Source organism: Anopheles gambiae, chromosome 2 (genome assembly GCF_943734735.2).
Source record: "Anopheles gambiae chromosome 2, idAnoGambNW_F1_1, whole genome shotgun sequence".
In the NCBI taxonomy this organism is placed as follows: domain Eukaryota; kingdom Metazoa; phylum Arthropoda; class Insecta; order Diptera; family Culicidae; genus Anopheles; species Anopheles gambiae.
In genome coordinates, this window is record NC_064601.1 from 63,225,376 (window position 1) to 63,369,554 (window position 144,179).

The 144,179-nt window shown below is 40.5% G+C and overlaps 6 protein-coding genes, 3 long non-coding RNA genes and 1 pseudogene across 9 annotated transcripts; 4 read left to right on the plus strand and 6 right to left on the minus strand.

Moving 5' to 3' along the window:
• Positions 1 to 26,114: 26,114 nt before the first annotated feature.
• On the minus strand, positions 26,115 to 31,338 carry LOC133391306 (uncharacterized). The gene has a single exon (XM_061644464.1). The coding sequence runs from the start codon at positions 31,294 to 31,296 to the stop codon at positions 30,148 to 30,150; it is 1,149 nt and encodes a 382-aa protein (XP_061500448.1). The 5' UTR covers positions 31,297 to 31,338; the 3' UTR covers positions 26,115 to 30,147.
• Positions 31,339 to 32,852: 1,514 nt separating this feature from the next.
• LOC133395094 (uncharacterized) lies at positions 32,853 to 37,337 on the minus strand. Its single transcript, XM_061663790.1, has 2 exons — positions 33,071 to 37,337; positions 32,853 to 32,858 (listed from the first exon to the last, which is right to left on the minus strand). Exons 1-2 carry the CDS (start codon positions 36,056 to 36,058, stop codon positions 32,853 to 32,855), a joined length of 2,994 nt encoding a protein of 997 aa, XP_061519774.1. The 5' UTR covers positions 36,059 to 37,337.
• LOC133395095 (uncharacterized) lies at positions 37,050 to 42,196 on the minus strand. Its single transcript, XM_061663791.1, has 2 exons — positions 39,323 to 42,196; positions 37,050 to 37,493 (listed from the first exon to the last, which is right to left on the minus strand). Exons 1-2 carry the CDS (start codon positions 41,894 to 41,896, stop codon positions 37,050 to 37,052), a joined length of 3,018 nt encoding a protein of 1,005 aa, XP_061519775.1. The 5' UTR covers positions 41,897 to 42,196.
• Positions 42,197 to 56,863: 14,667 nt separating this feature from the next.
• Positions 56,864 to 58,909, plus strand: LOC133391731 (uncharacterized). Its single transcript, XM_061647765.1, has 2 exons — positions 56,864 to 58,095; positions 58,169 to 58,909. The coding sequence occupies exons 1-2, from the start codon at positions 56,881 to 56,883 to the stop codon at positions 58,178 to 58,180; spliced, it is 1,227 nt and encodes a 408-aa protein (XP_061503749.1). The 5' UTR covers positions 56,864 to 56,880; the 3' UTR covers positions 58,181 to 58,909.
• A 3,171-nt stretch (positions 58,910 to 62,080) lies between these two features.
• Positions 62,081 to 67,013, minus strand: LOC133391588 (uncharacterized). The gene is made up of 2 exons (XM_061646759.1): positions 65,593 to 67,013; positions 62,081 to 65,518 (listed from the first exon to the last, which is right to left on the minus strand). The coding sequence occupies exons 1-2, from the start codon at positions 66,757 to 66,759 to the stop codon at positions 65,513 to 65,515; spliced, it is 1,173 nt and encodes a 390-aa protein (XP_061502743.1). The 5' UTR covers positions 66,760 to 67,013; the 3' UTR covers positions 62,081 to 65,512.
• A 39,899-nt stretch (positions 67,014 to 106,912) lies between these two features.
• On the plus strand, positions 106,913 to 108,650 carry LOC133391488 (uncharacterized). Its single transcript, XR_009764993.1, has 3 exons — positions 106,913 to 107,251; positions 107,318 to 107,368; positions 107,440 to 108,650. It is a non-coding gene; the product is annotated as an uncharacterized LOC133391488 (long non-coding RNA).
• A 327-nt stretch (positions 108,651 to 108,977) lies between these two features.
• LOC133391487 (uncharacterized) lies at positions 108,978 to 111,371 on the plus strand. Its single transcript, XR_009764992.1, has 5 exons — positions 108,978 to 109,062; positions 110,214 to 110,300; positions 110,364 to 110,549; positions 110,616 to 110,666; positions 110,738 to 111,371. It is a non-coding gene; the product is annotated as an uncharacterized LOC133391487 (long non-coding RNA).
• A 2,876-nt stretch (positions 111,372 to 114,247) lies between these two features.
• LOC133391632 (uncharacterized) lies at positions 114,248 to 116,466 on the minus strand (annotated as a pseudogene).
• Positions 116,467 to 132,850: 16,384 nt separating this feature from the next.
• On the plus strand, positions 132,851 to 136,287 carry LOC133391946 (uncharacterized protein K02A2.6-like). The gene has a single exon (XM_061648945.1). The coding sequence runs from the start codon at positions 133,100 to 133,102 to the stop codon at positions 136,052 to 136,054; it is 2,955 nt and encodes a 984-aa protein (XP_061504929.1). The 5' UTR covers positions 132,851 to 133,099; the 3' UTR covers positions 136,055 to 136,287.
• Positions 136,288 to 139,255: 2,968 nt separating this feature from the next.
• Positions 139,256 to 142,920, minus strand: LOC133391868 (uncharacterized). The gene is made up of 2 exons (XR_009765324.1): positions 142,024 to 142,920; positions 139,256 to 139,747 (listed from the first exon to the last, which is right to left on the minus strand). It is a non-coding gene; the product is annotated as an uncharacterized LOC133391868 (long non-coding RNA).
• Between the last annotated feature and the right edge of the window lie 1,259 nt (positions 142,921 to 144,179).

A 144,179-nucleotide genomic window follows, 5' to 3' on the forward strand; every position in this document is an offset into this window, starting at 1 on the left:
GAAAGAGTGAACTGTGTAAAGGATCTAGGAGTCCTCCTAGATGCTAAACTCTCCTTCGAAGAACAGATAGACCAAGTAGTCGCTAGTGGCAATCGTCTACTTGGCTTAGTCATAAATATGACGCGCGAGTTTCGTGATCCTATGTGTTTCAAGACACTGTACTGCGCACTTATCAGACCACTGCTGGAATACGCTAGCATTGTTTGGTGGTCAGCATCTACTCGGGCACTTGCACGGCTAGAGTCCATTCAACGGAAGGCAACGCGCTTCGCCCTTCGTGATTGGCCGCGTCGTCTCGACTACAGAACTAGGTGTCTGCTGCTTGGAATCCCGCCTCTCGCCGAACGTGTTGAGCACACCAGACTAGCATTTATCACGGGAATCTTAAACGGAACCATCGACTATCCCGAGCTGCTTTCAAGGATTCACCTCTATGTTCCTGCCAGAATACTCCGTCGCCGACCAATGCTGGCAGTCGCTGAAACCCGAACAACATTTGGCTCTCGCAACCCCCTTCTTTGTATGTGCCGTCTATTAAATTCAGCTAACGATATTTATGAGCCTGGAATGACGATAACGGAACTGACTTCACTTTTAAGTGTTCGGAATGCGTTCAACAATAACAATATATAAATGTTTTGTTCGTTATCTAATGTAATGTATTGTAAACAAATTTTGACTCGAGAGGGCTTCATAGTCCATCGATTAATAAACTAAACTAAACTGCTGGACAAAAAAAAAAGAGGATGAAGATCTCAGCTTGACGTCTGACATCGAGTGGGCCAGTGCTGCCAGAAAAGGCGCATTTTCTTCTGTTGTTGCCAATCATACACGTCGTATATATATATATAAATAATAATAAATTAATAATAAAAAAATATTGAAATATGAAGGGGTTTTTTTTTTCGTTTAGTTTAAAATTTCTTTGAACTGACCTATCGTTTCACATTACCAACCTTTTTTCCAGACCATTGCGCTGCTTAGGTTGATCTTTACCCGCGATTGCTCTGCTGCTTATTGCTGTTTTTTTTTCTTTTTGCTTGTCGAAAACTGCTCACCGTTGGCCACTCTCAGTAAATCTCTCATTGGGTCGTCTCCGGTCACCAAAGGTCCGATTTTGGCACGACACGGTGCACTTTCACGGCGACAGTATCACGTCACAGTGTGTATTGAACACACTTTCAGTCGTCTTGTGAGAGAGCGAGGATTGTAACGGCTCTCGCATGGTTCACAATTCTCACACACTACGGAGCTATTGCAGGCGTTCATCTAATACGGCGGTAATTCGCACTTTCAGTCGTCGTGTAAGGGAGCGAGGATTGTAACGGCACTCGCTGGATCACAATCTCACACAGTACGGTGTTGTTGTAGCCATTCGTTGCCATTCATTCGTGGTAAGCAAGTAGACACTATCTATACCGATTTCAAAGCGGCATTTGACAGTATACCTCTATCATTACTTGTTGCTAAGCTTCGAAAACTAGGTTTCGGTGGCTCTATATTGCCGTGGTTCAACTCCTATCTTGAGAATCGTTCTTATGCAGTTAAAATCTGTGGCTCTTTCTCTGAATGCTTTCTTAGTTCTTCGGGTGTCCCTCAAGGTAGTGTCCTTAGTCCCTTACTGTTCATTCTCTTCCTCAATGACTGTACTTCGATCCTTCCTCCTAACGGCTTCTTGCTATATGCGGATGACGTTAAAATTTTTCTTCCTGTATCTTCTACAGCTGATTGTCTAGTCCTTCAATCCTGGCTCTGTAAATTCTCTACATGGTGTGCTTCTAACGGTTTAGTCCTGTGTCCTGAAAAATGTTCCGTCTTGTCTTTCTTCCGATCTTCTACAAGTATAACTCATGCTTATAGTGTCTGTGATGCCCCTATTCCCCGTGCGTCCTTGTCTAAGGATCTTGGCGTCTTCTTTGACCCGAGTCTTTCTTTCAAGGAGCACACGGACTATGTCATCAACAAGGCCAACAAAAGTCTTGGTTATATTTGTCGCATGTCCACTGAAATTCGTGATCCCTTTTGTCTTAAGTCCCTTTATTGTTGTTGGGTCCGTTCCGTACTGGAATATGCCTGTATCATCTGGTCTCCTGTCCAACTATCTCTGCTCCAAAGGATTGAGAGGATCCAGAGACGTTTTACAAGGATCGTATTTCGTAGGTCGCTGGGTCATCACTCTATTCCGCTTCCTTCGTATGACGATAGATGCACTCTATTAGGCCTTGCCAAGTTGGAGCACCGCCTCTCGGTCGCTCAGGCTTCTTTCGTCGCTGGCATATTGCTCAATACGATTGATACCCCTTCACTTCTGTCGCGCTTACATTTGTATGCACCTTGTCGCACCTTACGTTATCGTTTTCGTCTCCAGTTACCTATATGTCGTACACGTTTTGCTCGCAATGAGCCTTTTGTAAGAGCTATGTCGTCTTTTAATAGTACTTCTGATCTGTTCGATTTCAACATATCCTATCCTGTCTACCGATCCCGTCTTCGCTCCTTTTCCGTACCATAAACTCCTTCCAACTCCTTCGTGAATAATTGTATACTATAGTCAGTAAGCACTATTGCTGTAACCCAACGTGGCCGAGCAATAAATAAAATAAAAATAAAAATAAAAATAAAAATAAATACTGTGAATGAAAGGTCCATCCAAACAAGAAAGAGACAAAACATTTAGTATGCAGCCTTAACTGTTGCTATAGGAAACTGCGAACAGGATTGCCAATTTGAGCATACATCATTCAATAACCATGGCAATACCATACACAAATAAGAGGGACACAGATTTCAGAGGTTTTCCAAATTAAAGGAACAAAAATGTACTGGAAATCAAGGGACTGTGCCAAATGTTCAAATAAGAGAGGTTTTTCAAATTAGAGAGGTGTCAAATAAGAGAGGGTTCACTGTATTTCAATGATTTATGCGATGCGTCAAAGGAACGTCTGAAGTTTCGGGAAATGAAAATGACATCCAAGGAACCATTTGCGGACTGGGTGCTCCGTTTGGAAAGGCAGGCAGCTTTGTGTGAGTTTGTTGGAGTATAGCACGAGGAAGAAATGATGCAGGTAGTGACAAGGCGTTCGATTCCGGATATAGCGGATAAATTATACGAAATAACCAGTGAGTTTGGAAATAATTTGGAGCGAATTATTAGCCATGGCAAGCATTTGGATTTTATTCGAACAGAGGCTGAGGAGGGTAAGCTAGGCAAAATAGAAGCGTCGTCGAAAAACGCTGATTTGGACCAGCCACCATCTTGGAAACCTGTAAACGCTATACGCACAGTGAAAGGGTCCATGCGTCGATATAAGCCGTATGAGACGAAATGGAGCAATGGTAGAGGAAATGGATCCCAACGTGACCGAATGGCCGGGAGAGAAGAGCGTCAAAGCTGCTCAAAATGTGGTCGTGTTTACGCTTGGGGCCGCTGCAAGGCGTTCCTAGCAAAATGATATGCTTGTAAAAAATCGGCCATTTTGCATAGCTTTATTTTTTTACAAAATGGAAGACAGGAATGAAGGAAATGGAACGCGAGGCTGAACGACTAAACCAGGTAGAAGTCGATGGTTAAGGATGATTTTTTTTTGTGCTCTTTTGAAAAAAACATACAGTGAACCCTCTCTTATTTGAGAGGCGATGGGACTGTCGAATAAGAGGGATTTTCAAATTACAGAGGTGAAAAGTGAATGAAAGGTCCATCCAAACAAGAAAGAGACAGAACATTTAGTATGCAGCCTTAACTGTTGCTATAGGAAACTGCGAACAGGATTGCCAATTTGAGCATACATCTTTCAATAACCACGGCAACACCATACACAAATAAGAGGGACACAGATTTCAGAGGTTTTCCAAATTAAAGGAACAAAAATGTACTGGAAATCAAGGGACAGTGCAAAATGTTCAAATAAGAGAGGTTTTTCAAATTAGAGAGGTGTCAAATAAGAAAGGGTTCACTGTAGTTAAAAAAAAAATTATATATATATATATATATATATATATATATATATATATATATATATATATATATATATATATATATATATATATATATATATATATATATATATATATATATATATATATATATATATATATATATATATATATATATATATATATATATATATATATATATAATTATGTTTACGATAGCCCGGAGTAAGTTTTAAAAAATATTACTGGGGATCTTTATTTGCGAACTGCTAAACTAAGACTAAAGCTAACTTCTGGATTCGGTGGTATTTAGCTAGGCTGGTGTTTTCGGTGCTGCCAGGTTTGCCGGTCACGTTGTCGTCCACGTTTATGATGATCATGTTGCCTCGGTCCGTCTGAACATACGACACCACACCTGGTCGTGGGAACCTGCTTCCAGTGGAGTTCCCGTTGGAACCTGACTCCGCGCGTGGAGTAACATCGATGGCTCGCTTGCGACCGTTTTCTTACTCAGCTCCTGTATCATAGCGCGTAGCGCATGTGTACATAACTCCTCCCTCCTTAAACGTCGAGCGTCCTCGATCGACTTACCGACGTTTGCAGTGGGATGATGTTGTGAATAGCTTCGGTAGACATTTTCTTCTCTGCATGTTTGGTTTTGTGTTTGTAGATACAAAATGCAGTTATAAGAAAGCCTGTTAGAACAACAATTAATATCCCTCCTGCAATTGTATGCGTGCGTAAGCGGAGTGTTATTGTATGGAGTTGATGTATGTTACTAATATGCATTGTGTGCAGATCTTGTATACTTGGCTTGTTTAGAGTTATTTTTGTTTTGCTGCCAGTTAAGGGTAAGAAGTAGTCTTCTTGGTCTAACACATCAATATGCGCAGTAAATGTGCTATTTAAGATTTTTACGGTGCAATTGCCGGTTTCAATTAGTATGGGTACTGCTATTATTTGGCTGTTTGAACATGAATCAATGACTGGCACTCCAAGGGTGGTATCGATTAGAATGACTCCTGGTTTCATTTCTCGTATTATCGTATGCTCGGAGCTCGTGGTGGTGGTACATTTAGATGGATGATTTCTGATGATATTTGAGATACACTCGTCGTTTAGCGGTTGTGGGTTGTTGCAAATCGTGCACTCTTCGTTAACATTGAAAATGGTGTTTTTATGCTTGGCTACAAATTTTACATCCGTCTATTCTTCTATGTCTTCTACAGTTGTACAATGTTATCAATGTTCAGGATAAGATTTACTTGTTCTATTTCATTTTTTACGATTATTTATTTGATCTGATCTGATCTTTTATCTGATTATTCATTTGATTTTCGATTTTTTTTTTAGAGTTTGTGTAATTTTGTTCACTGATTTTTCTATTTCGGAATTAATTCTAACTTGAGCGTTAATGTTGGATATGGTTTTGTTTTCTGAATGTTCTAAATTCTGAATGTTCTAAGTGTTTTGTGATCTGCGATTTCTTGCATTTATTATGCCTCTCTTTTGTTTTCTAGGTCTTATATTTCCTAATTTTTTTATAAGCTGATAGGATTTTATAGTCTAAGGTGTCCTTAAGATGGTTGGTTAGGCTAATATTATTGGCTAAATTCTGAATATAGTTAAGGTTAGTCTCTATAAATTGTTGCTGTTATAAGTTTTGAATTTGTTAAAACTATTACGAGGAAATGAATCATTCCAAATTTAATTTTTAGTTTTTTATAGTATTCAGCTGTGATTTCCGTAAGGATGAGAAAGAATTTAAATGGTATGTTAGGTTTTTCGTTTCCTTTTCAATTTTGATTTGTGAATTTTTCTTCCATTTCGGTCTAAAATATTTGTAACTAGGTTATCGAAAACTTTCGTTTCACGATACCTTTCTTCGTGTTTTAAATTATTTCTTTTACTTTCGAAGATCGTGTCATTGTCTTTGAATAGTTCTGGTTCTTCTCGTGTTTTGTTTAATTTTTCTATGTATTTGGATTTTTTTTCTTTTTGTTTTGTGGCATACACTCTATAAAGTTCCTCTTTTTGTTTAATTCTTTCTTGAAGGTCCTCAGGGATAGGATCTTCGTTTTTGAAGCCGAAAAATAGTTCTTTAGGGGATATGTTTGTTTGAGAGTGTATAGAATCATTGTAAATTGAGACTGCCAAATTAATTTTTGAAGTAGTTGATAAATTTTTTGTAGAATCTCGTAGTGAGATTATGTTGTGCAATTCTCTTATTGTTCTATGGACAATTTCAATTGTTCCATTTGAAGAGGATTGACCAACACTTGTATAATGGAATTCTACATTATTTTCTTCAAGAAATTGTTTGATTGTGGTGGATTTAAACGAAAATTCTTGGTCCATCACAAGCAAACAAGGTCTTCCAACGTTAGCGAAGAATTGAGTTAGTGCTTTTAGTATATGTATAGCGTTTCTTGATTGTAAAGGAATCGCCATGGTTAGTCTTGAGAACTTATCGCAAACGGTTAGAAAATGTTTATCACTAATTATAAAGATGTCCATATGAACGATTTCCAAAGGTTTTTTAGGAGTGGCAGTAATTTGATATTTTTGTTTATATGGGCGTCTTTCATATTTAGCTCTTTGACATATTTTGCAAATGTTAATAAATTTAGTAATTTTAGTTTTCATGTTTGGAAAATAATATTTTCTAGAGATATGTAGTTTGGTCTCAATAATTCCTCTATGGTTTGCATTATGTTGTCGTTCAATAATCAAATCCTGGTCAATTTCATCAGTTACATCTTCTAAAATTGTTTTTGTCCAAAATAGTTTTATCAATTTTGCGCGAGAGAAATAGTTTTTGTAGATAATTTGTAAGTTTTGTAAGATTTTTTCGCTGCAACAAATGCCAGTAACACATTTGGGAGATGCATATTCTTTGATTATGTTGATCAACATAGCTGGTCCAAAAAGAGGTGTTTTTATTGTTATTCTATGATAATTTCCGAAAAGTGTAATTGCTTCTCGAGAATCATTATAATTTTCTTCTAATATTATTTGATTTCTAAATTCATTTAGTGGTTTTTCAGTTGCTGCGATGAATTCGTCATCATTAGTATCTGCTGAGTGTTGCGTCATAGTGTCAGTATTGTTAGAGGCAGTATTTGCATTGAATTCGGATGTTAAAGCATGGTTTTCCGTTATGCGGGATAGTGCATCTGCATTTCCATTAAGAGTACCTTTTTTAAACTTAATTTGAAATTCGAATTCTTCCAAGGCAAGTTTCCAATGAAGAAGTCTTCTATTTAAATCATTTTTCTGTCTTAGCCAAACAAGAGGTTTGTGGTCAGTTCTTATTTCAAAAACTGTTCCGAAAATGTACGGTCGGAAATGCTTGGTTGCCCAAACAATGGCGAGTAGCTCTTTTTCGGTAGCTGAATAGTTGCACTCTGTTTCGTTAAGCGTTCTAGAAGCGTAAGCGATTGGGTGTTCCTTACCATCTTCGAATTTTTGTGAAAGTACAGCGCCAAGGGCGAAGTCACTTGCGTCTGTTTCTAAAATGAATTTTCTGCTAAAATCAGGATATTTTAAAATTGGATCAGTAGTGAGCATTTGTTTACAATCGTTGAAACAATTTATAAATTCATCATTATGTGTTATTTTAGAACCTTTCCTAAGACATTTTGTGAGGGGTTTGGTCAGTTTTGAAAAATCTTTTATGAATTTTCTGTAATAACCAAGGATTCCTAAGAAGCCTTTAATGTGGGTTGTTGTTTTTAGTATGGGCCAATGCAATATTTTTTCTATTTTGTTTGGATTGGGTTTGATGCCATCTTGAGTTACGATGTGTCCTAAGAATTCACACTCTTTTCTTAAAAATTCACATTTGTCCAATTGAACCTTTAAATTTGATTCAATTAATTTTTTCAACACTTTATTCAAATTGTCCAAATGTTGTTGGAGTGATTTACCAAAAATAATAATATCATCTAGACATACGAGACAGTTTCTTCCTACAAGATCACCTAAAATATTATTCATGGCCCGTTGAAAAGTAGCAGGTGCGTTTTTCAAGCCAAAGGGCATTCGTATAAAATCGAAGTGTCCTTTTCCTGTGCTAAAAGCTGTTTTTGGTCTATCCTTTTTATCAACTTCAATTTGATGAAAGCCGGATTTTAAATCAAGTGTAGCGAAGTACATGCTTCTACCTAACTTGTCCAAAATTTCTTCTATATTGGGAATAGGGTATCGATCATCGATCGTTTTTTCATTCAATTTTCTATAGTCAACCACGATGCGCCATTTCTCCTTTCCACTTGCATCTGATTTTTTAGGGACTATCCAGATTGGGGATGTCCATGGGGATATAGAATGTTGGATAATACCGTCAGCAATCATTTCTTCGATTTGCCTATTCACTTCTGCTTTATGAATATTGGGGTATCTATAAGTTTTTGTGTGAATGGGTATATCGTCTTTAGTTTTTATTCGATGTCTAATAGCGGTGGTGCATGAAAGTTTTTCTTTTTCTTGATGGATGATGCCTAGATTTTGTTTAAGAATTTCGAAAAGTTTATGTTTTTCTTCTTTGTTTAAATGATCGGTGCGAATTAAATTTTCGAGATTTGCTATGTAATTTTGCGGATGATCATTATATGGGTGTGTGCTCATGTGATTTATTTCGATCATTTTGTCTAATTCATATGTTTTTGCTGGTTTAGTCCAATGAAATGTTAATGTGTCGCCGTAATTCCTGGCAAGAACTTTAGCATATCCTTGTTTTGCTTTATAAACGCCTGAAGGAATTATTGCATCTTTTATTTGAATGTCTTTTGGAAGAAAAATGTTTCCTTTTGTTTGAGAAACAGGAAGCTTTATAATTTGAGAATTATTAGCATTTAATGTAATTGAAGGGGGTTCTAATGTTCTTATTTCTAAGTCGATTGTACGATCGGGTAATTTAAGTTTATGATTTTTTGTATCAATTAGTGTTTCCATATCGGAGAGTGATTCGTATCCGAGTATTCCGTCAAAATAATTATGACATTTGAAAAGGTAAAATTTTAATTTTTTATCTAGAATGGTTATGAATGTGCATTCTTGTGATTTGCACTTACCATTTTTATTTTTCTGCATAGAAAGGCATAAGCTGATTCCAAGTCTTCTGGTTGTGCGGTTTGGGCATATCCAAAATATGTTTTGCTCAGACCATTTATGAACGCAGCGAGGCATTCTTGTACTAAAAACAGGTTAATTGCTTCCCAATGTGAAGCGTATACCGTATTCTGTCTTGCTACTAATTTCATATTGATCAAAATTTCTTTTGTTTTTCTATAGTGAAGGCTCAAAGATTCGTTTTGTTTTAGATTCCACAGTTGTGTTTGATACGTTGCGATGTTGTTTCGATCGCCATAAACGTTCTGCAAAATATCTGCGACTTCATCAAAAGTAGTAGGGTTTCCGTTCACACAAATAAGTGTCGATTATCTGATTCAAACGGAAATGTGTCAAACAAAATCGCGCTACACGAACTGAAACAAAATCGGTATTATACAAGCTTGTTAGAGACTTCTTTCGTTGACTCGAGACATTGCTACCAAATTGATCTGAAATGGATTTGTTTGTCAAAACAAACTGCAACGCGTAACGCAGGAAGTATCGTACCAATTTATAATTATTTCTACGTGTGGCATATTATTGTTCTTTAAATGTGTTTGGCAATGTCATGAAAAGTAGCGCTTGCGGTATGATTTTCTAATTTCTGTGTATTTTGTAATTCCCACCCTTTTTGTAGTGAATAATTACAAAAAATCCCTTTTGAATTTAATTACATGCAATTCGTGTGGTTTAAATATATGTATTTAGTAGTTAAACCGTAAAACAAAACGCTTTCCGTAGCTTTAACCTGACGGAGAGCTGTTAGTTCTGTTGTCAGTGTTTGTAGCAATACCGCACTGATACGGGTATGGTCTGACGCCTCTCGAAGGCTAATATAGGATCTCCATACCCTACTCCGACTCAATGCGTCAACGGCGTACAGAACGGTAACATATTTCTCCAAATATCTGAGCTTGGGTATACGGGGAAACCCAACCCCTTGGGAAGATGGGCTATATGGCTAAATTGAGCGGGGGGGGACGACCAGCGTCTGTTCTCCATGTTAGGGGCGGCTGGTTGCCCCTTCTGTCCTGGCATCCTACGGGACTTTAATCAGCTAGGATGCGTAGGCCCTACGACGAGACTGGAGGTTGGGGGAGAGGCCTTGCAAGCCACCCCTGGAAAAACATAAACGCAACGAAAGGAAACCAAAGGATTTCGAACCGGACCAACCGATACCGACCCACGCAACCGAACAAGGCAAACGATTGGAAACTCGGAACATGGAACTGCAGATCTCTCACAGCACCCGGAAGTACCCGCATTCTTTCGGACGAGGTGAGGGCCCGTGGCTTCGGAATAGTAGCACTTCAGGAGACGCGCTGGAAAGGAGTGACGGAGCGCCCCTACCGTAGCGATTGCATGATCTACCAAAGCGGTGGTGAAAAGCATGAACTTGGTACGGCGTTCCTGGTCATAGGTGAGATGCGAAAGCGAGTGATCGGGTGGTGGCCGATCAATGAACGGATGTGCAGGTTGAGGATTCGTGGCAGGTTCTTCAACCTGAGCATCATAAATGTGCATAGTCCGCACCTTGGAAGCACCGATGACGATAAAGACAATTATTATACGCAGTTGAAGAGGGAGTACGACCGCTGCCCACAACACGACGTTAAAATTGTCATCGGGGATTTTAATGCTCAGGTCGGACGGGAGGAGGCATTCAAAGCGACGATAGGAAGTTTCAGTGCCCACCGGCTGACCAACGACAACGGGCTTCGGCTCGTAAACTTCGCCTCCTCCAAGCACATGAACATTCGCAGCACCTTCTTCCAGCACGCACCTCGCTACAGTTACACCTGGAGATCACCGCAGCAAACACTTTCCCAGATCGACCACGTTCTCATCGATGGAAGGCACTTCTCGGACATAATCGACGTAAGGACCTATAGAGGAGCAAACGTCGACTCAGACCATTTCCTGGTTATGGTTAAGTTACGCCAGAAACTGTGCGTGGCCAACAAACTGCGCTATCAGCCCACCCTAAGGCTCAACACAGACCGGCTGAAACAAGCTGTTGTGGCGAGGGACTTCGCAATCGCGCTTGGGGAAGCGCTGCCGGAGGACACCACTACCGAGGCGATGTCTCTCAATGACCACTGGCGCATGATGGAGCAAGCCATCAGCAGCACGGCCGAGCGAACAATTGGCCGCGTTACCCATAACCAGAGGAAGGAATGGTTTGATGATGAGTGCAGGCGAGTACTCTCCGAGAAGAACGCCGCGCGGACCCGCATGCTCCAGCGCGAGACCCGGCAGAACGTGGAAGACTACAGACGACTGAGAAGGCAGCAGACCCTACTCTTCCAGGACAAGAGGCGCGGCTTCGAAGAGTCGGACGAGCAACTCATGCAGCAGCTATCCCAGTCGGGGGAAACTCGTTAGTTCTACAGGATGCTGAATGCGGCACGGAGCGGTTTTACTCCCATGACCGCTATATGCCGCAGTGAGGAGGGAGATATCCTGTCGGACGAGCGAGAGGTGATCGACAGATGGAAGTGCTACTTCGACAGACACCTGAACGGAGCAGATACCAGAGCAGACGCAGGAAGCAGAGGAGAGCAACCCTACGACAGCCAGCATGACAATGACGAAGTGCCCCCGCCATCTTTGGACGAAGTCATCAGCGCCATCAAACAGCTGAAATGTAACAAGTCAGCTGGCAGCGATGGTCTGGTGGCCGAACTGTTCAAGATGGGTCTGGAGAGGCTTGCCGTCATCATGCATCGGCTGATTGTTAGGATTTGGGATCAGGAAGAACTACCGGACGAGTGGAAACTGGGTGTCATACACCCAGTGTACAAAAAGGGCGACAGGCTGGACTGTGCTAACTTCCGGGCCATCACAGTCCTGAATGCTGCCTACAAGATCCTGTCCCGAATACTCTTCTGCAGACTTTCGCCTCTTGCTACAGATTTCGTCGGCAGCTATCAACCTGGATTTGTTGGAGGCAAATCAACTACCGACCAAATCTTTACTCTACGGCAGATCCTCCAGAAATGCCGAGAGCACCAGATCCCTACGCACCACCTGTTCATCGACTTCAAGGCGGCCTACGATATCATAGATCGGACCGAACTATGGAACACCATGCAGCAGCACGGATTCCCTGGGAAGCTGGTACGACTGTTGCGGGCCACTATGGACGGGGTGCAGTGCAAGGTGAGAGTGACAAACATGCTGTCAGAAGCGTTCGAATCTCACCGGGGTCTGAGGCAAGGGGATGGACTCTCCTATTTGCTGTTCAACATCGCTCTGGAAGGTGTCATGCGAAGCGCGGGCTTCGACATCCGGGGCACGATTTTCACCCGAACTCTCCAATTCCTTGGCTTCGCGGATGACATCGACATCATCGGGCGAACATCTGCGGCGGTGTGCGAGGCGTACACCCGACTGAAACGCGAAGCCGCTAGGATTGGATTGAGGATCAATGCGACGAAGACAAAGTACCTGCTTGCCGGGGGCTCTGACCGTGATAGAGCCCGACTCGGAAGCAGAGTATCAGTTGACGGCGACGATCTCGAGGTGGTAGAGGAGTTCTGCTACCTTGGCACGATCGTAACTTCGGACAACAACGTAAGCAGCGAAATCCGAAGGCGCATTGTTCAAGGAAATCGTGCCTACTACGGGCTCCACAAACTCCTGCGATCCAGAAGACTCCAACAATATACGAAATGCGCGATATATCGCACACTGATACGTCCGGTGGTCCTCTACGGGTACGAGTCCTGGACTTTACTGACGGAGGACGCCAATGCACTCGCCATTTTCGAACGGCGGGTGCTAAGGACTATCTTTGGCGGTGTGTGCGAGCACGGCGTGTGGAGAAGGAGGATGAACCACGAGCTAGCTGAGCTGTTTGGCGGTGCAGACATCCTGACGGTCATCAAAGCCGGAAGGATACGCTGGCTGGGGCACGTGATGAGGATGCCGGACTCATGCCCCACCAGGAAGGTGCTCGTCAGCGACCCGTTCGGCACGAGGCGTAGAGGAGCACAGCGAGCTCGCTGGCTGGATCAGGTAGAGTCGCACCTGTCGGAGATCGGATGCAACCGTGGTTGGAGGACTGCAGCCCAGGACCGAGTTTCCTGGAAACGAATTGGCGACCTGGCCATGTCTACGAGACGTGCTCATTGAGCAGGCCAAGAAGAAGAAGAAAGCTGTTTGACAAAAAACGGTCTCCGTTTGAGTCAGGTAATGCAAATGACCTTCGTTCAGTTCCATATATCAAACCAGAGACAAATCGAGTTCTCTAACACAAATCATAATAGAAAATGAGCATTTTTGATACTTTTTCTCAAGCAGTTGAGTCACATAATCGGCACTATAGTGTCACGTGCTTTGCCCTCTATCTTATTAATTACGGTCTGTTCGTAGACACTGAATATTTCTGGTGCCGCATTGTTTCTGAAGAGGTCTAGTGTTTTTTTAACTGTGGTTAACCAACCGATTAACTGTTTTTTGTTTCCGTCGAATCCGGGAATGACCCTAATTGGATCCGGGATACGAAAATAGTCAGCACTGCGACTCGAGGTCGTTGGCTGTTGTTGTTATTGGAAGCGTTGTAAACTATCATTTTCCGCTTGGAGTGTGTTAACGCGTTCCTCTAACAAGCGCATAGATTCAATCAACGCGTGTATATTTTGTTCCATTTTCACTGGTATTTTCTTGTCCCTAGTGAATTTCAAAGAACGAACTTTTGGGAAAGGGGTATATTTTGGCATTCAATGATAAAAATTGTTTGTTGCCTACCGCCTTTTTATTATAAGAGTGGGGGAACTTATGCTTTAAGATGTAACTCACCTTTTTTATCCACGTGTCGGGAAATTAGGGTTTTCCGTTACCTGTCCTTTGCTTTGTCCTTCCTTTTCTTCCTTGGTCGCTCGTTGTCCACGGATTGGGTCAGCGATTGTCCTTCCTTTTCTTCTTTGGTCACTCGTTGTCCACGGGTTGGGTCAGCGATTGTCCTGCGTTGATTAGTTTACCCAGTAACGCTGGCTGGGGAGTCTTGCCGCTAGCTTTTGTTCGAATGTTCTCTTCCAATTCTAAATAGTTGAAACCAACCGTTCGTGCACTTGTTCTTACACTTTATGAAATAATGAAATTCACGCCCTTGAACACTTGTCACTGAACGTGAATTGGGCCTAACCGACTGCGCCAATTGTGTTCACGATAGCCCGGAGTAAGTTTTAAAAAATATTACTGGGGATCTTTATTTGCGAACTGCTAAACTAAGACTAAAGCTAACTTCTGGATTCGGTGGTATTTAGCTAGGCTGGTGTTTTCGGTGCTGCCAGGTTTGCCGGTCACGTTGTCGTCCACGTTTATGATGATCATTGTCGCTGACGACAATTTAGGCTTAAAAAACAAAGCGTTGCTAGGTCAATAAATGCTGACTAGCTATGTTATGCAACGCGCCAGCGATGCGCGCTGGTTTAACGATTAAATGGAAAAATAGGCTAAGAAGAATAGATTAAGAAGAATATGCTGATCGACGACGGTCAGCATTTTTAGAGTATAAAATCAATTGAATAAATTAATGAAGCCATTACTTGCCAAGAACCAGTTGGTGCGTTCATTATTGTGCTTAAGTCGGCGTGTACTGTGCCTGTCTTAAGCTGCTGCTCCGAAAGACACTTTCGTGTGCGCGACAAATGGTGGCTCCAGAGAGGACGCATCAACCAATGGTTCGGCAAGTAGTCAAATAAATCGGGAAATAAAAACCCGAAGTAGTAACAAGCCCGTAGAGGCGTGAATAGACCCCACAGCAACCCAAGCAGGGTTGTGATAGTGAAACAACGGCGACGGACGACGATCCGGCGTAGCCGATCTACGACAGCCAGCCCAGGAAGAAGGGCCACGCACCAGTTGCTCGACGAAGCAAAACCCGAGAAGTGCCTCGGCGGTGAGTGAGTGCAAAAAGAACTGTAAGTGCAACGACACAACAGTGAATAGAACGCGGTCATTACCGCTAGTGAAGTGACGCAATCGAAAGTGAACTCGATACTGCCAACGTATAAGGCAAATGCTGAACTAGTGAAAAGGTGACCAATACGCGTACGCCGCGAGCTCGACGAAGCAAAACCCGAGAAGCGCCTCGGCGGTGAGTGAGTGCAAAAGAACTGTAAGTGCAACGACACAACAGTGAATAGAACGCGGTCATTACCGTTAGTGAAGTGACGCAATCGAAAGTGAACTCGATACTGCCAACGTATAAGGCAAATGCTGAACTAGTGAAAAAGGTGACCAATACGTGTACGTCGCGAGCTTCGAAAGGTGCATCCGTTCTCGCAACGCAACATGAAACCGTCAGTTTAGCGCCAGTTGAAAAAAAAAAAAAAAAAAAAAAACAAAAACAAACAGTTATCGTAAAACGCGTGCGTCGCAAGTATCGGACGTTAACTCCGACGAAACGTATAACGAAACACGTGTGCCGCGAGCTAAATATTGCATAAGGCATCCGACGCAGTGCAACGTAGGAAGAGCAAATTGAAGAAATTAATTGTGACGAGTGTATCCATCGTGTGTATGACCGTCGTGTGTATGACCGCCGACCCACGGCTAAGAAAACATCGTTCCGGTTGAGGCAACCATCGTTCTCGGTTTGAGGGCAACCGGCACGTAATACGGAAGACGTCGTATTGTAATCCTGAGAAGACCAACAAGCAGCAGTGAAGACATCACTCCCGATCCAGCCGTCCCTGACCAGCCGAATAGGAGTTGACCCTGCTGAAGCGGATCTGAACCACGGTGAGTTCAAGATGGAATACGATTTTAAAAAAAATCCGAATGGGCACTGCAAATTATGCACGAACCCAGATGAGATAGGGAAATTGATAACTTGTATTGATTGCGACAGGTGGTTTCACTTGTCATGCTTAGACATAAAATCACCTGTTAAAGATTTTTTATGCAAAAAATGTAAAGATAAGGAAGTTGAACGGCAGGAATATAGGTCAGCACTAATGCAGACGCAAAAACTGCTGAAAGAAAAAATGACAATTGAAGAAGAAAAAGAAAAAGAAAAAGTAAGAATAGAAGAAGAGCTAAAACGGCTACAAGAAGAGATACAAAACAAAAAATCAGAAGATGTCAATGAAAAACCAATGACAAGTTTAGACGTAAAACTGTTAACTCAGAGTTTAGACAAAATGGTTCAATCGTTGTGTTCTAAGGACTCGAAAGTAACACTTTCAAAGCTTCCAGATTTCGATGGAAGCTATAAATGCTGGCCTCAATTTAAACAAGCCTACGAAGAAACTTCCCGAGCTTGTAATTTTTCAAATTTAGAAAACATGAATAGGCTGCAAAAGCATCTGAAGGGCGAAGCATTTCGTGCGGTTAGTGGGTTAATGCTTAACCCAGAAAACGTTCCGCTTGTATTAAACAGGCTCGACAAAATGTTTGGAAATGCTGAAAGCATTTACAAGTCTTTACTGTTAGAATTACTAGTAGTAAAGCACATAACGATAGATAATCCCTCAGCATTCTTAGAATTTTCCAACGCTTTGCGCAATCTCATTGACAACATGGTGTTGTTGAAGCAAGAAGGTTTTTTGAATGACCAGAGGCTGCTAAACGATTTGACATCAAGATTTTCAACCGAACTTCGGAACGAATGGTTGAAACACACAATAAGTAGGAAACAAGATAATAAGAATCTCACGCTAAAAGACCTAGCAGAATGGCTGAAACCCTCTGAAGAACTGGCCATTATACTGGCCGCGAACGAAGGAGTAGCCAAACAAGAAAGGTCGAACCGTCAAAACATGCAGCATCGTCTTAAAGGGCCTGAAAAGCAAACGATATGTCTAATTTGTGGATTTCCTCATGAAACCACTCGTTGCCGACAATTGAACGGTAAGATGCCCGATGAAAAATTATCTCTTTTCATTCGGCATAGAATTTGCACCAATTGCTGCAAGTACAGCAACCATAACGCCCAAAACTGTCGTCTACCACCACAATGTAGTGTGTACGGGTGCGGCAAAAGGCATCATAGTATGTTTCATAAAAGAAATCTGGTAGAAGGGCAACCTACAAACAAAATAAATTGCCATCAGGAAAAGAATAATCTGTTCTATCAGATCGTGCCCATCACTTTGCACCATAATGATAGAAAATTCGAAACTTATGCATTCATGGATCCTGGCTCTTCAACTAGCCTCATTTTGGAAAGTGTCCGAAAAGAACTAAACGTTCACGGACCAAAAAGACCGCTAACTCTCTCCTGGACGGACGGAAGCATTCAAAAAGAGACAGAAAGTAGGATAGTTCCCATAACAGTAGAGGGAGCTAACAAAAGAAAATTTCAAGTAAAAGGTCTCAGAAGTGTAAGGGAACTTAACCTTCCCGTTCAAACCATAGATGCTCCGTGTTTGCAAAGAAATTTTAAACATTTGAAAGGCATTAGTATCTCTAGCTATGCAGATGCGAGGCCTACCGTGCTACTAGGCCTTCCTCATTCGTATCTTTGCCATGGTGCAAAATATCGAGAAGGTAGACCAAACGAACCAATTGCCCATGAAACGAGGCTTGGTTGGGTCATTTTTGGGGGAACGAATACGCCAAATGTCACAGAGAACTCATTTGTGATGACAGAGACGTACGAAGAAGAAAACAAGAACATGATGCAAATCTTGCGTGGTTTCTTTTCTACAGAGGAATTTGGAGTTAAACCTACTCCAACCCGTGCCTCTGAAGAAGACAAAAGAGCGTTAAAAATTATGAAAGACACGCTTAAAAATACTGGCGACGGATACGAAATTGGTTTAGTATGGAAAACCGACAATCCTAAATTGCCAGACAGTTACGGACAAGCGCTTACGCGCTTAAAAAGTCAAGAGAAGGCAATGGAAAGGGATCCAAACTTAAAATTATGGTATCATAAAGAAATAAACGCATACGTTGAAAAGGGATATGCACGTAAGGCGACACCAATGGAACTGCTGCAATTAAACGGAAAAATAAACTACATTCCCCACTTTTCCGTGATAAACCATAATAAACCCATTCCCAAACCACGTTTAGTATTCGACGCGGCTGCAAAAAATCAAAATATATCCCTTAATTCTCAACTTCTTTCCGGTCCAGATCTTACTGCGTCCCTGTTCGGAGTGCTACTCCGCTTCAGGGAACACAAAATAGGCTGTTCAGGAGATATCAAGGAAATGTATCACCAGGTAAAGGTGAGACGGGAAGATCAAGACGCTCAAAGATTTCTATTTCGAGAATCGCCTTCTGACGTTCCTCAAGTTTACGTTATGCAAGTGATGACATTTGGGGCAACTTGCTCACCAACTTGTGCTCAGTTTGTGAAGAACGAGAACGCACTGCGTTACAAAAATATTTATCCCCAGGCAGTAAAAGCGATTATTGAAAACCACTACGTAGATGACTACTTAGATAATTATCCAGATATTGATACAGCCGTGAATACTATCTCGGAGGTGTGTAAAATACATGATGATGCTAAATTCTTTATGAGAAACTTCTTTTCCAACTCAAAAGAAGTGGAGAAAGGCATTCCAACCAACAGGTTATCCGAGAAAAGTGTACTTGGCATAGAGGAGAAAAATCAAAACTTCGATAAAGTGTTGGGATTGGTTTGGGACAAAGAGTCTGACGTCTTTGCCTACAAGTTTAAAAGGGCAGATATTAAAACACTAACGAAACGTCAGATGTTCTCATATATAATGAAAATCTACGATCCTCTAGGCCATCTTGCCAACATTACTGTTGAAGGTAAGATTTTGATGCAAGATCTTTGGAAAACTAAACTAGACTGGGATGACGAAGTCACACAGTCCATAAAGGAAAAATGGGAAAACTGGATAAGCCGAATCGAAAACTCGATCAACATATCCATACCTAGATGTTTTTCGATTGAAAATAACGTAAAGATCAGGGGGCTCCATACTTTCGTAGACGCGTCAGAAAAAGCCTTTGCCGCAGTTACGTATCTTAGGACAGTCCACGACTTAGGCATCGACATAAGTATCGTGGCCGCAAAATCAAGAGTCGCTCCTACCAAACCACTGTCGATCCCTAGGCTTGAATTGCAAGGGGCAGTGCTAGGCACTCGCCTAAACGAATCAATCAAGAGGGAATTGCGGTTAAGGGTTCAAACAGAATTCTTTTGGACCGATTCAAAAACAGTTCTAGCTTGGCTTAACTCAGAACCTAGAACATATAATCAGTTCGTAGACCTGAGAATCGGAGAAATTTTGGAGTTCAACTCTCCGAAGCAGTGGAACTGGGTAGCATCTGCAGAAAACCCTGCTGACGAAGCTACAAAAACTTGTAAGAAAAAGTCAATATGGTTAAATGGTCCCGACTTTCTCAAAAATTTAGAAATAAAAATACTAACACCAGACATTCCGGACACACTTGAAGACCGGAAAAGGGTAAACACTTCGAGAACAGTGGAAAGAATAGATTATGACGCCATTTCCGTCGAATGGTGTTCCAACTGGCACCGTCTAAAACGATCGGTAGCGTACGCACTAAAGTACTTGGATTGGTTAAAAAGTAAGGCTAAATCCCTGTCATTTTCGACAGCAATCGATAAAGCTACCCTTGACTTAGCTGAGTGCCACTTAATAAAAAAGGCTCAATGGGAAAGCTTTCAAACGGAGATGATACAACTCTCATTGAAGAACCCGATTAATGGCAGCAGTAAAATTAGGTGCCTGTGCCCTATGTTGGACCAAGATGGGATCATGCGTTCTAGAGGAAGACTTGAACACGTTAAATTTCTTCAATTTAACGCACGTAGCCCTATTGTCCTACCAAAAGGGCATCACATTACAAACCTTATCCTGCAACATTATCATGAGAGGTACTACCACCAGAAGAGCGAATCAGTGATGGCTGCAGTTCGTCAAAAATTCTGGGTGATAGATCTCAGAAGCAGTCTTAAGCACGTAATAAACAAATGTCAATACTGCAAAAACGCACGAGCTAAACCAATCCCACCAATAATGGCACCACTGCCAACATGTAGAACAGCAGTGTTTAAAAAACCATTTACGCATTGTGGAGTAGATTACTTCGGCCCCCTATTCGTTACGATAGGCAGACGGTCAGAAAAAAGGTGGGGTGTTATATTTACGTGTTTAACCACAAGAGCAATCCATATAGAAATAGCCATTGATCTAACGGCAAGCACCTTTATTGTTTGCTTAAAAAATTTGCAATACAGAAGAGGAAAGGTATCTTTCCTATACAGCGATAATGGGACCAACTTTGTCGCAGCCGACAATGAGATGAAACAAATAAGATATCGATGTGCCTCAGAAGGCATAGAATGGATCTTTAACCCACCAGGCGCCCCTCATTTTGGAGGTGCGTGGGAGCGAATGGTTGGAGAAATCAAGAGTCTGCTTCCCATGGCTGAGAGTTATAAAGAACACGTTCTCAGATCAATACTAACTGAGATAGAGTTCCTAACAAATAATCGACCATTGACTCACTTAACACTAGAACAAGAAGATGACGAGCCCCTAACTCCAGCTCATTTCTTGCTAGGTTGTTCCGGCGAGGCAGAGCCGAATATCTCAGATATCACCAAAACAGAATTGGTACGGTCCGATTGGAAAAGGGCCCAGGCAATCACACAACAATATTGGCGACGGTGGATAGCTGAGTATCTCCCAAAGCTCTCTATACGAGAAAAGTGGACTCAACCGGCCAAACCATTACAAATAGGCGATATTGTCACGTTTCCCGATGAACAAAGGAAAGGAAAGTGGTTTAAAGGCCGAATCTGCGAGCTGGTAACTGGCGTAGACGGACAAACTCGTTCAGCACGAATCAAAGTTAGGTAATAATGTAGTTAATAGGCCAACTGTAAAACTAGCAGTACTCGAGGTAAAACGAGATCAAACATTTCCAAATTGGGGAAAAAGGAAGGAAACAAATCTTAACGTTATAAAAGCTAAAGCAGAAGAACTAGCAAGTCAAATACCAAAAAGGAAAAAGCTCAAAATTAGGCCCGTATCATGGAGCTCATCCTTAAAATAACAATATACATAGCCGCTCTGTTTAAAGTCGAATGCTTATCGATCGTACCTATCCCTGAACCAGGAATATACTTTGATCATATTGGGACACTCCTATTGAAAAAAGGAGCATGGGAAACGACATTCCATACGGGGACACGTCCGGCAAATGATACGGATACGTTACAAACGTTGAAAAAACACTTAACCACAGTATTGAACTCCGTTAATAGTACGGACTCCGAACTCTCAGATCTAAAAGTTACAATCCAGCGCGAATGCAACCATGCAATTCAACTAATTCAAGGAATAAGTCACAAAAGGACAAAACGCTCCCGGGGAATATTTGGTATATTAAAAGATTTCATGTTCGGGGGAGACGACATAGACGAGCAATTAGCAGCCTTCAGAGCAGCAGAGGATACAAAAATCACACATGTGTCCGAACGTTTGACCCAAACCAATAAAAAACACAATGAGTTAACAGAAAATTTACGTCACCGAATAGACAAACTCTATGATGGTATAGATGTTCTCAGCAAAGAATTTAAGCATAACAAAAATGAAGTTCTAACAAAGTACATACAAGGAACGATCATGCTTACAACCGCTCTAGTACAAGACATGATAAATAAGTATCACGAAATAGATTCAAACCAATTATATTTAGAGGATGAAGAGATGTTAAAACAAACTATACGAAGAAAGATGGCAAGTCATTATAATGTTTTAGAATACTCGGAAATAACCAATAGGAGGATAGAAAATGGTGAAATAGTCTTTTCTATCAAAAACGTAATTGTATCGATAGAAAATTACGAGATGTTTAAAGTCATAGCCATTCCAAACTTTGCTAATTATACGATTTTAGACATACACGAAAATACAATAGCCATCAACGAAACTAGTTACTTATACCCGAAGGAAATTGTTAAACTGAACGAATCGCATTACATATCTTCTGAGAAAATAATACAACGAGAACCAGACTGCATAGCATCAGCATTACTACACACAGAAAGTGGTACCAGATGTAGTTCAAAGGAAATAGGGCCAGAAGTCACTGAATTTATACAACTTACAAATCCAAACAGTATTCTGTTCTTCTCTACCAACCCTGATAAGATATTACTAAAATGTAATAAAACACTCACTACACCAAGCTGCTCAATCGGAATCATAACCTTGTCACTAGACTGTAGCATTTTGACGAGCAAGTTCGAAATACAACCGACGATGCTAATAAAATCTGTGCAAGTTAGAGCATATTTTAAACCCATGTTAAATTTAAGCATATCAAAAGAAGATAAGTCTAACGAAGTAGAATCAGTAACCAGTAACTATGTACTCTTCTCGATAACCATACTAAGTGTTTCTATTACGGTCATCTTGGTTTCCGCGATGTTAATCAAGAAATATCTAAAACAAAATATTGGTCCTCCTCCATGCAGGCCACCCACTTTAAACCTAGAATTGTAACTCCCCTACGAGGATTTACGGGGGGAGGGATGTCGCTGACGACAATTTAGGCTTAAAAAACAAAGCGTTGCTAGGTCAATAAATGCTGACTAGCTATGTTATGCAACGCGCCAGCGATGCGCGCTGGTTTAACGATTAAATGGAAAAATAGGCTAAGAAGAATAGATTAAGAAGAATATGCTGATCGACGACGGTCAGCATTTTTAGAGTATAAAATCAATTGAATAAATTAATGAAGCCATTACTTGCCAAGAACCAGTTGGTGCGTTCATTATTGTGCTTAAGTCGGCGTGTACTGTGCCTGTCTTAAGCTGCTGCTCCGAAAGACACTTTCGTGTGCGCGACAATCATGTTGCCTCGGTCCGTCTGAACACACGACACCACACCTGGTCGTGGGAACCTGCTTCCAGTGGAGTTCCCGTTGGAACCTGTCTCCCCTCGTGGAGTAACATCGATGGGTCGCTTGCGACCGTTTTCTTACTCAGCACCTGTATCATAGCGCGTAGCGCATGTATATATATATATATATATATATATATATATATATATATATATATATATATATATATATATATATATATATATATATATATATATATATATATATATATATATATATATATATATATATATATATATATATATATGTAACATGTACAATGTACAAACCGCTCACGGTCTCGCGCCTTCGTCTGCCAGTCCGTTATCCCGGCCTTAATGGCGGACGCCTCCACGCCATCTTGCCACCTCAATTTGGGCCTACCACGCCTCCTCTGTTCTTGTGGACGGCCTAAAAAGACTTTACGGGCTGGGTCGTCCGTTTCCATGCGTATAACATGGCCAGCCCACCGGAGCCTGGCGAGCTTAATACACTGTACGACAGTGAGGTCGCCGTACATCTCGTATAGCTCGTCATTATATCGGCTCCTCCATTGTCCTTCCACACATACGGGGCCAAGTATCCTTCTGAGCATCTTCCTCTCGAACGCGGCTAAGAGGGTTTCGTCAGATTTGGACAGTGTCCATGTCTCAGAGGCGTATGTGAGTACTGGTACTATATAGGTACTATATAGTCCCAGCTTCGTCCGTCGCGAAAGGTTCTTTGAGGTGAACTGCTTTTTCAGGCTGTGAAATATATTCACTAATGTACTGGACTGTGATATTAACTTGCGTAAATTTGATGAGAATGAAAAGAGTGCACATTAATCGCCGGTCTGTTTGCAACTGTATATTCGTTTGTCCCATAGTTCATTACATAATTCATTACAAAGTTCATTCGTGTAGTTCGAGCAGTTCATTTCATGCAGTCCTAATTAGTCAAGTAGTTTTATCTATATCCTATGGTTTAGTTCCTTGTAATTCCTGCGTGTTTTCCTATTTGAATTCATATTTGAAATATTAATATTAACCCAAAATCCAACATTACCGGCCACCAAAGAAGGAACTTCTTTAAAATTCAAGACTAATTGAAAAATGAAAATTATAAACAAACTGCTAACCAAGCGTAAAGCGAACGCGTTGATTCTATAGAATATAGAATAGCTATAGCTTCCGTTCTGTATGTACGTGAGTGTGTATGTGTGTATGTACGGATTCTGTCCTGCTATCACTGACAAGTGTCAAACGTAAACAAGTGCGGAATAAAGTGTGGTGTGTGCAAAAAACAATGTAGTGTAGTTCAAGGCAGTTTACGTTACTCAGTGCCAGTGTCTCCTTTCTTCTCCAAATTGCTGAGTACGTCGGGGTTTGGTAGAATTGCCAAACGATTAGCTGCGCGTACGATTTGTTTTCCGGCAGCTGTGCGCAGTGTAACCACGCGAACGACTCCGTCCTTGCCTGGGTGAACTGCAACGATGCGACCCATCGGCCACGAGGTAGGATGCATGTTGTCTTCCTTGATGATCACAAGCTAGTTTTCTTGCAGTGACACCGATTGCCCGTTGCAATGTTTGGCTCGCGCTTGCAGTTGTTGCAGATACTCCGGATACCATCTAGCCCAAATGTTTTGCATGTGTTTCTGCACCAACTGGTACTCCTTCAACCGATTGTTTGGTGTTCCGGTGTGATCGACGTCTGGTACCGCTTGCATATTAGAGCCGATGAGAAAGTGTCCCGGCGTCAACGGTTCTAAATCAGAAGGCTCATCTGATAAAGGAGTTAATGGTCGAGAATTCAAACACTGTTCCACTTGTGCCAGCAGGGTAAGCATATTCTCCTGTGTTATGCTTTTCGTTCCTATGGTTCTTATTATGTGTTTTTTAGCTGCCTTCACCGCTGCCTCCCATAAACCTCCGAAGTGTGGTGCCCGTGGAGGGATAAATTTCCATTGGATTTCGTTCGTCGCGCACCAATTGAAAATAGTACTACGATCGTTCTCATCGCATTTGAGCATTTTGTAAATGCGGTTCAGCTCGTGCGATGCTCCCTTAAATGTAGTGGCATTATCTGAGTGTAGCTCACTAATTTGTCCGCGACGTGCAACTAAACGGCGTAGTGCATTTAAAAATGATGTGGTGGTGAGATCGGCTACGAGTTCAATATGAACGGCTCTTGTAGAAAGGCATACAAATATCGCAATATATGCTTTGATTGGACTCTTGTTGCGTATGGTTGCCTTTAGGTATATTGGTCCACAATAGTCTACACCGCATACAGAAAAAGGCCTCGTTGGAGTGACTCTGGACGTTGGTAGATCAGCGATGCTTTGTTTGACGAAGGTAGGTTTAGCTTTAAAACAAGGGTGACAACTGTGGTAGACCGATTTGCACAAATTGCGACCTCCTATGAGCCAAAATCGTTGGCGTAGCGTTGTAAGAAGCATTTGAGGCCCGGTGTGTAACTTCTTTAGATGCAGTGAAACTGCCAGTAGTGCTGATAATGGATGCTTTGCAGATAATATAATGGGATGCTTAGTTGAATCTGCCAGCTGTGCGTTGCTTAGCCGGCCACCAATGCGTAGGATACCCTGACTATCGATGAACGGTGATAGCCATTTCAGTTTAGACTGTTTAGGGATCTCTTTGCTTTTTTGTAGACAATGTCTTTCTTCGGAAAACGAGTCTAATTGTGACAAATAGCACAATTTCAGCTCTGCCTGTGTGAGCTCATCGACCGTGAGTAGTGGAACGGATTTAGCATTTGGTTTAGTTTGCTGGCGGTGTTTTATGTTATGAATGAAGCGCAGGCAATATGCAACAACCCGTTGAAACTTGTGGTAAACCGAATACCGTGAAAACAATCCGTTGCGAAACTCGCAGATTGTTGATGTTGTTGCAATCCGTGATGCCAACCTCTCCTCTTCCGCGTTCCCTGACTCATTTAGTGATGGTGGATCTTGTGGCCATTCTTCCATGCCTCGCGATAACCAATGTGGCCCGTGCCACCAGCGCTCACATACTAATAGTTTTTCCGGCGTCAGACCGCGCGAAATATCGTCAGCTGGATTATCGATGCCAGGAACATGTTTCCAGCACTGTATGTTAGGTGTCTGTTGTATTTTAGCGACCCTGTTCGCTACGAATGGTTTCCATCGATTGGGGGCAGAGTGTGGTATATCACTTTTAGTGTACAATTGAAAAAGGGGTGTTTTGTTGGAACTGTAACTTTTATTTATACTCTCTATAATTTTCTCTATAATTGGACAGAGTTTCCCCTTATGAAGTCTAACTTTTATCTGCCTATCCTAAATCCTATCCCGCTATTTATACTAAAATTTCCCTATCTAATCCTAGCTTAATTCATTTACTTCCTATGTATCCTTAATTCCGTCTTATGCCTAATTTCCTATGCTACCTATTCTATCCTTATCTTTTCGTATTAGCTATCCTATTCTAACCTATACTAACACGCTTCTACCAATCACAACTATTCCTATAAAGATAGCTTACTATAATTTCTGCTATATAGCTTACTATAATTATATTCATTACGCCTATGTGTATGCGCCACACCTCCCCCCTTTAGAAATGAAAATCGTATAGCATAGATTTTCATCGTTTGACTAACCTATTTTTATGTACAGTACTTTCCTTTTTGCTGTATTTGCTCACGATTGTACAATTTGGGTTTTGTATTTTAGAAACAATATATGGACCTAAATATAAAGGATCTAGTTTTCTCCTGTTTTCGTTCTTTAAGTACACCTCATCTCCTGGTTCAATTATTAGCGGGTTGATGCTGCAGTTTGGAGCGATGTGTCTTTTTTCTTTTTGCTCAATTAATTTCTTTCGCGCTACTTCGTTTGATTTCTGTAGTTTGTACTTTAATTCATTGTAATAAAGTTCGTGATTATACACAGGTTCTATTTTGCCTGTCACCATGTCTTGTGGGAGATTTGCTTTTCTCCCAAATAATAGTTCAAATGGCGTATAGCCAGTATCTGTATGTGCTGTGGTGTTGTAAGTAAACTCATAGAATTTGACCCAGTTATCCCAATCATCGCCATGCTCGTTGGTAAATGCTCTCAAATATTCGTTTAAAGTTCTATGGTTCCGTTCTAAAGCGCCTATTGTTTGTGGGTGATAAGCAGTCGCAAACGTCTGTTTGATCCCCAGTGCTTCTGCTACTTTTTTCAACACTTCGTTGTTGTATTCTAGACCTTGATCCGACCGCATTTCTGCAAATTTACCGTATGTTAAAATGACATTCTCTATGAGAGCTCTTGCTATTGTGTTGGCCTCTTTATTTCCTGTTGGTATCAAGATTACATATTTTGTGAGGTCACATTGTACAGTAACAGCGTACCTGTTGTGCTTGGCTGTTTTTGGAAGAGGGCCCACTGTATCTATTGAAATTATTTCGAACGGCCTTAAGGGTGTCGTTGTTACTACTGGCTTCTCTATTGTGTGTCGTGTTATTTTGTTTATCTTACACATTTCGCAGTTTTTAACGAAGCCTTTTATATCTTCTTTCATGTTTTTCCATTTATATTTGTCTCTTATTTTTAGATAGAGGCGATATTGCCCAACATGTCCTCCCGAAGGTAGCATGTGATAATTGTGTAGAATTTCTTCTATTTCTTTTCTTGCTGTTATCCACTTAGGTGGTACAAATCCAATAATCTCGCAACCGAAAATGGTTCTATCTACGATTTCCTTAATGGTTTGAGGCGAGTATTGAGTAAAAATTTCGTCTTCCATGGAGATAGCTAATTTGTCTCTATTAAGCTTTTTTGCATAAGTACATAATCTTAGAAGAGCAGCCTCGAATGCCTGACTTCCATTCTGGTTTAATCTGATTATTGTACTTTCTAGTTCCTTGTTGTAGTTGTTGTTAAAAAGTGTTATTTTAATTGAATCTTTATTTATTTTTGACTGAATTTTTAATAATTTATTAACCTCTGATGGGTTCTCTGTGTTCCAAAATGCTGGTTTGCCTATCTTCTCGTTTGTGTCGTTTTGTGTTACAGGATTTGTTTCTTCTCTATTAGCTCTAGTCATTGCCCTAGTCTTTACTACTAAAGCTTGATTGTTGTTGGCCTCATTAGTGCATTCTTGCAATGATTTCAAACGATCAGAGGTTGTTACTATTCTTGAGAGTGCGTCAGCCCCAACGTTAGTTTTACCGGCTACGAATTCTACTTCAAATTCAAACTCCTCAAGGTCCAATCTCATTCGTGTTAGTTTGGAGGTCGGATTTTTCATGTTGAACAGAAAAACTAGGGGTCTATGGTCGGTACGAATTTTAAATTTTCGACCATAGACATAAGGTTTGAAATAATTGATAGCCCAATGTATAGCTGTCAATTCCTTTTCTATGGTTGGCTTGTTTTTCTCACCCTTGGTAAAGCTCTTAGAAGCAAATGCCACAGGATGGTCATTTCCTTCGCATATTTGCGATAGTATGGCCCCACATGCCGTGTCCGACGCATCAGTAGTGATAATGAATTCTTTTGTAAAATCAGGATATTTGAGGACCATAGGTGATAGAAGGTTGTTGCGAAGGGTATCAAAAGCTTGTTGACATTCGGACGACCAATTGAATATTTTTCCCTTTTTTAACAATTCGTTTAAAGGTTTCGCGATTTCCGCAAAGTTACGAATGAATTTACGGTAGTAATTGCAAAAAGCAACAAATCTTCTAACTTCGTCTGAGTTAACTGGTTTGGGGTAATTTTTAATTGCTTCAAATTTGGATTCGTCAGGATATATTCCCTTGTCTGTAATTTTGTGCCCAAGGTAAGTAACTTCGGTTTGGAAGAATTTACATTTTTGAGGATTTAATTTAAGATTATAATGCCGTAGTCTATCAAAAACTTTCTTTAAATTATCAAGGTGGTGCTTAGTAGTGCAACCTGTTATGATTATATCATCGATGTAAACGAACGCGCTCTCAGGGGTTAACCCAGCCATTGCTATTGTAATCATGCGCTGAAAACTATTTGGGCTCACGTTTAGTCCAAAGGGTAACCTTTTGAATTGATAGTGGCCTGTAGCGGTGGAAAACGCAGTATACTTCCGCGATTCTTTATCCAAAGGTATTTGGTGGAAACCTGACATGAGATCTAGTGTTGTGAAATATTTTGCCCTACCGAGTTGATCTAATATTTCATCGATCCTGGGCAATGGAAATTTATCTGGCATTATTTTTTTATTTAATTGCCGGTAATCTACGACAAGTCTCCATTTTTTCTCTGTCTCTGATTTTTTCGGAACTAACAATATTGGGGAATTATAGGATGATACTGAATGCTCGATAATATCATTTTTTAACATTTTATCGACTCGTTGTTTTATTTCATCTGATTGGGAATGAATTTGTTTATAATTCGGAACGAAACACGGTATGTTGTCTTTTAGCTGTATCGATTGTTTGTAAAAATTATTAATGGAAATTTTATCTTCATTTACGCAGAACAGGTCTGTATATTTTGCTAGGAGGTTCTTTAAGCCACTTTCTATGTATTGTGGGACATTTTTCATATTTATGCTATTTATTATACTATCAAATCTGGTTATTTCCTTGTTACCAGAGGGTTTTGTAACATTATAATTTTTCACTTGATCGACTTGGGGTCTGAAGGACTTATGGTTGATGAAAATGTTTTTCTCAGTTGTGTTTATAAATTTTACGTATTGGTTTTCCTTCGATATGATTGAATTGCCACAAAATAATCCTGGCCTTATTTCTTCTGCAAACACAATAGAATCTTCGTCGATGTTTGGCAGTTTTACTTTTCGTATCACTTCACTTCGCGTGGGTAATATGAAACCATCATTGGATTTATCTTCTATGGGTTGGCAGACGGCCATGCCATTGTGAGTAAAATTGAGTAGCCAATGCTCATAATCAATTACACATCTATAGTTTGCAAAAAAATCTCTGCCCAAAATGCCATCTGCCCCAATATCTAATTCTTTTGGTATCAGGTGGAATTGGTGTTTGACAGACGTCTCTCCGAAATGTATTGTTGTAAAAGTAGTGGCTAAAGTATCTATTGTATGAGTAGTTATACCTGTCAGATTAATTTTGTTTTGCGCAGATATGTGTTGGTTGGACTTGATTTTATTTATTTTAAACAAAGAAACATCTGCTCCGGTGTCTATGATTAGGTGACTGTATTCTTCTGTTGACATTTCTACTCTTACTTTGATAAGGTTATTGGCATTTAGATTTATGGCTAAGATTGGTAATCGGTATGCTGCGGGTTTTCTTCTAAAAAATGTTCTTGTTCTGTGGCTTGTGTAGTGTAAATCCTGTTATTGTTTCTGTTGGTATTTCTGAAAAATCGTCGGTTATTGGTGTTGTGAAAATTATTATGTTGATGCCGATTATTTGTTTGCCAATTTGAAGTAAAATTTCCTCTATTTTGTGACCTGTTGTACGTATTACGTGTGTACTGATTTGAATATCTATTGTCAAAGGAGCGATTGGGAGCACTAAAGTTTTTTCTAAATGCGAACACTTGTTGAGCTGAATTGTGCATTCTTTCGCTTTCTAGTGCCTTTTCTGTTGCATCTGATATAGAGGTGTACTGCCCTGCTTGTAATATAATCCTTGTTTCAGTGAGTTTGACCTTGTCAATAAGTGTTTCTATTCCTCGCTTGACTGCCATGTCGTTAGCCACTTGCTCCGGTATGTTTTGTTTGAGATACATCACTTTTAATTTTGTACATAGTATCTCCACTTCGTCACATAGGGTCTTCGTGTCTGTATGGCATATCGATTTTAATTCTGCTATAACCTTGTCGGGGTTTATTTTTTCTTGGCATCGTGATTTTACATCCTGTATAAGGGTTTCAAAATCAGTTATGTTTGGTGCTAACCCTAGTTGAGCTTTACCTGTTAATCGTGTTTTGAGGAACTCTACTAGTATCTGCTTCGTGTCTTTCGGAAAAAGCTTCCTTAATAAATTTGCTGAACCCAGAAAATTTTCTAAGCTGTCCGCATTTCCGTCATATAATTGTACTAATGTTGCTGCGGTTTTTATATCAAAATCCTCCATGGTTTTCCTTTTCCAACGGCGTAATGCAATGCTAATCTTAACAAGTGTTTTAAATTTAAATTGGACTTTATTTTGTAATTGAAACTTTATGTACGAATTAATGTTGTTGTAGCTGATATTTGCAAATTTAGTAATTGTTTCTAATTCTAATGGCGCCTCTGCTATCTTTAATTTGAATACTAAATTTTTTATTTTTTCGAACGTGTTGTTTGCAGTGACACCATAGTGTTCAATCAAACATCTGCGAAACTTTTTATCACCCGGCTTTAATTTTTCTTCAATATCTTGTAGTCTTTTTAAATATTGTTTGATCTTAGGTAACATTTAAACGAGCATGTCGACTATTTTAAGGCAACGAAGGTAAATAATCGTATATATTTAATTTTTTACATATATTTTTTTTTTAATTTTTTTTTTTATTTTTGCGCGAGAAAAAAAATTAATTGAGCAATTACAATTATAATTTAACCCTTAATCCTTAGCTCCTTAGTATAATTAAACCCAAAAATATTCTTTGTAACCCAATTCTATTTCACTACGCATATCCTACCTTACGGGGGGGAGGGGTCATTATCGTATTTCGCTGCTGCATTTGCCGTCCGATATTCTCGAACACTTCATACGCCGTCAACTGCTCTCGCCAAACGCCGTCCGCTGCTCTCGTTAATTCTCACCTTCCGCTGTCGTCGTCACAACACACTTCTCGTACCGCTCGCTGATAATGTGATGCACTTCTCTTACTGCTCGTTTCTCTCGTCGTACACTTCTCTTTCCGTTCACTGCTGTCGTCACACAGTATACTCCTGCCTTCAACCGCCGTCGTCGCACACTTCTCGTACTGTTCACTGCTGTCGTCACACAGTATACTCCTGCCGTCTACCGCCGTCGTCGCACACTTCTCGTACTGTTCACTGGCCTGGTGGTACACTTCTCATATTGTACACTGCACTTGCCGTACAGATCACTACTTTTGTCGCACACTTCTCGTACTGTTCACTGGCCTCGTGGTACACTGTACACTGCACTCGCCGTACAGATCACTACTTTCGTCGCACTCTTCTCATGCCTTCGACTGCTGATGATGATAGCAATCCACCACTCTCATTACGCCCGCTTTTACGCTATTAATCTTCTCACACCTCTGTTCTCTCCGACTATTACCGATCACTATTTGCCGTGGTGTGCTATTCCCGTACGGTTCTTATTTTTTTTTCTCTCGCTCTTGACACGCATTCGATTTCACCTGACCGCTTGGGAATCTAGTCCTGATTCGACGTGATCCTCGGTCGTTGCTCCAAACGTCGGTCAATGTACTCTCAAGCACACTTGCTAGCTTCGGGTTTGCGTAGTCGAGGAATTACACACGTTACCGTTAGACTTATTTTTTTTTTGTATACCGATGGATGTTTTGTTGTTGGTATTCTGTGCACATCCGATTTGGTATTGCGTGGATTTATCACAGATTCGTGTCGTCGTTGGATTTCACGATCACGGTCGCCATGTGGTATATCACTTTTAGTGTACAATTGAAAAAGGGGTGTTTTGTTGGAACTGTAACTTTTATTTATACTCTCTATAATTTTCTCTATAATTGGACAGAGTTTCCCCTTATGAAGTCTAACTTTTATCTGCCTATCCTAAATCCTATCCCGCTATTTATACTAAAATTTCCCTATCTAATCCTAGCTTAATTCATTTACTTCCTATGTATCCTTAATTCCGTCTTATGCCTAATTTCCTATGCTACCTATTCTATCCTTATCTTTTCGTATTAGCTATCCTATTCTAACCTATACTAACACGCTTCTACCAATCACAACTATTCCTATAAAGATAGCTTACTATAATTTCTGCTATATAGCTTACTATAATTATATTCATTACGCCTATGTGTATGCGCCACATAGGCGTTTAGCCAGTGTAGTACCGTCATAGAGTCCGTCCAGCAGATAGTAGTAGCAGAAATTTTTAGTGATTGTTGCACCTTCTGATGAAGGACTGTTGCCAATCGTGCTGCACACAATTCCAATCGAGCGATCGAATGTGAATTAGATAAAGCTACCACCTTTGATTTGGCTGTTAGCAATCGAACACTGACTCCCTTTATGCTTTCAGCACGAATATAGCAACAAGCACCATATGCTAATTGTGAAGCGTCTGCGAATATATGTATTTGCACGTTTGTAGCTGTGCATTGGGAAATATAACGTGGAATGCGTATATCACGGAGTGATTCCAAGGTTGAATGAAATTTTAACCATTCACGTTGTAGGGGCGATGGTAGCTCGCTATCCCAGTCAAATGACTTTCCATCCTTCTTTAGCGCCCATAGTTGTTGCATAAACATTTTCGCAATGATGATCGTAGGACCAAGCAAGCCGAGAGGGTCGAAAACTTTAGCAATATCGGATAAAACTAGCCTTTTGGTAATTATTGTTGTGATAGGAGGCATATCAATACGGAACCGAAACGTGTCTGCTGTTGGTTCCCAAACGATTCCAAATGTGGATACATGGTTTGATTCTTGCCACTCATGCGTTGGTTGGATTGCTATGTCTTCGGCAGGAATGTTTACTAGTGCTTCTGACCGATTCGATGCCCATTTTTTTAGCGAGAATCCTGCAGATTCCAACATTTGTGAAATTTGTGTGCGCATTTCGATGGCTTCGTTAATGTCGTTTGATCCCGTTAACAAATCATCCACATAAAAATCATTTAACGCAGCGTTTATAGCTTGTGGGTATGTGTCGCTGTTATCGATAGCAACCTGCCGTAGAGTTCTAGTTGCCAAAAATGGAGCAGATGCTGTACCGTACGTGACTGTTTGTAGCTCGAAGGTGGATATTTCGTCTGTAGGGCTCTCTCTGTATCGGATACGTAGCAGGTTTCTATCGTCAGGGTGATGTAGAATCTGACGGTACATTTTCTCCACGTCAGCAGTCAGGGCGATGGCATGCAAACGGAACCGAAGAATGATGGAGAAAAGATCGTCCTGAACGACTGGACCGACCAACAGCTTGTCATTCAACGAATAGCCACTGGACGTCTTGCACGACGCGTCAAAAACAACCCGAACCTTCGTTGTTGTGCTCGACTCTTTTACCACGGCATGATGAGGAAGGTAATAATGTTGAGTCGAATCGTCTACCGGACCAGTAAGCCTCTTCATGTGACCCAAATGTTCGTATTGCTGCATGAATTTTACATATTCGTCTCTCATTGTAGGATTATTCACCAAACGGCGTTCCATACAACGGAGTCTACGATCGGCTGTTGCTTTAGATTCCCCTAAAACGACATTTGGATTAGGATTAAAAGGGAAACTAACAACATACCTTCCCGCTGAATTGCGAACGGTTGTCGATGAGTAGTGTTTTTCGCAGGCATCCTCTTCGACCGATAGCACAGGATCCTCGGCTATGGTTTCGCTTTCCCAAAAGCGCTGCATAATTTCCTCCAAGGGGATGTCGTGTGTTGCGAGATGGCACACCCGCGGGCCAGTTGATGAGTGCTGTGTGTTGCCGGATACCACCCAGCCGAAGTGCGTCTTCACCAGCCACGGTTTGCCTCTGCCAATAGAGCGCTTGCGACCGGTGTGAAGCTCCCAGAAAGCATCGCCTCCGATGACGATGTCGATATGCCCAGGCAAATTAAAGTTGGTGTCAGCTAATGCCACGTCCGGCATTTTCCACGATGAGATGTCCGTAGGTGAAGTGGGAATGTGAGCTGATGGCGTTTCCAACACCAGAAAAGCCATCTCCGTAGCAAAGGATTGAGTTTTCGACTGCACCGTTGCGACGATCGAACCCTTCACTTGCTGTACTGCATTTCCAATGCCCGATACAGCGACGTTAACCTTGTTGCGACTGGTCAACAATTTTCGAGCGAATTCATCGGATATGAAATTCGACATGGAACCGGAGTCGAGTAAGGCCCTTGCCTCGAAGAGATTGCCGTAATCGTCCTTGACCTGGACGTTTGCTGTTTCCAAAAACACTTTGTCGTCGTCGGAATGTGCTGCCATTGTGACCGTTCTAGGTGGCGTGTGATGCAGGAGAGTGTGATGGCGTTCACGACACGTACGACACGAATAGTCAGATTTGCACGCTCTGACTTGATGTGTGCTGCTTAGACAGTTCCAGCACAACCGCTTCGATGAGACGACGTCCCGGCGGTGCTGAACCTCCTTGCCGATAAAAACTGGACAGCTGCGTAATGGGTGAGCTTCTGCGCACTCTAATGGACACTTGGGCTGCTGAATCGAACCAGATGAAACAGCAGGAGTAGGGCACGATGCAGCTGCATTTGCGACGAACCTCCGTTGCACTGCGTGACGATGAATGCCGGCCACCTTAGTTCCACTAGCGCTCTGCTCACTCACAAAATTGTTGGTCGATTTGAGGATCTGGATTCGATCTTGCACGAACGCAATTACATCTTTGTATGCATCCTTGGTGAAGTGTACGGAGTGTTTTTCCCAAGCCAATAGCGTTTCACGATCCAGTTTCATAAGCAGCATGTTCGATAGTGGTGTGTCCCATGAATCAACCGGTTCCTTGAGCTTCACCAGTCCGTTGACGAAACGGGTGAACTCATCCACCAAGTGGGTTAGCTTGTCCACGCACACCGATTGCACTCCGGGAAGATAGTGCAATTTACGATAATACTCACGTATTAGCAGACGAGAATTATCGTACCGTTTTAAAAGTGCTGCCCACGTCACTGAATAATTGTCTGCCGTTAGAGGTGTGTGTTCGAAGGGTAAGGCTGCATCCCCCTTGAGCGAAGAAAGCAAGTATTGCAGTTTGGCGATAGACGGTAGCTCAGCAGATGCGTCGATCATGGCTATGAACCGATCACGGAACGAAAGCCATTTTGTGTGGTCTCCATCGAACGTTGGCAGCTCAATTTTTGGCAGGCGTAGGTTTGGCGCGTGAGGTCGACCAAACGCAAGCGTAGATGATGCCAAACCTGTCGTCTCGTTAAGGGAACCTTCTTCCTTCGGTTGATGCTCTCGAAGAAAAGATTTCAGCTTGCGGCAGCGTTCCTCGATGTCGATCCTTTCCATGATGCAAGCTTCGATCATTGTGTCACTGTCGTCGAGCTCTTCCAGTTTGGAAACCGCGGCGAAGAACCCTTCTTTATGCTTCTCCAAATCCTCTAACGCCTCTGGAATCTGCTTGGCATCATCGGTAGAGTATTCTGGCTGGAACCGTTCCAGCGACTTTATATTTTACACGGCGATCCTCTTCTTCAGCTGCTCTGGCTTGATTTTCTTTTCCATTTTTTCCATTTTCCGGAACTCAGATATCACACACAAACACGATGGCGCGAAATTCGAATGATGGCGCGAAAACGACCGTTGCCCTTGATGCGGGGCGAAATGCGATGGCGGGAATGTCACGTAATGACTTGCACTCTTGAAGCCGTAAAAACCGTTGTTCACTCTTGATGCGGAATGAACGAATTTACACTCACTAAATCACGGATCCGGTTCGAAGGACCAAAAATGTGAAATATATTCACTAATGTACTGGACTGTGATATTAACTTGCGTAAATTTGATGAGAATGAAAAGAGTGCACATTAATCGCCGGTCTGTTTGCAACTGTATATTCGTTTGTCCCATAGTTCATTACATAATTCATTACAAAGTTCATTCGTGTAGTTCGAGCAGTTCATTTCATGCAGTCCTAATTAGTCAAGTAGTTTTATCTATATCCTATGGTTTAGTTCCTTGTAATTCCTGCGTGTTTTCCTATTTGAATTCATATTTGAAATATTAATATTAACCCAAAATTCAACATTACCGGCCACCAAAGAAGGAACTTCTTTAAAATTCAAGACTAATTGAAAAATGAAAATTATAAACAAACTGCTAACCAAGCGTAAAGCGAACGCGTTGATTCTATAGAATATAGAATAGCTATAGCTTCCGTTCTGTATGTACGTGAGTGTGTATGTGTGTATGTACGGATTCTGTCCTGCTATCACTGACAAGTGTCAAACGTAAACAAGTGCGGAATAAAGTGTGGTGTGTGCAAAAAACAATGTAGTGTAGTTCAAGGCAGTTTACGTTACTCAGTGCCAGTGTCTCCTTTCTTCTCCAAATTGCTGAGTACGTCGGGGTTTGGTAGAATTGCCAAACGATTAGCTGCGCGTACGATTTGTTTTCCGGCAGCTGTGCGCAGTGTAACCACGCGAACGACTCCGTCCTTGCCTGGGTGAACTGCAACGATGCGACCCATCGGCCACGAGGTAGGATGCATGTTGTCTTCCTTGATGATCACAAGCTGGTTTTCTTGCAGTGACACCGATTGCCCGTTGCAATGTTTGGCTCGCGCTTGCAGTTGTTGCAGATACTCCGGATACCATCTAGCCCAAATGTTTTGCATGTGTTTCTGCACCAACTGGTACTTCAACCGATTGTTTGGTGTTCCGGTGTGATCGACGTCTGGTACCGCTTGCATATTAGAGCCGATGAGAAAGTGTCCCGGCGTCAACGGTTCTAAATCAGAAGGCTCATCTGATAAAGGAGTTAATGGTCGAGAATTCAAACACTGTTCCACTTGTGCCAGCAGGGTAAGCATATTCTCCTGTGTTATGCTTTTCGTTCCTATGGTTCTTATTATGTGTTTTTTAGCTGCCTTCACCGCTGCCTCCCATAAACCTCCGAAGTGTGGTGCCCGTGGAGGGATAAATTTCCATTGGATTTCGTTCGTCGCGCACCAATTGAAAATAGTACTACGATCGTTCTCATCGCATTTGAGCATTTTGTTAATGCGGTTCAGCTCGTGCGATGCTCCCTTAAATGTAGTGGCATTATCTGAGTGTAGCTCACTAATTTGTCCGCGACGTGCAACTAAACGGCGTAGTGCATTTAAAAATGATGTGGTGGTGAGATCGGCTACGAGTTCAATATGAACGGCTCTTGTAGAAAGGCATACAGATATCGCAATATATGCTTTGATTGGACTCTTGTTGCGTATGGTTGCCTTTAGGTATATTGGTCCACAATAGTCTACACCGCATACAGAAAAAGGCCTCGTTGGAGTGACTCTGGACGTTGGTAGATCAGCGATGCTTTGTTTGACGAAGGTAGGTTTAGCTTTAAAACAAGAGTGACAACTGTGGTAGACCGATTTGCACAAATTGCGACCTCCTATGAGCCAAAATCGTTGGCGTAGCGTTGTAAGAAGCATTTGAGGCCCGGTGTGTAACTTCTTTAGATGCAGTGAAACTGCCAGTAGTGCTGATAATGGATGCTTTGCAGATAATATAATGGGATGCTTAGTTGAATCTGCCAGCTGTGCGTTGCTTAGCCGGCCACCAATGCGTAGGATACCCTGACTATCGATGAACGGTGATAGCCATTTCAGTTTAGACTGTTTAGGGATCTCTTTGCTTTTTTGTAGACAATGTCTTTCTTCGGAAAACGAGTCTAATTGTGACAAATAGCACAATTTCAGCTCTGCCTGTGTGAGCTCATCGACCGTGAGTAGTGGAACGGATTTAGCATTTGGTTTAGTTTGCTGGCGGTGTTTTATGTTATGAATGAAGCGCAGGCAATATGCAACAACCCGTTGAAACTTGTGGTAAACCGAATACCGTGAAAACAATCCGCGCGCGAAATATCGTCAGCTGGATTATCGATGCCAGGAACATGTTTCCAGCACTGTATGTTAGGTGTCTGTTGTATTTTAGCGACCCTGTTCGCTACGAATGGTTTCCATCGATTGGGGGCAGAGTTTAGCCAGTGTAGTACCGTCATAGAGTCCGTCCAGCAGATAGTAGTAGCAGAAATTTTTAGTGATTGTTGCACCTTCTGATGAAGGACTGTTGCCAATCGTGCTGCACACAATTCCAATCGAGCGATCGAATGTGAATTAGATAAAGCTACCACCTTTGATTTGGCTGTTAGCAATCGAACACTGACTCCCTTTATGCTTTCAGCACGAATATAGCAACAAGCACCATATGCTAATTGTGAAGCGTCTGCGAATATATGTATTTGCACGTTTGTAGCTGTGCATTGGGAAATATAACGTGGAATGCGTATATCACGGAGTGATTCCAAGGTTGAATGAAATTTTAACCATTCACGTTGTAGGGGCGATGGTAGCTCGCTATCCCAGTCAAATGACTTTCCATCCTTCTTTAGCGCCCATAGTTGTTGCATAAACATTTTCGCAATGATGATCGTAGGACCAAGCAAGCCGAGAGGGTCGAAAACTTTAGCAATATCGGATAAAACTAGCCTTTTGGTAATTATTGTTGTGATAGGAGGCATATCAATACGGAACCGAAACGTGTGTGCTGTTGGTTCCCAAACGATTCCAAGTGTGGATACATGGTTTGATTCTTGCCACTCATGCGTTGGTTGGATTGCTATGTCTTCGGCAGGAATGTTTACTAGTGCTTCTGACCGATTCGATGCCCATTTTTTTAGCGAGAATCCTGCAGATTCCAACATTTGTGAAATTTGTGTGCGCATTTCGATGGCTTCGTTAATGTCGTTTGATCCCGTTAACAAATCATCCACATAAAAATCATTTAACGCAGCGTTTATAGCTTGTGGGTATGTGTCGCTGTTATCGATAGCAACCTGCCGTAGAGTTCTAGTTGCCAAAAATGGAGCAGATGCTGTACCGTACGTGACTGTTTGTAGCTCGAAGGTGGATATTTCGTCTGTAGGGCTCTCTCTGTATCGGATACGTAGCAGGTTTCTATCGTCAGGGTGATGTAGAATCTGACGGTACATTTTCTCCACGTCAGCAGTCAGGGCGATGGCATGCAAACGGAACCGAAGAATGATGGAGAAAAGATCGTCCTGAACGACTGGACCGACCAACAGCTTGTCATTCAACGAATAGCCACTGGACGTCTTGCACGACGCGTCAAAAACAACCCGAACCTTCGTTGTTGTGCTCGACTCTTTTACCACGGCATGATGAGGAAGGTAATAATGTTGAGTCGAATCGTCTACCGGACCAGTAAGCCTCTTCATGTGACCCAAATGTTCGTATTGCTGCATGAATTTTACATATTCGTCTCTCATTGTAGGATTATTCACCAAACGGCGTTCCATACAACGGAGTCTACGATCGGCTGTTGCTTTAGATTCCCCTAAAACGACATTTGGATTAGGATTAAAAGGGAAACTAACAACATACCTTCCCGCTGAATTGCGAACGGTTGTCGATGAGTAGTGTTTTTCGCAGGCATCCTCTTCGACCGATAGCACAGGATCCTCGGCTATGGTTTCGCTTTCCCAAAAGCGCTGCATAATTTCCTCCAAGGGGATGTCGTGTGTTGCGAGATGGCACACCCGCGGGCCAGTTGATGAGTGCTGTGTGTTGCCGGATACCACCCAGCCGAAGTGCGTCTTCACCAGCCACGGTTTGCCTCTGCCAATAGAGCGCTTGCGACCGGTGTGAAGCTCCCAGAAAGCATCGCCTCCGATGACGATGTCGATATGCCCAGGCAAATTAAAGTTGGTGTCAGCTAATGCCACGTCCGGCATTTTCCACGATGAGATGTCCGTAGGTGAAGTGGGAATGTGAGCTGATGGCGTTTCCAACACCAGAAAAGCCATCTCCGTAGCAAAGGATTGAGTTTTCGACTGCACCGTTGCGACGATCGAACCCTTCACTTGCTGTACTGCATTTCCAATGCCCGATACAGCGACGTTAACCTTGTTGCGACTGGTCAACAATTTTCGAGCGAATTCATCGGATATGAAATTCGACATGGAACCGGAGTCGAGTAAGGCCCTTGCCTCGAAGAGATTGCCGTAATCGTCCTTGACCTGGACGTTTGCTGTTTCCAAAAACACTTTGTCGTCGTCGGAATGTGCTGCCATTGTGACCGTTCTAGGTGGCGTGTGATGCAGGAGAGTGTGATGGCGTTCACGACACGTACGACACGAATAGTCAGATTTGCACGCTCTGACTTGATGTGTGCTGCTTAGACAGTTCCAGCACAACCGCTTCGATGAGACGACGTCCCGGCGGTGCTGAACCTCCTTGCCGATAAAAACTGGACAGCTGCGTAATGGGTGAGCTTCTGCGCACTCTAATGGACACTTGGGCTGCTGAATCGAACCAGATGAAACAGCAGGAGTAGGGCACGATGCAGCTGCATTTGCGACGAACCTCCGTTGCACTGCGTGACGATGAATGCCGGCCACCTTAGTTCCACTAGCGCTCTGCTCACTCACAAAATTGTTGGTCGATTTGAGGATCTGGATTCGATCTTGCACGAACGCAATTACATCTTTGTATGCATCCTTGGTGAAGTGTACGGAGTGTTTTTCCCAAGCCAATAGCGTTTCACGATCCAGTTTCATAAGCAGCATGTTCGATAGTGGTGTGTCCCATGAATCAACCGGTTCCTTGAGCTTCACCAGTCCGTTGACGAAACGGGTGAACTCATCCACCAAGTGGGTTAGCTTGTCCACGCACACCGATTGCACTCCGGGAAGATAGTGCAATTTACGATAATACTCACGTATTAGCAGACGAGAATTATCGTACCGTTTTAAAAGTGCTGCCCACGTCACTGAATAATTGTCTGCCGTTAGAGGTGTGTGTTCGAAGGGTAAGGCTGCATCCCCCTTGAGCGAAGAAAGCAAGTATTGCAGTTTGGCGATAGACGGTAGCTCAGCAGATGCGTCGATCATGGCTATGAACCGATCACGGAACGAAAGCCATTTTGTGTGGTCTCCATCGAACGTTGGCAGCTCAATTTTTGGCAGGCGTAGGTTTGGCGCGTGAGGTCGACCAAACGCAAGCGTAGATGATGCCAAACCTGTCGTCTCGTTAAGGGAACCTTCTTCCTTCGGTTGATGCTCTCGAAGAAAAGATTTCAGCTTGCGGCAGCGTTCCTCGATGTCGATCCTTTCCATGATGCAAGCTTCGATCATTGTGTCACTGTCGTCGAGCTCTTCCAGTTTGGAAACCGCGGCGAAGAACCCTTCTTTATGCTTCTCCAAATCCTCTAACGCCTCTGGAATCTGCTTGGCATCATCGGTAGAGTATTCTGGCTGGAACCGTTCCAGCGACTTTATATTTTACACGGCGATCCTCTTCTTCAGCTGCTCTGGCTTGATTTTCTTTTCCATTTTTTCCATTTTCCGGAACTCAGATATCACACACAAACACGATGGCGCGAAATTCGAATGATGGCGCGAAAACGACCGTTGCCCTTGATGCGGGGCGAAATGCGATGGCGGGAATGTCACGTAATGACTTGCACTCTTGAAGCCGTAAAAACCGTTGTTCACTCTTGATGCGGAATGAACGAATTTACACTCACTAAATCACGGATCCGGTTCGAAGGACCAAAAATGTGAAATATATTCACTAATGTACTGGACTGTGATATTAACTTGCGTAAATTTGATGAGAATGAAAAGAGTGCACATTAATCGCCGGTCTGTTTGCAACTGTATATTCGTTTGTCCCATAGTTCATTACATAATTCATTACAAAGTTCATTCGTGTAGTTCGAGCAGTTAATTTCATGCAGTCCTAATTAGTTAAGTAGTTTTATCTATATCCTATGGTTTAGTTCCTTGTAATTCCTGCGTGTTTTCCTATTTGAATTCATATTTGAAATATTAATATTAACCCAAAATCCAACACAGGCTGTAGAATGACCGGTTGGCAGCCAGCATCCTTGCGCGCAACTCAGCTTCCATGCTTTTGTCGTTGCTGACTTTTGACCCCAGATAGGTGAATTCTGGGACGACTTCAAAAGTGCGTTCACCTATCTGTACATCACGCCTACGTAGATTCGGATTATTTATTGGTAGGTCGGCTGACGCTATATATATATATATATATATATATATATATATATATATATATATATATATATATATATATATATATATATATATATATAAATATTTATCAATCACACCTCACCATCATATAACCTTATTCAACTGACGTGTTGTACTGTCAGTTTGATGATAAACGCAGGCTCCTCAATAGATTCATTACTATCCCGATCGTTAAAGAGAAAGGACACAAACACAACACCCACCCAGGTCGATGTAATTGGCGCAGCCGGTAGTCGTTGATTAGGAAAAAAAAACAGTGCTAGTGAGCCGTAATATGCTTACGTAGTTTGTCCGGATTTGTAGCTACTACAAGATAGGGTTACGTATTCATCTCCGTGCAATTTTAAAAGTGCGGACGATTTGTGGCAACGCCGTTTTCTGTTTTCTGTCATCGACAGGACCATCCTCTTCTCACTTTTTCATCATCAAACGTCGGATTGAGGTTAGGATCCTCACGTGTTCTTCAACACCAACACACAGGTAAGCAAACTTTTGGTTTTTAATTTCTCTTGTTTGTCTGAGTGACAGAAATAGAATAACTTTTGCTACTGTGTTTCGGATAGTCACTATAAAATAGAACCATTCGATTTCTTAAATTTGAAAAATTAAAACCGTTTTCTTAGAGAGACGTTTATAACCGAAGCATTTTATGTGGAGAAATTCAACCATTGAGGCTTTCTGTTCGGATACAGATTCAATATCGAACGATTCCGGCAGCCTCTCATACGTGCCCACCAACGTTGATATTCCTCTCGAGCGCTTATCTTTAACCGATAACATGGAACAAATACAGGCGCAACTTGAGCAGCTTACGCATCTCGTACAGACTCTCGCTGTCTCTCACGAGCAACAGTCTCAAAAAATACTCACACTTGAGAGTAATACTCAGCAGGCTAGTAGTAGTGTAGCGAGTAGCGTAGCACAGGGCACTAACCTTAGCGTTAATTTGGATGCCTTTTTTAAAATCCCAGACCCGATAAAGGCAGTCCCTGTGTACGATGGAAACAAAAAACAGCTTTTTGCATGGCTTAAAACAGCAGAGAACGCACTGAACATTTTAAAGGGAAACGTGCATTATGCCGTTTACCAAATGTATGAGGATGCTATAAGCAACAAAATACAGGGGCGTGCAAAAGATGCATTGTGCTTAGAAGGTAACCCTACCGATTTTCAAGATATCAAAGAGATTTTGACAAAAACTTTCAGCGATAGATATGATCTATCAACGCACATGTGCCAATTATGGCATAATAAAATGAACAATAGTACCAATTTAAAAGGCATGCAGACAAAGGAATTAATACAAAAAATTAAGCAAATAGCAAGGCAAAACGAAAAATATAATGAGAGCTGGTCAGCTATAAACCACTTCATTGACGAAACAAGCCTAGCTGCATTTATTGCAGGGTTACAGGAACCATATTTTGGATATGTACAAGCAGCACGACCAGAGGATTTGGAAGGAGCATATGCGTTTTTATGCAAGCTGAAATCCAACGAGTCCACAGCACAAAATTCAAATGTTAGAAAAGTGACCGAAACAAAGCATTACACTTCACACAATGAAGGTTTGCAGAAGCGATTTGATGGCAACGCAAATAGACCAAGGATGACAAATCAAGCTTCGACATTGAGTTTCATGATTCGTAACACGAGAAACATGCACTCTTCTAATAGGGATTCTCCAGTTCCAATGGAAACTGAGTGTAGTAGAACAAGATTAACCTTGAATCAAAAAAAATTGAATACAACCGAAACATTAAATTCAAATTGCCCACGAAATTTTGAAAATGAGGAGGATGATATTTTGGTAAATTTTTGGGAAGCTGTAGAAACAACTTTACCGATTTAGATTTTCTTCCATACATAACAGGGACACATCCTAAAACTTCTCAACGGTTTAAATTACTTTTGGATAGTGGTGCAAATAAGAATATTTTGAAACCGGGAATAATTCAGTCATTACAACCTGTTAATACCGTAATAAAAAATGCATCAGGTTGCCATAATGTTTCACAAAAAGGGTCAATAAATTTGCTTGGACCAGAATTGCCAAATCAAATGTACTATGAATATGATTTCCATAAATTTTTTGATGGAATTATTGGATCGTAATATTTAGCTAGATACAATTCTATAATTAACTATAGCAACGAAACAGTTACTATCGCTGGTAAAATTATTCCATTTGTTAAATATTTTCCGACCAACAAATTTTTCCATCACATAGTTACAATCGACACTTTAGAAAATGGTGATTGGTTTGTTCCATGTCATCAATTACTCTGTAATAATGTTATAATAGAACCTGGGCTCTACAAATCAGAAAATAATAAGTCGATCGTAAATATTATAAGCCAATCCCATATTGCACCAACAATTACAAACAGTTTTCATCTAAATGTAAATAATTTTGAAACAATTAACCCCATTCCATTAAAGGTCGATGAGCCACTCAATAAAAAAGCAGTAGAAATTTTGATAAGGTCGGACCATTTGACACCTTATGCAAAAGATAATCTTTTTGATGTAATATTGAATAACCAACAAGTACTCCTCAAGAGTGATGAAAAACTTTCTTCAACAACCGCAGTTAAACATAAAATTATAACTAAAGACGATGAGCCAACGTACAGCAAAACTTATAGATTTCCAAATCATTTAAAAAAAGACGTAGAAGAGCAAATCTTGGAAATGCTCGAAGATGGAGTAATTATTCCCTCGAATAGTCCATATTCGTCTCCCATTTGGGTAGTTCCCAAAAAACCGGATGCTTCACAAAAAAGGAAAATAAGAGTCGTAATAGATTTTCGCAAACTGAATGAAAAAACTATTAATGATAAATACCCTATTCCCCAGATAGAGGAAATCTTGGACAGTTTGGGAAAATCTACATACTACTCGACATTAGATCTGAAATCTGGCTTCCACCAGATAGAAATGGACCCTGCACATCGCGAAAAAACGGCCTTCTCGACATCTCAGGGACATTTCGAGTTCACGAGAATGCCGTTCGGGTTAAAAAATGCCCCAGCGACGTTTCAACGTGCAATGAACCATGTACTAAGAGGATACATAGGATCGATTTGTTTTGTCTACTTAGACGATATTATTATAATTGGTAAATATTTAACATCACATTTAGAAAACCTGGATAAAGTGTTGAAAAGATTAGCAGCTTGTAATTTAAAAATTCAAGTAAACAAATGTGAATTTCTGAAGAGAGAAACAGAGTTCCTAGGTCATTTAATAACTCAAGATGGAATAAAACCTAATCCCGATAAAATTTAAAAAATCCTCGATTGGAGTCTACCTATGAATCAAAAGGAAATCAAACAATTCCTAGGGCTTACTGGTTACTACCGTAAGTTTGTGAAAGATTATGCTAGATTAACAAGACCCCTTTCAAAATGTTTAAAGCAAGGTGCTAAAGTAGCGTATGACGAGGAAGATTATAAAAAGGCATTTGAAGAGCCAAAAAAATATTATTGCTTCTAATCAAGTCCTTGCTTATCCGGACTTTGAACTGCCCTTCATTCTCACTACAGACGCAAGCAACTTTGCATTGGGAGCGGTTTTGTCTCATGTTCAAGATAATTGCGAACGGCCTATAGCATTTTCTAGTAGAACACTGAATAGTACATAATCCAACTATCCAGCAACAGAGAAAGAGGCCCTAGCTATAATTTGGGCGGTTAAAAAGTTTAAGCCCTACCTTTACGGGAAAAAGTTTACGTTAATCACGGACCATAAACCTCTTACGTTTATAAAAACATCTTATAAAAATTCGAAAATACTGAATTGGCGTTTAGAGCTAGAAAACTTCGACTATGAAGTTAAATACAAAGAAGGAAAAACTAATGTGGTGCGTTGCGGATAAACTAAAGATGCATTGAGCAGGAGGACTGACCCTGAAAAATCTATACGAGATATTAATGCTTCCTCGGGCATGCGCAGAGGAATATTCACGGCTCAGACGCGAAGAGAAAAGAGTTCACCGCTCCATGAAGCATGCTTTGGAAGAGCAAAACATGCGGGAACTCGAGCAAACCAGAAAGGCGTACGGACCGACACGAAAGTTTTACCAAGCGATAGCAGGTTACCGAAACAACGTTGTACCTAAGGTAACCTGCTGTCGTAACAAGGATGGAGATCTGGTCAGTAACCAGCCAGAGGTCCGCTCGCGGTGGGCTCAGTACTTCGATGAATTACTCAATGACCAGTTTAGCGAACAGCTAGAAGCGCCACTAGCAGATGGTGACATGCTACTGCCACCTAGCATAGAAGAAACACGAAAGGCTATCCGTCGGCTGAAAAATAACAAGGCACCCGGAACCGACGGAATTGCAGCCGAACTGGTCAAGAATGGAGGTGCACGACTAGAAAACGAGATTCATCAAATTGTTACTGAGGTGTGGGATAGCGAATCGATGCCTTGTGATTGGAATCTCGGCATCATCTACCCCATATACAAGAAGGGAGACAGGTTGAACTGCAACAACTACAGGGGTATTACGGTGTTGAATACCGCCTATTTAATATTCTCCCTGATCCTTCAGGATCGCCTTGTCCCGCACGTCGAAGAGATAGTCGGAAACTATCAAAGAGGATTCCGAAACGGAAAATCAACCAGTGATCAGATCTTCACCATGCGGCAGATCTTGGAGAAGATGGCTGAATACAGACACGACACATACCATCTCTTTATTGACTTCAAAGCCGCATATGATAGCATAGCCAGGGTAAAACTGTATGACGCTATGAGCTCTTTTGGAATCCCGGCCAAACTGATAAGGCTAGTTAGAATGACTATGACCAACGTCACATGCCAGGTGAGGGTGGATGGAAAACTCTCAGGACCTTTTGCTACCACCAAAGGTCTGCGCCAGGGGGACGGGCTTACTTGTCTCTTATTCAACCTGGCGCTAGAGAAGGCCGTGACTCGAGGGTGGAGACTACGGGAACCATCTTCTATAAGTCAACCCAGATCCTGGCATACGCTGATGATATAGACATCATTGGTCTGCGGCTATGTAGCAGAAGTCTACCAAGGGATCGAGCAGGCGGCAGAGAGCCTCGGATTGCAGATAAATGAGGCAAAGACCAAACTGATGGTGGCAACATCAGCGGGCCCACCAACAAATAATCAGAATCTACGTAGGCGTGACGTGCAGATAGGTGAACGCACTTTTGAAGTCGTCTCACAATTCACCTATCTTGGGTCAAAGGTCAGCAACGACAATAGCATGGAAGCTGAGTTGTGCGCAAGGATGCTGGCTGCCAACCGGTCATTCTACAGCCTGAAAAATCAGTTCACCTCAAAGAACCTGTCGCGACGGACGAAGCTGGGACTATATAGTACCTATATAGTACCAGTACTCACATACGCCTCTGAGACATGGACACTGTCTAAATCTGACGAAACCCTCTTAGCCGCGTTCGAGAGGAAGATGCTCAGAAGGATACTTGGCCCCGTATGTGTGGAAGGACAATGGAGGAGCCGATATAATGACGAGCTATACGAGATGTACGGCGACCTCACTATCGTACAGCGTATAAAGCTCGCCAGGCTCCGGTGGGCTGGCCATGTTATACGCATGGAAACGGACGACCCAGCCCGAAAAGTCTTTTTAGGCCGTCCACAAGGACAGAGGAGGCGTGGTAGGCCCAAATTGAGGTGGCAAGATGGCGTGGAGGCGTCCGCCATTAAGGCCGGGATAACGGACTGGCAGACGAAGGCGCGAGACCGTGAGCGGTTTCGGACACTCCTGAGGCAGGCCAAGACCGCAAAGCGGTTGTAGCACCGGATAAGTAAGTAAGTAATGCTTCCTCCATTTCAGACTCGCCAAGAAGTGGAACAAACCGAAGTAGCGAAAAGATTCATTCTGGGGATATAGCCGGCGATTACTTTGTTCACTACACAACAAGACCTGTAAATTTGTATCACAATCAGCTTATATTCAAATTAGGAGACACAAATGCGATTGTTAAAGAAACACCATTTGTAAATTTTTAAAAAACTGTTATCACTCAGAACAATTTCGATTCAAGTAATGTCAGTTGGTTTTTAAGCATGTACCACAACGGAAAGCAGACCGCTATTTTTGCTGCAGAAAATCTTATGCAAACGATTCAGGAAACATTTAGTAGTCATAATTTCACAAAAGCTCATTTTGTAGTTACACCAAATATGGTAGAAGATGTAACAAGCATTGAGAGACAAAATTTTCTCGTTACATCGGAGCATGACAGAGCCCATAGAGTGAAGTAGAATATCAGTTACGGCGATCATATTTTTTTCCCTGCATGCTAAAAATGATTAGAAGTTATGTTAACAGCTGTGAAATTTGTAGTAGTCATAAGTACGAACGCAAGCCTTACAATATAAAAATTTCACCCAGACCGATTACCCATAAACCATTAGATCGCGTTAATATGGATATTTATATCATTAATAAGTTTAGTTTCTTATCAATCATTGTTTCATTTACAAAACATCTACAAATGATGTACCTTAAAAACAACAAGTTCAAAAGAAGTTAGCTACTTATTTTTCAATCATAGGATTGCCTAAAGAAATCATAACAGACCATGAGACCACGTATATGTCTGTCCAACTAAAAAGTTTTTTGTCGTCGTTAGGAGTCTTGTTACAATATGCATCTTGTTCAGAATCGAATGGGCAAATTGAAAAAACACACTGCACAATAACAGAAATCATTAATACAAATAGGTATAAGTTTGAAGGAGCAGATACAAGATCTTTAACAAAGATTGCTGTTACCCTTTACAACAATAGCGTGCATACGGCAACGAAATTTACACCCAACGAATTGTTGTTTAACAATTCTAATAGTGTGAATCCACCAGAAATATCTGGAAAAGCACAAATATTATTTGCTGCGGCATATAAGAATATGACAAAAGCTGCCAAGCGCCAAACCAATAATAATGATTCAAAATGTGCCCCTCCAACATTGGAGGAAAGGGAAGCAGTGTTCATCATGCCTAATATAAGAACAAAGATGCAACCAAGAGCAACAAAACTCATTGTAAGAAACGTACTGGACAAAACATTTGAAAATGCTAGAGGAGTTAAAAGACATAAGAAAAAAATCAAGAGGTTGAAGAAGAACAATTAGCGAATTCTTTTGAACAAAATTTGAATATTGATAAACATACCATACTTTTCTAGTGAACATAATTTAAAGGTACTTAATCACTTGAAACTAATAAAACGCGAATGAAAATCTGTTGTAAGGCTGCGTAAGGTTAGGTAATACTAAGTTGAATTTATTATAACGTTTTTATACTGTCCTATTATCTTTGTACTGCCTATCCTAATCGGACGAGGACGCCCGAGCTTTACCCCCCGGAGAAGTAATAGATAGTGTGTTTATTATTATATGTTTACATATAAAACGTTCCATCACACCTCACCATATATATATATATATATACAAGTCGTGGGTGTTGTGTTTGTGTCCTTTCTCTTTAACGATCGGGATAATAATGAATCTATTGAGGAGCCTGCGTTTATCATCAAACTGACAGTGCAACACGTCAGTTGAATAAGGTTATGGTTATAATGGTGAGGTGTGATGGAACGTTTTATATGTAAACATATAATAATAAACACACTATCTATTACTTCTCCGGGGGGTAAAGCTCGGGCGTCCTCGTCCGATTAGGATAGGCAGTACAAAGATAATAGGACAGTATAAAAACGTTATAATAAATTCAACTTAGTATTACCTATAGATAGATAGATAGATAGATATGTAAGTTTCTACAATTATATTCACTTTATTATCTTAATCGTGCGCAGGAGAACAGTATTGTACCGGAGTATTAAGAAAGAGAGCTTATCCGATCGGATGCTCCTTTTTATACCTTCTCTCTCTCGCCTTACGCTCGCGCGCCTATTCCTTCTCGCGCACCTGTCCTTTCTCACGCACCTACGCACTTTCGCGAGGCTACGCATTTCTCGCGCTCATTATGCGTGTCCTGCCCGACTCTCCCGTTATCTCCTAAGCTCTCTAACTATCTACTTGAGACCCTAATTAACCCTTAATATCGCAGACCTCAAGTGATGAGAAAAAGCTGTCCTTCCCAATTCACTTAATTTGAACAGGCGAACACCACAGAACCCCCCACCAGTGACGGAGTCGCGATAGAAAAAGAATTGTGAGAGTGTTTGTCTCTTAAATTGAGATTTCATTTAGTTTTTCGCAAAGCGAACATTCTTTTGGCTATTTGTGGTTTTGCCTGTTTTGGAGACACCCTCCATTTCGAAAGCAGGTTTGAGGCGGTCAATCGAAATAGATTCATTTTTTTCTTTGATTTTAACCGTGAAAAATTTTCTGCACCGTCGAACTACCTCAAAAGGTCCTTCATACGGTGCTTGTAAACCCGTTCTCACTTTATCTACCCGTACGAAAACATGTTTACAGGTTTCAAGGTGTTTTGGTAAGTAAACCGGTGTTGTATCATTTAGTTTTGGTGGGCATGGGTCAATGTGCCTTAGCGCTTTTTTAAAATCCTGAACAAATTCGGGTACGTCCTCGACGGATTTTGCAGCAGAGGGTAAAAATACTTCGGAAGGAAGTCGCAAACTTTCTCCATATACTATTTCTGCTGGAGCGCCTTTTAATGCGTCTCTGTATGCTACTCGAATGCCCAGCAGAATCAGTGGCAATCGAGAAATCCAATGCGTATTGTCTTCGCAGGCTTTTAACGCTCCTTTTAAGTGTCGATGGAATCTTTCAACCATTCCATTGGATTGAGGGTGATACGCAGTCGTTTTAATGTGATGTGTTCCTAACAACTTTGTTAGTTCTTCAAACAGTTTTGACTGGAACTGTCTGCCTCTATCGGTTGTGATTGTAGATGGACAACCAAACCTTGGAATGTAATTCCTTACAAATGTTTCAGCTAGCGTTTTAGCCGACATATCAGGCATCGGATAGCATTCCGGCCAACGTGTAAAACGGTCAACAATGGTCAGTAAGTAGCTCATTCCTTCGGATGGTGGCAATGGACCAACGATGTCCATGTGCACATGTTCAAATCTCCCTTTTGGAACGGATAATGCTTCCAAAGGCGAGCGAGTGTGACGACCAATTTTAGATTTTTGGCATCCAACACACGAACGAGTCCAGTTTCCCACGTCCTTGTTCATTGACGGCCAGAAAAATCTTTCGGATAACAGCTTGCGTGATGCGCGAATACCCGGATGGGATAGGTTGTGTAGGTTGGCGAAAGTTTTTTTTCTTAGAGATTGAGGAACATACAACCTATTCTGTCCAGTCGACGACTCGAATACTAGTTTGTTTTTATCCAATATTAATTGATTTAATTTGAATTTGGAGTTTGCCTGACTATTTGAGTCTTCAAATAGTTGTTTTAGCTGTTCGTCTTTTTGTTGTTCCTTTGCAATTGCTTCATATGTGAAGTTTGTGATTTCGTTGGTTTCTCCTATTCGAGATAACGCATCTGCCACAACGTTGCTCTCGCCAGTAATGTACTTTATATCCGTTGTGAATTGTGAAATAAAGTCCAGTTGTCGGCATTGTCTTGGGGATTTTTCTGTTTTTGAATTTAGGGCATGGATCAATGGTTTATGATCTGTATAAACCGTGAACGATCTACCTTCTAGAAAATGTCGGAAATGTTTTATCCCAAGAGTAATAGCGAGCAATTCTCTATCGAATGTGGAATACCTCTGTTCCGTGGGCGTCATCGTTTTAGAAAAAAACGCAAGAGGTTCCAAAGTGCCTTCGCTAGTTTGTTGTAATACTGCCCCTACAGCAACACTAGAAGCATCTGTTGTTAGTGTATAAGTAGCATTACTTTTCGGATGCACGAGCATGGTAGCGTTTGAAAGTTCATCCTTTATTTGATTTAGTGCTTGTTCACAAGCGTCAGACCATTCGAATTTGATTTTCCTATTTTTGTTGTGCTCTTTTACTAACTGGTGAAGCACTCTTAGCTTATCTGAAATGTTAGGAATGAAGCGGTGATAATAATTCACCATTCCCAAAACTCTTTGAAGCTGTTTCACCGAACATGGTGAAGGAAAATCTCGAATGGCCATTATTTTTTCTGGCGATGGTGTTATCCCTTTCGCCGAAATGGTGTGGCTGAGGAATTCTATTTGATTCACACCAAGAATGCATTTTGATGGCTTAAGTTTTATATCGTGATCCGTTAAACGTTTTAGAACAATGTGCAAGTGTTCTAAATGGGATTCACGCGTCGAACTAGCTATCAGAATGTCATCTATGTATACAAACACAAAATCTAAATCATGAAAAATATTATTCATGAGTCGTTGAAAACACTGGCTTGCATTTCTGAGGCCAAACGGCATCCTTAGAAATTCAAATAACCCGAACGGCGTGGTTATCGCCGTTTTGTGGATGTCTTCCTCGGCAACAGGTATGATGTGGTACGCTCGAATGATATCCAACTTAGAAAAAAATTTGCAACCATCCAAGTTCATCGTAAAATCCTGCACATGCGGGATCGGATAACGATCAGGTATTGTGATGACATTTAAACGCCTATAATCGCCGCAAGGTCTCCAATCTGAATCAGGTTTGGGTACCATGTGTAGCGGTGACGAAGCTGACGACGAGGACACTCTGCAGATTCCCAGATCCAACATGTGTTGAAATTCTGCTTGAGCAATCTTGTGCTTTTTCGGATCCAGACGTCGTGGTTTAGAAAATGGTAAGCTTCCTTTGGTTTCGATGTTATGTACTATCGAATGCCTAACTGGCTTTTTATAATCTGGTGGATCCACTAAAGTTGGATATTTTTTAAAAATTTCACCAAATATGCTCGATTCAATCATCCAGTTTTTGGGGGTAGGTGTATCCACCAAAGCGATCGTTGCGATCGTTTCTTGTCCTGTAAGATGATCGATCAACCTCTTTCTTTTTAAGTCGACCCACAAATCGTGCTTCGCTAAAAAATCAGCCCCAATGATTGGTCGATTCACTTCAGCAAGTGTGAAACAGTGCGAAAACACTCTCCTAAGTCCAAGACTTAACTGTAGCAACTTGGTTCCGTAAGTAGCTATAGGGCTACCATTAGCTGCTACTAGTTGGTGTTCAGCTTGTTTGATGACTTTTCCAAAAAGATTGTACGGTATGACGGACACGTCGGCTCCTGTATCTACAAGGAAGGTAAATGTTGTTTTTTCATCGTCAATGAAAAGACGAGAGGAGCCCAATATTGCTCTCGGGTTGCCCGCCGCTGCCGTTGAGCAAATTAGTTTTTTTGCTGCGAAAAATTGCAGGGTTTTTGGCACCGTCGTGCTTGTTCGCCAAACCGAAAATGAAAATAACACATGGGGTGCTTCCGAACCTGTGATGGTGTTCTTGCACGTTTTTGGCTCTGAGATCTTTCTCGCTGTCTTCCTCTATTATTTCCTGTTTGGAAGGAAATTCTCCTTAGCATACTACGCAGTTCAGAAATTTCCTGTCGCAATATTGCAGTTTCATTCGAGGGATTTCTTCCCGAGCTTTCACTAGAAGAAACGCCTGCGATTGATGATACCGCTCCGGCTTGGGTTGCTTCCCACACCCTGTCTGCGATTTTAATTAGCTCATTGATTTCTCGGTTTCCGATGGCAATGAGCGCTACTTCCATTGTTTTTGGCAATCTTGATAACCAAAGCTTACGAATAAGCTCGGAAGTGAGGTTTGCAGAATCACCTGCCAGCTGAACCATGTGTCTGTAAAAATCAGACGGACTACGATCACCCATTTGTACGTGATACAACAACTGAGTGATTCGTTGTTCTTCACTCGCGTTAAGCCTTTCTAGAAGTTGACTTTTTAAATGTGAGTACGGGTTGTTTGGTAATGGCATAGTTATTATGTCCATTATTTTCGGCAAGACGTTTTTCGGGAGCACGCTTAGAACGTGAGAATATTTCGAGCGTTCCCTTGTAACGTTTGAAATATCGAACTCAGCTTCTGCTGCCACAAACCATGCGCTTGGAGCGTCTTCCCAAAAACAAGGCAATTTTGTGGAAATTTTTTCTATGGCCAAATGAGAGTTTTCTTGTTCCATCGTTCCCGCCACTGATGACGGCCCCGCGGCTCGCACCGGAATTGCACTGGGACCAGCATTTTTATCATCACTTTCGTTCTTTGACATTTTGGGTTCACAGAATATTCGCTATCTAATAAAAAAAATGTACCTAATTCTCTCTAAAATGCTTACACTATTGAGTTGATTTTTTTTTTTATGAAAATTGCGTATTATGATGAAAAAAAAAATTTTTGTTTGAAATGTTTACGACGTATCACGAAACGATTGTGAAATATGTATAAATATGCATATATATAAATAGGTCGGCAAATTCAAATTTAATGCATGTTAATATTTAACGCAATAGTATATAGGATAATAATATAATGATGGAACGCGGGAAAATACGTTATAATAAGAGAAAAGATAAAATAAAATAAAGGAATGAGCTCACCGATATCGTGGCGTATAGCGTCAGCAGCCGGTAGGTCACCACGAGGTTCTCAGCTCGTTGTTCTCGATAGCGGCTGCGGCGTTGTGGTTCATGCAGCAAAGACGATGCTGCGCCGATGAAAATCTCGACACGTTATTGCGATGGCTGCGCCGACGAAAAACTGCACACGTCATCCACGATGTTGCACCGTAAAAAGCTGCACCCGTCATCCACGATGTCCCGCACGTTCGTTCACGTTGAAATCTGCGTCCGTTCGTTCACTATGATGTTCCGTCGAATGATTGGCACGTCATCTTATGCTGCTTACCGTTGTTTTACACAGCTCGATTTCTGCTGCGCGATGGGTTAACGTGGTTTTCCACATAGAGGATCGAGATGGCTGCTGCATGTGGTTTCCACCATACAGGATCGCGATGGCTGCTTCACGAGGTTTGCCACATAGAAAATCGCGATGGCTGCGTCACGTGGTTTGCCAAATAGAGGATCGCGATGGCTGCTTCACGTGGTTTGCCAAATAGAAGATCGCGTTACTTCCTATGCCTCGTTCTTCACACGGGAATATTGCTGCTTTGGCGTGGTCCCGTGTGACACTCGTCAGTTTTCGGAGGGCTGCTTTCTTCCCATCCGTAAACGAGAAAAAAAACCCGTGAGTGGTTTCCTTTGCGACACTCACAATGTGGGCTACCGCATGGTCCGAAACGCGGATTTCACGATGGCATTCACCCCGTACGTTGGATTGACAGGTTTTGTAGTAGCGGTAAAACACTGTCCATGCGGTAACGCGTTGCACTCTCCTTAATGTTCCGACACGCAGTGTATGTGTCCGTGTGCGTTATACTCCAGTCCTGCGCTGCAGCACGATGATAACAGGGACGTGAACAGCTGAAGAGGTGGGACCGTGATGTGCGTTAGCGACGACGGTTGTCGTTTCCTCTATCCATTAGCCATGCACTTAGCACTTGTTGCACCAATCACGACACTTTTCACGACACCCTTCAGATCACGTCGGGGTCACCAATTTGTAAGTTTCTACAATTATATTCACTTTATTATCTTAATCGTGCGCAGGAGAACAGTATTGTCGCGGTATACCGGAGTATTAAGAAAGAGAGCTTATCCGATCGGATGCTCCTTTTTATACCTTCTCTCTCTCGCCTTACGCTCGCGCGCCTATTCCTTCTCGCGCACCTGTCCTTTCTCACGCACCTACGCACTTTCGCGAGGCTACGCATTTCTCGCGCTCATTATGCGTGTCCTGCCCGACTCTCCCGTTATCTCCTAAGCTCTCTAACTATCTACTTGAGACCCTAATTAACCCTTAATATCGCAGACCTCAAGTGATGAGAAAAAGCTGTCCTTCCCAATTCACTTAATTTGAACAGGCGAACACCACAGATATATATATATATATATATATATATATATATATATATATATATATATATATATATATATATATATATATATATATATATATAAGCGATTTCTGATTTGATGATTTGATTTGATGAAAATTAAGAGCTTTGTGAAGCGTGTGTTGTTGTTTAGCGTGTCGGTCAGAATGTTGACAAAAGACCAAATGCTGTGCGCCCTGGAATGCGTTAATGTTCCTGTGTCGCCGAATGCCACCATTGCGCAAATACGTAAGATGTACGAAACTACCTTCGAAAGCGTACAAAATATGAACAATCCATATGATGTTCCATCGGTTAGTGGAAAGCCTAAGGAAGAAACTGCACTTGCACTACAAAGCGAGACACATGTTAGCGAGAACAATGCCACCACCATGACGCATACTGAGAACGACGTAACCGCCATTTTGCGCAACGAACACGATACCGCTACGCTTGATTCATCTATAGCTGGAAATCCGCAAAGCGACACACCCAATATAAACGATGAGATTGAAATGCTAAAAAAAAAGCTTGAAATTCTTGAGCTCAAACAACGAATTACAGCCCTAGAAGCTCCAACTGTTCCTTTCCCGGGGCCACAACCACCGATATTCAATTTTGAAGAAATTGTCGATAAATTTAGCGGTGACAATAAAGATCACATGGAGCGTTGGTTCAAGGAACTGGAACGTGCGTTTCTCCCATACAATATGGATAATACAATGAAGCTGCACTATACTCGTCGATTGCTCACTGGTACGGCTGCAAAATTTGAAAAATCACTAGATTTTACAGCGTATCATGAATTGAAAGATAGTTTGATAGAAACTTTCAGCGAAACCAAATCGCTTGAAAATGTATACAAGCAACTCAGATCACGACAACTTGGAAGAAACAAGTCCATCACACGGTACGTTCTAGATATGCAAGCCTTAGCATGGGGAACTCCAGTACCAGAAGAAGATCTGGTAAATATCATCATCGATGGAATCAATGATCCTATCAACACAGCATCTATTCGATTCGCTGCTCGTTCTTTAACTGATTTGAAGCGACTATTGAAACGGTACGAGCAAATCCGCCCTCAACACATTGCAACACCATCATCATCAGGGACCATCCGCCAACCAAGTAATGTGTCAAGAACATCGGATAACCAGCAGGCACCCGCTGTAGTGAGATGTTACAACTGCTCTCAATTTGGACGCTATCAGAATTCCTGCCCTATACCACGTCGACCACCAGGATCGTGCTTTAAGTGTCATCAGGTTGGGCATGCTGCTCGAAACTGCCCAATTAAAATAATCATCCCATCGGCTGCCGCGCATTATAAAGATCAGGGTAATAAAGATCAGGGTACAACTTTAGACGAATTTGAACAGGTGAGTGTTGCCTTCCAAAATCAAAATGACCCGAGCAAAGTATTGACATGCGTGCGTTCTCTCCTTGATACAGGAAGCCCAGTGAGCTTTATCGACTCTTCTATAGTTCCAAAAACTTTGGTTAAACCACCTCTGACATCAAGATATCAGGGTCTCGGAAACCAGATGCTTGTTGTCTGTGGAGAGGTGTCTTGCAAAATAAATCTGCGAAAGGATGAGGCAGTACATACATTTATCATCCTCCCTAGCGATAGTATTGCCTGGCCTATGATTATTGGTCGTGACCTATTAAAAAAATTCAATATCTTTCTGTATAAAAACAAATCAAAAATTGAACTTAATAAAGGACCTACCAATCTTAACAGAGAAACATGCATGTAATCATTGGCTCAGAGTATTCCGTTGCCTCAAGACACATTAGATTTAGTACCATTCAAGTTAGAAAGACTATGCCCTGCAGAATATCACGACACCCAAAATGAGGCATTTGAGGAAATATGTGCGATTGATTTATCTGATGATGTTTCAGAACTCCATATAGGTAAACATTTAACTTGCCATGAAAATTCAGCTCTTTTATGTTCTATAAATCAAAATTATTTAAATTATCCATCTGAAAAAAATATTCCACACGATCACAGCATGAAAATAAGTCTTACCCATGACACACCTTTGTTCACAATACCCCGTCGACTATCATATGGAGAGCGAAATCAAGTGCGTGAAATAGTTAATGACTTATTAGAAAAACAAATAATTCGTCCAAGTAATTCGCCGTATGCTTCGCCTCTAGTTTTGGTCAGAAAGAAGAGTGGGGAAAAATAAAATCTCAATAAAATCACTGTTCGAGTTAATTTTCCGCTGCCGTTAATAGAAACATGTTTGGAACATTTAAGTAATAAGCGAATTTTTACATTACTAGATTTAAAAAGTGGGTTACATCAAGTGAAAATGCACGATGATTCGATTAAATATACCTCGTTTGTTACCCCTGATGGTCAATACGAGTATGTCAAAATGCCATTCGGATTAAAAAACGCTCCTTCTGAATTCCAACGATTTATCAATAACATATTACGTGAATTTATTGAGGCAGACAAATTAGTAGTTTATTTAGACGATATCATCATTGCTTCAGTTGACTTCAATTCTCATTTGAGCACTCTTAGTGCTGTCCTTACGAAAATACGCCAAAATGGGTTAGAGCTCCGTTTAGATAAATGTAGGTTTGGTCAACAAGAATTAGATTATCTGGGGTATAAAGCAAATTCTTGTGGGATACGTCCCAGTGACAGCCACATAGCGGTTATTAAAAATTATCCGATACCGACAAACACCAAACAGGTACGCAGATGTCTAGGACTTTTCTCATATTTCCGTCGTTTCGTCCCTTCATTTTCACACATAGCGAAACCATTAACTAATTTGTTAAAAAAATGAAAAGCGGTTTGATTTCGATTCTACGTGTGAAAATGCATTCAAATCCTTCAAAACGAGAAAAACTCATTTCATCCCCCGTATTGGCGATATTTGATCCAAAACGTGAGACAGAACTGCACTGTGATGCCAGTTCTTTTGGTTTCGGTGCGGTTCTGTTACAAAAACAAGATGATGGTAGATTCCATCCCATAGCATTTTTCTAAGAGCACAACCACGGATGAATCTAAGCTCCATAGTTATGAACTAGAAACATTGTCGATCATATATGCTTTGAAGCGCTTTCATGTTTATGTTCATGGAATACCCATAAAAATTGTTACAGACTGTAACTCTCTCGTGGAAACCCTCAAAAACCGTAACACCTCAGCCAAAATTGCTCGATGGTCGCTTTTCCTTGAAAATTACGAATATTCCATTCAACATCGTGCGGGTTCCTCTGTGAATCATGTTAACGCTTTAAGCAGATTGGAATCAAGTTGCGCTGTCAATGAAATTGATTTGGACTTTCAACTACAAGTAGCTCAGGCCCGAGATTCCGACATTGAGAAAATAAAAAAAACTTAGAGTTGGGGCCTGTTGCTGGTTTTACATTGCAGGACGGGTTAGTATATCGCGTATCACCTTCCAAGGGACTACAACTATACGTTCCACGTGAAATGTCAGAAAACATCATTCGTCATGAAAAATAGGTCATCTAGCTGTCGACAAGACTTATGACAAAATTGGTACCCATTATTGGTTTCCGTATATGAAGTCAAAAGTTGAACATTTCATTGAAATTGTTTAAAATGCATAATTTATTCGGCTCCTACTCGTATTAATAACAAAAACCTACATAGCATCCCAAAAGAACCAGTACCGTTCCATACACTTCATATAGACCATTTGGGTCCCTTACCTTCAATTAGATCACAAAAGAAATACATTTTAGTAGTCATCGATGCCTTCACTAAATTTACAAAAATGTATGCAACTCGCTCAACAAATGCCCAAGAGGTCTGTACTATCCTCAACCAATACATGTCATACTATAGCCGCCCAAAGCGAATGATTACCGATCGTGCTACGTGTTTCACTTCTAACCAATTTGAAAATTTCCTCGAACATAATGCTATTCAACACATCTTAAATGCCACAAGTTCCCCCCAAGCTAATGGGCAGGTTGAAAGAGTCAATCGCGTTCTTCGTCCTATGCTTAGTAAGTTCTCGGACTTTCATGATCATAGCGATTGGAGTTCTCAATTACGATCAGCAGAATATGCTTTGAACAACACTAAACATGCGCCTACAAATTTTACTCCTTCTATTCTTCTTTTTGGCATCGAACAGCGAAGTTGCGAAGTGGATGAATTGGAGGAATTTCTGGATGAAAAGAATATTCTAAATGTAAATCGACCACTGATCGAGATCCGTCATAAAGCATCAGAAAGTATAAAACGATCACAGGAGATAAACGAAAATTACTTCAATAAAAATCATAAACCTGCTACCAAATTCCAAAAAGGTGATTTTGTAGTTATACGTAACGTTGACACTACCACGAACACTAACAAAAAACTGATTCCAAAATATAAAGGGCCATATGTAATTCATAAAGTTTTACCGAGCGATCGGTACGTTATCAGAGATATAGATGGTTGTCAGGTAACTCAAATGCCATACTCTCAGGTAACTCAAATGCTTGCGTCTTTAGGCTAATGATGATTAACGGCAACATTTGCCTTAGATTAGTTTAAGAACTAGGCTAGGCTTGAATTGAGGGCAATTAAATGTTCAGGATGGCCGAGCTGTAGGCGTATGTGGATCATAAACGTCAACCTCATACATCAACTGTCAACCGAATAATGTCCAAACCTTGTACAATCGTAAAATCTTGGCAACCCGGCCGAGCTGTCAGAAAAAGAGAATAAAAAAGGGGAATTCACGTTGTGTACGCAGTTGGCAAAGCACGTGTAATTCTGTGTCTTATGTCCTTCAGTCCTTAAGAATATTTTATTTGACGTTGTTTACAATATATATATATATATATATATATATATATATATATATATATATATATATATATATATATATATATATATATATATATATATATATATATATATATATATATATATGTTTATATATGTATAAGTATATAAAAACGTATATATATATATATATATATATATATATATATATATATATATATATATATATATATATATATATATATATATATATATATATATGTTTATATATGTATAAGTATATAAAAACGTATATATATATATATATATATATATATATATATATATATATATATATATATATATATATATATATATATATATATATATATATATATATATATATATATATATATATATATATATATATATATATATATATATATATATGTATATATGTATATATATATATATATATATATATATATATATATATATATATATATATATATATATATATATATATATATATATATATATATATTGTAATCTTTCTTAATTTCGGAAGAATTAACTGAAGGCTGAAGAATTGCGTGTTTTCTGTTTTAGCGCTCAATCACGAATGACATCTCTATTTGACAGTATTGCCTGAGATACTTAAACCTAGGTGTGATCGCACAAACAAGATGTACATATAGAAAAGGTGTATGTGTAAGGATGTCAAGGTGTATGTGTGAGGTATATACAAATTCGAATTTCTAATTTCTACAGCTCGGCCATCCTGACGAGAAATTGACCTCAATTTTTCCTGCATATGTATAGCCCTACCCTTAATCTTAAGTGTAGCTTTATGAACATATTCCGATCAAGCTCCCCCCAGAGGCACTATCCATCTTCTCAACTTGTCCGACTCCAACACTCCATCATATGGTATTTGCGTCATTTGTATTCCATCGATATCACGTATAACATATCTGTCATTAGGTAAACGTTTGTGGATAACGTATGGACCTTTATATCTGGCAATGAGTTTTTTGTTTGAATTTGGTGTGTTATCTACATTTTTAATTACAACAAACTCTCCTTCATTGAATACGGGAGCAGGGCGATGGTGTTTAGCATGTTGTTTCTCATTATTTTGTTGTGATTTTAAAATATTGAATGATGCTTCTGCACGTATAGTTTCTAAATCTGAAAATGCTTTGTTTTTGTCTTCTAAATATTCGGTCAATATATCTACTGAAGGGCCTCGTTGGTTAACACCAAACAATAGCATAGAAGGGGAAAAACGAGTGGACGAATGAATGGTATTATTAAGAGCGTATTCTGTAGATAGCAAATGGGTCACCCAATCTACATGGTCGGTCTGATTTGATAATTTACTCAATATGGGACGAATAATGCGATTGACCCTTTCCACTTGACCATTAGCTTGTGGTGATCCTGTGGCATTCAACACATGGCTAATTCCGCGAGAAGAAAGGAAATTGGAAAATGCGGCTGAAGTAAAGCATGTACCTCGATCGCTAATTATTCTTTTAGGTCGACTGTAGTAAGAGAAATATTGTTTTAGAGCATTGCACACCTCTTTTGTACTAGTGGAAGTTGTTGGATACAATTTAACGAATTTCGTAAATGCGTCTATTACTACCAATAAGTATTTTTTCTTTAAAGATGATGTAGGTAGCGGTCCAAAATGGTCAATGTGCAAGGTATCAAATGGGTAAGGTTCTTTTTGGATGCTATGAAGGTTCCGATTATTTACTCTAGATGGAGCAGAGTGAATAATGCACTTCAAGCAGTTATTTATAAAGTTTATTATCCGTGTTTTTCTGTTAGGAAACCAATAATTCTGATCTATTTGGTTGCAACATTTTTCGGCTCCCAAATGACCTATTTGTTCGTGTATTGATCGTATCAGATTATTAACCATTTCTGTTGGCACGTATAATTTTAGCCTATTAGAAGGTGATCGTTTGAATACAATACCGTCTTGTAATTGGTAACCTTCGACATCCGTCGTCTCTAACTCTTTTTTCAGAGTTTGGATAAGCGGATCCCTAGCCTGAGCTACACGTATTTGGAAGTCAATATCAACATCATCGAAGGCAGCCAAATGTTCCAGTCGGCTTAATGCGTCTACATGACTCATTGCTAATCCAGGGCGATGTTGAATAATGTAATTATAATTCTCCAGGAACAGTGACCAACGTGCTATCTTTGCGGACGAATTTCTATTTTTAAGCGTTTCTACCAGAGAATTACAATCAGTCACTATCTTTATTGGAATGCCGTGTACATAGGTATGGAAACGTTTGAGCGCATATATAACGGCCAATGTTTCAAGCTCGTAGCTGTGCAATTTAGCTTCATCAGCCGAAGTGGTTTTGGAAAAATACGAAATAGGGTGATATCTACCATCGTCCTGTTTTTGCAAAAGCACAGAACCAAAAGCTATCGAACTTGCGTCACAGTGAAGTTCAGTTTCGCGTTTAGGGTCGTATATGGCAAGCACCGGAGCTACTATCAATTTATCTCGGAGTGTTTCAAATGCTTTTTTACACTCATCATCAAAAATAAATGGAACATTGTTTTTCAAAAGATTAGTAAGTGGTTTTGCAATACTAGAGAAATGTGGAACAAACCTCCGGAAAAACGAAAAAAGACCTAAACATTGTTGTACCTGTTTTGTGTTCTGAGGAACAGGATAGTTTTTGATAATTTTTACATGATTATCGCTAGGACATATACCTGAATGATTGGCCTTGTATCCTAAGTAATCCAATTCATCGTAAGCAAACTTACATTTATCAAGCCGTAGCTCCAACCCATTATTTCGTAGAGTATGCAAAACTTCACTAACTATTTCAAGATGTTCTTTAAAGTCTTGAGAAGCTATGAGAATGTCGTCAATGTATACAACCAGCTTTTCATTCTCGATGAATTTCCGCAAAATTGTATTAATGAAACGCTGAAATTCAGCTGGCGCGTTTTTTAATCCGAAGGGCATACGCGTGTACTCGTACTGGCCGTCTGGAGTAACAAACGCTGTGAATTTAATTGAATCCTCGTCCATTGCCACTTGATGAAAACCACTCTTTAGGTCTAGTAACGTAAAGAATTTTTTATTGCCCAAGTGTTCTAGGCACGTCTCTATGAGTGGAAGCGGGTAGTTGTCGCGGATTGTTACTTTATTAAGAGGTCGGTAGTCGACACACTTACGAATTTCGCCATTTTTCTTCCTAACGAGTACCAGTGCGGAAGCATAAGGAGAGTTACTGGGTCTTATTATATTTTTCTCTAATAAATCCTTCACAATGACTTTTACTTTATTCCTTTCATCGAAAGAAAGTCGTCTAGGCTTTGTGAAAATAGGAGTATCATGAGTTAAGCTAATTCGCATTTTATGAGCAGATGGTATTATATGTTTATCCGGAAAATTAATGTAATTATTGGAAACTATTGATCTTAAAGCAATGCCTTGTTCTTTAGAAAGATGTTCTCCAACATTTATAGTGCTAGCCTCATCGCTAATATTTATAGAACACATTTCAGAAAAAGTTGTGTCATATTGTTGTTTATGTTCAGATTTGTCTGATATCGAAATGAATTTTGAAGAAATATTGGGATCGGACAATTTCGAATCTTTGCATACCTCTGGTAAGGGAGCCTGGATCGAACTACGTAAAAGACCCAACGTTTGGAGCTTATGGTAAAAACCCGGTTTTTTTAAGTTCAGAATTTTATCTTTATTTAAATTCATCAGCATAAGTTTGCTGTAATGTTTACGGAATTGAGCGAGTGTGATGTTAAATTCTGATAACAAATCTCTCCCTACTATCATGGATATGGACATGTAGCTTTTTGGTAAAATATAGAAATTGTGAATGAATGTTTGATTACGAAAACTAAGTTTTAGCTGTACTGTTCCAAGAGTTTGTAAATTCACATTTCCTATTCCTCGAAATCCACTTGGTTGGGGAGCGCTTAGTTTTGTAACCGGAACAATGGCTTCATTTATGAAGCTTTTAGAGCTACCGGAATCAAAAAGAGATGTTATAATTAACCCTGGGCTCCAAACATTGTTTCTCTTAAAAGCTACACTTACCTCCTGATAGGCCTCAAGTTGAACGAAGTTTCCATTTTCCCCAGAATCTAGATGCGCTGTTTCATTGTCGTTGCCCTGTACCGCAGCAACCGTTAGTTGACGTCTATCTGGGACAGGACAGTTGCGAATGACATGTGATGTGCTACCACATCGGAAACAGGAACCCGGAGCTCGGCGAGGTTGTGTGCATTGCGATGAATGATGTCCATGATTCGAACAGTTATAACATCGAAGAGGTTCTGTCGTCGTTTGTCTTGGTGGAATCGGTCTCGGGGAAATGGTGTTGATGTGAGATGGGCTGCGGCGTTCTGGGTTTTTGCGCAACAGAAGATGGGATTCATATCGCTTAATGTTGTCAATCAGGTCGTAAATATCGCGGTAATCCTTGGTCACAAGGCTATCATAGAGAGGGTCACGAGAAAGTCCTCTGATGACATAAGTTATGATAGCCTCCTCACTCACGTGGCCTGACATTCCCAGCGCATTTACTCGGTATACATAGCTTGTGTACGACTCAGAAATTTTCTTGTAGACCGATGCTAATTGGCTATGAATAACGGCTTCGTTACAGCGATCAGGAAAAGCCTTTTTAATTGTGTCAGCGAATTCGTCGAATGTCTTCAAAGTGTTACGGAAGCCATTGTACCATTCGCTTGCTGCTCCAGTCAACCGACTGCCTGCATATAAAAGCATCGTGCGATCCTGCCATCCATATAATTCGCTATTGTAGCGAATCGTATTGATCCACTTATTGATACCGAGGCCGTCAGAAAATTCCGGTATCAAATGTTTCAACTCCTCGGGATGAACCAATCGACCATCCGTAAACGTCTGCCGCTGTTCCATTTCCATAATTTTTGCTCGTAGCGCCATTAATTCCAATTGATGAGAAGTTGCGTCGAATGAAGCACCTTGCGTCGAAGATGTCGGAGCAGCTTTGTCTTTCATCAAGATGGCGGCTGCTGCAACGTGGTTTCCATTGTTCGTCACTTCGTCTTCATCTGCACACACTCTTTGAGGAATGAAATTCTGGGTTGATTGTTCCTCCATTTTGTTTTTCGGTACACTTTGCTCGTACAACATGCGTAGTTGTGGTAAAGTTGCTTTCGGAGGCACTTCGATGTTAGCAACTTCCAAAGCACAAAGAAGTTCCTCTTTTGTAAGCATTTTTCGGCACAAACGGTTTATCCCACTTCTGAATTGTAATCTTTCTTAATTTCGGAAGAATTAACTGAAGGCTGAAGAATTGCGTGTTTTCTGTTTTAGCGCTCAATCACGAATGACATCTCTATTTGACAGTATTGCCTGAGATACTTAAACCTAGGTGTGATCGCACAAACAAGATGTACATATAGAAAAGGTGTATGTGTAAGGATGTCAAGGTGTATGTGTGAGGTATATACAAATTCGAATTTCTAATTTCTACAATATATATATATATATATATATATATATATATATATATATATATATATATATATATATGTTCAGGCTTAGACACGGAAGCACTGCCAGTTGATTCGTGTTTAACGAAACACGAAGATCATTCGTTGAGTTCGGAGCGTTCGGGCACGATCGATTAGTTTATAAGTATAAGTGAATTGCGTGAAATAAACTCTCTTCTAATTGTGCAATACAAGGAACAGCACCCGGTAATTATAAAACGCTAGAAAAAGTTACACCGAAACGCGAAAGAACATTATCCGAAATCGTATCGATCATTGGTGCCGTGACCAGGATAACGACGGATTCTGGTTGAAATAATTTTACGGATTCTCGCGATATTTGTGATTATTGTGCGTGTCACTTTGCTTTAGTCGCAACACCGTCGACCGAGCTCACTGTGTTCGCGAAATTTAGCGTCATCCTAAAATCGAACTATGCCAACCCAACAACGCATCCTATCGTCCAGAAGGACAGCGTTGCTAGCGATGTTACCGGATTACGAAAAGTTTCTCATAGACTTTTACCCAGAACGGGATGCAATGCAGATCGACCCACTCATTGCAAAAATCAAACAGCTTTCCATCGACTTGGAAACTGTGCAATGCCAATTAGAAGACGCAGCAGTCACACACGACGAAATTGTGCATAATGCCGTTGTACGCGATGATTACGATGATCGTTTAATACGCATAGAAGCCGTGTTAAAATCAAACAAAATGCGTTTGCCGCGAAATGAAAGCGCAGGCATAATTTCTTTGGCAGGGACAAAACAGCCCACCATCACGCTTAACGGGTTAGCCTGTGGTTACACTCGTGTAAACAATACCGCGGCGACACCTAGCGGAAAGCAAATGTCCTACCAGCATAAAAAAGCTAAACCTTTACGCGAAGCTAATTCTCCGGCTACGACTTACGCACACATACGCACATGCCCTATATGCTATTCGCAACACTCTATAGCGAAATGCCCGCAATTCATGCTCATGAATTCGGATGAACGATATCAGAACGCAAATACACTCAAGCTCTGCCTAAATTGCTTGCACGACAATCACCACACGCGTGATTGCTCGTCGCAACACAAGTGTAAGCACTGTAGTTCAGCACACCACAAACTGATACACACACCGCACTACACCAGCACATTTGCCACTGCACCGAAGCCAGCTGCGCCAAATGCTCCTGCGTGTAATACACAAAACACCGACACATTTTCCACTGCACCGACGCCAGCTGCGCAAAATGTTCCCGCGTGTTACACACATAAAATCGGTGCATTTTCCACTGCAACCAAGCCAGCTGCGCAAAATGCTCCGGTGACACACACACACAACACTGACGATCACACGGCAAGCACTCAAACAAACAGCGATGCAGCACTGAGACAAACTTCTGAGAAAGTTCTGTCTCAAACTGCGGTTATTCATGCTAGCGATGCACATAGTATAATGCATCCGGCAAGCGCACTGTTAGATGGTGTAACTCAGCTTATTCCAACCATCGATCGATTCGCTTATACATCAAATACAAAACATAATTCGATCGACATCACTCTGATTGGTGCGGATCAATTTTCCATCCCGGTGCAAAACACGGTGCTTGCGAAGTTTGCGTCCAAAGCCACCCACTACGAGCTGGATGTTGATGTTTTGATGATCCCCAAATTGTTCGAAATCTTTTACATGCCATCGGTAGCATGCATGGCATCACGAAATGAATCCATCGAGCGATTCTGTAAAGAAGAAGAAGCACAAGTTAATGATAGATATTCACTCAAAGTACGAAAGCACGACAAGTTTCACGAAGTGACAAAACACCAAGCTGTTCACTTACCTATTGAGCTACATTTAAATAAAACGTATGACGTATCCAATTCACTTAATGTGCTCGCTGCTTTATATTCTGAACAGATCGAGGCGCGAAAGCTTTTACCATACGAGAAGGCTCACGTTGTTTTATATGATCCAGAGCAAGATGATTCATGCTTCGATGTGCAGCACCTTTCGCACCAGCGACCGTGGAAGCATTTATCCTGGGCGTATTATCCTGCAGATTTCGTTTCTCACAGTATGTCAGCAGAATTCCTGAAAAGTAAGCTGCGGAGCTTCGGTCCGGATTGGTTTTGTCTACCCGCTTCCATCTGGCCCAACTCTAACCCTGAACCAACCGAAGAAACGAATCTTGAGATTCGTATGGTGAGTGCTACCGTAATGATAACGCCTACTAATTTTCCTTTGTTTACGTGTTACAGCTACAAGCGATTGTCGCGTATCGTTGCATACTGCATTCACTGCGCACGTAACACTAAGGAAAGGTCACGCACTCAACGAACAGCAGCACACCACCACGTACCTTTAATCATCACTACCGAGCGCATGAAAACTGCAAACACTGTGCTACACCATACAGCGCAGCTGGATGCATTTTCAATGGATCTCGGGCAGCCCCAAAACGGCAACGTTGTGACGAAGCCCACCATGCAAAGCATCCTGTCCTGCCTCCTAAAATACAGCCGTTTACGCACATGATCGACAAGTGCCGTTACACGGAGCATCAGCGAGAAGGAAGATCATTGCTCACGACGGTACGGGATGAGCATTGGTCGTTAGATGGAAGGCAAATTCTGTGTGGTTTTGTTGTGAAAGATTCCCCTCGATGTATACGCAAGCAACCAACACTTTGGCATTAACAACTTTTATCACTACCACGATTGACTGCGCGACGCGGTTTACCAGCACACAACGCGAGTGCTGCAAGCGAGCTTCATGAGCTAGTTAATCTGTTCCGCGGCGAACAACTATACTTATTCGTTACAGATTGTTTAACATATACATATAATGTTTTAGAACTTTTACTACTTTATTACACATATTAAAAATTAACATAATAAATAATAAAACACAATATATTGTAAAATAATAAACAATATATACAATATATATCAAACATCAATATATAAACATATATATCAAATATCAAAATATATTTGTTAAATTGTCTGCTGGTTGATCAGTGGGATGTAGCACAGCTTCACTCTTTCTTCATGGACACACTGCTTGATAAAGTGCAATTTGATTTCAGTGTGCTTGAGCCTTTTCGACGAACCATTCGAATTTGCTATAGCTATAGCAGACTGATTGTCTTCGAAGACTTCTACAGGTAGATTATCTCGAAGGCTCAGCTCCTCGAATAGTTTGCATGTCCACAGTACCTCACAGATGCAGTCGGATAGAGCTGAACATTCTGCTTCAGTTGATGACAATGCTACCGTCCGCTGCTTTTTAGTGCTCCAAGCAGTAGTTGCCCCATAGACTTTAATTAAGCAACCTGAGGTGGAACGCCTATCCATCACATCTGTTGCCCAATTCGCATCTGCAAATCCAATTATTTGACGACATGTAGGATCGCTTTTCTTGTAAATTAGCCCATAGTCAATTGTGCCCTTCAAGTAGCGAAGAATCCTTTTGGCATGTTTCCAATGTTCTTCCCCGGGATTACTCTGGAACTGACTGAAGTAAGAAACCGCAGCACTTATGTCAGGACGAGAAGTTATTGTCAAATAAGTGAGACAGCCGATCATCTCCCGGTACGGCTTGTTTAGGTTTTGATCGATTTCTGACTTTTTCAGCTGTAGGTTCGGTTCCATTGGAGTAGATATTGGGTTACACTCTTCCATTCCGAAACGCTTCAATACAGCATTGATGTATTTCTGCTGACTCAGTTTCATGATTCCATTCATTGGCTCTCTTTCAATGCACAGGCCTAAGAACATTTTAGCCTCATCTAGATCTTGCATTTTGAATTGATTGATTAACATTTGTTTCACGGTTTTGATTTCCTGAAGGTTCTTTGCAATGATAAGCACGTCGTCAACATACAACAACACGTAGACAGGACCATGTTTGCTTTCTCGTATATATAGACAGCTATCTTCCAATTATTGACGAAAACCACAACGTGAAATGTGTTCATTGAAACATTCATTCCACGCCTTAGATGCTTGCTTTAGACCGTAAATGGATTTGTTGAGTCGACATACTTTATCCCCCTCCTCAAATCCTTTAGGTTGGCGCATGTAAATTTCTTCTTTCAATGTTCCGTTGAGAAAGGCAGATGTTACATCCATTTGATGAACAGCATAATCAAATTGGTTTGCTATAGCAAGCATTGAGCGTACAGTCGACATTTTTACTACAGGTGCATAAGTTTCCGAAAAGTCGAAACCATATCGCTGTGTGAAACCTTTGGCGACTAAACGTGCCTTTCGTTTTTCCACGGTTCCATCCGGTCCAAATTTGAGACGAAAAACCCATTTACAATCCACTGGTTTGCGTCCGATTGGTAGGTCCACCAATTCCCACGTGTTACTTTCAGCAAGCGATTCCAGCTCTTTATCGATAGCTATTTTCCATTCAGGCCAATCTGATAGCTTTTTCAACTCATCAATACTGTCTGGAATATTTTCAACAAAATTTTCAGCATTCAATGCATAGGCAAAACACAAATAATCGTCCAATTTTGCAGGAGGCTTACAAACTCGACCACTGCGTCGAGGAAGATCGCTTTCTTCCTCTTCAAGAGTATCTTGGTTTACGTTGAATGAATTATTTTCTGCATCATCAAATGTATCTTCTCCCGTATCGATTTCTACTGGTAAGAACGGCAATGTTTGCTGAAATTCTACGTCACTTTCAGCGGAATCAATGTCATTTGCGATTGGCATAACCGATGGTCGTTGAATGGATTCCATTACATTTTCAGCATGATTGGAGGCAGCCAAGGGGGTGTTATTTGCTGATCTTGGGTATTATTTGCTTCATTGCTCATATGCCGCTGTTTAATTGATATTTCTTCGATAACAACATCTCTGGCGATAAATATTTGCTTACCATCCCATAAGCGATAACCACCACCGCCATAGCCAACAAAGTGACTGGTTTTGCTGCGAGGTTCCAGTTTGCTACGTTTTTCTTTCGGGATGTGGCAATAAGCTTTGCTTCCAAAAATACGAAATCGTGATACATCCGGCTTATGCCCATACCAGAGTTCATACGGCGTTTTATCGGAATTCAGTGCTGCTGTGGGGCTTCGATTCAGGAGATAAACGGCCGTCAGAACCTCCTCGTTCCACATGTTTTTCTTCAGATTCGAGTCAGCTATCATAGCTCTGGCTTTGTCAAGAATAGTACGGTTGAATCTTTCGCTGACCCCATTTTGCTGGGGAGTATAAGGCACAGTAAATTCCATTTGTATGCCCTTCATACGGCAAAATTCCATAAATCTGTTACCCACATACTCTCCTCCGTTGTCACAACGTAAACGGCTAATGGTGCTGTCGAAATGAGCTTCTGCCATGGCAATATATGTTTGAAAACACTCTAATACATCGCTTTTCGCGCAGATGAAATAAACTACACAGAAATGTGTGAAATCATCCATAAATGTTACAAAATAACGTTTTCCGTTCCATGAGGTTGGGTTCATATAACCACACACATCGCTATGTATCAATTCAAGCGGTCGGGAACTACGCGGCAGTATATGCTCCTGGAAAGGTTGGCGCGTCTGTTTACCTTCCATGCAAGGACCGCATATACTACCCAGTCCATCTGTTGTGTTAATAGCTTCTTTCTTCAGTGCCAATCCTCTGACCATTTCGTCAGAAATGACCTTCATTAAAACATACTTGCCTATGTGTCCGTATCTTCTATGCCATAGCTGAGCATCATCCATTGCATTCTGCGATACTAGCGCTTTTGAATTATTTGGTTTCATAACATCATCTAATTCATATAGACGGTTTAATCGGCTTCCCGTGCATAATTCATGCCCATCGCGCTTAATAACCGCAACATTTTTCGAAAAAATTACTTCCATTCCAAGCTGTCCAACGCGAGGAATCGAAAAGAGATTATATTTCAAATTGGGGACATATAGAACATCGTCAACAACATAATGCATCTGACGATCGCCGATTTTTGCTAGTATGTCCACATTTCCTTTACAGTTGCTCTGTATGATTTCACCCGATGCGACCTTAATCATAGTCGGCTCATGAAGTGTTTTGACGTCTCGAAGAAATTCACAAGAATTGATCATATGATCGAAAGCGCCAGAATCTAGGATCCATTTGAAACCATTTATATTGATGATTAGATATTAAATCTGGTGATATTTCTGCGGTTTTACTTGTTGGCAAAAAAAAAACACAACTCGATCCAATTTACAACTTCTGTCACTCTCTTCTTTTATTTCATCTGTTTTTTCTGTTGTTGACTTCCGACTTCCTTCATGGCAGTTATCTTGATAAAGTGTACTTAGTTAGAATTTTCTTGCGCATTTATAACGCCGGTTTGAGTTGACCGTTATAGTTGTGGCGTCAACATTCCGGCCACCTTGAAATAACCAGCTTATTTCAAATCATCCTCAATTGGTAGCAAAGCAATTCGTGTAACTGGCCTTGTGATGATCTTTCCTCGAGGAGTTCGCAAAGAAACTACACGAACTATGTTGTCCTTACCGGGATGTAGGTCTGTTATGATACCAAGAGGCCATTGAGCAGGTGGCATGTTGTCTTCCTTCAATATCACCACCCTTCCAACTTCAATTTTGGTAGCAAGTTTTCGCATGTTGGTTGTTCTAGCTTGCAGCTGTTGTAAGTACTCAGGGTACCATCTTGACCATATGGCCTGCAGTATTTTCTGAGTGTGTCTCCAATAAGACAAGCGGTTATCAGGAATAGTGGTTACGCTAGTATCTGGCACCATTTGAAAGTTAGAACCAACCAAGAAATGTCCTGGTGTTAAGACTTCAATGTCCTCTGTTTCTGTAGGAATTGGTGTTAAAGGCCGCGAATTGAGGCACATTTCTATTTGAGTACAGCGAGTCATGAAATCTTCATAGATTTTTGACGTTTGACGTTTAACGTAAAAGTCGCTTTCGCATATCGCTCAGTATATTTTCTTGAAAATCGCGCTGTTTATCACACTATTTTTCGGTTTCTGTATAATCACAATATTTTAGAACACCGTTCGTATATCGTGCATTAGTGCGTTTATCTCTGTGACCCAAAAACTCGCGCATATTTCGCATTTCGGATCGCGTCGGAGTTCACGCGTCCTGACCGCCATCGCTCTTGTTTCTGCAACGACAACCTGCACCGTTTCCCGTAGAATGGCCCGTATTTGCAACGCCTGCACTATGGAAATTGCGGAGGCATCTATCAGCTGCTGCCTGTGCGACTCTCCATTTCATCAGCGCTGCACTTCGGTTCCCGCTGATCTGTTCCTGCGCATTTCGGAATATAAACAATTACACTGGTGCTGTATTGGCTGCAACAACGTCTTCATGAATCCGCGCACCAAGTTCGTAAAAGACGCAGCCATGCAATCTGGATTCCAGGCGGCAATAACGACAGTAGCCGAAAGCATCAAGACCGTTATGGAGCCATTGACTAACGAAATTAAAACTGGGTTTGCACGGATGAGCCAACTTGACCTAAAAACTCCACGTAGCAGTCACCCTCCCGCAAAAATTCGTCGCATAAATCCATCCAAACGTTTGTTTTCCGATGTCATTAAGGACAATCACGCATTGTTTACATTCGGTGCTACGAGCAATCAAAGAAATAGCCAAAACAACAATACGAAGCGAATTGACGATGTTCAACGCAAAACTCATGCACCACCTGTGATAACTGGCACAAAAAAGGATATAGCAGCTTTTCCTATCAAAATAGTTCCCGCTCATTCAGCGGTGCAAAAATGCGCGTTGTATATTTCCCGGCTCTCTCCCGATACAACCAGTGACCAAATTGTACAAATGGTCAAACAAGCTTTATCCATTGACGATGCTACAGCATACTGTCTTATTCGCCAGGGTACAAATACGGCTACACTCTCATTCCTGTCGTTTAAAGTGTTAGTGCCTTTATCACTACGTGACAAGGCTCTTTCCCCTGACACCTGGCCTCTTGGCCTATCAGTACGTGAATTTATTGACTACCGAACTCAACAGCCGAGTGCAAATTTTCGTATACAACCGCCAATGGGTCTCTCCACCCCTACAACTTTGCCTACGGTGCTAAATATTCGCTCACCGCCACTGCTGGATCACACAATTTTATCGGCACACACTCCACGCACATCACCAACACCGCAAACCCAATAATATTCACCGGTATTCAGTCCACGCACATCGCGCACACTTACAACCACACAAATCATCCTGACACGTCTCAAGAAACGAAGAACACCGGCGCTGAAACAACGTTAGTAAATAATAATTGCACTTACCAGACGATTGTTTTTCCTACAACAAACAACATTTTTTCCACTGAGGCAGTGCTTGACGAAAGGCGCACGCAACTTAATGATCGTGAAATCAAAACAAACCATCGCCAAAGAACGGACACTACACTCACACAATCGCACGGCTATCATGTCAATCCTACAGGGGTCGCCTGCCGTAATAATACTGACGAATTATTGTTCCTGTACCAAAACGTTAGAGGATTGAAATCTAAATGCAATCAAGTATTTGACTATGTTTCTACAACCCACTATGACGTTATTATCCTGACTGAAACATGGTTGGATTCAACGATTGATTCCTCGGAATTGTTCCCGGATAATTATACAGTGTATAGAACAGACCGCAGCACCAAAAATAGTAAAAAATCAACCGGTGGCGGGGTTCTTATTGCCGTTGCTTCACACCTACGTACAATACTTTGTCCTACACAGGATACCGTTGAGCAACTCTGGGTAAGAGTTTATGGTAATAAACGTACTTTTATCACGGGTGTAGTGTACATTCCTCCAGATTTAGTAAACAACACTACTACCATGCAAACTATCTGCTCCACCATAGATAATATTGCTTGTGCAACCACCGATACGTTTCTCCTATTCGGGGACTTTAACTTCCCCAATCTTTCCTGGAACACCGATGATTCTAACGTTCCTGCACTGCGAATCAATTATGAGAATTCACGAATTACGGACAACTGCCGCTCTTTGCTTGACTGCATCTATAGTAATGGGCTTTCTCAGATCAACTTTATACCTAATGCATCGGATAACATTCTCGATCTCATAATTGTCTCTGACGAGATCCTACATTATTGTGCCCCACCGGTGGTGTCACCCTTCCCTATGGTTGCCGTTGATGTTCATCATCCTCCTGTTGAACTACACTTAACTGGTGCTGGCAATACAGCTCGTTCCTGGCGTTCTACCGCACCAAACCGTGAGTCCGGCACACGTAACTACAGGCGAACTAACTTTATCCGTCTAGCTGAACTGCTTCAATCTACTGACTGGTCTTTCCTGGAAGGTAATCCGGATGTTAACTCAGCATTGGAACTATTTAACACAACACTACTGGCGCTTATATCTGATTGCTGTCCTCTAATGCCACCGCGTCGCAGTCCACCATGGTCTGATGCACGTTTACGCCGTCTAAAGCAAAACAAAGCGTCATGCTTTCGCTTTTACAGTACAAATGGTACACAACACTCCAAATTAAGGTTCATTGCTGCCCATAATGTATATAGAAGCTATAACAGACAACTTCATACTCGTTATCTCATTCGAGTGAAATTCTCGCTCATCAGACACCCAACACGATTCTGGAGGTATGTTGAATCAAAACGCGGTAACAGCTCGCTCCCCGATGTTCTCACATATAACAACGTCTCCACAAGCAGTAAGGAAGGCATGTGCAACTTATTTGCTGATCGTTTCAAGGACTGCTTTACTACGGATGATGCAAGCTTATCATTAGAAGCAGCTTTAAATAATGTGCCCCGTGATGTTGTTGACATTGACGTACGCGATATTATTATCTCGGTAGATACTGTACTACGTGCTCTGCAGCAGGTCAAAACCTCATACAACCCTGGACCCGATGGTATTCCTACGGCAATCCTTGCCAAATGCCGCGAATTTTTAGCAGAGCCTCTGTCTCAAATCTACCAACTCTCTTTTGCACAAAGTACTGTACCCACGGCCTGGAAATCCTCTGTGATGTTTCCGGTGTACAAAAAAGGGGATAAAAACTCTGCTGAGAACTACCGCGGTATAACCACCTTGCCTTCTTGTGCCAAGGTGTTTGAGATCGTCATACAAAACTCGCTAATGTATCACTGTCGTTCTTATATTTCTACCAGCCAGCATGGTTTCTTTCCTCGACGCAGTGTTACCACAAACCTGGTGGAATTCGTCTCCAACTGCCACGCAGCCTTTACTTCCGGAGCTCAGATGGATGCAGTATACACTGATCTTAAGGCTGCGTTTGATCGTGTGAACCATCGCTTGCTGTTGGCTAAGCTCGCCCGGATCGGTCTCTCTACTCCGCTGGTGAATTGGTTCAGGTCCTGTATCTCTGAACGTAGCTACTACGTACAAATCGATGGTGTCTCCTCTAACGTTTTCGAGAGTTCATCTGGCGTCCCTCAGGGCAGCAACTTGGGACCACTGATGTTCTCGCTTTTTATTAACGACGTCACACTGGCCATTACGGAAGCAGATTGTCTGCTTTATGCGGATGATGTTAGGCTGTTTCGTATCGTACGTAACACTTCTGACTCTCTTTCTCTGCAAAGATCGATTGATGTTTTCTCTGACTGGTGTATCAATAACGACCTGCTAATTTCTGTTGATAAGTGTACGTCAATGTCTTTCTTTAGAATAGCTAGTCCGATAAGGTATATCTATAGCATATCAGGGACACAACTACCGCGGTGCAATACGGTCAGGGATTTAGGAGTCACCCTGGATCGCAAACTAGATTTCCGACAACATTACTGTGATATTTTAGACAAAGCTAACAAAATGCTAGGATTTATTCGTCGACATTCGAGAGAACTCAATGACCCACACTGCCTGTTAACTCTGTATAAGTCCTATGTTCGTTCCATCCTCGAGTTTAGTTCTACAGTTTGGTGTCCATTCTCTAGTGTTTGGTCCAATAGAATAGAAGCTGTCCAAAAGAGAGTTACTCGTATTGTCCTACACTTCACTCCGTGGCGTAATGTAACCCCTCGTCCATCGTATCATACTCGTTGTTTGTTGTTTGGTCTGGACACACTTGCTAGGAGACGTGATAATGCCCAATGTACGTTTTTGTCCAAACTTATTGTCGGTGAGATAGATTCGCCAGAACTACTGGCTAGAGTCAACATAAATGTCCCTCCTAGAGTGTTCCGTAACTACAGACTAATAAGAACTGACCTTACAAGACGTGCATACAGCGAGAACGACCCAATGACTGCGATGGCCCGTAAATTTAATCAGCGTTACATTTCATTTGACTGGCACCTACCTACTAGATTTTGTTGATCCGTTTTGTCATTGTACACTGCGTTAGTTATTTAAGTTTTAGTTTTAATTCAGTGATAAGGCCGCTTGTTTGGCCAATCACTTAATACAATAAACAATACAACAATACAACAATACAACAATAGATGATGGAGGTTGTTCCAATTTGCTTCAAAAGATGGGTTTTGACGGATTTGACTGCGGCTTCCCACAATCCCCCAAACTGAGGTGCTCGTGGTGGAATAAATTTCCAAGTGATTTCATTAACACCACACCAGTTGAATATTTTTTCTCTTGCAGTTTCATCTGCCTTGAGCATTGCATACAACTCATGCAGCTGATGTGAAGCTCCTTTAAAAGCAGTTCCATTATCAGAATGTAATTCACAGATCTTTCCACGCCGTGAGATAAATCTTTGTAATGCTGAGATGAATGCTGCTGTCGATAAATCACTTACAACCTCGATATGGACAGCACGAGTTGAGAAGCATACAAAAATGGCTATGTAAACTTTACGTGGAGTAGAGCGCCTGGTGTTGAATTTAACAAAGAACGGGCCACAGTAATCTACCCCTGACACTTCGAATGGTCTTGAAGGATGCACTCGACTGGATGGTAAGTCTGCAATTGGTTGTGTGATAAACGTTGGTTTTTGTTTGAAGCAAGTGATACATCGATGATATGCATTTCGAATAAGATTTCTTGCTCCGAGAATCCAAAATTTTTGCCGGAGTGTAGCCAACATCTGTTGAGGTGAACCATGTTGCAGCATGCTGTGACAATCTCTGACCAATAACAATACTAGTGGGTGTTTTGCTGCTAATATTATTGGATGCTTCGTTTCAGTAGGTAAAGGCATGACTTAACCTTCCACCAACACGAATAAGCCCATCACCTAGGACCACAGGATTAACCCATCTTAATGGTGAAGAACGGGATATGGTTCGCTTACCTTGCAGCGCACTTAATTCCTCGGGATACATTTGCTTCTGGTGTAGCAAGCACAAACATTTTTCTGCCGCCTTGAATTCGTCTGAGTTGAACCATGATGTAAATAGACTCTTTGGAATTTCAGATTGATGCTTCTTCTTCACTGCTTGGTTGTGTTTCAAATATACGATAAAGCGACGATAGATGACAACGGCACGCAAGAGCTTCGTATATGTCGAATATCTATTGAATAACTTATCGCAAAACGTACCAGCGACTGTAGCCATGGCAACAATTGAAGAATTTCGGCGTTCTTCTTCAACAATGGACATGTCAGATTCGTCAACTGATGCACTAGGCCATGTTTCAGATCCTTTGGACAGCCAAGTTGGTCCATGCCACCAACGGGAGGAATGAAGAAGTTCAGTTGGGTCCATACCTCTAGATATTTCATCAGCTGGATTGTCTGTTCCAGCAACGTGATGCCATTGACATCAGATACTTCCAAAATCTGTGATGTTCTATTGGCTACAAATGTTTTCCATCTAGCAGGCGATGCATTGAGCCAATGAAGGACAGTTGTTGAGTCTGTCCAGAACACTATCCTGGCCGGACTGAATCGTATTGCTGATAGCACCTTGGGTAGAAGTCGGATACATAGAAGTGCAGCGCATAGTTCTAAACGAGCAATTGTATGACGGGTAGAAATTGGAGCCACCTTTGATTTTGATACTAAAAGATTTGAATGAATATCGTCTTCAGATAGAACTCGAACATAACAGCATGCACCGTATGCCCTTTCTGATGCATCGCCGAAAAAGTGTAGCTCGTACTCAAAACTGCCTTTGCCAAAAATATAACGTGGAATGCGGAGTTCTTTAAGCACATGAATATTCTGATGAAATGATTTCCACGCATTTTGCAGCTTCAAAGGCAAGGGTTTGTCCCAATCAAATTGCTTTCCGTTTACATCTTTAACAGACCATGCTTGTTGCATCATGAGTTTGGCCTTGCATACCACAGGGCCTGCCAAACCCAATGGATCGAATATTTGAGAGACAGAGGATAAGAGATTTCGTCTGTTAACGACCACCATCTGTCGTTGACCACCACCACCACCGACCACCATCAGTGACCGTACTATTTTGAAGCCAAAAACATCTTCTTGAGGCGTCCATGTGACACCAAGGGTTGTTACTGTGCCTTCTATTTGCAGGTCATGACATTCTCGTAGGGCTAAATCTTCTTCGGCTATATTGTTGAGAACATAACTTGAATTAGATGCCCATTTTGTAAGGATAAAACCATATTTCTTAAGAAGTGATGTGATTGATTCTTGTAGAATTGTAGCGGATTGTTCATCTTGTGCGCCAGTCATTAAATCATCAACATAGAAGTTGTTTTCAATTACATCTGCAATGGTGGGTTGTGTTAACGATACATCATTTGCAATTTGCTTTAATGCTCGTGTAGCCAAAAAAGGCGCAGAGGCAGTTTCATATGTAACTGTTTGTAATTGGTAGCATCGTAATGGTTCGTTTGGATCCGATCGCCATAAAATGCGCTGAAGTGGTTGGTCTTCAGGAGAAATCAATACCTGTCGATACATTTTTTCAATATCGGCTGATAAAGCAACAGCATAACTTCTAAAGCGAAGGATAACGGAAAACAAATCAGGCTGTACCGTTGGCCCTACCTGTAGGATGTTGTTCAGGGAATAACCAGATTCGGTGACACATGATGCGTCAAATACCACTCGTAGCTTCGTTGTAGTGCTAGATTCTTTCATTACTGGATGGTGTGGTAAATAGCAATGGGCGACCGAATCATCAACTGGTTCTGGTAGTACTGACATGTGCCCTAGATTTTCATACGTATTCATGAACCGCCGATACTGATCGTAAGTGGTGATATTGCGTTGTAGACGGCGTTCAGTATTATAGAATCTTCGCTCGGCTATGCTTCGAGACTCACCAAGAGTGACGGATGGATCGGATGATATTGGTAACTTTACGACAAATCTGCCTTCTTCGTTACGAGTTGTTGTCATTTTGAACAATTGTTCACATGGATCGTGTTCTTTAGAATGAGAACATGAGGTTGGAATAGCATCTAATTCCCAAAATCGTTGCATATTTGCTTCTAAGGAAGAGGTTTGCGTTACCACATTTAATGATTGTCGATTGCCAACATACTTCATAGGTACTGATCCAGCTATTGTCCAACCAAATTTGGTATTAATCAATGATGGATTATTTGGTCCAATGTACCGTTTTTCCGGGCAATGTATCTGCCAATATGCTTCGCAGCCAATTACGATATCAATGGGACCAGGTGTGTGAAATAGTGGATCTGCTAAGGGAATATTGTTAATGTCCCACTTTTTGGCATCAACCTTTACTGTTGGTAGTTCAGCTGTTGGAGAATCGATAACTAAGAAATACAGTTTCATTGTAAATTGCTGAACCTTTGAGGATACAATTGCTTCTATAGCGCGGTTGATGTTACTTTCACGCTGGCCAATTCCTGCGATGCGTATATTAGCATTTGTTATGTTATTAGAAAGTCGATTGGCTAGTGCAGATGACATAAAGTTTGACATTGATCCTGAATCGAGTAACGCACGTACTTGATAACTGTTTCCGGCATCATCTATTACATTAACTGCTGCAGTTTGTAGTAATACAGTTAAATTATTGGTGCAAATATGTGAGGTCGTATCAACTTGTACATTTGTGGATGTATCTTCATTTATGGTTGTAAGCTCTTCTAAATGGAGTAATGTATGGTGGTTGCGTTTACATTTGTAGCATTTATGATGCGATCTACATTCCCTTGCTGCATGACCACTTCTAAAGCAATTGAAACATAACTTATTCGTGTTGACGAGCTTTCTACGTTCACTAACATTCATTGATTTGAAAACATCGCATTGGAAGAGTAGGTGTGATTGGTCACAGGCGTGGCAACGATTGGATGTGGACGCTACGCTGGCGTTCGCCAAGCTCTTACTTTGTTTATTACCGGCCACCTTCGACGTACTTGGTTTAGGCGTTGACAATGAAACTTGGGCTGGTGCGGCTAGAATTCGGATTCTTGAGTGTAAAAAATCAATGAGTTTAGAGAAACTATCATTATCATCACTTGAAGAGAATTGTTCCCAAGCTAAGACGCTGTTTGGATCAAGTTTGTAAAGCAACAAATTGGCAAGCGGCGTATCCCAATGGATAATAGGCTCTTTCAATTTGCTTGCTCCTTGGGTAAGTCGAGCAAATTCATCGGTTACGCGACGCAATTCTTCTATAGAACTATCTTTCATAGGTGCGACGGAGTATATGGCTTTAAAGTATTCACGCTTTAGTGCTCTGGTATTGTCGTATCTATCTAGCAACGCTTTCCAAGTGGTTGAATAATTTTCGGCAGCAATGTCAACATACTCAAACCGTTTAGAAACATCACCCTTTAACGAAGCTAGAAGGCACTCCAGTTTCATAACATCCGGAATATCGGTAGATGATGCAATCATTGCTGTGAATCTATCTTTGAAGCTGAGCCATTCAGTAATTTTTCCATCAAATGTCGGTAAACTTATTTTCGGCAGGTGTAGGTGTGGGGAAGCAGCAACAGGGATGCTCGCGTTCAAATCATTTTCAATTACTGTGCTGTTCATTTCCATTTTGCATGATGTTAGATGGCCCTTAATGAAGCAGTAACGATCGTACATTTCATTCCGTTCTTTAAACAGGCGTGTAAGTTGTTGTTCATCTTCTTCCCCATCCTCTAGAACTGTTTGCATGCTATCAAATGCTATCCAGCACTTTTCTAGGGTTTCCAACCGGGATTCACATTGGGAGGCATGTTCGCTGGTGTACGCTTGGACGAAGCTTTCTAGGTTATGTATTTGCGAGGTGACGCGCATCATGTCCACTTTGGATGGCATCGCTTTCTTCGGTGGCATTCTTGAAAAGATAAATGGTGATGCGTGGTTAAATTAAAATAGATCGATGGAATAGTCCGCAGATCCGGCTTTCGAAGGACCAAAAATGATGATTAGATATTAAATCTGGTGATATTTCTGCGGTTTTACTTGTTGGCAAAAAAAAAAAAAAAACACAACTCGATCCAATTTACAACTTCTGTCACTCTCTTCTTTTATTTCATCTGTTTTTTCTGTTGTTGACTTCCGCAGCCTTCATGGCAGTTATCTTGATAAAGTGTACTTAGTTAGAATTTTCTTGCGCATTTATAACGCCGGTTTGAGTTGACCGTTATAGTTGTGGCGTCAACATCTATCGCATTTCTTTGATAGATTTTTGGAATCACTACATAACAAAGTGACAGCTGTTTCACTTACATTCACTCTCGTTGTCAAACGACCTTCTATTGTTTTGCATCGCAGCAGTTCTTTCTTGCAATAGAGGACAATCAACTCGTCTGTGCCCAAACTTTTTACAATAAAAACACTTCATCTTCGGTTTGGCACCTGTTCCAGCAAACGCCATGGAATTCATGCTGTCTCTCATTTCTTCAATATTCTCACGTTTCATACTTTCACTTAGAAGACGTGCCTTGACAAAGTCGAGCGTGCATTGCTCCGGTGCCAGCGTTTCCAGAACTGTTACAAGCTGACCATACGAGTTCGGCATTGTTTGTAGCAAATGAAATACGATCAAGCTTTCTTGCAGCTTTATGCCAGCAGCTTCCAGATCCCGCACCATCCGCTCGAACTCGAGTAAGTGCGCCTGGAGAGAACCGGACTCCAAAAACTTCATCGCTGAAAGCTTTTTCAGAAGATAGAACTGTCCCGAGATGCCCTTTCGGGCGAACGTGTTTTCAAGCGTTGTCCAAATCTGACGCGTTAATCAGCGTTACATTTCATTTGACTGGCACCTACCTACTAGATTTTGTTGATCCGTTTTGTCATTGTACACTGCGTTAGTTATTTAAGTTTTAGTTTTAATTCAGTGATAAGGCCGCTTGTTTGGCCAATCACTTAATACAATAAACAATACAACAATACAACAATACAACAATAGATGATGGAGGTTGTTCCAATTTGCTTCAAAAGATGGGTTTTGACGGATTTGACTGCGGCTTCCCACAATCCCCCAAACTGAGGTGCTCGTGGTGGAATAAATTTCCAAGTGATTTCATTAACACCACACCAGTTGAATATTTTTTCTCTTGCAGTTTCATCTGCCTTGAGCATTGCATACAACTCATGCAGCTGATGTGAAGCTCCTTTAAAAGCAGTTCCATTATCAGAATGTAATTCACAGATCTTTCCACGCCGTGAGATAAATCTTTGTAATGCTGAGATGAATGCTGCTGTCGATAAATCACTTACAACCTCGATATGGACAGCACGAGTTGAGAAGCATACAAAAATGGCTATGTAGACTTTACGTGGAGTAGAGCGCCTGGTGTTGAATTTAACAAAGAACGGGCCACAGTAATCTACCCCTGACACTTCGAATGGTCTTGAAGGATGCACTCGACTGGATGGTAAGTCTGCAATTGGTTGTGTGATAAACGTTGGTTTTTGTTTGAAGCAAGTTGTAATGGGTTAGGCGATAGCTACGGTCGCCATATGATGAGCGTACAGCTGTACCTCAAGTATCGTCGCGGTAGGTCAGTTTTTACTGACATGAGCCGAGGTGGAATAACACTTTTGTTCAAAGCGGACTTTTCAACACTTGATCGTCCAGGCGATCATAGAAACCTTTAGGAGGTTTCCCTTACTGGAAACGTTGGAGTTTAGAAGCCTTACCTTGGGTAGGGGGACATAACTAAACTCTTGAAATAAGTTGGAAGGCAAAGTATTAGGAAGCGTAACGTCCTATCTTGGCAGTCCGAACGAATCTGACTTGCCACGGTCGGAATTGGTTTTATTTATACTCAGTGGGTTTCGTACATTTGGTTTTGGAATGTGTTTTTGTCCTAATTAAAGGTTATTGATATGAAGTACAATTCATACATTGTATTGGAGTGAGGTGTCTATCAATTTGTGACTATGTTGCGCTTTTAGTGTTTTTACAAAGGTTCTGGAAAGTTTCAACTGTTCTAGCCAAGGAACGGGTGCGTTGGTCGATCTTTGCCTACACTGCGCTTTTTAGCAATAAGTTGCTATGCGTTCTCTGTTTGTCCACTTTGCCGCAGTAACGTTTGAATTGCTTATGTTGCGCGTTTCGGTTGTTTTCGATAAATGTGTCTCAATTGTTTTTTCTATGAACGGTATGGTCTGGATGTGGATGTTATAATGAATGTGTTGCAATGGTGTGATTTGGCTTTCCGAAGTGTGTTACAATGTGTCTATAGCTGATAGTGTGTATTATAATAAGTTCTGTATAGCAGATATGCTACACCTCCCCCCTTTAATAGAATAACGTAATGAATTACAATGATTGAAGTTATTCTCCTGTGTACTTAATTAGTCTGTTTTTGTGTACTGTAGAGGTTTTCTTTGTTGTATTGTTTTGTATTATGCAATTAGGCCCTTGGTCACTTACTACTGTGAAAGGTCCAATGTAGACTGGATCTAATTTTTTTCTGTTTTCATTTTCCAAATAAACCTGATCTCCTATCTTTATAATGAGTGGTACTGTATCTTTATTTAAGATTTGCTGTCTTTTATTCTTCGCTTTTATCAAATTTTCTCTAGCTATTTCGTTTGATTTTTGGAGTTTATATTTCATTTCAAAATAATATTGGTCAATATTATAAACTGGTTCTATTTTTGTTTTAAATATATCTTGTGGTAAATTCGCTTTTCTTCCAAATACCAATTCGTATGGTGTGTAGTTTGTGTCTGTGTGTTCTGTTGTATTGTAAACAAATTCGTAAAATTTTGTCCAATCGTCCCAGTCGTCATGATGTTCGTTTGTATAACTTCTTAGGTATTCGTTTAGACATCTATGATTTCTTTCTAATGATCCTATTGTCTGTGGGTGGTAAGCTGTGCTAAAAGTCTGTTTGATCTTTAAGATTTCTGAGATTTTGTGTAATATTTCATTGTTATATTCTAGTCCTTGATCTGATTTTAATTCGATAAATGTTCCAAATGTAAGAATAAAGTTTTCTACCAATGCTTTTGCTATAGTATTTGCTTCTTTGTTATGGATAGGTATTACTACGATGTATTTTGTTAAGTCACATTGTATGGTTATTGCATACCTGTTGTTTTTGTTAGTTTTTGTTAGTGGTCCTACTGTGTCGATTGAAATTATGTTAAAAGGTTTTGTCGGTGTTGTAGTTACAACTGTGTCCTCCTTAGTATGTCTAGTTGTCTTATTAACTATGCATGCCTTACAATTTCGTACGTATTTCTTGATATCATATTTCATATTTTTCCATTTATATTTTTCCCTTATTTTCTGGTACAGTCTGTACTGGCCTATATGTCCTCCCGAAGGGGTCATATGATAATCTGCAATTATTCTCAGCCTATCTTTCTCTGTTGTTATCCATCTAGTTGGAGTAAACAGGATTATTTCAAACTTGGTAATGGCTCTGTTGGCGATTTCCTTAATAGTTTGTTGGGAATATTCTTTGAATAAATGGTCTTCTTCTGACCACGCTAGCTTATTTCTTCCATATTGCTTCGCGATTTTGCACATTTCTAGAAGAGCAAACTCTAATGCTTGACTTCCATTTACATCTTTTCTCAAAAGAAATTTTCCTAGTGCTTTACCATATGAATGGTTGTATATAATGAATTCAACGTTGTTCTTATTTCTCTGCGTACCTATTTTCAATACCTTTCTCACTTCTGAAGGTCTATCTGTTTTCCACATCGCGGGGTGATCAGTCCCTGTTGTTGCGATTGGTTTACCTTTGTTTATATCAGTTTGTGCGTTATTTTTCTTAACCATGGCTCTCGTATTAACCATTAAAATCGTTTTGGATTTTGGTATTGATGCCTTTAGGTCATCCGAGTTAAGAATTATTCTCGATAATGCGTCTGCCGCAACATTAGCTTTACCTGCTAAATATTCTATTTCAAAGTCAAATTCTTCTAAATCTAGTCTCATTCTAGTCAGTTTAGAAGTAGGATTTTTCATACCAAATAAGTATGCTAATGGTCTATGATCTGTTCTAACTATAAATTTTTGACCATATACATAAGGTTTAAAATAATTGATTGCCCAATGTATAGCTGTAAGCTCTTTCTCGATAATTGGCTTATTCTTCTCTCCTGGTGTAAAACTTTTACTCGCAAACGCGACTGGTAAATCGTTTCCATCTGTTATTTGTGATAACACTGCACCACATGCCATATCCGATGCATCTGTCGTAATTATAAATTGCTTTTTAAAATCTGGATATTGTAAAATTGTGGGTGAGAGTAAGCTTTGTTTCAAGGTATCGAAAGCTGCTTGACATTCTGATGTCCATGCAAACTTAACGTCTTTCTTAATCAAATTATTAATAGGTTTAGCTATCTTTGCAAAATTTTGTACAAATTTACGATAATAGTTACAAAATGCGACAAAACGTCTTGCTTCATCAGCATTAGTAGGAATCGGGAAGTTTTTAATCGTATCAAACTTCGCGTCGTCCGGATAAATTCCTTTATCTGTTATTTTATGACCTAAGTACGTTACTTCTGTTTTGAAGAAACAACATTTCTCTGCATTTAGTTTAAGGTTATACTTTCTTAGTCTATCAAAAACTTTACCTAAATTACTGATATGATGCCGTGCACTGCATCCAGTAACTATAATATCATCTATATATACAAATGCTAGCTCTGGTGTTAAACCAGCCATAGCGATAGCCATCATTCTTTGAAAGCTGTTTGGGCTAATGTTGAGTCCAAATGGCATTCGTGTAAACTGATAGTGGCCTGTAGGTGTGGAAAAAGCTGTATATTTTCTAGAATTTTTATCAAGCTTGATTTGATGAAACCCTGACATCAAATCCAATGTGCTGAAATATTTGGCTCTTCCTAACTGATCAAGTATCGTGTCTATGCGGGGTAAAGGGAATTTGTCTGGTAAAATTTTCTTGTTTAACTGCCGAAAATCCACTACTAAACGCCATTTCTTCTTGTCTTCAACTGATTTCTTCGGTACTAATAGTATCGGTGAATTATATGACGAAACAGAATGTTCTATAATATTATTTTTTAACATCTTTTCTACCTGCGATTGCATTTCCTCAGTTTGTGAATGTATTTGCTTGTAATTTGGTATATAAGAAGGAATGTTATCTTTCAATGAGATTTCCTGGGTATAAAAATTGTTAGTAGAGACCGGTTCATCTTCTAAACAAAATATATCCGAGAATTTTGTGATAAGATTTTCTAATTCTTCTCTTGCTATTTTTGGAATATTTTCTACATGAATTTTGTTATGAATTTTCTGTATTCGTTCCCTAGATGTGTTTGATTTTCTCTGTAGCTGTTCATAATCTGTTAAAGGTTCGATTTCTGGTTTGTAAGATTTTATCTCAAAAGAAACATCTTTATCTGTGGTATTAATGAATTTGATATACTGATTACGTTTTGAGACTATTGTGTTTCCGCAAAATACTCCTGGTTGGATTTCCTGTGATAAGATGATTGAATCTTCTGTCAAATTAGGTATAGTTATTTTTCGTACTACTTCACTTCATTTTGGTAAAATATAATTTCCATTTACATTGTCTTCTATTGGATGTGAAATCAATCCGTTATCAGATGAGAAGTATATCATCCAATTAACATAATCAACAATACACCTGTGCTTTATAAAGTCTTTTCCTAATAGTCCGTCAGAAAAAATGGATTCTACGTCTTCTATTATATGAAATTCGTGTATAATGGAATAATCGCCAAAGTGAATTGTTGTCATAGCAGTTCCTAAAGTCTCTGATTCATGGTCACTAGAGCTTATCAAAGTTAATTTTTTTGATGTATTGATCTTGCAACCTGGTTTTAATTTACTAGCTTTAAGTACGGATACGGTTGCTCCTGTATCTATGATGAGTGTGCTATAGATTTCCTTTGCAATTTCTATTTTAACTTTAACAAAATTATCTGCATCAGTGTTTATGGTTAGTATAGGGTATTTTCTGATGCTTGAGAGTGGGCTAAAAAATTATTCTGTTCTTCTGCTGTTACTGTATTATGAATAGGCGCTCGAGTATTTTGCCCATTGCTATTATTCCTCTGACTGGATTGTACGTACTGATTTCTGTTGAAATTATTTTGTCGATTTGACTGCTGATTTCTGTTGTTGTTAGTATTGTTATTGTTGTTATATCTGAAATTATTATTATTTCGGTTGTTGTTCTGTCCATATCTTATGGGTGGGAACCTGGGTGGGTTTTGTGTTTGAAACCTATTATTATTTGGGAATTTGTTGAAATTGTTCCTTCCCTGGTAGTTGTTTCCATACCTTCTATTGTTCCTGGTAGCGTTTGAATATAGGATCTTTGTTTGATCATTCCTTCCCTTTTTCGTTTTGTCTTCTAGCTCCAACTTTACTGCTTGCTCTATTGCTTCATGCAAGGATTCAAATTTACTCGATCTCATTATAATTTTGGTCTCGCCATCTTTAAGTCCATAACTCAATGCACTGATTCCTGATTTAGTTGCCTTTTTTCTGGCTACTTCTGGCGCTATCTCTTCTGCAATATATGCTTCTTCTAGTTGTTGTGTTAATTTTTCAATAACGCTGCCAAAATCTTCTATCGTTCCAGTCTGTTTAGTATTGTCCATTTTTGATACTATGATCTCTGGTGTTACCTTTATGCTGCACCTGTCTTGTAATTTGCTAACTATTTCTTCAATTGAGGTTGGGGTTTCCCCTACGACAATTCGCGCTTTTCCTGTAAGACGTCCTAATACCAGTTCTATTACTGTTTCTTTATTTTCTGGCTTTACTATTTTCTTTAATACATTTAAGTTAGATACCACACCTTTCAAATCCTTCTCATTACCATCATACTTCGATATGAGAGAAGTGGTGATTTTAATTAATTCCATAATGTCCGCCATTTTGTCAGGTTTCGTTTCTATTGTTATGTCAAATTGGTTCTCCGATAATGTCGTATTTAATGAATCTGGATGTCTTTCGAAATGTATTTTTATGCACTTATTTATTTCGTAGTATATGTATCTACTCTTTTTAATTAGCTTCGTTAATATTTCATCTTTAATATACGATTCGTGCTTTCGTAGGAGTTCTTGTATTTCGTCGTATATTTCCTTAGTATTATCCCTTAATGTTGTTAACGCGCAAAGTCTATAACATTTGTTCAGCTGTTTCACCTGTTCATAAATTCTATCTAATATTTCTATTTTTTCGAATAGCTTTTGCATATTTATGCAGACTCATCAGTAAAATTGCATATTTACGGTACCTTGTTTAAATACATAGCATGTATTTGTTGTTGTTGCTGCTGATGGTACTACGCTCGTTACCGGTGCTTGGTGAAGTTCTAAGGTGTCATCATTCGTCGCTCGATGTCTTGTCGGGGTTGGGACATTTGTCCATTCTCGCCTGCCAATCCAGATTGGGCAGTGAGCTCGCCTTGTCTTTTCGTCTTCCACGTTGGGAACGGCTGTTCCTTTCAATCTCGCTGGCGAAAACTTGTTTTGCACTGCTTTTTATTATTCCATATCACTTTGGCCACGAATCGTATAGATTACCAAAATGAGTTATATTATATGGGCAGTTGCATGTTATTGATTGCATTACGTTTTGCTAGAGTTTTCAATATTTTGAAAACGGTTTTAATTACTTTTTGTATGAGTATGATAGCAAGAAGTATCAGCACAATATTCAGTTTTAACTCATGGGTTTCATGCTGCTCTGAGTGAACATTTTGTGTTTGAATAATGGTAAGATCATTATCGCCATTGACATTAGCTTTAGGGTTTGATGCGTCGTTACCCATTTTATAAATATGTGCTGTATTGGTAAATCTATCGCATGGGAGTTCATATGTTTTTACACATTGGGGTAGGTTTTCACAACAGTGTGTACGGGGAATGTTTGTTCATCAATTCATTTTGCACTACACTGCACTAAATGTTTTTATTTTTCTTTCTGTACTGCACTTTTTTTTTCTGGCAGTTCATACACCGTTATTGTTTACATGTAGGTCACTTGGGCTATCTTTACTGATTAAATTTCCGTAAAAAAAAAAATGCACATTTCACACTTTTGTTCATGCGTCTACGCGACACAGCTCACATGACTTTCGGCGAGTTAACTTGTGCTTTACGTTACCGTTATACGTATCACATTTTTCTTGTTTTTACTTTAACTTCTGCCCGTCGATTGCAGATTATGGTCACGGTCGCCATGTAATGGGTTAGGCGATAGCTACGGTCGCCATATGATGAGCGTACAGCTGTACCTCAAGTATCGTCGCGGTAGGTCAGTTTTTACTGACATGAGCCGAGGTGGAATAACACTTTTGTTCAAAGCGGACTTTTCAACACTTGATCGTCCAGGCGATCATAGAAACCTTTAGGAGGTTTCCCTTACTGGAAACGTTGGAGTTTAGAAGCCTTACCTTGGGTAGGGGGACATAACTAAACTCTTGAAATAAGTTGGAAGGCAAAGTATTAGGAAGCGTAACGTCCTATCTTGGCAGTCCGAACGAATCTGACTTGCCACGGTCGGAATTGGTTTTATTTATACTCAGTGGGTTTCGTACATTTGGTTTTGGAATGTGTTTTTGTCCTAATTAAAGGTTATTGATATGAAGTACAATTCATACATTGTATTGGAGTGAGGTGTCTATCAATTTGTGACTATGTTGCGCTTTTAGTGTTTTTACAAAGGTTCTGGAAAGTTTCAACTGTTCTAGCCAAGGAACGGGTGCGTTGGTCGATCTTTGCCTACACTGCGCTTTTTAGCAATAAGTTGCTATGCGTTCTCTGTTTGTCCACTTTGCCGCAGTAACGTTTGAATTGCTTATGTTGCGCGTTTCGGTTGTTTTCGATAAATGTGTCTCAATTGTTTTTTCTATGAACGGTATGGTCTGGATGTGGATGTTATAATGAATGTGTTGCAATGGTGTGATTTGGCTTTCCGAAGTGTGTTACAATGTGTCTATAGCTGATAGTGTGTATTATAATAAGTTCTGTATAGCAGATATGCTACAAAGTGATACATCGATGATATGCATTTCGAATAAGATTTCTTGCTCCGAGAATCCAAAATTTTTGCCGGAGTGTAGCCAACATCTGTTGAGGTGAACCATGTTGCAGCATGCTGTGACAATCTCTGACCAATAACAATACTAGTGGGTGTTTTGCTGCTAATATTATTGGATGCTTCGTTTCAGTAGGTAAAGGCATGACTTAACCTTCCACCAACACGAATAAGCCCATCACCTAGGACCACAGGATTAACCCATCTTAATGGTGAAGAACGGGATATGGTTCGCTTACCTTGCAGCGCACTTAATTCCTCGGGATACATTTGCTTCTGGTGTAGCAAGCACAAACATTTTTCTGCCGCCTTGAATTCGTCTGAGTTGAACCATGATGTAAATAGACTCTTTGGAATTTCAGATTGATGCTTCTTCTTCACTGCTTGGTTGTGTTTCAAATATACGATAAAGCGACGATAGATGACAACGGCACGCAAGAGCTTCGTATATGTCGAATATCTATTGAATAACTTATCGCAAAACGTACCAGCGACTGTAGCCATGGCAACAATTGAAGAATTTCGGCGTTCTTCTTCAACAATGGACATGTCAGATTCGTCAACTGATGCACTAGGCCATGTTTCAGATCCTTTGGACAGCCAAGTTGGTCCATGCCACCAACGGGAGGAATGAAGAAGTTCAGTTGGGTCCATACCTCTAGATATTTCATCAGCTGGATTGTCTGTTCCAGCAACGTGATGCCATTGACATCAGATACTTCCAAAATCTGTGATGTTCTATTGGCTACAAATGTTTTCCATCTAGCAGGCGATGCATTGAGCCAATGAAGGACAGTTGTTGAGTCTGTCCAGAACACTATCCTGGCCGGACTGAATCGTATTGCTGATAGCACCTTGGGTAGAAGTCGGATACATAGAAGTGCAGCGCATAGTTCTAAACGAGCAATTGTATGACGGGTAGAAATTGGAGCCACCTTTGATTTTGATACTAAAAGATTTGAATGAATATCGTCTTCAGATAGAACTCGAACATAACAGCATGCACCGTATGCCCTTTCTGATGCATCGCCGAAAAAGTGTAGCTCGTACTCAAAACTGCCTTTGCCAAAAATATAACGTGGAATGCGGAGTTCTTTAAGCACATGAATATTCTGATGAAATGATTTCCACGCATTTTGCAGCTTCAAAGGCAAGGGTTTGTCCCAATCAAATTGCTTTCCGTTTACATCTTTAACAGACCATGCTTGTTGCATCATGAGTTTGGCCTTGCATACCACAGGGCCTGCCAAACCCAATGGATCGAATATTTGAGAGACAGAGGATAAGAGATTTCGTCTGTTAACGACCACCATCTGTCGTTGACCACCACCACCACCGACCACCATCAGTGACCGTACTATTTTGAAGCCAAAAACATCTTCTTGAGGCGTCCATGTGACACCAAGGGTTGTTACTGTGCCTTCTATTTGCAGGTCATGACATTCTCGTAGGGCTAAATCTTCTTCGGCTATATTGTTGAGAACATAACTTGAATTAGATGCCCATTTTGTAAGGATAAAACCATATTTCTTAAGAAGTGATGTGATTGATTCTTGTAGAATTGTAGCGGATTGTTCATCTTGTGCGCCAGTCATTAAATCATCAACATAGAAGTTGTTTTCAATTACATCTGCAATGGTGGGTTGTGTTAACGATACATCATTTGCAATTTGCTTTAATGCTCGTGTAGCCAAAAAAGGCGCAGAGGCAGTTTCATATGTAACTGTTTGTAATTGGTAGCATCGTAATGGTTCGTTTGGATCCGATCGCCATAAAATGCGCTGAAGTGGTTGGTCTTCAGGAGAAATCAATACCTGTCGATACATTTTTTCAATATCGGCTGATAAAGCAACAGCATAACTTCTAAAGCGAAGGATAACGGAAAACAAATCAGGCTGTACCGTTGGCCCTACCTGTAGGATGTTGTTCAGGGAATAACCAGATTCGGTGACACATGATGCGTCAAATACCACTCGTAGCTTCGTTGTAGTGCTAGATTCTTTCATTACTGGATGGTGTGGTAAATAGCAATGGGCGACCGAATCATCAACTGGTTCTGGTAGTACTGACATGTGCCCTAGATTTTCATACGTATTCATGAACCGCCGATACTGATCGTAAGTGGTGATATTGCGTTGTAGACGGCGTTCAGTATTATAGAATCTTCGCTCGGCTATGCTTCGAGACTCACCAAGAGTGACGGATGGATCGGATGATATTGGTAACTTTACGACAAATCTGCCTTCTTCGTTACGAGTTGTTGTCATTTTGAACAATTGTTCACATGGATCGTGTTCTTTAGAATGAGAACATGAGGTTGGAATAGCATCTAATTCCCAAAATCGTTGCATATTTGCTTCTAAGGAAGAGGTTTGCGTTACCACATTTAATGATTGTCGATTGCCAACATACTTCATAGGTACTGATCCAGCTATTGTCCAACCAAATTTGGTATTAATCAATGATGGATTATTTGGTCCAATGTACCGTTTTTCCGGGCAATGTATCTGCCAATATGCTTCGCAGCCAATTACGATATCAATGGGACCAGGTGTGTGAAATAGTGGATCTGCTAAGGGAATATTGTTAATGTCCCACTTTTTGGCATCAACCTTTACTGTTGGTAGTTCAGCTGTTGGAGAATCGATAACTAAGAAATACAGTTTCATTGTAAATTGCTGAACCTTTGAGGATACAATTGCTTCTATAGCGCGGTTGATGTTACTTTCACGCTGGCCAATTCCTGCGATGCGTATATTAGCATTTGTTATGTTATTAGAAAGTCGATTGGCTAGTGCAGATGACATAAAGTTTGACATTGATCCTGAATCGAGTAACGCACGTACTTGATAACTGTTTCCGGCATCATCTATTACATTAACTGCTGCAGTTTGTAGTAATACAGTTAAATTATTGGTGCAAATATGTGAGGTCGTATCAACTTGTACATTTGTGGATGTATCTTCATTTATGGTTGTAAGCTCTTCTAAATGGAGTAATGTATGGTGGTTGCGTTTACATTTGTAGCATTTATGATGCGATCTACATTCCCTTGCTGCATGACCACTTCTAAAGCAATTGAAACATAACTTATTCGTGTTGACGAGCTTTCTACGTTCACTAACATTCATTGATTTGAAAACATCGCATTGGAAGAGTAGGTGTGATTGGTCACAGGCGTGGCAACGATTGGATGTGGACGCTACGCTGGCGTTCGCCAAGCTCTTACTTTGTTTATTACCGGCCACCTTCGACGTACTTGGTTTAGGCGTTGACAATGAAACTTGGGCTGGTGCGGCTAGAATTCGGATTCTTGAGTGTAAAAAATCAATGAGTTTAGAGAAACTATCATTATCATCACTTGAAGAGAATTGTTCCCAAGCTAAGACGCTGTTTGGATCAAGTTTGTAAAGCAACAAATTGGCAAGCGGCGTATCCCAATGGATAATAGGCTCTTTCAATTTGCTTGCTCCTTGGGTAAGTCGAGCAAATTCATCGGTTACGCGACGCAATTCTTCTATAGAACTATCTTTCATAGGTGCGACGGAGTATATGGCTTTAAAGTATTCACGCTTTAGTGCTCTGGTATTGTCGTATCTATCTAGCAACGCTTTCCAAGTGGTTGAATAATTTTCGGCAGCAATGTCAACATACTCAAACCGTTTAGAAACATCACCCTTTAACGAAGCTAGAAGGCACTCCAGTTTCATAACATCCGGAATATCGGTAGATGATGCAATCATTGCTGTGAATCTATCTTTGAAGCTGAGCCATTCAGTAATTTTTCCATCAAATGTCGGTAAACTTATTTTCGGCAGGTGTAGGTGTGGGGAAGCAGCAACAGGGATGCTCGCGTTCAAATCATTTTCAATTACTGTGCTGTTCATTTCCATTTTGCATGATGTTAGATGGCCCTTAATGAAGCAGTAACGATCGTACATTTCATTCCGTTCTTTAAACAGGCGTGTAAGTTGTTGTTCATCTTCTTCCCCATCCTCTAGAACTGTTTGCATGCTATCAAATGCTATCCAGCACTTTTCTAGGGTTTCCAACCGGGATTCACATTGGGAGGCATGTTCGCTGGTGTACGCTTGGACGAAGCTTTCTAGGTTATGTATTTGCGAGGTGACGCGCATCATGTCCACTTTGGATGGCATCGCTTTCTTCGGTGGCATTCTTGAAAAGATAAATGGTGATGCGTGGTTAAATTAAAATAGATCGATGGAATAGTCCGCAGATCCGGCTTTCGAAGGACCAAAAATGATGATTAGATATTAAATCTGGTGATATTTCTGCGGTTTTACTTGTTGGCAAAAAAAAAAAAACACACAACTCGATCCAATTTACAACTTCTGTCACTCTCTTCTTTTATTTCATCTGTTTTTTCTGTTGTTGACTTCCGCAGCCTTCATGGCAGTTATCTTGATAAAGTGTACTTAGTTAGAATTTTCTTGCGCATTTATAACGCCGGTTTGAGTTGACCGTTATAGTTGTGGCGTCAACATCTATCGCATTTCTTTGATAGATTTTTGGAATCACTACATAACAAAGTGACAGCTGTTTCACTTACATTCACTCTCGTTGTCAAACGACCTTCTATTGTTTTGCATCGCAGCAGTTCTTTCTTGCAATAGAGGACAATCAACTCGTCTGTGCCCAAACTTTTTACAATAAAAACACTTCATCTTCGGTTTGGCACCTGTTCCAGCAAACGCCATGGAATTCATGCTGTCTCTCATTTCTTCAATATTCTCACGTTTCATACTTTCACTTAGAAGACGTGCCTTGACAAAGTCGAGCGTGCATTGCTCCGGTGCCAGCGTTTCCAGAACTGTTACAAGCTGACCATACGAGTTCGGCATTGTTTGTAGCAAATGAAATACGATCAAGCTTTCTTGCAGCTTTATGCCAGCAGCTTCCAGATCCCGCACCATCCGCTCGAACTCGAGTAAGTGCGCCTGGAGAGAACCGGACTCCAAAAACTTCATCGCTGAAAGCTTTTTCAGAAGATAGAACTGTCCCGAGATGCCCTTTCGGGCGAACGTGTTTTCAAGCGTTGTCCAAATCTGACGCGGGGTTTGCTTACCCTTAATGTACTCAAGCTGGGAATCCGCGATGTTTCGCACCAGTACCGATTTACATTTCACGTCTCTCTTCTTTCTATCTTGCAGTTTAATCTCCTTAGTCAGCCGTACTGCATCCGAATCAGTCACCAAAACCTGATAATCTTCTACCTTTTCCGCTTCCTCACGAACACAATCTAAAAGATCCAGCTCCTCCAGGAGCACTTCCATTCGGAAGCTCCAATTGTTGAAGTTCGCACCATCAAAAAGATATACCTTCTTTTCCTCGTCCATTCTACTTTCTCCGAAAAAGCTTAGAACAGCTACAACAAGAAAGAAAAATTAATCGCTTATACGTGATTTGGGTTATCCTGGGCCCATAACCTAAAAGCAGAGCGAAAAGAAAATGTGATATGCGGAGCAAAGTAAATACACGTGCGTTCGGTTCAGTTAACAAAAGCAAAAAGAAATATATTCTGTCAGATTGACATATTGGTGTATGGTGTCATTTGTTGTGCAGGGTTCTTCGGTGTACAACTACGTCGTTCTATGTTTGTCCATTAACAGACCCGACTCAGACTGCACAATATCTATGGTCATGGGCAAAACCCGACTCATATGCATTCCTGCCCCCAACTCGCTGATCTTGTACCACCCTGTATTGGTCATGGGCCGAACCCGACTCACACACCCAAGCAAGTGAAAATGTCACTTTTCGGCTGTTTTTTCGACAAACATTTCGTGCACTTTGACAAACGAAACAGTGTACGAGATTCAGACTTTTTTCGGCACATAACCTCAATTTCGGCACATAACCTCAACTGCGACGCAAAACTTCAAACGCTTCAGGCTAAAATTACACGGACCGGAATTTCGCGGCCTCGGAATTCCGCCTGATGTCAAACCCATATACAAAATATCAACGGCAACTTTCCCGAACTGTCATTACCAAACATTTTTCATCAAGCGGAATTCCGCGGCAGCGAAATTCCGATCCGTGTATATTCGGCCTCAGGTGCTTGTGCTGTGCGCAGCTTTGTTTTTTGCTCGCACACACTCTTCATTTTACGTATATACATCGTTGGTGGTATTGTAGTGTGTGGGTTGAGACATTATGACAATCTATTCTCCACAGTTCTGCGCACACGGTTTTATTTACTTGGTGTTCGTTCTCTGGAAAGATAGGCCGGCAGAATCAAGATTTAATGTTAGGTTTTGTCGTATGGTCGGTTTTGATCATATGTACCGCATACCAAAGATATCAAAGCCAGATTTCTGTAGAATAATATAACATTACAGAGCTTCTAGTGATAAACTCCTTATGATAATTATATTACGGATAATTATTGCTTACAGGGTTAAACAACAGTAAATCTAGGCTTACAGCTATAAATTATTTAAACAACCAACTGATTCTTCTTCTTCTTCTTTGGCTCAACAACCGATGTCGGTCAAGGCCTGCCTGTACCCACTTGTGGGCTTGGCTTTCAGTGACTAATTGATTCCCCCCCCCATAGCAGGATAGTCAGTCCTACGTATGGCGGTGTCTATTTGGGGATTGAACCCATGACGGGCATGTTGTTAAGTCGTACGAGTTGACGAGTGTACTACGAGACCGGCAACCAACTGATACGTAGGGTTTTTATGATAATGAAACAGGTCTAATTTTCAAAGTTGTTTGGATATAGGCAACCGTCTATGACTCGCTTTACATTACAAAAATTCGATGTCAACACAGCTCTAAATGGTCAAAAGAAGAGGACAAGGCTTTTTTCGAAAACAAAAGGAACACCTAGATTAATTATTCACCTTTTTTTCATCAGAACCTGGCTCACATGAAACATGAAAGTGATTTGCCTAGCTTGAAAAGAAAATCTCGTCTAGATATCTTTTCTGTTGTAAGTTCTTTGCACAAACCCCAATCATTGATTCCCACCAAATCCAGAAAATTTAAAAAAAAATGAATAAACAGGCCATCTTCTACTAGCACTTTTTATGGAGTACTGTCTACGCATACTTTCTACCCAGTGCTGCCAAACTTGCAGAAGCACATCCGTCACTCGTTGACAGCAGATATACCAGCCACTACTACGTATTTTCCCTATGGGACAAAAATGTCCCATATGGCGGTTCTAGGACAAAAATGATTTTTTTAAAGAACCATATGGGATACAATTATTTTTATGAGCGCATTCGAAAGATCGTTCAAAATAAATAAAAGTCAGAAAACTTCAATGGTTTGTCACGGCGGCAAGCGGAATAACACACCTTTTTCGAGTGCGATGGGACAAAAAAGTCCCATCGGCGGTTCTAGTGTTAAAACAGTAGAGGTCTCTTCAGAGAATAATCGATCAGTTTTAGTCCTTTGGGGTACAGCTACTACCACTTTATCTCCTACGTTTATACTGCTTTTCTTCGCGCCTCGTCTATCGTCAGCATATTTTTTGCTAATTAATTTAGCATGTGCATCGTCTTCTCTTATGTCCATTCTATCTACACCGGTTTTTCTCTCCCACAAACCAGGAAACGTCCCTCTATAACGCCATCCGACAAGAAGCTCAAATGGAGTCGCGTTTAACCTAGAGTGATGTTTACGCGTGTTATGTACCTGTACCTATTCCTGAAGCGCTTCATTCCAATTCTTTTTTTCTACTTTCGCCGCTGAAACTGCCTTTATTATTCCCTGGTTCTGACGTTCGACGGCTCCGTTAGATTGTGCACTTAACGGAATCGACTTATGTGTTTTAACTCCTTTTTGTTCCCAAAACTCTATGAATTCTTTGCTTTTGAATGGTGGCCTATTATCGCTTTGAATCACACTTGGTAATCCCCATTGCTTAAATATATTACAAAGCGCTTTATTAGTTGACTTGGCATCAGTGGATTTCAAATGTACGACATGTAAGAATCTAGAGTAGGTATCTACACAGACCAAGAAATGTTCCGAACCACATCCTTGTAAAGATAAAAAATCGATTTGTAATTTCTCCCATGGCCCTTCTGGAAGCTCTCGACTGGATAAAGGAACAGGAGGATTTCTTCTGGAAATTGCTAGACAAGTAGCACAATTACTGACGAATTCTTGGGCCTCTTTAGACATATTGGGCCACCAGAAATTTTCGCGTAAAATTCTTTTAGTAGCTCCACATCCAACATGTCCTTCGTGAGATGTTTCGATTGCCCTTTTCCGGAGATATTTAGGTAATACAATCAAGTTGTTTTTGAAAACTAGAGCATCAAGACTTCTCAATTGTTTTTCAAGACATTCGTACCTTCTTAGATGACGAGGCCAATGACCTGTTTGAATTGCCAAACGCACTTCAGCTAACTCCTTGTCTTCTTCTGAAGCCAGTTGGATTTCTGACCATGTCATACTCATGTTAAATGCATCAACCGTGTATAATATGTGCTTATCATCGTTTTCATCGAAGGGTTCATCTGCTTGACAATTGCTAATCAATCGTGAAACAATGTCTGCAATATTCTGATCACCAGGAACACATCGGGTTTCAAAGTTAAATGGTTGTAACCGCAGAGCCCACGACTCGGCACGAGTAATAGATCTTTTTCCGGATCGATATTGTCCGCCGAAGATAAACATATTCGCAACCGAGTCGGTCCAAACGGTAAAGTTAATGCTCGTTAAGTAGTATTTGAAACGTTCAACTGACCATACTATGGCTAACGCCTCTTTTTGGGTATGAGGGTATCGTTTTTCTGTTACCGTCAATGATTTGGAAATACATGCTATTACACGAGGTACACCTGCAGAATTGAATTGGGCAAGAACTGCTCCGAGACCGAATGGTGACACATCCACGAATAATTCTGTTCTGTCCTTGTGATCAAAATAACCCAATTTGTCGATTGAATTTATAGCTGCGTTCTTTATATCAATGAACTCAAATTCTTCTAATTCAGTCCAATAAAATGATGATGAATTTGCAAGAGCTCTTAAATGTTTAGTTCTCTCTGCTCTATGAAGAGTGAATCTTTCGAGGAAATTAATGAGGCCTAAGAAGCTCTTTACTTCTGATAATGTTTCTGGCCGTCGAAACCCATCAATGGCTTTTCTCTTGTCTTCGTCGACTCGCCACCCATCGTGAGAAAGTAAGAAACCTAAGAATTTAACCGTTTGTTTACCGAAAACGCATTTACTGGAGTTTAATAACACATTGTGTTTCTGTAGACGTGAAAGTGTATAGCGAAGATTATCGTCGTGTTCTTCCTTCGTATTGCCGAATACAAGGATATCATCAAGATAGTTTACCGTTCCGGGGCAATCTGCAAGTACAACTGTCTGAAGTATTTCTTGAAAGATATCAGGAGCATTGCATAATCCAAAGGGTAATCGAATGAAGCGGTAAGTATTGTTACCTGAGAAAAAATTGGTTAAATGTCTGCATGATTCATCTAGCACAATATGGTAGAATGCATTAGTCAGATCTATAGTAGAGAACCAACTAGCTCCATTAAGTTTTGATAGAATTTCTTCCAACGTAGGCATTCTAAATGGGGTCCTCATAATACATTTGTTCGGGCCCCGTAAATCGACTACCAAACGAATGTCTTGTTTACCTTTCGGAACAACTAACAGCGATGAGCAAAAAGTTTTATCCATGCCGCTAGTCACCTTTTCAATTATATTAGATGATAGAAGGTTTTCAAGTCGATTTTCAACTTCGGTTTTGAATGCGGGGGGAATATTTGTATATACCTTTCTAGATGGTGGCAAGCTTTTATCATAAAAAAGAATAACTGGAGGTACATTGAATATTGAAAAATGTTTCAACACACCTACAGCATTTACATCTCCCGACTCTATTTTGTGTCCTGTCCTATGAGAGCCTACAATGGGAACGCTTAAGCCAAGCTGTAACACACTATATCTTGTCGCAGTCGAAGGCCCTAAAAGTGGTTTTGCTCCTGGTATGACATAAAATTTTTTCGATTGCGGAAGGCCGATCAGGGGAAATAAACAGTTCAGCGAGGAATGTAGCGATAACTGAAATAGGTTTACTTGTAGCATATGCCCTCAACGGTTTATCCGTACCGTTTTTCAATTCATAAATTGGATGAGAAATGGTATCTCTCATTATTTGATCAAAAATATTATCACCGACAGTATTCACTTCGGCCCCAGAATCTATCAAAAACTTAACCTCAACACCCGCTACTGTACATGTAACTGATCCTGCGCTTTCTATTCCCTTGAAATCCAAGGAACACATCACGTACGAATCCAACCTGCACATTGATACCTTTGTTGGGCTGACGAAAATATTTGGCTCCGATAGCTTACTTGAGCTAGTTGGTATTGAATAATTGCTCGTACGCATGTTGATATTATAAACTGCTGGAATTAGTTGAAGAGTTGTCTAAAATGATACAAAATGCCGATTAATGTCTAATTCAAATCCATCAAGTGAAAAGTTTATTAATTTCTTCTGTGCACAACTACTATGTCATTGATTCATTTCTTTGATCAAAACTTACAGCTTCCTCTTCTTGGTCGTTGGACGCAACTGCTACGATTTTCCTAATTTTAGAAGCGGGCGAACCATCTCGATCTCTACCGGTTTCACGTTTAACACGAGATGACGTACATGCTCTTTGAATATGCCCTTTAGCTCGGCACAAATGGCAAAACTTCGCAATGGCAAAACAGTGATCCGGTTGATGACCTGTGCTCGTACAACGCCAGCACGGTTTAGATGAAGACGAACGGGTTCACTCATGCGTGAATATCCTCCGCGGCTACGCGGAAAATATCCTCTGCCTTTGTAGCCGAATGTTGATGTTTGAATCTCTCCTCGGCTCGAACCCGGAACACCATACGACACCGCCAATACATTTGAAGCTTCTTCCGTAGGATACTTCTTGCAAAAATTTTCCTCTGCTTGTTGTTCAATCTCGACCGTACGCACACAGTCCAATAACTCTTGTAAAGAGTTCCCTTTACGGGCAGCTTTTCGGGCTACTTCGCGGACTTTACGGTTTCTGGCATGGTTCTGTAAAACATCTGCTACAGTCTCGACAAGTTGGTCATGAACATAACCGCAAGGTTTGGCAATAGTTGACACACGACGCACATATTTTAGGTCAGATTCGTCCTTATTCTGCGGCAACGATCGAAGTTTCTGCCGCTGGAATAGCAAATAATCCCTTGAACCAAAATACTCCTCAAGGCGATAAATTGCACTGGAATATGGCTGGGTAAGTGCATCAGGCCCGCCTTTATTAGATGTGTTGTCCAAGATGTCAAGCAATTTTGAGCCCGCTTTCATTTTAAAAATGTTTGCCTTCGTCGACTCTTCCTTTATTCCTGCTAATGCCATACCCGATTCGCGGATCTCACGCCATCTATTGAAGGAAATTTTGTCAATTTCCTCCTCTCCGTCTAAGGCTTTGCATTCCCCAACTTGTAGCGAAGAAAATGAAAGCGAGGGAAATGCTGAAGCTTCCTCTATTCCTGGTTTGAACGAACACACACTATGCTCGTCGTCATCCTCCACCATCCACCCGGAATCCCGCAAGTTTGTTGGCATGATTGTAACTTTATAAATTTTATCTCCGTAGTTTAATTGACAAGCCGTAATTAAATAATATGCAAGTAGATTAACAATGCGACTTTTGTGTAATCAGGAACCTTTGTTCAGTTAACACGTTGATTCACGTTTCTGCCATTTCATCGCGTCGCTTGACATTACTCACACCAACAAGTGTGATCTCCCTTCAGAAACGGTGGAAACTGCTGAACCGGTTCGCTGATGATAAACTTGACCCTTACCACCGTGTGTGACATGAACGTGGGTTAACCCTACACATTGTAACGATCATCATTATTTGATTATTTATTATTAAAATTACTTATATTACTATATTAATTACTAGTATTACTTATATATATATATATATATATATATATATATATATATATATATATATATATATATATATATATATATATATATATATATATATATATATATATATATATATATATATATATATATATATATATATATATATATATATATATATATATATATATATATATATATATATATTTGTAATTAATTCCTATTTAATGTGTCTTAATATTTACGATTACATCAATCCTATTGAAGGATATGCTTTAACACTTATAACATCGATTATGGTGCATCGATTTTCGTTGAAATGTGCATTAATGTGGTCTATTGCATCGATCCTCACGAAGGATTGCTTCGATACGTATACTTCCACACTTTTTTTTTTGAATTTGCATCGATTCTTGTTGGAATGTGCTTTAATGAGGTCTATTGCATCGATCCTCGTGGAGGATGTGCCTTAACATTTAATTTCATTTTTTTTTCTGTAACATCAATTCCTGGTGGAATGTGCTTTAATGTGGTCTATTGCATCGGTCCTCTTGAAGGATGTGCCTGAACTCTTCATCTTCGTTTATTAATATTATTATTATTATTATTATAATTTTTTTTTTGTTACATCGATTCCTGGTGGAATGTGCTTTAATATGGTCTATTGCATCGGTCCTCTTGAAGGACGTGCCTCAACACTTCATTTTCATTTTTTTGTTACATCGATTCCTGGTGGAATGTGCTTTAATGTGGTCTATTGCATCAATTCATACAAGTATGACCGTTTTATAAGTAAGATTTTGCGTCAGCACTATAAAGCACTGAGTAGGAAAATTATTATGTAAATGCCTTTATTGATTTAATTGTTAAATTATGCACGTTATTATTATTAATAATAAGTTAACTTATTGATTGATTTATTTATTTATAAATTTATTAATTAACTCATTTTATTATATTTTGTTTTATTTTACATATCGTTTTATTTATTTTATTTCTTATAAACATTTTAAGAAATAATTTATTATTTTATTTATGAAGTGTTATTTATTATTTTGTGTTTTATTTTGTTCATTGTTCCTAATTTATGTCTTGTTTTACTATGATAGTAAATACTACTTGTATTTAATGCTCATTAATCACTTACAACGTGTTCCTCAAGTAACTTTTTTTTTATTTTTTTTGTAACAGACCCCTTCAGGAACGTCTAAATCGTTTATATAGTTCAAAACTTGCTAGTGTGCGTATCTTCTTCATTGATATAAACCAGGGGTCTCCAAACTACGGCCCGCGGGCCGCATGCAGCCCTCAATAGCCTTTAATGCGGCCCGCGATGACTGTGTGAAGGTTAAATTAAATAGCTTTCTTTTCTGACAAACCAATCAAAATTTATTTTTTTAATTCTGGGAGACGAAAATCAAGATTCAATAAAAGAAAGCTCCAGAAATTTTATGTAAATTGCTAGTATTTTCTTATTAAAACAAGATTTGAACTTCCACCCATTCTAAAGGTAGCGTCAAAATGGTCCTCAACATAGTTGATTGAGAAGCAATGCGGCCCGCGAACTGAAAAGTTTGGAGACCCCTGATATAAACTATGTCACTGACACATACGCACCACGTTCATCCATATTCTCACTTGTTTTGGAAAATACGCAATACCCACAATAACCAACCAAATCCTTATATTTACCATGCGTAGATTCGTCCAACTGCGCCATTGTCGTGATCTGGCCAAGCCACCATCCTTTAAAGTAACCTTTCGGATTCAAGAAATTAAGGAACACACGGTGTCATGTTCTTCTGTTGATTAATCTAACACGACTGACGTTTATTCGCATTTCTTGTCATCTCGAATGATCTTTCACGCTCGTCCTATCTCTCTCTATCTATCACTTCCTTGTCGATCCTAATCCCTACAAGTTTATGTAGTGTCAATTTTACTTACCGTCAATTTGGATCCGCCGACCTAGCAAGTGAGCTAAATGATAAGGATAAGTTTAGTTATTTTAAGTTAGGTTTTATGATATTAGGGTCAAGTGATCAAGACACATAGAACAAAAATGTGTGGATATATTTCCTGTGTAGTTGGTTATAAATTTTGCATTATATGATGAATGATTCATTTAATTTAAGCATATTGATCAAAAACCTCGCTGCTGGACGTGTTTTGCGATGGATAAAACAAAAGACATAAATTCTTCAACGAATTCTACTATGGTATCCAATATTACAAGGGAAAACGAACAGAAGACAAGTAAGTATTATGTAAGGTGTGTTTGTGTGTGTGTGTGTGTGTGTTTGTGTGTGTGTGTGTGTGTGTGTGTGTGTGTGTGTGTGTGTGTGTGTGTGTGTGTGTGTGTGTGTGTGTGTGTGTGTGTGTGTGTGTGTGTGTGTGTGTGTGTGTGTGCGCGCGTGTGTGTGTGTGTGTGTGTGTGTGTGTGTGTGTGTGTGTGTGTGTGTGTGTGTGTGTGTGTGTGTGTGTGTGTGTTTTAATGCAAATAACAAACTATTGTCCTCATATACTCTTTACTTACAATTTACTTTCAGCCCAATATCCCAGCTTGGTCGATCTTGTTGTTGTATCGCATCCTTGCTCCACTCGGACAAGTTCTACGGCAATCTTTTATTACGATGGTTCGTTAAAGCTACTATGCCAATGAAGTTTGTATATCAATAACAATATTGGTTCTTTCACAAGTGCACGTATTTCCTCGGAGCACAATCACGTAGACAACGCACGGTTCATAGAATTACCAAATAATGAGTATTGTTTATTTTTTCTAAGTGTTATTTGATTTAAAACAAAATGTTTGATCACAGAAAACGATAGTTTGACTTTGCCTGCTCCCTATAATCCGTTTGTCGGTCCAAAAACATCTAAAGGTATGTAAAAATACAATGAAATCTTTCCATGTACATCAATAAGAATTGGTATGTTTTTTTTTTCAGAACTCAATATTAATTCGACGTTTTTAACAAACGACACAAGTTTAGAAGCAGGTATATCGCAAGTTACATGAAAACAAATTCTTATCATTGTACTTATGACTTTAACATTTACTTTTTTACAGCTACCAATAATAATACCTCAAAATATGAACACCAGATAGTCGTCAATAATCCTACTGGCAAGTATTAACAAGTGTCGCTCAAATACGTTTTATTTATTTTTGTTTCTATTTTCAGCACACAAAAAAAGACAAATTTCTACTCCTCTTGCGTACAAGGAACTTGAGGACTTACACGTAATGTTTGACGAGTTTTGTGTCTCATTAACTGCTCAGATTAATGAAAAAAAAAACGATGAAATCAAAGAAAATTTCAAGGTGATCAATAACCGCCTGGACCAAATTGACACCAAAATGGATATCGTTTTAAAGAATACAACACGTTCTAGATTCATATCTGTCGCTGACGACAATTTAGGCTTAAAAAACAAAGCGTTGCTAGGTCAATAAATGCTGACTAGCTATGTTATGCAACGAGCCAGCGATGCGCGCTGGTTTAACGATTAAATGGAAAAATAGGCTAAGAAGAATAGATTAAGAAGAATATGCTGATCGACGACGGTCAGCATTTTTAGAGTATAAAATCAATTGAATAAATTAATGAAGCCATTACTTGCCAAGAACCAGTTGGTGCGTTCATTATTGTGCTTAAGTCGGCGTGTACTGTGCCTGTCTTAAGCTGCTGCTGCGAAAGACACTTTCGTGTGCGCGACAATATCAGAAGAACTGATTACGATGACTCGTCCTCGCGAAGGTTTACTTCGCAGGACGGAATTTGAAGTGAATCAGATTAATTCTGAAGAAGAATTGAAAACCTTCGATGTTAAACTAAATAATGATTCAGATTTCAAGCGAAAGGTAGTTAGATGGATGCAACTGCAAATCACACGCAATGATGTGGATAATCGTTTACACGATGCGATAGATTTATTATTTACAAAAACATTCTTTGCGCAAATGAATTGGTCCGGTATATGCAAAACATGTAATGTAACTAAAACAGGTTTACGTAATTATAAGAATTTTTTACAATTATTTGTAGAAATAGGGAGCACAAATTCATTAACACCGGCTATTAATTATGTTGCTTTATATTTACAAAAAAAATTAAGACATGCTGCTGAACGTATACATTAGTGATATGCTGTATGGAGCGCAACCACGGCTCCGATCCGACTCCGACTATTGTTAGTTCGATTCCGACTCTGGCAAAATGGAACCACTAGATGAATGAAAACTAGAAAAATGTGTGGAAATATTTCCTGTGTAGTTGGTTATAAATTTTGCATTATATGATGAATGATTCATTTAATTTAAGCATATTGATCAAAAACCTCGCTGCTGGACGTGTTTTGCGATGGATACAGGGTTTCCCGCGATTTATTGGTCAGTTCCCATGATTTTTTGGTGGGTTCCCATCAATTTTTGGTGGGTTCCCATAGATTTTTAGTTCTTTCCCATAATTTATTGGTATCTTCCGATTGGATATCAATACAATTGGACCAAAAAATTCTGGGAGACGGCCAAAAAATCGTGGGAACGCACCAAAAAAATATGGGAACCCACCAAAAATTGCTGGGAACCAACCAATAAATCGTGGGAAACCCTGTAAAACAAAAGACATAAATTCTTCAACGAATTCTACTATGGTATCCAATATTACAAGGGAAAACGAACAGAAGACAAGTAAGTATTATGTAAGGTGTGTGTGTGTGTGTGTGTGTGTGTGTGTGTGTGTGTGTGTGTGTGTGTGTGTGTGTGTGTGTGTGTGTGTGTGTGTGTGTGTGTGTGTGTGTGTGTGTGTGTGTGTGTGTGTGTGTGTGTGTGTGTGTGTGTGTGTGTGTGTGTGTGTGTGTGTGTGTGTGTGTGTGTGTGTGTGTGTGTGTGTGTGTGTGTGTGTGTGTGTGTGTGTGTGTGTGTGTGTGTGTGTGTGTGTGTGTGTGTGTGTGTGTGTGTGTGTGTGTGTGTGTGTGTGTGTGTGTGTGTGTGTGTGTGTGTGTGTGTGTGTGTGTGTGTGTGTGTGTGTGTGTGTGTGTGTGTGTGTGTGTGTGTGTGTGTGTGTGTGTGTGTGTGTGTGTGTGTGTGTGTGTGTGTGTGTGTGTGTGTGTGTGTGTGTGTGTGTGTGTGTGTGTGTGTGTGTGTGTGTGTGTGTGTGTGTGTGTGTGTGTGTGTGTGTGTGTGTGTGTGTGTGTGTGTGTGTGTGTGTGTGTGTGTGTGTGTGTGTGTGTGTGTGTGTGTGTGTGTGTGTGTGTGTGTGTGTGTGTGTGTGTGTGTGTGTGTGTGTGTGTGTGTGTGTGTGTGTGTGTGTGTGTGTGTGTGTGTGTGTGTGTGTGTGTGTGTGTGTGTGTGTGTGTGTGTGTGTGTGTGTGTGTGTGTGTGTGTGTGTGTGTGTGTGTGTGTGTGTGTGTGTGTGTGTGTGTGTGTGTGTGTGTGTGTGTGTGTGTGTGTGTGTGTGTGTGTGTGTGTGTGTGTGTGTGTGTGTGTGTGTGTGTGTGTGTGTGTGTGTGTGTGTGTGTGTGTGTGTGTGTGTGTGTGTGTGTGTGTGTGTGTGTGTGTGTGTGTGTGTGTGTGTGTGTGTGTGTGTGTGTGTGTGTGTGTGTGTGTGTGTGTGTGTGTGTGTGTGTGTGTGTGTGTGTGTGTGTGTGTGTGTGTGTGTGTGTGTGTGTGTGTGTGTGTGTGTGTGTGTGTGTGTGTGTGTGTGTGTGTGTGTGTGTGTGTGTGTGTGTGTGTGTGTGTGTGTGTGTGTGTGTGTGTGTGTGTGTGTGTGTGTGTGTGTGTTTTAATGCAAATAACAAACTATTGTCCTCATATACTCTTTACTTACAATTTACTTTCAGCCCAATATCCCAGCTTGGTCGATCTTGTTGTTGTATCGCATCCTTGCTCCACTCGGACAAGTTCTACGGCAATCTTTTATTACGATGGTTCGTTAAAGCTACTATGCCAATGAAGTTTGTATATCAATAACAATATTGGTTCTTTCACAGGTGCACGTATTTCCTCGGAGCACAAACACGTAGACAACGCACGGTTCATAGAATTACCAAATAATGAGTATTGTTTATTTTTTCTAAGTGTTATTTGATTTAAAACAAAATGTTTGATCACAGAAAACGATAGTTTGACTTTGCCTGCTCCCTATAATCCGTTTGTCGGTCCAAAAACATCTAAAGGTATGTAAAAATACAATGAAATCTTTCCATGTACATCAATAAGAATTGGTATGTTTTTTTTTTCAGAACTCAATATTAATTCGACGTTTTTAACAAACGACACAAGTTTAGAAGCAGGTATATCGCAAGTTACATGAAAACAAATTCTTATCATTGTACTTATGACTTTAACATTTACTTTTTTACAGCTACCAATAATAATACCTCAAAATATGAACACCAGATAGTCGTCAATAATCCTACTGGCAAGTATTAACAAGTGTCGCTCAAATACGTTTTATTTATTTTTGTTTCTATTTTCAGCACACAAAAAAAGACAAATTTCTACTCCTCTTGCGTACAAGGAACTTGAGGACTTACACGTAATGTTTGACGAGTTTTGTGTCTCATTAACTGCTCAGATTAATGAAAAAAAAAAACGATGAAATCAAAGAAAATTTCAAGGTGATCAATAACCGCCTGGACCAAATTGACACCAAAATGGATATCGTTTTAAAGAATACAACACGTTCTAGATTCATATCTGTCGCTGACGACAATTTAGGCTTAAAAAACAAAGCGTTGCTAGGTCAATAAATGCTGACTAGCTATGTTATGCAACGAGCCAGCGATGCGCGCTGGTTTAACGATTAAATGGAAAAATAGGCTAAGAAGAATAGATTAAGAAGAATATGCTGATCGACGACGGTCAGCATTTTTAGAGTATAAAATCAATTGAATAAATTAATGAAGCCATTACTTGCCAAGAACCAGTTGGTGCGTTCATTATTGTGCTTAAGTCGGCGTGTACTGTGCCTGTCTTAAGCTGCTGCTCCGAAAGACACTTTCGTTTGCGCGACAATATCAGAAGAACTGATTACGATGACTCGTCCTCGCGAAGGTTTACTTCGCAGGACGGAATTTGAAGTGAATCAGATTAATTCTGAAGAAGAATTGAAAACCTTCGATGTTAAACTAAATAATGATTCAGATTTCAAGCGAAAGGTAGTTAGATGGATGCAACTGCAAATCACACGCAATGATGTGGATAATCGTTTACACGATGCGATAGATTTATTATTTACAAAAACATTCTTTGCGCAAATGAATTGGTCCGGTATATGCAAAACATGTAATGTAACTAAAACAGGTTTACGTAATTATAAGAATATTTTACAATTATTTGTAGAAATAGGGAGCACAAATTCATTAACACCGGCTATTAATTATGTTGCTTTATATTTACAAAAAAAATTAAGACATGCTGCTGAACGTATACATTAGTGATATGCTGTATGGAGCGCAACCACGGCTCCGATCCGACTCCGACTATTGTTAGTTCGATTCCGACTCTGGCAAAATGGAACCACTAGATCCGCCCGGAGTCGGAGTCGTTCGGAGTCGTCCGGAGTCGAGCGGAGTTGTCCGGAGTCGACGACTCCGAACGACTCCGAACGACTCCGGACGACTCCGGACGACTCCGAACGACTCCGAACGACTCCGGACGACTCCGACTCCGGGCGACTCCGGACAACTCCGAACGACTCCGACGACTCCGAACGACTCCGGACGACTCCGACTCCGGGCGACTCCGGACGACTCCGAACGACTCCGAACGACTCCGGACGACTCCGACTCCGGGCGACTCCGGACGGCTCCGAACGACTCCGACGACTCCGAACGACTCCGAACGACTCCGAACGACTCCGAACGACTCCGGACGACTCCGACTCCGGGCGACTCCGGACGACTCCGGATATTGCAGCGCGGACCTACCTTCCGGAGTCGATTCCGAATTTATCGGAGTCGGATCGGAGTCGACTCCGGATTTTTGCCAACTTAACCCATCACTAGTATACATATTGACAAAACGAAGCGAACGTCAAGCCATACCGCAAAACGTAATAGTAATAATCATGGATGATTTTATTTTTACGTTATAAATTAGTATTTTAAATTACGTTGTACGTCATCCAAAATGACTAAAAATGTTTGGTTATAATTATTAAAAAATCATAGTGAATTTATAACTATATAAGAACTGCGGATAAAACGAAAACTTACCTTTATTTTCATACGTAATACGTTATATCAGGTATGTCAAACTGGTGGCCCGGGGGCCGCATGCGGCCCGCGTCGATTCTAAATGCGGCTCGCGAGAATATTTTGAGAATTGCTAAAAGCACTGCAAACCATAAATCTGTTAATACTATTTGTCAAAGTGTATTAAATTTTCCAGAGAAGAACAATCCATTTGTTGGTATATTTTTCGAAACTAACATGAATGTACCCATAACATCTCATAAACTTATTCTACACAAACGTACATATCAATCGAGACCCTTAAGAATCATTGAATCGAATGCAAGCTCAGTCGTATTATGTTTCGATTAAATTCTGAATATTAGCATAATTTTGTGCACACTCGATTGCACATTCTGTATGGAAAAATAGATTTACGTCAACTGACTACAAACGAAAAAGAAATGAACATAATTTGATACATACACTAGGAAATTTTTCAACAACTAGTGATTGATTGTCGGAATCGCATCCACGGCTCAAAACCATTTCCGATCATAGCTATTCCGACTTCGAATCCGGCCAAACCAAACCAACAGTTCCGTTCGGTGCCGTCCGAAGCCTATAGAGCCGTTTAGAGCCATTCGGAACCGTTGGAGTCATCGGTTGTCCCACCGAATTTGACAATCTCCATGCCCCGACTGCCGAGTAAAGGATTCATTCGGCTCCGATTTTTTTCCGACCTTAGAATGTTACATCATTGATGTTCGATTGGAGCCACTTCTGTTTTTTGTCATAATCATGTCACCATAAATGTTAATAAAAGTGATTGTAGCCAAGTTGGAATTATTTGTACCCAACATTCTGCAAGACGAATTAATGTAATTTCCAACCTCCCCAAAAATCAAAATAAAAATGATATGATTACGCTTAAGCCTAAAGGATTTAGATTAAGGATAAAAATAATCGAAATGCCGAAGCCTTGCAATACAAAGCTTATTAATAGATTAGCTCACACAGTCCTCAATTCCTCAATTCGCGAATCATCTCCCTTTAAGTGTCAAAAATAGAATTGCCGATCTGTATGGGATCACACACCACGACTCTTCGTGAGATAAAATTATCGTAATTTTAAATAAAGTTATTCGTAAAATACAGGTTCTTGTTATAAGATGTGTCAAAAAATTGCAAGAAAATATTTTTGTTATTCATCCAGTGATGTGAACTAGTTCGGATTGCTTGAAAAAGATTCACTACAGGCTGCTAGACTTCTCCTACTTCAGTGAAAAAGTGTGTTTGACAGATATTTTCTAGCAGAACTGCCGTAAGAGAACGCGAGTAATGAAAAATGTCCTATTTTAATAATAACATTGAAAGTACATTAAATTTTTTTTCTCATATAAAAACGAGCACATATAAAAATAACATCGCGAATTTGTACATTACAAAAGATTCCAGATAAGAAGCGAGGAGTGCAAAAAGTCAATTTGTTTAACAATAAAAATGTAAAAAAGTATTTTACATAAATATTGGGGTTATATTTTCCATTCTCAACTTTGCGGCCCGCGAATCACTGAAAATTTGTACTTACGGCCCTCTGATGAAATGAGTTTGACACAGCTGCATTATATAATAATTTAAGACGTGAATTAAAATTAAAAAAAGAGAGGTTTCACTTTATTTGTTATGTTTTTATTTTATTCAACAAGCGTATGTATTACAGGAACAAAAAATAATTCCTCTTATCGCGATGTGGGCAATGCTACAAATTTGCATTTTATATCATTTAACCCGAAGTCTTCACATGTTTCAGATAACGAATTAATGCATCCTTTGAAAACTAAAATTTCGCTTGACTCAAATGGCTCGTTGAAAACTAAGCCTTTCACATTTATCTTTTTACCAGTAATACGAATACTCTCGCTACCATTCAAATATTCTTTTGTGGCACTTTGGAACTTCACTATGTGATCGTTCTCTGTCGAGAACCAGCCATTTCGGGTGTTATTCTGTAGTAGAAAATTAGAATTAATGTTAAGTGTTGAAACATTACCGCGCTGCTTTACAGTTGGATAATTGCTATTGGATTGAGTTGATGCATGCTGCATGTTCATTTCATCCATTTCGTACAGTCGATTTATGGCCTGTTCTAAATTTTTCCACCCGCTTCGCAGCAAGCGCTTCAAAAACTGTAAATAATTTTCGAAAACATACGTGGAAATAGACCAAAACGATTCAAAATGCTCTACTTCTTCAAGAACATGACGTAGGTTGTGAACATTGCTGCTAATATAACGTTCACCATACAAAGTTTCAAAATCTTTCACAAATTTGTCTAGCAGTTGCCCAGCCACCTTCCACTTCGTCTTGTAAACATTTGACGAAAGCAATGTTACAGCACAAAATAGCAACATAAAATGGTTATACAACTCATTAGGCAAATGTGGATTCAATGCAACAAGACCCGCGTAGTTAAAAAAATATCCAAACCCTACTCCTTTCCAAAAATTCGCATATTTTATGGAACGTAATTTGCGATGCATTTCCGAAGGAAGATTAATCTTTCATAAAGCAGCGGATATCTTTTGGCATTGCTCTTGGGACCATGCTCTCTTGCCTAGCTTTCCATCACGCCATCCTATAATTAATCCCTTCATTATCCCTAGATGAAACAAGTGCAACAGATCTGAAATGGTTACATGCTGCACTATGTCAAAGTTATTCAATTGACATAGGGGTGTTGTTGTTATTTGATGTCCTGGATATTCATATTTACGGAATTTTTCATTTGTTCGTTTTCTTGTATTTGAATCATTTGCATAAACGATGGTGTGTCCAGCCTCGCTATGATTCCCTTCAACGGTGCATTTTAAACAGGCGTTATAGCCGGTATGCCCTTTTACACCTGCAAAAATATAGAATGTTGTTCATTATCAGTTGTGTCTGTTTATAAAACTCTATTCACACTAAATAATTTTTAACATGGTTTCAATACCTTTAATAAAAGCTCTGGCAGGAATATCTGCAACAATAGCACGCATTTTCACAACAACTTTCTTTCCGTCAATGATGATACCATTCGCCATTAGGAGGTTTAGCTCATCGACGGCTGGCCGAAGAAACTCTTCTATATTGTTTGGTTTCTGAAATCGACAAAAAATTGCGGCTGCCATAACTGGAGCTTGTGGGAGTTCTTCGATTTTGAACAATATCGGCCAAAATTGCATATTACTGCTATTATGTAGAGGCAATCCATCAATCGACAATGTTAAAGTAATACAATTAGGAGGTACCTTTACTGATCTGCAAATAAAAGGAGATAATGATGAGCTGTAATTCGATCAAGTAAAAAAAATGGTGTGTATCTACTTAAAATGGATTTCGTTTAGTTTTAAGCAGCGTTTTGGCAGATGCCGGTACTTTCACCCCTGTTTTTTTGAACAGACGCAGCACCATATTTATCGACTGATGGGTTTGATTATTCGATAGTGCCCAATATCGTATCCCATCCTCTATACACATATTATCAATATTTAACGCACTACCAGCTTCGACATCGCTACCATCTGTGAAGTTTGCATCGCCATCCTGCACAGAATCCCCTTCATCGTGCTGCACGGTATCCTGATGGCCATCCTCCATTGCATCATCATATTCATTTTGCCATTCATATGCGGCACTAAATTCCTCTACGTCTGCAAGTTTCAATAAACATTATCACTTAGGAATTGCTGGTAATTTATTAAACTTTTTTTATAGGCATACACCACTTACTGTGTCGACTTGAGCTTGCCTCCTGCTGGTCTTGGCGTGATGGACTCAATATCGAATATTTATTCGCCCGATGATACATATTTCCTGTCTTCCTAGCACGTTTCATATTCGACATTTTGAAAATAATTTGGTTTTAGCTTTTGGTGTTAATACAAGCAAACACAACTGATCAAACGCAACCCACAAATGTAATGACAGCCGAAATGGTTCAACGCTTCCTTGGTGTCAAGAGTGAAAAGGCGCGAAAGAAACACACATACATCTATATACCGCTTGTCAAACTGTGAGAGGGTGTAGGTTATCGTCCGAAAATTTCCGCTTGGGCATATTCTAAAACAAGATCTTTCACGTTTGCCATGGGCCGAACCCGACTCACACATACTCTCGTATTCACGCATACTCAACCAGTACTTCATTGTATTGGTCATGGGCTGAACCCGACTCACACGTAATTTCAATAAAATACGAGCTTCTGAGCTGGCCATGGGCCGAACCCGGCACAGACTTTTTACCGTAGTTCTCGCGCAGGTCATGAGCTAAACTCGACTCAGCCGACAAATTTGATAACGTATTGCAATGTGGCCATAGGCTAAACCCGACTCACAAACAAACAAAAAATGAACCGAAAAAATGCACCATCACACCACTCTCAATACTCTTCTGCTTATAACATGCAGGATCGCCAATGTGATATCTTCCAATCCAACAGAAAGCTTTCTCCTCCTGTACATGGACGCACATCCAGCTTTATTCGTTGTCCAACACTGACAGACTCCCTCACGCTCATTCGTCACTCACACTCTCTTAGCTGTACCCTACCACAATAATTAAAGTGATTTTAACACCAATCTTAGGAAAGTAAGAGTCTTAAATTGCTTACAACATTTTTTTGTACATATTAACATTGATAAAAACATTTTCTGACCCGTATTCGCGCTGCCGAAAATAGGAACACAGCCTGCCGAAAATAGGAACAAACTGCCGAAAATAGGAGCAAAATCAATGTTTGCATTTTCACGAATATTTATGAAAAAGGGCTTTAAACCGGCAAATAAAAAATAGTGTTAAATACGATGATAGTTTATCAACCAGAATAACATCACTTTCATGAAAAATCATCACACTCAGCACGATCGTAAGGACGATCGTGCTCTCTTGGAATAAGGCGGCCGAGCGGGACGGTAACGCAAAAAGGGCACTTTAATAAATTACAGGGTTAATAAATTATATTATTGTATTGTTTACATAAGTACAACATCGTTTTAGCCAAGCCCCCGCAATATCATTCCTTCGCTTACACTCACACTGATAGCACGTACTTCATTTCGCTCCGCGTTATTTGCGTTTTGTGCACTTATTTTCGCAAATCCCGATCTGGTTCTATCATTGCACTGTGTTCTGATTATCAGTTGTGCAAACCTCAATAAACTGTTCATATACTCAAGTGCTCGAAGCCTGTATAAGTTATATAAAGTGTATACTCCTTGGCGCGGTGAGGCTATTGAACCGTCATGGCTGATCACTGTTTGACCTGCGCCCGTGCTTCGTCATCCGAGGAACTTACTTACACTTGCGACGGCTTCTGCAAGCGATGGGCTCATCGTTCGTGTCTTGGTGTGAGTAGTGCCGCAGTCAAGGATCTCATCAAAGAAGATTCTCAAATTCTGTGGCTTTGCCACAATTGTTCGGAGAATCGCCGCAACGGACACTCAGTGATGATTGCTGAGCTAACGGCGGCACTCACCGATCTCAAATCTCAGCTAACAGCTGAGTTCCAAACACGTATGGATGCTGCCGCGAAATCGCTAAAACGCACGATGCTATCCTCACTCGATCAACACACAGATACCCGTCCTGCTTCACACACTTCTACATTCACCATTCAACGCAAGACATCGACATCCAAAGCACCAGTTCTTTCGTCAACACCAGCCACCGAACTTAGCAACCCGGCAAAACGTCGTTTAATGGACCGTTCTCCGCCGTCCGTTGTCGCCACCTCCCCGCTTCTAAATGGCACCGCACCCATCGCCACTTCAGCTCATGCCACATTGCTCCTACCACCAGAAACGCCTAAATTCTGGTTGTACCTGTCGCGCTGCCGCCCGACAGCCACAATCTTAGAAGTGGAGACTTTCGTCAAGGAGCAAATCGGCATCGAGGATGTCACCGTTTTTAAGCTGGTGCCACTTAACCGCGATGTCCGCACTCTGACTTTCTCTTCGTTTAAAGTCGGTTTGTCGCCGGATTATAAGGAGAAAGCATTATTATGCTCATCGTGGCCGATCGGAACTGTCTTCAAAGAGTTCACGGATCGTAGGAATGCTCCTATTTCTACATTGTCGGCAAATCTCCTGACCACTACCACTACAGCACCAACAAATACACACGTACCTGTCACCACAAACACTGATGTATCTATTTATATGGAAACAAACAACAACATTACTGCCTCCACCAACAACACTGCAGTCTCGACGTCACCTCCTCGATCATCACAGCAGCAATAGCAACACTACTTACACACTCGCACTCTAAATCTCCGTTAAAATTTTACTATCAAAACACTCGCGGTCTCAAAACCAAACTTTCGGATCTTCGCATCTCTCTCGAAGTTGCGAGCTATGATGTCATAATATTAACTGAGACATGGCCGGACGATTCGATTCCTTCATCCCTCTTCTGTGACCGAAAGTACACCGTCTATCGTTGTGATCGTTCAAGCGCTAACAGTACCTGCTCTCGCGGCGGTGGTGTACTCATTGCCTGTTCCGCTAAGCTCTTGTCGCTGCACATTGAAGTATCCCAATGCTCGTTAGAACTTTTATGGATTCAAATTAAACTGAACGGTCATTCACTCTTTGTTGGTGGTGTGTATTTACCTCCAAACCTCAGCTCGAATACTGACACGTTAGACTCATTCTTCAATACAATTACATTAATACAATCTCGCATGAAAGATAGGGATTTGTTTGTCTTATGCGGTGATTTCAATCAACCTGGACTATCGTGGTCTCAAAATGAGGATTATTTCGCACCGCTTGCCGTTAACCCTGCCTCATCCTACTTTATAGACGGATTAGCTGAATTCAATCTGCGTCAACTTTCAGGGGTCGTAAATATTTTTCGGAGGCAACTAGATTTAGTTTTTGTTAATGAGTTAGTGACATATTCATGTTCATCAGTTTCTTGTAGTATTGACCCTATTGTTAAATTAGATCATTATCACCCACCTCTGGAATTCGTAGTAAATGTTCCTTAACCGCATAATGGTAATAATGTTAGAGATAACAAATCTGAGTTGAATTTTCGGAAAATGAACTTAGAAAAATTTAGGGAAATCATAACCAACTCTGATTGGAATTTTTTAGAAATTAGAACCGATTCTCCCTCTACTGTGGACGTAGCGGTGGAGCAATTTAGTAATATTGTTAAGGCAGCTCTCCCTTTATGTTGTCCTCGTTCTAAACCCTCCTCTCGCCTTCCTTGGTATGATGCTACATTGCGGTCATTAAAGGCGGATAGAACACGCGCCCTCAAAAAACTCGGCTCAACTCCTTCTGAGTATAATCGTAGAGTTTTCAAATATGCCGCTTCTGCTTTTCGTATTTATAATCGGGCCAGTTATAGGTTGTATCTTGGAAGGCTTCAATGCATGTTATACCGTAATCCTAAACTTTTTTGGTCTTATGCCAAGAAGCGTCGTAATCCCTCTTCCCTTCCTACTTCCATGTCGCTCGGTTCGGTCACTACGGACAATGCTGCTGACACCTGTTCCCTATTCGCTGAGCATTTCGCCAATGGTCTGTCTAGACCGGAGAGTCAACCTTTGACGGAGTCTGAGGGCATATTGCCTGGTTTAAACTCCGTCGCATGGGCTGAGGGTATTGTCAATGTTAATACAGTCTCTGAAGCTCTTAAAAAACTTAAGCCATCCTTCTCCCCTGGACCGGATGGAATACCAGCCTCGGTTTAAAAAAAGTCACCTTTTCTATTCGTCCCTCTATTGGTAAAATTGTTTAACTTATCTTTGTCCTCGTCTTCATTCCCTTTATTGTGGAAGCGGGCATGGCTAGTTCCCATTCACAAAAAAGGTAACCCGTCTGTCATTTCCAATTACCGTGGCATCTCAATACAATGCGCAATAACCAAGGTATTTGAGCATATTATCCATACCTATGTGTTTAAACTCACCTCTTCTACTATTATCCCTCAGCAACATGGCTTTTTTCCTAACCGTTCTACAACAACTAACCTTATGTCCTTCACCTCTTTCGTATCATCCCAGTTAGAGTCAGTTGTCAGAGTCAGTAAACAAGTTGATACTATTTATACTGACTTCAAATCTGCATTTGATCGTATTCCTCATTCCTTACTTCTAAATAAAATTTCACAACTTGACGTCAATAATCTTTTTGTATCTTGGTTACGTTCTTTTCTATGTGATCGTTCCTATAGTGTTAAATTTAATGATATGTTTTCGACTCCCTTTTCATGTAGTGCAGGCGTACCGCAAGGTAGTGTTCTAAGTCCTTTGCTGTTCATAAATTTTATTAATGATGTCCGTACCACCCTCCCTCCTGAGTGTTTCCTCTGCTACGCAGACGACCTCAAAATCTTTCTCCCAGTTTCGTCTCCTAGAGATTGCATTTCCCTACAAAATATTCTTGATCGTTTTTCGTCTTGGTGTTCTAGTAATTCCCTCACATTATGTCCTGATAAGTGTAACGTCATTTCGTTTAGTCGTTCGCAGTCTCCAATCACTTACTCGTACGTCCTAAATTCTGTACAAGTCAATCGTGTTTGTGTCGTAAAAGACCTCGGTGTCTTGCTTGACAGAGGCCTCACCTTCAGCCACCACATTGACTCAGTTGTCAATCAGGCGCGGAAAACATTGGGTCTCCTAAAGAAAATTGCGTGCGATTTCTCCGACACAATGTGCCTGAAGACTCTGTTCTGCTCTCTGGTCAGATCGATTTTGGAGTACTGCTCAATAGTCTGGTCCCCTACAGCTCGAACCCATGTGGAACGTATCGAGCGGGTGCAGCGATCGTTCACCAGGTTTGCTATATGTAAAATCCTGGGTAGATTGTCCTCCCCCATACCTCCTTACGAGGACAGGTGTCGGCAGCTTGGCCTGGAACTATTGGAAAACCGCCGTTCCCATGCCCAGTCCACCTTTATTGCCGCATTACTCCTTGGTAATATTGATTCTCCTTCCCTTCTTTCTTCTATCCCTTTCTACGCCCCTAACCGTGTTCTTCGAAACCGCCCTCCCCTAGTGATCCCTTCCCGCCGAACTGCAGTGGGACGTAATGACCCCCTTCTTCGTGCAATTCGTCGATTTAACTGTGTATTCTCTATGTTTGATTTCAACCTTCCCTTATCCTCTTTCCGATCCCGCATCAGAACCCTCCATAATCCCGTGCTGCCTTAATTTTTAATTTTTAAATTTTAGATTCTAATTTTCTAAAAAAAAAATTATCTCAAATTTTTGATAATTTGTGTTAATTTTTGTTAGGTTAGGAACATAGGTAATAAGTATTATTTAAGCATTTGTGTAACCAAAAGGTAGACAAATAAAATTGAATATGAATATGAATATGAATATGAAATATCATAAAAGTGGCGACGAGAAAGTTAATGTGATCGTTTCGTGTTGTGAAGTGCTGACCCAATTTTAATCCGTTTTCTGTTCGTTTTCTTCCGGGTCCCGCTCACACACATACAACCCACACAATTGCCTCACCACGTCCCAAGAAGCGCAAGATGAACCCCGCTGATGCAACGATGGATTTACCGACGGAGGAGGAGCAGCGACGTGCATCCTTAGGCCGACCTGGATTTTTCAACCCGGCGGTGATGCAGCAACCCGGAATATCGCGGCCGCACGTTCCCTCCGTGCACGAAGTAGCGTCCCATCATTAGGTGTCGCCAAACGGGCTCCTCTATCCGCCATCGCAATTGGAACCCGCATCAGCGCAGCCGGTATCAGCGCCATCGCAATTTGTGCAACCGCCATCACAAACGGGCTCAGCTGTAGTGGATAACGCCGTACTCCTGCAAACGCTGAACATGATGCAGCAGCAAATGGCCCAGCAACAGCAGCTGATAAGTAAAATAATGGCCCAGCAAATAAGCCTAAATTTCAATCCAGAGCAAGCAACGGAAGCATTAGCCAATACTATTATAGAATTTCGATTCGATCCTGAAGCTGACATCACCTTCAGAACATGATTTTCCCGGTACGAGGAGGTGTTCAACGAGGATGCTTGTCGGCTGAGTGATGTAGCAAAAGTGCGACTTCTTTTAAGGAAGCTAGGTGCAGCCGAGCATGATCGATATTTGTCGGTTATCCTGCCCCGCCGTGCAAGTGAATTTTCATTCAAGGAGACGATCGCAAAGCTCGCTGTGCTGTTCGACGTGCAGGAATCCTTGATAAGCAAAATGTACAAGTGTTTGCAGCTTACGAGGAAACCTGAAGAGGATCTGCATACCTACGCATGACGTGTAAATAAATCATGCGTAGAGTTCGAGCTCAGCAAGCTCGACGAGGAGCAGCTAAAGTGCCTCTTATTCGTTTGTGGATTAAGAGAAGAACGAGACGTCGAAGTGCGAACCAGATTGTTGGCGAAAATCGAGGATCGAGAGCAGATTACGTTGCAGCAACTGTCAGAGGAATGTAGTCGCATTGCCGTGCTAAAAAGAGACAGCGCAATGATTCAAAAAAAATGAACGGCAAGTACTCGGATTGCATAACAATAACAATAAAAAAATATTTAACAACCATACTAAAGCTAAAAATTCGAGTTTTCAGCATCGGCAATTCCCCAGAAGAAATAATGTCCAAAGATATGATAAGCAGCGTCCTCCCGCACGGAACACCCATCCCAGTCGACCATGCTGGCTTTGTGGCGACAGACATTGGGTGCAATATTGTGGCTATAAATCGCACAAGTGCCAAGATTGCGGAGGAATGGGACATCGGGAAGGCCACTGCAATACCGCGAACCAAAAAGGAAAATTTCGTCACAGCCCATCGGTGGAAACACGTATCGTCACGGTGAATGCATGTGCCGTCGCGGTAAACCGTAAGTACGTTAACATACTAATAAATGGGAATTACGTACTAATAAATGGGAATTACGATCATAAATAGATCTCTGTGGCAAAGCTTAGGCGAACCTCCTCTAAATGCATGCGAGATACGAGCAAAAACAGTTTCAGGGGCTAGCCTTCACTTAGACGGGGAATTCGAAGGAATTGTTACGGTTGGAGAGCAAACAAAAGCAGCTACCATCCGCGTAGCTTGCGTAAATCTCTTATTATTGGGTGCATATATCATCGACGCATTTGATCTCGGATCGTTACCGATGAATGCATATTGCTGTTTCGACAGCGACACCAATTGCAAAACAATTAGAAACCAAGTTTCCCAGTGTTTTTAGGGGATCAGGTTTATGCACCAAGGCACGTATAAAACTGCAAGTAAAAGAGAACACCCAACCAACCTTTTGTCCAAAGCGCCCAGTCGCTTATGCTATGCAAGAAGCTGTGAATAAGGAACTCGACAGATTAGATCAACTTGGTGTTATTACGCCGGTAGACTATTCGGAATGGGCGGCTCCAATAGTGGTTGTTAGAAAGGCAAATGGAACTATAAGAATATGTGGAGACTACTCCACCGGCCTAAGTTCAGCATTACGCGCGCATGAATACCCTTTACCATTACCCGAAGACATTTTTGCCAAACTTGCCGGTTGCAAATATTTTAGCACAATCGATCTATCAGATGCATTTCTTCAGGTGGAAGTAGAAGAAAAATACAGTTCGATTTTTCTAATAAATACACACCGTGGTTTGTACACATACAACCGATTACCACCAGGTATAAAGATCGCACCAGCCGCATTCCAGCAAATTATTGATACCATGCTAGCTGGATTTAATGGAGTGTGTGGTTATATGGATGATGTGATAGTAGGGGGTAAAACTGAGGTTAAACATGATGCTAATCTATACAAACTATTGCAACGGATCGAAAGCTACGGGTTTACAATACGCGCCGAGAAATGTTCTTTTAAAATGTACCAAATTCCATACCTAGGCCACATAATTGATCATCAAGGAATTAAACCAAATCCAGAAAAGATAGCGGCAATTCTCAACTTACCAGCACCAACCGATTTAAGTGGCGTAGGATCATTCTTAGGTGCCATTAATTACTATGGCAAGTTTGTGCTCAACATGCGCGAGTTAAGGTATCTGTCGTAACCGTTGTAGGGTTCCGCCGAACTGTCAGCCAAGCGCATCGCGGATAGGACAAAAAATTGTTTAAATAGGGAACGAACGGCAGTTTCTGCCCTTTCAGTAAAACGAATTCACCGAGAGAACAAGCCACAAAACGCCTAAAATAAAAACTAATTTTTTGGCACCACGCCTAAGCCTAAAAAAATCGGTTCCTTTGTTAGTTTCTACCAGTATCCTTTACACATACTCTTAAAAAAGGACGGAAGATTCGAGTGGACCCTTGAGTGTGAAAAAGCTTTTAAAAAGTTTAAAGAAATTTTATCATCAAATTTGCTTTTCACGCATTACGATCCCCGAGCCAAAATTGTTGTTTCTGCAGAAGGCTCTTCTATAGGGGTCGGAGCAACCATTAGCCATGTTTTCTCTGATGGATCCGTTAAAGTAATACAGCACGCATCTAGAGTGCTAACCAAAGCAGAAACAGGTTACAGCCAAATCGATAGAGAGGGATTGGCCATAGTATCCCAAGTAGCACAATCTTGTTAAGAAACCATTAAAAGTATGCCTAAAAGTAGTACTTTTAGCTTTCCATACAGCAGTAATTTCAGGGCTTAAAACACTGCGTAACGCTTTCCTGGCTTCGTCAATGTTTCGTTAAATTTTAAAATTTAACCGGTATTTTTAACGAAAGGATCAAAATTTACGAAAAAATCGACAAGGATGGCATTATGTTTCTTTCCGTTTTAGTCATCATGTTTCTATTTCTTCGTTAAGCTACCTTTTTCATTTTTTCATGAAATAAATTAATGAAATTTGTACTTGTTATAATAAATATCCACCATATTGGGTGGATCCTACGGCGGGACATTAGTCGCTGTCGTCCCGCAAATGATCCCGGCGCGGTGAAGACATCCCGATGGCACTGCTTAACTTCGGTGCGTAAAAGAGCGCTACAGCGCGGGGCGCCACGGTGCGGCCTCATTGTACGCGGCATTCCCATGCCATCTGCCGATAAGGCCTGTGTCGTCCTGGACGGTCCGTGTTTCACGATCTGGTGCACCTTGATGCTGTTTTTATACAACCGACTGAGATCCGCCTCCTGCTCGGATGGTTGTTGTTGTTACTGTCTCCGTAGGCGTCGTTCGATTTCAGCGCCCAAACGGATGCCTTTTGCGGTAAGTATTCTTCTCGTGCACCATCATTTCCACAGCCGCCGCACCAAACGCTTGCGTGCTCTTGCGTCGCAGGTTCATCAGTATCGCACTAGAGAGCGAGGTTATCCCGGTGCCTGTAGGCGGCCGGCGTACAGCTGTTGACCACCGTCGAGATGATGGAAATGTGGGACGAGGGGCGCATGTTTTGTTGCGACTAGTGGAGTGCCGACAGTAATGCACGACCGCGAGGCAGGGACAATATTGCACGGCGCCATTCTCTGTATTTGATGGAGCGGGCGGAACTCTACCATCGAGTTTAAATGCTGCGAGTAAGTTCGGGAAATTGCGACGAAATATTAAAAATATAGTCAATGCGATGAGAATGGTGATAATTATACACTAACCTGTTGGATAAGCTTGATAATATACAAACTACAAGCTGTAAAATTCGCGGCTGCTTGCTTTTCTTGTAGCCTTTCACCACACAGGATGCATGACGAATTTTTTGACATTCTGAATGGCGGCGCAGCACGTACAGTAACGCAAGCAAATGTCATATTCCCTTAAGAAACTCTATTTGATTTTTAACGGCTTTAAAAAACTGTTAATAATCAAATAGAGTTTCTTAAGGCTACTTGGGATACTTATGCATAATGTCATTAAAGATAACTCAGCAGGTCCCACCTCAAAAACGAAAGACAAATCTGCTGTGGACATATTTAAATTATTCTTTTCAACTCCAATTTGTGAAATTGTAATCAGGGAGACAAATCGAAAAGCGGATCAATTTTGCGCCAATTACAATGCCTCGCATCCTGATTCAAACATCCAATGGCAACCTTTAACACCTTCAGAATTAGATGCATACATTGGAATACTAATAGAAGCTGGTGTCACGCACAGTAACGATTTAGCTCTGGAAGAATTGTGGAAAACCAATTCCCATCCATTATTTCGAGCTTCAATGGGATTAAAGAGATTTATTTCCATAACTCGATTTATTCGGTTCGATAATGGATCCAATCGTGAGCAACGCAAAAAGACTGATAAAACTGTTGCAATTTCACAAATTTTTGGTATACTGAATACGAACTTAAATTCTTGTTATAAACCAAGAAATAATTTAACAATAGATGAACAATTATTCCCTTATAGAGGAGGAACTGGTTTTACTCAGTACATACCTTCCAAGCCAGCAAAATATGGCATTAAAATTTGGTGGATCTGCGATTCTGAATCTTCCTACCCTCTAAAAGGCCAAATTTATACAGGCTTATCGCCTTCTGGAGAAAGAGAAAAGAACCAAGGAGAGCGAGTGGTGAAGGATTTGTGTCATCAATTTAGAAGAAGTGGAAGAAATATTACTTGTGATAATTTCTTCACGACATTTAATTTGGCCAACAAACGTTGATGCAGGATTATAAATTATCCATACTTGGAACAGTGAATAAGAGACGAACCTTTGTTCCATTTGAATTAATGGTTACAAAAGGAAGAGAAACGGAATCGACGAAATTTGTATTCCAAAACAATGTCACCATGTGTTCCTACATTCCAAAAAAAAATAGGTCGGTATTATTGATATCAACGTCCCACTATGACACTAAAACGCATGGACCAAAAAAAAACAACTATGATGTTGGATTACAACAAGTACAAAGGGGGAGTTGACACAATGGATCAATGCTTAGCACATTTTACTACTAAAAGGAAAACCAGACGATGGCCCTTGGCCTTTTTCTACAATATTTTGGATATAGCTGCATACGCTGCCTATATTACTTACATGGAAAATAATCCTCATTTCAATAGCACGAATTATACCAGAAGGTTATATTTACAACAAGTAGCCGAGCAACTGGGAATGGACGAGATCGTTAGTCGATCTCAAAATGCTCAAATAATGCGACATTTTGGACCCCGTAGCGGCATAGAGAGCATGCTTGGAAAACCAATAAATCCAGTAGTTGTAAATGTTCCTCATGTTTCGGAGGAACGAGATGTAACTGGCAGAATACAACAAAAAGGCAAATGTCACCTTTGTGTAAAACGGCGGGCGACAAGAAAAGAATGCTCATTATGTTGTAAACCAGTATGTGTAGAGCATTCCTCAAACAAAGTAGTTTGTAAAAATTGTGTGTCGACTACAAATACTTAAGTTGATTATTTAGAATTTTCAAACATATGAAATATATATATATATATATATATATATATATATATATATATATATATATATATATATATATATATATATATATATATATATATATATATATATATATATATATATATATATATATATATATATATATATATATATATATATATATATATATATATATATATATATATATATATATATATATATATATATATATATCAAAAACACATTTAAATAAAAATACATGAATATTGCCACTAATTCATGATGTTGTGTTTCTATCATGGCGGGTATAATGTAACGGTTTTTATTCAAATTAAAACTTGTATAACTTTTTATATACCAACAGAAAAATTCTGAAAAATTTATGCAAGGCGTGTCATACATAGATCTAATAGCACTCTTAGTGAATTTGTCGAGAAAAATTTGTAAAGTAGTCAAAAACAATATTTTGACGTTTTGTCATTTTTTTGAAAACAAACCTCTCAACTTAAAAAAATTGTTACATTAAAACGATAACGAGTTCAGACGATATCTGCACAGATATAGAAACTAGATAAGTTGCTTTATTTTTTATCTGAATTTTGCATCGTCATTGGATAACGCGTTTAGAAGTTATAAGCCTCCAAAGTCGCTGGCTACCCAGGTAGCCCGGTTGCCTGGAATAGGGGTATAGAAAAATTTAATTCTAAAAATCAGGTTAATTATTCTCAAAAAATTCTACGAAAAATTTCATTAAAAGATGGCTGTGGATTACACACATATTCCAAATTTCAAGTCAATCGGATTCCTAGAATCAGAGAAATGAGGAATCAAAATCGATTTGGCTACCCGGGTAGCCGGTTGCCTGGAATAGGGTTAAACATTAATTTAAACATTAATTAAATTATTAATGATTTTAAACATAAAATATTTTTAAGTTTGGAAAATGGTATGCGATGTTAAGTTTTGTCATACGTCAAAAATCTTCATTAAAATAAAACAAAATATTATTTTATTTTCTTTTAAATTATCCTATCAAATGAAGAAAAACTGAAATCAAATATTAAAAATGTAATTAAAGTAATGAAATGTTTTGCAATTAAAATCAGGGCACTTTATGAAAAAAAAATGTTAATAAAAATAAATAATATTTAAATACTGCTTAAACTACATGAAAACTACATAGTGTTGAAAAAATTTGAATAACACTGTCAGTTATATTGACCTGAGTAAAAAAACAAGGTAACGTAACATGTCGTTATGCTGTAACGCAAGCACATGTCATATTCCCTTAAGAAACTCGATTTGATTTTTAACGGCTTTAAAAAACTGTTAATAATCAAATAGAGTTTCTTAAGGCTACTTGGGATACGCTGTAACCGAATTTCATAAAATACTGTTTGGGATAAAATGCATTCCTGTAACCAAATTTCATAAATGCATTCCCCCTCACGTTCAGAGACGTTGAGATAAAAACCCAGAGCGATCCCGCACTAAGACAGGTCTACACAAATATAAAAAAGGGCTGGCCAACAAACGTATCGTATGGATCAGAGCTTGCACGTTACCATGATAACAGGTTGGCTGATAAGTCCCCGGTCTAACAAAGAAAAATACTTTTTTTTTGTCAAAATTCATTTTTATTATTCAACATATTTCCCTTCAAGAGCGATACAACGATTATAACGACCGTCCAATTTTTTGATACCATTTTGGTAGTACTCCTTCGGTTTTGCCTCAAAATAGGCCTCAGTTTCGGCGACCACCTCTTCATTGCAGCCAAATTTTTTCCCTGCGAGCATCCTTTTGAGGTCCGAGAACAAGAAAAAGTCGCTGGGGGCCAGATCTGGAGAATACGGTGGGTGGGGAAGCAATTCGAAGCCCAATTCATGAATTTTTGCCATCGTTCTCAATGACTTGTGGCACGGTGCTTTGTTTTGGTGGAACAACAAAATAACAAAAGTTGCTTGACAAAAGACGCTCTGTCTCACAAACTAATTGACATACAGACGTCAAATTTTGACACGAATCATTTGAAGTCACTATATACTATACTATACTATACTATATACTGGTACTATATACAGTGGAGTGCCGTTTATCCGGGCTTCTCGGGACTTGACCTCGCCCGGATAAGCGAATAACACGGATAATGAGTAAAATGATATATTTTATCACCAATTCCTGGTTATGTTTTGGCATTTTTCTTATTTTTTGATAAAAATAACCCAGTTTTTACTAACTTCATGTTTTTCCAAAAAGAATATTTAAAATTTGCCATGCATTATAGTGTTTTTGTAGTGACAATGTGCTCTTATAACCGCTTTTTCAAATATCCTCCTCATAACGCAATGTCACTTTTGTATTGAACTCAAGGATAATGTATTTAGAAGGTTGATTTTTATCGCTTTTGCTGGGCGACATTGTGGGGGACATCTGTCACTCTCTGCATACAAATTTCCTTATCCCGCACCAGCCCTCCACGATTTTTATACCGGAGCCCCCGGAAGAGATATGTCAAGTCGAGAAATGTCATTTTGCTCTGAACAACTTCACCTTGTCATTTATAACACCTTGATTGAACTGTCATTTCTCAACAGCACGGATAAACGGGAAGCCGGATAAAAGGTATCCGGATAAACGGCGCTCCACTGTAAAAATAATATGCATTTAATACTAGCGGCGCCATATATGAGTCAGACCGGGTACTTATCAGTCAACCTGTTACCGTAGCAATTAGTGATGCGCGTTGCGTTCCGAACCTGCCAGGTGCGATCCGTTCCAGCATGCAAGTGTTGTGGACAGAACCAGCATCGCGCGACATTGCCACTCTGGGTTGTTCGCTATAAGCGACAACCGTTGACGTTGGTAGCCATCAGCGATACAGGCGCGGCCATCGCGATCGTGTCGCAGGACACGAAGCCGGGACGACGACCCGAGAAAACGAGAGTGGCACTTCAAGTCGGATGATCAAGCGGTTAGGTGCATGCGTGCGGTTGGGGAGGTGTTTTATATATGAACCAAGAGTTACATGTAAATCGTATGAATATTGTAATTGTATGAATATAGTGTTAAACTAAAGTGCACGGCGTAACCCGTTTATTTATTTCCCGTGCTTTATACGGTTTACCCGGTCTCGTAGTACAGTCGTCAACTCGTACGACTTAACAACATGCCCGTCATGGGTTCAATCCCCAAACAGACCGCGCCGCCATACGTAGGACTGACTATCCTGCTATGGGGGGGGAATCAATTAGTCACTGAAAGCCAAGCCCACAAGTGGGTACAGGCAGGCCTTGACCGACATCGGTTGTTGAGCCAAAGAAGAAGAAGCTTTATACGGAAAGAACATAAAAGTGGCGACGAGATTTACCTTATCATTGAGTCGAGCCCGCGATATATATTGAAGAAAAAAAAAAAACGCCATCGTGTTTTTCCCCATGCTAACCGTATTAAAAACAGAAAAACTCATCGTTGAGCCTTAAGTGTTACAAGTGCAAAGAAAATAACGTTTTAAACGCTTCATCAGTGAGAGCAGGAACATTTTCGTGTACGAAGCAGTAAAAAAAAAGAGTAATAAACGACAACAACGTTAAGCTCCTCATCATTGGGTTGAGCAAAAAGTTCGTGTACAGTGCGTTTTATTTATTTTGTTTTTGTTGAGGATTATTGCTATTTTAATAAGTGTTTAAAAAAAAATGAACATCAGTGGTGATGAAGAACGACGTTCTAGTGGAGTTTTTAATGTTCAGCCATCGATCGCACCACACCCGTCACAAAATGGTTCCGGAGAACCGCCATTGCAACAACTTCCATTGCAAATGCCGCCATCGCCCCTAACGGAAAATTCTTCGATGATGCAGATTCTGAAACTCATGCAGCAGCAAATGACGCAGCAGCAGAATATTTTGGCACAGCTGATGCAGCACCAAGGATCGGGTTCAGGCCAAAATTCACTAACATCGCCCGAACAAATTCTGGATTCACTATGCAGCCATTTAAAGGAGTTTAACTATGAAGCTGAAGCTGGATCGACATTCGCAGCATGGTACAGCCGATATGAGGATTTGTTCGAGAAAGATGCAGCCCGCTTGAGCGACGAAGCGAAAGTGCGCCTTCTTATGCGCAAACTGGGAACCCTCGAACACGATCGGTATGTCAATTTTATTTTACCAAAATATTCACGTGATTTTTCTTTGTCAGAAACAGTCATCAAACTCACGGACTTGTTCGGCACCAAGGAGTCCCTGTTACATAGACGCTTCAAATGTCTAAATACGTGCAAAGGGAAATCTGAGGACTATTTAGCGTATGCTTGTCGCATTAACCGAGGGGTTATTAACTTTGAGCTCGGGAAGCTTTCTGAGGAACAGCTCAAATGCCTCGTATTTGTCTGCGGATTGAAGGATGATTGCGAAGTGGAAATCAGGCAAAGATTGCTATCCCGAATTGAGGAACGTCCTGAAACTACATTAGAACAAGTTACGGCAGAATGTCAGCGCGTCATCAATCTGAGACGCGACAGCGCTATGATCGAGCGTGACACGTCAGAACAAGTATACGCAGTACAACAAAGACGGTTTCAGTACCATCGTTCCTATCCCTCTAGTAAACTGTCATCCTCAAGAGACCCCCGCCATCCGTGTTGGCTGTGCGGAGCATTACATTGGTCTCGTAACTGCACATATCGTACTTATAAATGCACTGCGTGTGGTAAAATAGGGCACAAGGAAGGGTTTTGTAACACGAAGGCCAGTTTAACACGCAACAATTTTAATAACCCTTTCGATCAACATCAAACGAGTACTAGAACTGTTACTGTCAACGTGCACAGCGTCCAGCAGAGGAGGAAATATGTGCCACTCAACATCAATGGCAAAAGTCTAAGACTACAGCTAGACACCGCTTCCGACATCACAGTCATCGGTAAAAACGTATGGAAGCACATTGGAGCACCACCACTATCACCATCATCAGTTGACGCTAAGACAGCATCAGGAGGAGAGCTACCAATAATCGGAGAGTTTAATGCAAACATCATCATCGGAGAAAAGCAGCGTCGAGAAACGATATATGTGTCTCAAGCGGATTTGAGACTACTGGGCACGGATTTAGTCGAGGCATTTTCTTTGTGGTCAGTGCCTATTGACCAGATATGCAACGTCATTCATACATCGAGTGTTAAGGATTTGGAACAACGATTTCCCCGCCTTTTTGGAGCTGGTATGGGTCTATGTACAAAAGGAAACGTTAATCTGCAACTGAAGGAGCATTGCCGTCCAGTTTTCTGCCCTAAGCGTCCAGTTGCGTACGCAATGCTCGACGCAGTTGATAAAGAGCTCGACAGGTTGCAGCAATTGGGAGTAATCACACCGGTAGACTATTCTGATTGGGCTGCGCCGATTGTTGTGGTACGGAAAGCAAACGGCCAAATAAGGATCTGTGGAGATTACTCGACCGGGCTTAATGGAGCATTGCATCCCCAGGAGTACCCGCTTCCGTTACCAGCAGATATATTCGCCAAACTAGGTAATTGTACTCATTTTACGCAAATTGATTTAACGGATGCTTTCCTTCAGGTCGAAATCGCAGAGCAGAGCCGGAGTCTCTTGACGATCAACACACACAAAGGGTTGTATTCCTACAACAGACTGCCACCGGGTATCAAGGTAGCCCCCGCTGCATTCCAACAACTGATGGACAAGATGCTTGTTGGTCTACGTGGCGTCTCCAGCTATATGGACGACATCATTGTCGGAGTTAGGAATCAAGAAGAGCACGATGAAACTCTGCTTCAAACCCTAGGTCGTATTCAGGAGTACGGTTTTACAATCCGTGTCGATAAATGCTCGTTCAATAAGTCACAAATAAGATATCTAGGGCACATAATAGATAGAAACGGCATCAGTCCCGATCCATCCAAAGTAGAAGCGATCATTAATCTGCCAGCACCGTCAGACGTCAGCGAAGTACGATCATTTCTTGGGGCGCTTAATTACTATGGTCGTTTCATCCCAAATCTGCGTAATCTACGAAACCCACTAGATGCATTGTTGAAGGAAGGGAAACAATTTGATTGGTCAGCAGAGTGCCAGAAGGTCTTCGAAAAGTTCAAAACTATATTATCGTCAAACCTAGCGTTAACCCACTACGATCCACGATTCGAGATAATAGTATCAGCTGATGCGTCTTCTGTTGGTCTAGGAGCAACCTTAAGTCACAGGATGCCCGACGGTACTATGAAAGTTGTGCAACATGCATCAAGATCGCTTACAAAAGCCGAGCAAGGATATAGTCAGATCGATCGGGAAGGGTTATCAATCATTTTTGCGGTAACCAAATTCCACAAAATGATATTTGGTCGACATTTTCGCCTTCAAACAGACCACAGGCCTCTTTTGAGAATATTTGGTAACAAGAAAGGAATACCTGTTTACACTGCTAACAGATTGCAGCGTTTTACCCTAACCCTTCTAATGTACGATTTTCAAATCGAATATATTTCCACGGAAAATTTTGGCAATGCCGACATATTATCACGACTAATAAGCAAGCACAACAAGCCAGATGAAGATTATATTATAGCTAATTTGGAATTGGAGAGGGATGTAAAGTCAGTCGTCATCAGTAATATTTCATCCTTACCAATTAGCTTCATGGAGATCGCCAAACAGACACTAAAAGATCCCATTTTATGCAAAATATTTCATTTTATACAAAAGGGCTGGCCCCAAAATACTACTTATGCAGGAGAATTATCACGATTTTATGCGAGAAGAGAAGCCCTATCAGCAGTAGAAAATTGTATTTTATTCGGAGAGAGAGTCGTAATTCCAAATATTCTGCAGCAAAGATGCCTTAGGCAATTTCACCGTGGACACCCTGGCATTCAAAGAATGAAATCGTTAGCTCGTAGCTACGTATACTGGCCTTCAATAGATAGTAATATAAGCGAATGCGTAGCTTCTTGCGAGAAATGTCAAACTGCAGCGAAAACACCAGCACATTCACCTCATGTTCCTTGGCCTAAATCGTCATCTCCATGGCAGAGAGTTCATATCGATTATGCAGGCCCAGTAGAGGGAGATTATTTCCTTATAATCGTAGATGCTTACTCCAAATGGCCAGAGGTTATTAAAACATCAAGTACTACTGCTTCAGCGACCATAGCAATTTTAAGAGGAATATTTGCACGTTTTGGCATTCCAGTTACACTGGTGAGTGATAATGGGACGCAATTTACAAGCGGAATTTTTGCAGATTTTTGCACAAGTAATGGCATACAACATTTAAGAACGGCACCTTTTCATCCTCAATCTAACGGCCAAGCTGAGAGGTTCGTAGATACGTTCAAGAGAGCAATGAAAAAGATTTGTTCAGATGATACTTCGCTTCCTGAGGCAATAGATTTATTTTTGCAAACATATCGATCCACTCCAAACCCAGCCATTGATGAAAACAAATCACCAGCCGAGGTCATGTTAGGGCGTCAAATGCGCACATGTTTTGACTTGTTGCGGCCCACTGCTATTTCCAATGAGCCTAGAGTACCGGATAATATGAGGGTTTTGCATTGTGGAGAACTGGTATACGTCAAAACGTTTTATAGAAACAATTGGAAATGGGAGCCTGCAATTGTAACAAAGAGATGCGGTAGCGTTATGTACGAGGTTAAAACTAGTTTCCAGCGTATACTTCGTAGGCATATAAACCAAATGCGCAGGCGTTCTGTAAGCTTCCATCAATCAAATCGTCCTTCACAACCCATGGCGTTGGATGTACTCTTGGGAACGTGGAATGTACAGCCAAGAACATCACCGATATCCCGCGACGTAAATCAGTGTACGCCATTGCTATCGTCTGTGTCGTCACCCAATTCTAAGCCAGCATCGTTCGCGTCTTCACCGTCATCGTCACCATCGTCTACATTATTATCTACGTCTGAGTCAGCATCGTCCACGTCCTCACCGTCATCGTCATCATCGTTGTATGATTCGTCTTCAGTGTACACATCATGTTCACCGACACCTGAAGAAGAATCTCCTGTCCTGTTAGCTGATAACAGTTCTGCCGAGCAATTGGAAGATGATAATGGGGGAACGCAACTGGTACAAGCACCACGTCGATCTTCTAGAAATAAAAGACCTCCACGTTGGTTGAACCAGTACCAGCTATCTTAACAGGGGGAGATGTTGTGGACAGAACCAGCATCGCGCGACATTGCCACTCTGGGTTGTTCGCTATAAGCGACAACCGTTGACGTTGGTAGCCATCAGCGATACAGGCGCGGCCATCGCGATCGTGTCGCAGGACACGAAGCCGGGACGACGACCCGAGAAAACGAGAGTGGCACTTCAAGTCGGATGATCAAGCGGTTAGGTGCATGCGTGCGGTTGGGGAGGTGTTTGGTATATGAACCAAGAGTAACATGTAAATCGTATAAATATTGTAATTGTATGAATATAGTGTTAAACTAAAGTGCACGGCGTAACCCGTTTATTTATTTCCCGTGCTTTATACGGAAAGAACATAAAAGCAAGCATCCGGACCGCGATCCTTATTTTTAACCCAAGCAGGTTCAAACTGAACCTGTTGCTCCCACCGTTCTTTGCGATCCGACCTGAACCGACTGTTATCAACGATCTTATCGACCCGATCTGAACCGGCTGCTCTCAGCGTTCTCGGCGATCTGTGCTGGGCCGGTTGCTCTCTGTGCTCTTTGCGATCCGGCCTAGAACGCACGACATTCTACTCTCTTTGTATTGATGAGCCGGTTTGCCGGTTCAATTTAAACCTGTTTCTCTCAGCGTTCTTTTCGATCCAGTCTGGAACGCACGATCATCTGCTCTCTTTCATACGATGGGCCGATTTGGTACGTACAAAGGAAGCAGGTAAAATCTGAACCTGTTTCTCTCAGCGTTCTTTTCGTTCCGGTAAAGAACGGCGTTCTCTTCTCTTTTGCTTCTTTCTAGTATGAACACACACACATTCTGTCTATGTGAGTGATAACAGCGCAAGCCATACTCTCTCAGTCAAAGAGATAACGGTACAACACCTGAGCCTGCATTGTGGTAGTCAATGAATTGCTATGTGTCTATGTGTCGCTGTTTCTCTCAGCGTTCTTTTCGTTCCGGTAAAGAACGGCGTTCTCTTCTCTTTTGCTTCTTTCTAGTATGAACACACACACATTCTGTCTATGTGAGTGATAACAGCGCAAGCCATACTCTCTCAGTCAAAGAGATAACGGTACAACACCTGAGCCTGCATTGTGGTAGTCAATGAATTGCTATGTGTCTGGTGCTAAGCTGCTTCGTTGCGCATGCATCTCCAATGAACTCGTTTGAATTTTTACCTGAGATCTTCTTTGTGCAGCTCAATATTGAGAGTGCATGACACGTTTAGCCTTCCGCAATAATTTCCTTAACGCTGTTTATCGCCCCGTGAAACAGCGCTATTCTTATGGACAATTAAAGTGCACTACCGGACACTTTCATACGGGTAGTTCACCGTACAGTATAATGTCAACCCTATAGAAACAACTTAACAGTCTATTTATTTTATATAAACCAATGTTATTCGATGCTATCTGCTTCTATTAAAAAATATTAATTCAATCAGTGTAGTGTAATTTAGACCATACGAAATTTAAAAAGCCGATTAAACTTGTAAGCTTTTTGATTTTGCATCAAAATTTCATATGCGTTGCAACAAATTTCTGCTTTACTTCTTTATTTAGAAGTATAAAAAGGGAATAATGATTAATTTTAGTAAAAACAGAAACAACAAAATGCCTTAACCTTTTAATGAAAAAGGAACTGTATAGCAGGCTGCTTAAGTTAAGCGTTTATATTATAGTAGAAGAATAGTTTTACACATTCAGTAAACTATTATTTATCTTTGTTTTAATTGTAACTGTGTGATTACTGCACAAAAAATAGAATACACAATATTCAATGAATACAGTAGAGCGTCGATTATCCGGGCAGCTCGGGACCGGACGGTTGCCGGTTAATCGATTTGCACGGGTAATGATCCAAGAAATGTCAAACGCATATAAAACATATGAAATTCACTAGTTTTATTATTAATTCACCTAGAATCAAACGATTAATCGTTAGTAGAATATTATTTTAATCAATAACTGTAGGTTTAACAACTGTTCATGAACAAAAATTAATTTCAAAAACACCCCTAGACACTAGGAGACACTTCAGAGCTGCGCAAGAAACTGGTTACCCAATTGATTATCGCTGCAAACTTTCGCCTTACGTATGAACAGCTGTCAGATTTATGCGCACGGTTAAGCCACCCGCCGGTTAATCCGTCCCCGGATAATCGACGTTCTACTGTACTTTCAAGTTAACCATATATAAAGTGAGCAACTGAAAAAAGCGTAACCATGGCAGATCATCCTGCGTTCCCTTGAACCTGCGTTCCGCGTTCCGTTTTTTTTCTCCAGATTGGCAGGTTCGTTCCGTTCCTCAATTTTCGGAACTATTCTCATCACTAGTAGCAATAGACGACGCGCAATCTCACCGTAGCAATAGACGATGCGCAATCTCAGATTGCGCATATATTTATCTGTCAAAAAGATATATCGTTTCCGCGAAGCCAACCCTGAGCTATAAACATCATTTGCATGCGTTGAGTTGTTTTGTTTTGGTTTCCGCCACAATTGAGCGAGTTAATTCGTGAGCAGCTTCATTTTCCAGCTATGAGTGATGATTTATCAAACAACGATCATAATTACAACCGGCGTCTTCGGCGAAACCGTCGGTGGTGGATGCGACCAGTTTTCTTCCGCAGAAGACAGGATGGAAATCGTCTGTTGGACGACATCAAGGCCAAAATGGTAAAAGATACGATAAAAAATTTTATCGTTTTTGAAACACGAAGATTTCGATCGTCTTTATGCCTTGGTCGGTCCAGAAATAAGCCGCATGGATACAAATATGCGAGAAGCGATCACGGCCCAAGAAAGGCTTTTAATAACATTGCGGTATTTGGCAACGGGGGAGACATTTGCAAGTTTGCAATACTTGTTTCGGGTAAGTATGTTTTGTTTTTTTTTCTTGTTTCGGCGGTCCGATTGGAGACGGTAGCTGCGTCGGTCTTTTCCATGGCAGCACCGTGGCAGCATCGAATCTCATTCAAACCGTCTCCTCGTACGCAGGACTGATAAAACTTTTTCGGACAAAAGCAAGTGAAGAGAAGTCAGCAATCGAAAACCATGCAATAGCCGAATGTTGAACAAATTAAAATGACATGTTCGGATTATAATGAGTATTGTATAATTTTAGGTTTCTAAATCGTCGATTGCCAAAATTGTGAAGGATGTGTGTGCATGTTTAAATAAACATTTGCGGAGCTATGTAAAGGTATGGTTTTGTAAATATTTTTATTATTTTTTTATTATATTGGAGATCCCACTCCTGCATCGTCTGCCGCAAACGATTTGTGGCATCGTTCTGTTGCTCGCGTGGTAAATGGTTTAACCATGCCCCTACCCACTGGCCAAACATGGAGAAATAATTTTCCATCGCTGAGGTTGGTGCTGGGCTTGGTGCTGGGGTAGGTGCTGGGGTCGGTGCTGGGGTTTGTGCTGGGGTTGGTGCTGGAGTTGTTTGTGCCCGGATTGGTGCTGGGGTCGGTGCTGGGGTTTGTGCTGGGGTTGGTGCTGGAGTTGTTTGTGCCCGGATTGGTGCTGGGGTCGGTGCTAGGGTTTGTGCTGGGGTTGTTGCTGTGGTTGGTGCTGGAGTTGGTGCTGGAGTTGTTGGTGCTGGGATTGTTGGTTGCGGCGGAATTGAGGAATAGGAACAAGAAGAGATTAGGTGGGCTTGGGTGGAGGTGTGTTGTTCTAGGTCGTCATCGAACTGAAAAGAGAGATAAAAAATAATGAGATAGCATAATCAAAAAGTTAAAAAATGAATAAGGTTGCATTGATATCCAACGACGAGCAATACATGTAGGATGGGTGACGAATGAACCACCCTGTGGTTCGTGATGACAGCTCGGATGAGAGCAGCGTGACTCGATTAACCGGGGGAACGGTGAACGGACAGCGGATGCGGACAGTCGCACACGGAGATTGAAGTGAAACACACGTGAAGAACTAAGACGATTTTGTTAATTTGAATTGAATAAAGCACTCTTTTCTCTTTTATCCTACATACATATGAGTTAAATTTATGAAATACAGTAGAACGTCGATTATCCGGGGGCGGTTTAACCGGCGGGCGGCTTAACCGTGCGCATAAATGTGACAGCTGTTCAAACTTACAGCGAACATTTGCAGCGATAGTCAAGTGGGCAACCAGTTTGTTGTGCAGCTTTGTAGTGCCTAGTGGTATTTTAGAAATAAATTTTTGTTCATGAACGGTTGTTAAACCTATAGTTTTTGATTAAAATAATATTCTACTAACGATTAATCGATTGATTCAAGGTGAATTAATCATAAAATTAGTGGATTTTATAATTTTATATGAATTTGAAATTTCTTGGACCATTATCCGTGCAAATCGATTAACCGGCAACCGTCCGGTCCCGAGCTACCCGGATAATCGACGTTCTACTGTATATAATCAATTTATCTTTGTATGTGTTATTATCATTTCAGATGCCGTCCACAGCAGAAGAATGGAAGGAGAAATGAAAAAAGTTTGAACAAAGGTGGAATTTTCCGCATGCAATTGGGTCCATTGATGGCAAACACGTACAAGTGGAAAAGCCTAGTAATAGTGGATCAGAGTATTACAACTATCAACATTATTTCAGCATTGTATTACTTGCGGTAGTAGATGCCGATTACAACTTTTTACATGCAGATATTGGAGGAAAAGGTGGAATATCTGACGGAGGTGTGTTTAAAAACACACGCTTGTACCAGAGGCTGGAAAACAACAGTTTGAACGTTCCGGAACCTGAACCACTGCCAGTTCCATATGCAATGCGAGTACCTTACTTTCTTTTAGGCGATAAAGCGTTTGCTTTTACCAGATACTGCATTCGACCATTTGGAGGCATGCATGCGGAAGGGACAATTGAAAGAGTTTTCAACAAACGTCACTATCCTGCTCGAATGATCGTTGAAAATGTGTTCGGGATTTTAGCCAACCGTTTCTGCATTTATAAAAGCCCGATTCTGCTAGAGCCAGAAGATGCTAAAACGGTTATTATGACAACAATATATCTCCATAATTTTCTTCGACAGAGTGCTTCACGCAATACATACACTCGCCCTTCATCTTTTGACAGGGTCGTCAATGGGCGTTTTGTAGAAGGCGAGAGAGCTCCAGCTACTATGAGCGAACTACAAGGTATACCCTGTCGCACGCCAAACGACTTGTTGAATATACGTTTACACATTGCACATGATCTTAAGTATAATATCCAACTTAATCATTAATGCAATACAACTCTTTGTATGTGCCATTTATTAAGCTGATTAGTAGTTATTAAATCGTAGAATGTGCGTAGATTATATGTAATTACACATTATATGAATAATATGCTAACCCACATCGTCGCTAGTACACTTGTACCTATGCATTGTCCACCCACCATTGTTTAGAGGAAAGAATGGTTCAACGTAAATCACGCTTGGCAAGTTATTCAGATTTATTTGCGATCGTTTTAGAAACACCACATCAACACATGTGTATTGTAGTTTATGAGTATGTAGTTTAGTTATTGTACGCGTATGATTCAGGCTCCTGTATTACGAATTGTTTGTTTTGAACGCTCAATCAGTGGTTCTACGCTTGTTGTTTTTTTTTTTCAAAAATGAATTCCTTTGTGAGTATAATGGAACATGAACTAGCAACAGAAGTACTAATACAACTTTTTTGTTATACTCATTCCACAAAAGCTTCACGTGTTGAGCAAAACAAAAAACCGTATGAAATATAATTTGATAGTAACGCGCTACGGAGCTTATCAAATTTAAAAACATTGGCGTAAACGTCCTACGCGAACATGCCGACAGACTTTCAATGCTTAATTCTGTACAACGCAGCTGGGAGTCCTTGCTATTCGGGAACGGTCCATATGAGGCTTCAACCCATGACGGGCATGTTGTTGCCGTGCCACAGGACCGCCCTTAACTCGCAGTGAAATATAAAATTTACAGATAAATAAAAAAACAACTTACCGTATCGAGATGCGTGCCGTCCTTCAGGGTATCATCGAGGAACCTCATCGAGTCGAAGGCGAACCATCTTGGCTGGAAAATGTCCTCAGCCGCTACGAATGATAAAATTATGTCATTGAACACTTTCATATTATTTTAAATTTGATTAGTATCTGCTCCACTTTGCTGACTTTTAAGCAGCTTGGACTTGTAAGTCCGGTAGCTGGTCAGCAGCTTCCTCCACTGGTAGCTCGCCTCTTCGACGGTGAGGTCCAAGAGTCCACCAATCTCGGTCCACGCATCCCTTCGCCGAATACCGTTCTTGTAGAAATCCGACCGCTTTTGCCATAAAGCAGGCCGTCTCTCCACCTCGGCAATTAGCCGAAGGCTTTTCTCAACGTTCTGGAAGAAAATCAATGATAAAAAAACGATTAATCTCGACTCTATTATTTATCTTTCACCATCCCCATGACCCCGTTGTTATTTTGATGGCTCAAGTGCCTGCAGCAGTTTTCTTCCATTATTGGTCCTCTAACTCGAAAGAGCTGTAATATTAAATATTTAAATATACATAAACGCTCCTGTAAAAATAAGAAACATTTTTTTAATCGCAGCGGCAATAGCAATAGCTTCCATTGTAGCAGTTGGGGTAGAGGTTGCAGCAAAAATGGTGCAGGAAAGCAGGGCCAGAAGGAATAGTTGGTGTAGGGATTAGGATAGACAAGAAAGTGATAGATAGAGAGAGAGATAGGACGAGCGTGAAAGATCATTCGAGATGACAGGAAATGCGAATAAACGTCAGTCGTGTTAGATTAATCAACAGAAGAACATGACACCGTGTGTTCCTTAATTTCTTGAATCCGAAAGGTTGCTTTAAAGGATGGTGGCTTGGCCAGATCACGACAATGGCGCAGTTGGACGAATCTACGCATGGTAAATATAAGGATTTGGTTCGTTATTGTGGGTATTGCATATTTTCCAAAACAAGTGAGAATATGGATGAACGTGGTGCGTATGTGTCAGTGACATAGTTTATATCAATGAAGAAGATACGCACACTAGCAAGTGTTGAACAATATAAACGATTTAGACGTTCCTGAAGGGGTCTGTTACAAAAAAAAAGTTACTTGAGGAACACGTTGTAAGTGATTAATGAGCATTAAATACAAGTAGTATTTACTATCATAGTAAAACAAGACATAAATTAGGAACAATGAACAAAATAAAACACAAAATAATAAATAACACTTCATAAATAAAATAATAAATTATTTCTTAAAATGTTTATAAGAAATAAAATAAATAAAACGATATGTAAAATAAAACAAAATATAATAAAATGAGTTAATTAATAAATTTATAAATAAATAAATCAATCAATAAGTTAACTTATTATTAATAATAATAACGTGCATAATTTAACAATTAAATTAAAAATGGCATTTATATAATAATTTTCCTACTCAGTGCCTTATAGTGCTGACGCAAAATCTTACTTATAAAACGGTCATACTTGTATGAATTGATGCAATAGACCACATTAAAGCACATTCCACCAGGAATCGATGTAACAAAAAAAAATGGAAATGAAGTGTTGAGGCACGTCCTTCAAGAGGACCGATGCAATAGACCATATTAAAGCACATTCCACCAGGAATCGATGTAACAAAAAATAATAGTAATAATAATAATAATTATAATATTAATAAACGGAGATGAAGAGTTAAGGCACATCCTTCAAGAGGACCGATGCAATAGACCACATTAAAGCACATTCCACCAGGAATTGATGTTACACAAAAAAAATGAAATTTAATGTTAATTTACATCCTCCAAGAGGATTGATGCAATAGACCACATTAAAGCACATTCCACCAGGAATCGATGTAACAAAATAATAATAATAATGATAATAATAATATTAATAATCGGAGATGAAGAGTTAAGGCACATCCTTCAAGAGGACCGATGCAATAGACCACATTAAAGCACATTCCACCAGGAATTGATGTTACACAAAAAAATGAAATTAAATGTTAAGGCACATCCTTGTTAAAGCACATTCCAACAAGAATCGATGCAAATTAAAAAAAAAAAAAGAGTGTGGAAGTATACGTATCGAAGCAATCCTTCGTGAGGATCGATGCAATAGACCACATTAATGCACATTTCAACGA

Bases quoted from the DNA above. Each gene is read 5' to 3' on its own strand.
- LOC133391306 (XM_061644464.1), bottom strand. From the start codon at position 31,296: ATGTTACCTAAGATCAAACAATATTTAAAAAGACTACAAGATATTGAA.
- LOC133395094 (XM_061663790.1), bottom strand. From the start codon at position 36,058: ATGATCGAAGCTTGCATCATGGAAAGGATCGACATCGAGGAACGCTGC.
- LOC133395095 (XM_061663791.1), bottom strand. From the start codon at position 41,896: ATGATCGAAGCTTGCATCATGGAAAGGATCGACATCGAGGAACGCTGC. The intron at 37,494-39,322 runs GTATCCACACTT...TTATCAGATGAG, and splicing joins AGTGGCAAGAATCAAACCAT to CCTTCTGATTTAGAACCGTT.
- LOC133391731 (XM_061647765.1), top strand. From the start codon at position 56,881: ATGTTGACAAAAGACCAAATGCTGTGCGCCCTGGAATGCGTTAATGTT.
- LOC133391588 (XM_061646759.1), bottom strand. From the start codon at position 66,759: ATGCTTACAAAAGAGGAACTTCTTTGTGCTTTGGAAGTTGCTAACATC.
- LOC133391946 (XM_061648945.1), top strand. From the start codon at position 133,100: ATGGGTCTATGTACAAAAGGAAACGTTAATCTGCAACTGAAGGAGCAT.